Source organism: Caretta caretta, chromosome 6 (assembly GCF_965140235.1).
Source record: "Caretta caretta isolate rCarCar2 chromosome 6, rCarCar1.hap1, whole genome shotgun sequence".
In the NCBI taxonomy this organism is placed as follows: Eukaryota; Metazoa; Chordata; order Testudines; family Cheloniidae; genus Caretta; species Caretta caretta.
The window spans coordinates 14,225,445-14,331,812 of record NC_134211.1 but is presented as its reverse complement, the minus strand read 5'-3'; the positions used below and the strand labels follow the sequence as shown (position 1 = coordinate 14,331,812).

Sequence of the window (106,368 nt, the reverse complement as noted above, 5' to 3'; positions counted from 1 at the left end):
GTCCAAATTCACATGACCTTGTGTTATATAATAGTCAGTGGTCTCAGATGGTGGCTTGTTCTTTGCAGAGAAAATGCAACTTTCCCAGTTGACGTATTTGTATGAATCACAGTATTCCTGGATACATCACACCTGAATAACTTTGTCAACAGTTTACAGCGTCCTTGGTGTTTTCATTTTGGAGATTTTCAATGCCACTGGGCCTGCCAAGTAGAGGATTTCACCCTTTCTTGTCAACACCCCTTGCTCTCATGAGAATTTGGGAGCACTTTTGTCACCACTGCCCATTTTCTCTTGAAGACGACAGAGTCAAGGGGCTTCATTCATTCCATTTTTGCCAAGGAGTAACACAGCGATTGTCGGAAAAGACTGATCTTTATTTCCTGGCTCATCATATGATCTGGGTTAACCAAGGTTATACATACCGTTGTCACATGGTGGAGGTTGATATTCAATGCCTACAGTGGCTAGTGTTATAATTTATTTATATTGCAATAGCATCTAGATGCACCAGTCACGGATTAGGATGCCAATCTTCTAGGCCAGGGGTCTCAAACTCAAATGACGACGAGGGCCACATGAAGACTAGCACATTGGCCCGAGGGCCACACCACTGACCCCCAACTGCTGCCCCAGCCCCGCCCCCACTCCACCCCTTCTGTGAAGCTCCGCCCCTGCCCCGCCTCTTCCCTGCCCCCATTCCAACCCCTTCCCTGAAATCCCCACCCCAACTCCGCCCCCTCCCTGCCCCCAGGGGGTGCAGGAGGGGTGCAGGATGCATCAGGGGCTCAGGGCAGGGGGTCAGGGTACAGGGTGAGGCAGGGGGTCAGGGTGCAGCAGGGGGCTTAGGGCAGGGAGTTCGGCTGCAGGAGGGGTTTGGAGGGCAGCTCCGGCAGGGCGCACACTGGGGGCAGGGCAGGCTCCCTCCCTGCCTGCCTGCCCTGCCCCCACGCTGCTCTGGAAAGTGGCCGGGATCTGGGGGGGGGGGGGGGGGGGCACAGGGGTCTGTGTGTTGCCCTGGCCACGCCTCCAGGTACCTCCCCTGAAGCTCCCATTGGCCGCATGTTTGACACCCCTGTTCTATGCCTTCTATATCTTTACTCTCTGTCTGCATCTCCATGCTCATTGTGCTTATTTTGCCCCGGATCAGTCTCCTTTGCTGTTCTTCATTACTGACTCAAGGCCGGATCCAGGCACCAGCTTTCCAAGCAGGTGCTTGGGGTGGCACTGAGAATGAGGCGGCAGTCTGTGTCCCACAGCAGCAATTCGGCAGCAGCCCCCGTGCTGTTCCGGGGCAGCGGCAATTCGGCGGCAGCTCCCCTGCTGTTCCGGAGGCGGCAGCAAGTCGGCAGTAGCTCTGTTGCTGTGGCGGTGGCAATTCGGCGGCGACTGCTTGGGGTGGCAAAATTGGTAGAGCCACCCCTGGCTGGACTTGCCAGGAATGTGTCTGATAAGAATTATATTTACTGAGCACAGAGGCATGGAACAAAAATGTGTTAGTCAGTGCAAGATGAGCTGTGTATTGGGTAATCTAGCCTCACAGGGAGCTTCCTTGCCCAGCACTAGAAGAGAACGCTGGCTCCAGGGAAGTCCCAGCATTGCGGGAAGTCATCCAGCTCTGAAGAGACACCAAAGACAAAAGTCTTGCATACACGGGGGTTTTGCCTCAATTTCAGCCACCAGTGTAAAACTCCAGTGTAGACAAGCAAAACTGCTATTTGTACTGATGGAGCGGAGCTTGGTTTTGAGCAGCTACAGGAGTGGCTGGGCCTGATAGCTGTACTCAGAGCAAATCCCCACATAAATACTGATGTAAAGGAGGGAAGTGAAGAGAGTGACAGGAAAGCACTGACTGGAACTGCTATTGTTCAATTATGCAGTGAGTCAGTTAACTGGGGAAGCAATTATGATCTGCACCAATAACACAAGAAATCAATAATGAAACAATTATTACAGGAATCCATTAATGAAAGATTCAGCTGTACACCAAATCAATTATAGAAGGGAATGGGGACAACAGCCAGCCAGTTGGGAACTAATACTACCAGGTCTAGACGATCAGGGATTGAGTGATGTTAACAGTTAAGTAAAGTTGTAACGACATGACTACGATTCTGGTGCTGGTTGGGTGCCTGGTTCCTCCAGCCCAGCGGGAGGCAGGGAGAAGATAGCACTGGCATGGTGATGCCTGGAAGAAGTGGTAGCGAGGGCCTACAGGTGTCTCATCAGCAACACCTCCACAACTGGGAGCAAAGGGGAAGGATCTGGATCCCACAAAGATTAAATCTACCAACTCCCCCCTTACCCTCAAAAAACAAACAAAAAATCCTAGATGAACATTAAATGAGATCTGAATCCCAGAGTCCCTGTTTCCTTTGATAGTTTCTAATCACATCCCCCAAAATCTAGATGAGGAGGTGGGGATGGAGGTAGAAGTAGTGTTCCCAGCTATCTTTGTTTCTGCTGAGTGAACAGGAAAGGTCTGCGCCCAGGGGGCAGAAGCCTGTTGGCACTCCTGCTGCGTGATCACAGCTGGTACCAAGCGTTTCCCAAATTGCTCCCGCCGGGCTAATCCATGGGCTGAAAATGCCTCGGCAGCGTTAGCATCGAGCGGGGGTCCTGGCGGCAGCTTGGTGTTGCGTGTGCCACGGTTATCTCAGCATGACAGTGCTTGCTGTAGGTGCCGCGGTTGTCCCCAGGTTCACACCTGCCCGCACCAGGCAGGGACTGTCTGGAAATGAATTAACTCTTCCTGTGCCAAGGCTACGTCGTGCCCGTGAGTTAACGAAGCAGGGAGTCAGCCAGGGCCCGGGAGGGTTGTGACATATGCAGGAACCATGGCGAGGGCTTAGTGCTTGGGGGGGGGGAGGGAAGACGGAGGCGTCTCCCCCCCAAATATGCCCGACTCCTCAGCTCCAGCACTCCGGTGCCCTGCCCCCAGACGGCTGATGGTGGCAGCCGAGCCCTGGAGGGGTTCGGCCTGTTGTGTCCATGGGGGTATTAGCCCAGGTCAGAGCTGGGCCAGGTGTAGGATTTACCCCTCCCCCCATGCTGGGGGTGGCCGGCATCCCATACAGGGCACGGGCTGTCGGGGAACGGGCGCTCAGAGTCAGCCGCTTGAGGCCCGGCCCAACCCCGCCCCCTCCGCAGCGGAACAAAGATGGCGCGCGGCTGAAAGCGCTCTAGACCGGACCAGCTGCCGGAGCGTACCATCCTGCTCACATTGCCACCGTCTTCCCCAACCCCCTACCTCCACAGCAATGGTGAGGCTCACTTCCGGTCGAGGACCGGAACCCGGAAGTGTGTGGCCCTGGGGGCTCCCCGGCTGCTCACAGGTGAGTATTCTCTTACCGATTATCGGCTCCTTATCGCTTAACCCCTTCCCTGCCAGGTCTCGCGAGAACAGTGGGGATTGGCTCTCTTCCTCCCCTCAGCTGGCGACAGGGGCGGGACTGTGCGTGCGACGATGCACCGACATTCCATGCTCCCCGCCCTCCCCTGTCGCGCGCCGATCTCTTTCTCCTCCTCCCCAGGTGGCGTGGCACGTGCATCAGCGCCAGCTGTCCAGCCCAGCGCGTGCCCTTCCCGCCCTTCGCCGGCGGTGGGGGGAGGGGAGAGGCTGTTATGCTGGGAGCCCCCGTCACTATCTCTGCCCGTACCCCACCCTGTCCTCGCACCAACACACCCGGTGCCAGGGCCAGATTAACCTTTTGTGGGCCCAGTGCCAAACATATTTGTGGGCCCCCACAGGGGCAATGGAGCATGGTGCGGCGAGGTCAGTCCCCAGGGCGAGGCGCCTGCCAGGCGCATCGCATGGCATGGCAGGGGCGGCCCCGCTCCGCCCAGTCCAGTGCGAGGCCACTATTTACAAACCGGCTGTTGCCAGACGCACAGTGGCCATGTGATGCCAGCATGTCCCATCCCACGCCAAAGAGCCCCCCGCCCAACACCCCACTGACTTCCTATGACCATAGCCCCCCCAGACCTTCCCTGGAAATGCACAGCGCCCTGCACACCACCCTTGCCCAGCACCCCCCACAGAACCCCCACTCCCTATTGCCCCAACACACACATCTTCCCTGCCCCCTCACAACCCAGCACCCTCTCTCCCCCAGATTCCCCAGAGACCCACTCCCCCAAGCCCTGCCTCCCGGCTGCACTCACTGGTCCTGCTGGGAGGTGACTGTGTCTGCTGGGCTGAGCTGGCAGTGCAGTTAGGGCTGGTCCCAGGGCCAACAATTGCTCTGTCCCTTCATGAGTGCTGCGATCAGCCAGGCCAAGGCCTGCTCCGCCAGGCTCCCTCAAGAGGCTCTTGCCTGGAGGGGCCCAGCTAAGCCCCCTACACTGTCCCCCCGCCCAGACTGAGACTGGCCAGGCTTCTGCACCAGTCCCAGGCGGCTCAGCTCCAAGGAGACAGGTGGAGCCCCACAGGCCTGGAGCCAGCAGTGCACTGGAGTCCGGCCAGGGGGCAGAGAGGGGGCAGAGAGGAGCCAGAAGCAAGTGGTGGGTGGCGGGAGGAGTGTGGTCTCGGGGTACAGTGCAAGTGGAGTAGGCCAGGGCAGCTTCTGAGCTCTATGGAGCCACTGGCACCATTATAAACCTGGCACTGCTCGGTGCAGTGCCATCAAGGTGGGTAACTCGCCCCCGGTATAGCTGGAGCGGGTGACTTGCGCCGATGCGGCCAGTGCTGGCCCTTATGTGGGCTGCTCAGCCCAAGTGCCCAGCGCTGGCCCTTCCTCATGCAGGCAGCTCAGGTCGATGCTGCCAGCACTGGCCCTCGTGCAGGTGACTTGCATCAGTGTCCAGTGCAGTCCCTGTGTGGGTGAATTATGCCAACACACCCAGCTGCACGCACCCTGTTTTCATGACTCACACTATGCTCTGCCCACGTGGGAGTGGCCTGTACCCAATGTGCCTAACACCAGCCTCAAGTGGATGACTCATGCCAACACTCCTAATGCTGCTGCCAGGTGAGTGACTTGTGCTATTGCACCCAGGGCTGCCCCATGCATGTGACTTACACCAACCCTCCCAGACCTGGACTGTGTGGGTGACTCATGCCAACAAGCTCTGTGATTGTGACCCCATGGGCCGCCCCATAAACCGCTTGCTTTCACTGTTACTAATGTATGGGCCTCATCAGCTGAGAAATAACATTGCTACTCATCAAAGGGCTTACTAAATAGATAGCCCGATCCCACTGTGCTTTCCAGGCTTCTGATTCTGGGCCTCTTCAGCAGAAGTCAGTTCTACTAGTGAACATCCTCTACTGAAATTCTTCTGGTATAGGTATGGCCATGCCATTAGAATTGTTTTTGTTCTCTAGGAGATTATAGATACACTGAAGCAGGGGGTAGGGTTTCCAGCTGCCCCAGTTCTCACTGCCCTGTATCATTCATCTTGTGAGTGTGGCTTGTGAGACAGCTAAGAGCCCTGAGTTTGTTTAAGAGTCTGCAGCGTGATGGCAAAATTTGCTGATGCACATATGCCTTCTGGTTTCACAACGTGATTATTAGATGGGTTTGGTTGTGTCCTGGCTGGAGGGGATTTGGAGACCTGAATGTTCATTTGACATAATATGTTATTTTCAGAGACTGATGCAACATCTCCAGAGTCAGAATCTGTGAGATATTTCACTTGAATCAGAGGTAGAAGAGACACCCGTAGCTAGTACTAGGTTAAAATCTGCACTAGTTGTCTCATTGGTCCCTTTTCGCACCTCTGCAGGAATGTACCTCTGTTTTTTTTTTTCCTGTTTAGTTTTTATTCTGTTCCCAGTTACTGTATATAGCACTTTTCTGACAGTGTGACCTTAATGCGTAACAAAGCTAAATGGCACAAGACAGCCAGAGCATATATAAATGATGGAAAAGAGTGCTGCAAAGGGTTTATTCCACTGACCTCAGTGGAGTTAATCCTGGTTTACAAAGGTGTGAGAGCCCATTGCATGGAAAATATGAAAGTATTTATTCATAAAGGGAAAAGAAAGGAAAGGGAAATTCAGGTGTGACATGGGCAAGAAGATAAAAACATATTGTCAGACATGATTTGAAAAGGTAGGGAGATACAGGAAGGCTGTTCCAGGTGGCAGGAGTGCCAGAGTGGAAGGCATTTACATTGGGTGATGTGTAGAAGACTAGCAGGAAAATGAGCAGGGAAGTGTGTCTAGAGATAGACGATTGGTTTTAAAAACACAGGGGGATCATGCTGAGCAGAATCTTGAAATAAATGGCCAGCTAGTGAAGTTGTTTAAGAATTGGATTGATATAGCCACACACTTTGGTATGACTGAGAAGGTGTTTTTCTCCACTTTTAAATGCCTTTGTCCTGGCACAGAGGAGGAATCATCTCCCTCTATTGTCCCTGAAATGGAAATACACTGTTGTTGTAGCTGTGTTTGTCCCAGGATACTAGAGAGACAAGGTAGATGGATAATATCTTTTACTGGACCAACGTCTGTTGGTGAGAGTGACAAGCCTTCGAGCTTACCTCTCTCGCCAGCAAAAGTTGGTCCAAAAAAAGATATTAGCTCATTCACCTTGTCTCCCTGAAATGGAAAGACCGTTGCCAAAATCAAAATGGCTAGATTTGCTGTTTTCTTTTTCTCTCTGTCCTCAGACTCTCTGTTGTGACAGAATCCCCCCTACCACTGTTGATTGACATAATTTATCAAAGCCTCTTGTTAAGTCTGTCATGGGATTAATATCTATATATTGTCAGTATGCAGCTGGCTTTGTGAAACCTAGTAATTGTCCATTTACACTCCTCATCTCTTAGGAATTCACATTCCCCAGTGAAAATGGAGACCTTAAGGGACCTATCTGTGAAGGAGCTCCAGGAGCTGCAGGAGAATTCTGAGGAGATAGAGCGTCTGGCACTGGAATCAACAGAGGTAAACATTAACATGCATGCTGCAGGGTAAGGAAAGTGTGGATGCAGACAGGAGGTGCTGCTCCTCATTGGCTGTGGCTTTTGATCTCCCCTCTCAGGTCCAGGAACTACAGCTGGAAAGGGAGATGGCCTTGGCCACAAACCGGAGCCTGGCAGAACAGAACCTGGAATTCCAGACGCCGCTGGAAACTGGCCGCACAAACCTTTCCGACAGATACCAGAAGCTGCAGAAGCTGGCTGAACAGTGCCAGGAGCAGAAGGCAAAATTGGGTACGTGTCTCCCAAACCACCCACCCTCCCCAGTGTAGTCAGGTCATCTGTAACCAGGACTTTTTCCCATCTCTTTCCCCACCCCCCGCATTCCTGCCCAGTGGACTGAGGAGCTCCCTTTCTGTACAGGAGGTCTGTATTCTGAATCTGTCTTCTGGTTTTTGTTCAGACTGACATGGACAGAGTAGAGGTGATTCCCTAGCCAAGAGACTGCACAATGTTGGTTTCTCCTTGGGTTTTCTCCCTATATTAAAACTCCCCAAGGCAGCGAAGGTTCCCATTGTGAATGTGAGGGGTTTAACAAAGTCTTGGTGGCATGGGGCAGGAAGGTGACATAGTTTCTACTTTACGCTTTGCTGGGATCATGAGTTAGAACATAGAGCCTTGGGATAGGTGCCTAGTATTGTCTCTGAGAGAGCTGGAGACATGGTAATTTTGCCTAGTTTTTGTATGTCATGTTTTGGTCATCACATTTTTCCTCCCCAGAGAAATTTTCTGCGGCGATGCAACCTGGGACCTTGTTAAATCTTCTGCAGGTGGAGGGCCAAAGGATTGAAGAGGAATCTGAGGTGATACTAAAATTTAAGTTCAAATGAAAATAAAATTGACTAATGGAAATCTCCCTGAAAACTTGAAATTGCCCTCCCCAACCAGCACCCTAAATTGGAGATTATCTCCCATAGATTGAAGCCATTGTCCTAAAGATTGGGATTATCACTCCTTTATAGTTGAGTGGTTTAATTGTTTCCATGTGATCTAGGCCATGTCTGAGAACATGGGGTCTGAGCTGGAGCTGGGAGAGAACATTGGAGGGGGCAGCGTTGGTATCAGTGGTGTCTTGTGTTTCAGACTATGGCTGAGAAGTTCCTGGAGGGCGAAGTGCCACTGGAGATATTTCTTGAGCAGTTTTCCTCCATGAGGAAGTTGTCCCACCTGCGACGGGTCAGAGTGGAAAAGCTCCAAGAGGTACTGAGGAAGTCCGAAGCTTCACAGGAACCAGCCAGTGACTCTCATTTTAACCACCAGCATCCTGCTCCTCACGTAACTCCTGGGCCTGCTGATGAGCAGCAGCCACAGCCCTTCCTATCAGGAACACCATCCTTCCCTTTGCCCTATAGTCCAGCCCCACGCATGCCTGTAGGCCCCACAGCCCATGGAACTCTCCAACCTGCTCCTTTCTCTGGAGCACCAGTTATAATGGGACCCCTCACCTCCTCTCAGCCAAGCACCCAACCCACATTTCCCTATAAACCACCTCCAGCTCCCGGATACCCACAGGCCCCACCTGGAGGCTCGGCACCAGGATACTCCCAGCCTCAGACAAGAGGCTCATCTTCAGCCCCAGGGTACCCTTGGGCTCCATGCAGAGGGCCACCATCTGCCTCAGGTTACTCTCAACCCCAGCCCAGAGCTCCATCTGGACTAGGGTACCCCCAGCCTCCACAGCCTCCATATTTTCCACCAGGAGGTGGAAGACCACAGTGTCCATACCCAACCCAGCCACCGCTACCTAGTTTTCCAATTCCATCCCAGCCTCCGTATCCTCCAGCTTCACGTTCTCCCTTTGGATACCCACCACCTCCGCCACCTCGAGGCCCTGCTTGGCCTGGATACTAGTTAGTACTTCTGGAGAGCTTGCTTCATCATCCTCTCCTGTGTCATGGTCTGAGATATCGATCCTTGCTGAGAAATAAGCAAAAGAAGAAAGAGCTGGGAGTGTTGTCCTCAGACCCATACATGTATAAGCATTATGTAAGGTGAGAGGTGTGGTTCTGGCGTCCTATACATGCTAACAGCATGAGATGTAAGACAAAGTGACACCGTAACAGCACATCCGAGGATTGCACTATTTTAGGTTTTGGTTAATGAATAATACCGTGTGATGGCTGCTGGCATTCTTCAGTGGCCACTTGTACTGCTTGGTCTTTCGAAGCCATGTTGGAAAATATAAATAGTAAGCCAGATTCTCTACTACTATAAATGGGCAAAACATGCATTGATTTACACCAGCTGAGGACCTGTATGTGAGATGCCTGTGTGTATAGTTTTCTACATATATAGATATATACCAAAAGAATTCTAAAGACACAGGTGTGAGAGAGATGGAGTGAGAATCTCTGACAGTATTTGACCGGAAATGCTCATATTGCTTCCTAGGGAACTCAAGTCTGGAAACTAGACTAGCAGAGTCAGCCAGATTCAGAATCAATGCATAATTTATCTTGTCAATGAGAAGCGACTAGCTAGCATGTTGGGATAGGTCACCCCTTGATATGCCCCATGTCACTGTAGCGTAATTCAAAACCGGCTCCAGTCCTGCCATTCCCAGGATATTGCAGGACCAACATTTCCTTATCACTGCCTCTGTCCGGTTAACCATACTGATGTTATGATTTTACTGCAAAGCAAAGGTCTGTCCAGTGCTGCCGCTGTCTATCCATTTCAGCTGTTTCCAGCCTACTCGTGGGGAAAGGCCCCTTTAGCACTGGCCCCTTTTAGCTACGAGGCAGGCAGAGCCCTCCTTTGCAGGATGTGGATTATCACAGAGAAGGCATCAGGGTCATGAAATATGCCTGGGATTTGATATGTGGAATATCTGTTCTGCCATGGAGATAAAATGAGTTGGCGTGATGCTTCTGGAGCTGCTAATAATTTGGAGGCAAGGCAGCATGTGCCTTGACCTGTAGAAATCTGGGTGACTAAGCCTTATTTGCTGGTTGATGGTGGAAAACAACACTACTATCCAAACTTTGGTAATGGTTCAGTGAAACACTGAGGTATGTAAGGTCTCCTGCAATGTCTCTTCCTCCTCTCTAGTGACCTGTGGTAGGGGTGAAGGTACACTGGATCAAGAAGCATCCAGTATCCCTTGCATATTCCCCCCCCCCTCCTCCTTTGTTGACCTGAGGAAACAATGGACCCAACAGAGAGAATGAAGGATTCTTAACAAAAATGGTATTTTGCTTTGGTCTGCACTTACTTACCAAATTCTGTTGCTTACCTGTAAGTTATTTATAAAGATAGATGACTAATGGACTAGACCAAGTTGAATGCTTTTGGAATTTGACAGTTCTCTATCTGTGATTAATTAGAGTAATAAAACTTGATTAATTGCACACAGGGTTGCAGCTGTGATTGTTTTGGGATATGAAGTGGTGCCTGGTTGAAATTTTTTATTGATTTTGGTTTTTTGCCAACTCAGCATCCTTGCATTGATTTCCCTTTGATGTCCATATAGTCTTTCCTCTTCTATCTCTCGCTGCCAAATTCTCTATGCATCATCCTTCCTGCCTTTCAGTCTGCAACATACCCTAGGCGCACATTTGTGCAATCCTCTTCTCCAGGGGCTAATTGATCTCATGCTTCAGCATCATTTCTCCTTTACCTTCCTCTTCTCTGCACTGTAGTTTCTATCCTCCATTTTCCCTTCCCACGCCTCATTCCTTTGTCTCATTTCCTTTCTGTCTTGGTTTAATATTGACCTCCTCAGCCCCCGTTTCTGCAGCTTTTGGTGTCTTGAAGCTGACCGGATCGGATTGTCTCAGCTTGAATGAGAGGGTAGTTCACTCTCCATGGTTACACACACCCAGTCACAACTACAACCCAGCAAAGACTATTGCCGAAGTTTTTAATTTTTTTTTTTAATGGGCGAGTCTTTTCATATCAGTATTGTTTGGTCTGTTCCATCTATAGCAGCAGCTGAGCAGTTCTTTAGCGCCCAGGATGCATGGTGTGACCTTCACTGTGAAGAGCTTTCTGTGAAAGAGAATGCTTCTAATATTGGTTTTGTGAAGTTCTAAAACTAGTTCTCTAAATTCATGGAAATATAAGTTCTCTGTGTGCCCCCCCGGCTCACTGTTTCTTTATCTGCTGGAAACAGCAACAATAGCACAAACTCATATGTTTCAAACAGTCTCTCTGCAGATGTAAGGAGCGAGTTTCTTCTTCATTTTGTCTGGGTGAGAAGAGTGTTGCTGGGTTTTGTTGTTTATTTCACAAGGGATATCATATGCCTGTCTGTGACATAACAGCTGGCTGCTGTGGAGTTAGTGATATTATAGGACAGTGAGTTAAAACACAGAATGGTTGGGTTAACTCAGAATCAGTTGTGATCATCTGTTTTCACACACATGTTCTTTAGTCATAGGGAAGGGGAAAGACAGAAGCAGAAACCGCTCTAAAAAGAATTGGTTTGGTACACTTTCTGCATGGTGTCACCAATTGTTGAATAGCACCACAGGGTGGGGTAGGCTGTGAAGTGTATTTCAGGAGGAGTCTAAGAAGGCGCTTAAAAATCTCCAAATATCTATCTTATTTTTCTAGGAACTTATACTTCATTAATTATAGTGGTCTTTGGATGAGACTGAGTCTCCTTTTAGATTAAATAGATTAAAGCATAATTTTGCTGTGAAAAGTGATTACATAAAAATGTTATTGCCTTACTCCAAAGGCCTGCTCCCTGTGTGTAGTCAGAGTTGGCTCTGTTGACTTCAGTGACAATTGAGGCTTTTGTGTTTTTGACTTCTTAGTCCCTATTCAGCTTTGGAAGACTTACTTGAATTCTGTTCTGGGTCTGGCATCATCAGCATACATCAGCTAAATTCCAGGTGCTGAATCTTTATTGTCAGCGTTATGCAAGCCAGTAAGATCCCAGCTTAACTGTCAGATAACAGGCTGAGCTTGTGGCACTTAGTAGAAACATCTTTTCTCATGTCATCTGAGAGAACTGATATGAAATTCACCATGAGAAATAAGCATGGAGCTTGACAATGCCATTTTTGCCATGTCACTTCAGAACCAGGTTTTAGGAAAATCTTCTTCTTAATTTGTTTTACAATAGTGCCTGAATTGTGCTAGGCACTGGAGATGCACCAAGTAAGAGACAGCCCCGGCTCTGGAGGGTTTACACTATAAATAGACAAGAGAAGTATTATTATCCCCATTTTACAGATGGGAAACTGAGGTCCAGAGAGAATAAGTGGCTTTCCCACAGTCACCCAGAGAGTTTGTGGCAGAACCACGACGAGTGCCTTAATCCCCCACCCCCACTCCAGAGTGTGTAGCTCATTCTGTTGTATTGAAAAAAGAAGCATAACTACTAGAAAAAAAGTTTTATTACAACTGTTATTGCTTATTAAATATCTCAGTCATGTTTGTGTTCAGCATTATCTCCTCCCACTCTCATCACACATCCAGCTTGCCTCAATCTTACATATGCCTTCTCTTCATAAACCTAGCCACGCACACCCCCACACATACACACCAGCCCCACTCACATACACATTACCACAGGATATTGTACTCCTCGGGTACTTCAACCATCCAGCCATTTGCTGAGCCAAACATGCATCATCACAGCTTCCTAAGTGACGTAAGAAGACAGTTTATTCCTAATCTTTTCCATGGTGCTTATTACTCTGGTATCTGAGCACCTTGCAGACAATAATGAAGTTAACTTCACTATATCCTTGGAATATAGTGAAGTATTCGACTGATTTAGAGTGCAAGAGCAGGCATGGAGACTCTGCAATCCACTCCTCCAGGGACTAAAGCCTGGTATACACTTAAAAATTAGATCAACCTAGCTACATTGCTCAGGGCTGTGAAAAATTTCGCACCCCAAACACCATAGTTAGGTTGACCTAACCCCCATTGTAGAAGCAGCTAGGTCGATGAAAGAATTCTTCTGTCGACCTAGCTACTGCCTCTCGGAGAGGTGGATTAACTGCAGCAATGGGAAAAAACCCTTCCATTAATGTTGGAAGCATCTATACTACAGTTTGTTATGTAGACATATCTTAAGTAAACAAACACCACCACTTCACAGCCCAAATGTAAAGCACAATTCTTACACTTGCCTGCCCTTAACAAACAACAACAAATCAACTTAAGCGCACACACACATTTCCTCCCAGTGAGAGGAATGGAGAAGAAACCACAAGCGATGAATGCTAGATGAATTTGTCATAGGAAGGTGCTCACATACCATAGCGATGGGCATTGTACAAGAACCTGAATAGAATAGAATACAGAGGTTAATGATCAACATATAAAAATCAAATCCACTGATCATGGGTGCCCCAAATTTTAGATGCCTAGCATGAAACACACAGGCCCCTTGAGTTCAGCTCAATACCGCTGAAAATTAGGTCTGGTGGGTCTGAAGCTGTACACCAAAAAATAGAGACACGCACAATTAGGGGTGCTTTTGAAATTTTGGGCCTAAGTGACTTGCCAAAGGTCACTAGGGGGAAAAGAAGGCAGACATCCTGATTCTCTTTGCCCCTATGCATGGAAAGGGATGTGTAATTTGGGGCTGTACAGATTCCCCCATCTCATGTCTCTGGCAGTGTGGGAAAAGCCTTTACAGCTGCATGTAGTAACACGGAAATGATTCCAGTGCAGGATCGTCTCAGATATTTTTTTTTCTTCTCTTCTGTCAGTTTTTCAAGTTGTCTTGTCTGCAGGGCAAGAAAACGAACCACGTAGAAAATCACTTAACAGCTGCCAGAATTTTAAGAAGCACAAACACAGCTATTGATTCAGCTCTCATGTGCCTCCCCTCCCCTCCCCTGCTTGGGTTTGGTGATGACATGATTTGGGAATGGCTCAGCCTGGTGATACAGTGCCAAGGTTAGGGAATGGCTTACCTGGGGGAAAGAGGCTAAAGTCGCCGAGCAGAATGCAAGTCATAGTCACTGTCGGAGGAGTTATCTGGAGGGTTGGAAGACCTGATCGCCCCTTCCAGAGCTGTAAAAGGAAGAAACCATCACTCTCTTCACTACACAGCCAGAGATCAAGGTGCTAATGACCTCTGTGAGGAGTACCAGGGGTGTAGGAATGAATATCAGGTCCTCCATCCCCAGTACCTCTTAAGTCATGCAAAAATCATAAAAGGTAACAACTACTTCATGCATTCACATGAGTGCCTTTCAGCCAGCTATCACAAAAGTGGTTACTACCCCTCATTTACAGATGGGGAACTGAGGCACAGAGAGTTTAACTGATCTGCCTGAAGCTACAGAGTGGAAGAGCTGGAAGAAGAACCCCTCTAGAGTGATTCCCACTCTATTCTAGGGAAACACTGTAGTCCATCTCTGCAAAGCAGGCCTGACTGTCTCCCTTCCCTGCTCCCTTGTTCCTACCTGTCCATTTCTTTTTTTGTGTCATACCTGGTCACTATACACTGTGCTGTCTCTTACCTGGATAAGCCGAAAGGTAGGAGTTCTTCTTAGGGGTCTGAGAATAGTCATTGTCTTCGCCCTGTGCGCCTTGACCTTCCTGACGGGGCCTGAGAGTGACAGTGCTGTTGCGATGGAATGAAACTAGATGGCAGCACAATGGAGCATTGTTAGTCACTGCATCTTTAAGGTAGAATCATAGCAATGTAAGAATCTACTCCAGTCCCCCATGAAGAGGCAGGATTAAGTATACCTAGACCATCCCTACTCCCTCTCCTTTTGAGCTGCAGAACTGTCTTATTGTTTAACCAAAATATCGAGTCTTTTTTCAACCTTTTCCCCCAAAGCCGTGGTTGAAACTCCTCACCCTCATTCGCCAACCGCCAGTAGCACCTCCCAAACCCAAACAGGCCAGTGTTTGTCAGTCAGCGGGGCTGAGTAAGAACTGAACCAGTGCGGGAACAGAGTGGAAGTGTACTGTGCCACTGGAATCGGTGTGTGACTCAACTTTCCCATCTGAGTCACTAAAGAACCATTGAGTCAGCATGGGCCCAAGGTGGGATGCTGCACTACGCATCCCACTACGTGATAGTGGTGAGTCATGCATGGTACTAAGAATTACAGTCCTGCAACAAGTGATCAATAGGGGGCGTTCTTCCTTCTGAGCAAGTATGAAACCAGCCACTAGTCTGGTGAGGAGGGGGTGTTGTGTTGCTGGAGGTGCTGCCTTTTGGTTGAGGTATAAAGCCCCAGTCCTGACCACTTGTGGTCATTAAAATCCCAATGTCATTTAAGCTGGGTAATGACGTTCTCCCTGCCTAAAACTCCCAGCAGTTTCAATGGGAGAGATTATCCTTCACTGTGCCTCCTTAAAGCAGTACAATGCTGCTGTGTTCCATCCCAGAGATGGCTGCATTTCAGGGGTGGGTGTACAACCTTTTCTATGCAGTGTTCTGGGATACTTAGTAACATTTCAAGGGCTTGGATAGGATCTTTCGTCCCAGAGCCCTGTCACATATGAAGTTCCTGAGGCCTCGGCCTTATTTTCTGCTTCAGACACGTCTTGTACCTGGGCTGTTTTCTGGCCCTGTGATCATTCAGACAGCCTGAATGAAGGTGATGAAATGGTGGGATCAGAGGGAAACCTCAGCACCTGTGGTGGCTGTTGGCTGTAAACCACTTAACCCTCAGGCTGAACAATAGCCATCCTGTTGCTGAGTTGTGGAGCCCAGGGGGCCTGTGTGCCTGAGATCAAACTGACCGCAGCAGTGCATCAGATGCTTCAGAGGAAGCTGAAGAGATGAGAGTGTTAGGGGTGACCTGCAGAGACCTGCCTCTGTCTTGCGCTTGCTCCTTACCAGTTTGCTGTAATCCAGTTGGGCCTATCCACTGGCGCTGCTGCTTCTTGGAGTCTGCAAAGAGAGGGAGAGGCAATGGGGGGGAGGGATAGCTCAGTGGTTTGAGCATTGGCCTGCTAAACCCAGGGTTGTGAGTTCAATCCTTGAGGGGGCCATTTAGGGATCTGGGGCAAAAACTGGGGATTGGTCCTGCTTTGAGCAGGGGGTTGGACTAGATGACCTCCTGAGGTCCCTTCCCACCCTGATATTCTATGATAAGTGCGGTGGAGGAGGGAAGGGTGAAGTTAGATGGGTACAGACCAGTCTGTCACTTTATACACATCACAGAATCACAGGCACTAGGGGCTGGAGAGCCCCATTAGATCAGCTTGTCCTAGGGTTGTCCCTACAGTGCACTTTCTAGTGCTTTGTCCATTTGGATTTCACATAGCTCCAGCAATGGGGATTCCCTTGGAGACTATTCCCCATCCTGATTGATCTCGCTGTCAGGAGCAGTTTTTTTCTGGATGTTCTGCCTTAATTTCCCTTTTGTCTCCTCCTAGCCCCATAAACCACATCAAATAATCCCTCTGCTTCCTGGCTAGACACTTGAGATGCTAGAAATCATTTGGATAAGACAGGGCCTGGCTGATCCTTTGTGTCATTTCCATGTCTAAGCCTCTCAAGAGCCTGTGAAATACACAACACTGGGTGATTCAAGAGGCTTTTCCATTCTGAACTCCTTTTTTATTTTGCCTGCATTGTGTGGGCTAGACAATTACGGATCTCGAGGAGAGGCATTTGTGGTGTGTTTCAAAGACTGGGAAACCCCTCTGACTCAGGAACTCACATTCCAAAAACTGATGTACAAGATCAACAGGAGAAATGCGTGTGTGTCTCCTGAATCCTCAAAGGGATGATATATAAAACTCCTTTTGTTTAAGAGCAATACATCAGCCAATGTAGCTCCGTGATGCCACCGCTCCAGAGGTAATGGAGTGGGAAAGAGGCCAAAAGAAGGGGAGGGCATGGGAAGACAGCCAGCAACAGAGCAGGAGGAAGAGAGCAAGAGACTGGGAGAAAAAGAGAGAGAGAAGAAGATGGGAAATAGACATAAGAGCTAGAGGGACAGTGACTCCCAGCTGTGTGAGTGAGATGAGAACTTGCCCTAGACTCCTTGGAGGAGTGAAGCTGAGGGAATCAGACATGCTATGGTATAAGGACAACAGGACAACTCTTGCTGTAGGTCTCACACCTACAGCAAGAGTTTGTCACATACATTTCTTCTGTAGCTTCTTGTAGGCGGGAGGTCCACAGATAATGATGAGAACTCCAAAGAGGATCAGAGCCAGGAGGATGCTCACAATGGTTCCTGCTCCCACCCCAGCTGAGCGTGGCTTGAAATTCTGGCCTGGGAAAAGGAGTTGCAGTTACTGATTAATTCCCATCTCTCCAGAGACATGCCAGTGCTTTGGACAGGTTTGACAGCTTAGCCAGCCTCTGGTGATCCCTAGGAGAACAGTCCCACCTTAAACCCCAATCCCTCCACTCCGCCCCAAAGACTCAATTACAACCCAAAATCCCCATGCCAAGCCCTTCCCAAGCTCCCAATCTATATCGCAAATCTCACTCAACTCACATCTTCTGCCCCTAAACACCACCTTCTACCCAATTTCCAACCCCAGCAATTTGCAAAGGTTGACTGTAGATCAGGCAAATTTCTCTTCCTCCCCATTTCCTTAGTACATCAGCCACATGTGGGTCTTTGTCCCTTTTGAGTGGCTGGTCCACGTAAAAGATTTATGAGTCTGCTACTGCCGCCAGGCTAATGGCATTAGTTCTTTAGCCTACGAGTAGCAGCTCATGTGAGATCCAGAGATCCTTTGTTCCATCCCCATGGATGACCTAGCCAAAGGGTCATCACTGACCTGTTTCCTGATGTAAAGTGGTCCTATCCCATGAGGGATAAGCACTGGTCTAAAACACAAGAGAACCTGTTGGCTTACACGTGACTCTCGTTTTGGAGCAGCTTTCTCTTTTGAAAGTGGAACACTCCTGGAGGTGCTGTTGGCTGCAGGACACTCCCCGTGTCTTGGCACCTGGGACTTGGACGCTCAAGGAGAGCTTCCCGCACTGCAACTCTTGGCACACCTGCTGCCCCCTAGATTTCTTCCATGAATTGGAATCGCACAGGACTTCCCATTTCCCCTCATGGAACACCTCCATGACCCCTTCACAGGGGCTCTGGCTGTCCCCAAGCCTTCGCATCACCCTTGGCTGGGAACCTGGGGAGGAGACAAGCAGGGATTGGTGAGACCCCAGGCGAGTGGATATCTGAATGACCCAGCTGACTACAGGCAATGTGGCCTAGTGGGTAGAACACTAGCCTGCCAATGGGGAGACCTGGATTCTGTTCCCATCCCTGCCGCTAATCTGCTGGGTGATCATGGACAAGGTACTTCACTTCTGTGTCCCCTCCCATCCTTTGTCCTGTGCAGTAAGAATGGAAGCTCTTGGGGGTGGAAGCTGTCTCTCATGATGTGTCTATACAGCGCCTAGCACAGTGGGATCCTGATCTCATACGAGGCCTTCAGGTGCTGCGGTTATACAAATAATTAACAACAATGGGCAGAATGATGGGGTTCCAGTGCATTTCATACCTAATGCTGCTAGTTAATAGTGGTTTGTGTGGTATACGTGGCCATGAAAACCACCCCATTCACTGCTGCATTTCACAGCTCGTGATATTGCACTAAATTCCTATCCATTCTAGTGATCTCATGGTTTGTTGGTTAGACCCCAGGCTGGGGTGGCAGGTGCTCTGAGTTCCAATCCTGACTCATTGTGTGATACGGGGCAAGTCTATGGTTTTGCCTCCTGTAAAATGGGGACAATAATCACGCCTCATAGGGAAATTATAAGGGTTAATGATTAATGTGTGAACAGTGCTTGGAAATCCTCATCTACAAGTGGCTAGAGAAGTTCAGAGTATTAGTAAAGTAGTATTGTACTGCATCATATGGGATATTAATTGCACTGTATTGTATCATATAGGCTTGCATTGCAATGGATGCTATCTACGGTACTGTATTTCAACAGGATTGCATCATATGGCATTGCATTGCCATGTATTGTGCTGCAGAGTATTTATATTATATTTGCCTTGTATTGCATTTTAACCTATAGCATTGCATTTGTACAGTGTTGCATTGCATTGGCTTGCACTGTTCTCAACCCAAGAGTCTGAAAATTCTCAGGGTCAGAAGTAGTTGTTACTAGAAATAAACTTGGTAATAATTTTGACTGACAGTCGGCATTTCTGAGGCTAATGCAGAGGATGCCGTTGTGTGGAAAAGTGATGCCAATCTTGACACTTTTAGATTTGCATACTAAGGGATGAGGGAGGAAAAGAGGAGGTGAGGGTCAAAACTGCTGGCAGTTACAGGCAGCAGAGGCCAGCAGCAGGCGTGGAGATAGAAGAGAGTGGGATATTTTTGAGGAGTTTCGTTGCTATTCGGGAAATGTTGTACCACAATCTGACACTAGGTTCATGGCCATGCAGGCTGCTAGGGGGGTAAGTCCCCTCTGCCCACCTTGTGCAATAAATGGGCTGCGGGGATGGATTGGCCTCTTTAGAATGCACAGGAGTAAAGGTGAAACGTGGCAGGAGAGGAAAGCGAAAAGGAACTTGACTTGGCTGTCCTAAGATGGACTCACTCACTGGAGCAGATGACAGAAGCTGGAGTTTTGTCCTGAGAGTTCCTGGTTCTGTTGAAACAGTCTGGGATAGAGTCACTTCCACATGAAGCCACCATCTCCCAGTGGACAGGTAGATGCTGCCTTTCATTTTGCACCAAGAAAGACCGATCTTTCTGCTCTAAGGCATCACCGCAGCCTATCTTCCGGCAAACCCAGCGGGCCAGCTCTGTCTCATTTTCTGGATTTGACTGGACCGTTCCCCAGTGGCCTCCCATGTAGAGCTCCACAATCCCTGAGCAGTAGAACTTCCCATCGACCAGCCGCATCCTGGGGGGGCCTGGGAGAAGGACAAAGAGAAGGGGATTGTTACAGACAGTGACATCATCTCACATAATTTACTGATATTGCCTGTGATAAAGGTCCTGGGATGCCTTTCTGCTGCTTTTTTTGGTCACATTAACCAGGGGAGTATTTTGGTGTTTTCTCTCCCTAGTCATCTGATAGGTATACCCTGGTAGACTCCAGCTGTGGTAAGCTGTGGGTGATTGTTAGGAGACAGCTTGGGCCCAGTGGGTAAGTGAAATCCCACTGGGGGCACGTACCTGCATTGACAGCATATCCCTTCCCACCACCTTCCTTATTCCAGCTTTTCATCTACACCTGACACAATGGGAACAGCTTTGGGGGTGTTTTCCAGCCCACATCTGCTCAGCCATAGAGGGCTGCTGTGACCCTGTGGGGTAGTTCAGTTCCTGAGCAGAGTTTTCATCAATAATTTAAATTAAATCACCCAAATGCCCATTAAATTGAAAATATAATCGATCTATCTATCAATCACGATACAGATCTATCTAATAATCAGATTTCAGAGTAACAGCCGTGTTAGTCTGTATTCTCAAAAAGAAAAGGAGTACTTGTGGCACCTTAGAGACTAACCAATTTATTTGAGCATAAGCTTTCGTGAGCTACAGCTCACTTCATCGGATGCATACTGTTGAAAATACAGAAGATGTTTTTATACACACAAACCATGAAAAAATTGGTTGTTTATCACTACAAAAGGTTTTCTCTCCCCCCACCCCACTCTCCTGCTGGTAATAGCTTATCTAAAGTGATCACTCTCCTTACAATGTGTATGATAATCAAGGTGGGCCATTTCCAGCACAAATCCAGGTTTTCTCCCCACCCCCAGGTGGAAACCTTTTGTAGTGATAAACAACCAATTTTTTCATGGTTTGTGTGTGTATAAAAACATCTTCTGTATTTTCCACAGTATGCATCCGATGAAGTGAGCTGTAGCTCACGAAAGCTTATGCTCAAATAAATTGGTTAGTCTCTAAGGTGCCACAAGCACTCCTTTTCTTTTTGCTAATAATCAGAGTAACATATGATTTGAAATACTAGATCTAATTACTGCTCCCTCCCCTGCTTTACCATAAGAGACCATTGGCCTATTTTATCTCATATCTCACCCCCTGCCAATGCCATGCTAGATTAGACCATTGATCCACAGAATTCAATATCCTGCCTCCTGCTGCACCAGTTCAGACAGCTGTCCACCTAGTCCAGTACTGTGTTTCCACTACCAGCCTCTATGTGATGCTTCAGGGCCAGGTGAAACCCCCATAATCCAGCTTGCCCAATGTGCAGTGCTGTTCATTGGGGTGGGAAAGGGGAATTACATTCCAGCCGCAGAAGAGATCTGTTTATGCCCCTGAAGCATGAGATACAATTACCACATTTTAGCTGGCCTCCCTACAAATGTTATTATTCATCATAAGATCATCTGTCTCTCTTAAAAACCCATACACAGATGGCCTCCTGCAGCAGTGAGTTCCATGGATAGATGTCTCACTGTGCGAAGAAGCATTTGCTTTGATTTGCTAGATGCTAATTTCACCAAGGGACTCCTTTGATTTCTTGCATCTTCTCTCCTAATGATCACCTTTAACTGTGGTAACTTGCAACCATTTCTATCAGAAGAGTGAATGTGGATCTGAATGGATTTGGTGAACCTGGATGTGTGGAGTTTCCTTACCGGTGGGTTCTGGTGTAGTTGTTGGTGGTGCAGTGGTGGTTTTTTCCGGATCTGAAATGATAAGGATGTCCAAAATGTTTTAGTAGGGTGCAGACCCAGCCCCAGGCAAAGTTCTAAGGGAGGCAGTCAGGAAGAATGTTATGTTCACTGAATAGACACAGCGAGAAATTAAATAAAAAAGATAAATTCCCTTGCTGGAAGGTTTCAGTGTAATTCTACTTTATTTCTTAGAATTCAGAACAGTAGCACATGAAAACTCAAAAACACAGAGAGAGAACACAGGCTGCTCCCTATGGCAGCGAGACACAACTCACCCACCTTGCTTTAAGCTGGCTCTTTCCTGCCTGACTCCGATTGCAAGCAGGACCAAGAACACCTGTTCCCCTGCTCTAGTGGTAGCTTGTAATTCCAATACAGTCCTCAATACAACCCAGAGGGGAAGACCAGACCTACCTTTGCAGACCACGGTCAGAACCTGCGTGCAGTTGGATTTCTCCCAGTGGCAGTTCCTGAGGGCAGCCTCATTCCCCTGGCAGCTCAGCTTTATCCCTTCAATGGGTTTCTGCTCTGAGACTATTTCACTGGAGGGGGAGCCACAGCCCAGCCATTCACAGACCATTTTTGTGACCGTCTGGTTCCAACCACTTCTACAGACTCTCTCCCAGTGGCCCCTAGGGTTAACCTCCAGCAGGCCAGAACATCTGCAGTGAAAGCCTGTGAGTCTCATGGTCCACTCTGCTGAGAAAGTAAAACAGCATGTTAGAGAGAAGAACAGTGTTTAGGAAATATCTCCTCTCTCTCCCCTTGTGTCTGTCTCCCTCCCTTTCGCTTTGTCTTCTTTGCCACAAAAAAGTGTAAAAATCCGATGAAGTGAGCTGTAGCTCATGAAAGCTTATGCTCAGATAAATTGGTTAGTCTCTAAGGTGCCACTAGTACTCCTTTTCTTTTTGCGAATACAGACTAACACGGCTGCTACTCTGAAACAAAAAAGTGTATGTTTTATGGCAGGATAACCAGTACATGTTAGCTCCCCTGCTGTCCAGTTCCAGTGGAGACAGGGCACTGTAGCTGTTAAATAGGTAAGATTGACTACGGGCAGCGGGGGAGATAGTGCTGACCAAAGCTAAGCAAATAATCGATTTTGCAGTTTGTGGGCTGACCTGAAAGACTCAGGAAAAAAATCAGTTTGGTTTGAACTGAAACCAAATTTTGCTGTTTTTTCTTGCTGAAATTAAACAACAACAAATCTTTTCAAGTCAATCGAAACATTGTTTTTGACCCCAAATGACATTTGTTTTAGTTTTTGTTTCATTTCAGGTTAAACTAAATGTTTCATTCAATCTCAAATTTTTTTTTTTTTTAATTTTCCTTTTTGGGTGTTTTTCACCCTTTGTTTTTAAATGTAGCTAAACTTTGAAATGCAACAAGGTGGGGGACAACCCTAGGACAATAATCTTTTATTAGACCATCTTTTGTTGGTGAGAGAGAGACAAGCTTTCCAGCTTACACAGAGCTTCAGACTTGAAGAAGAGCTCTGTGTGAGCTCAGACGCTTGTCTCTTTCACCAACACAAGTCAATCCAATAAAAGTGATTACTTTCCCCACCTTGTCTCTCTAATATCCTGGGACCAACACGGCTACAACAACGCCGCAAACAATTTGAAAGGAAACATCATTTTGAAATGGCTAAAATGGACTGTTTTGACATTTTCCAAAAAAAAAAAATCATTTTTTTCAGCCAACGCTATTTACCAAATTTGACACAATTTTGTGAATGGTTTTGGTGCCCTGAAAAATGCACTTTTCTGCAAATTTACTATTCACTAAAGGAAAAAAAAATTCACTGCGCTCTAGTGCTGACCCTACCCTTGTAAAAGCTACAGGTGCCTTGTCTCCACTAGGATTTTACAGTCGGCTAGTGAATGCACGTTAATTATCCCCATGTAAACCCCACCTTTTCTGCAGTGAAGTTAGCCTTCAACTCACTCGTCTCCTGTTAGTTCCCTTTGCTCCAGTGCTGTCTGAAATGTCAGCAGGTGTTTTGTGAAGCAGAGCAGGAAGGAAATGGTGCTCGTTTGTTTGTGTGACTCTCAGATGTGTAGTAGTGTGTGTGTGTCTCTCTCTGAGCGTGTAGACACACTAGTGTGCATGGGGAGAAGGCCTGCCTGTCTAGCTGGTCTATACTAGAGAAATGTTGCCGACGCTGTTGCAGCTCCATGATGTTAAAACACTGGGAGCCTTGGGATAGATGGGCTGCCAGGTGGATTAGCCTTGGGCTGATCAGCGATAGAAGACATGATGCTAAAAGCCCTGCGGCAGATAGCAGTATGTCTGCATTAGGGCTCCCAACATCGCTAACCTCAGTGGAGCTGTTTGCAATGGTGAGACATTTTTGGAAAACTTAGAATATCAGGGACCCAAGGTCATCTAGTCCAACCCCCTGCTCAAAGCAGGACCAATCCCCAATTTTTGCCCCAGATCCCTAAATGGCCCCCTCAAGGATTGAACTCACAACCCTGGGGTTTAGCAGGCCAATGCTCAAACCACTGAGCTATCCCTCCCCCTTCTGTAGCTGAGGCTTGTGTGCCCCAGAAGTGTTGAGGGGTAAATATAGTCATCGGAGCCCGGGTTGCTTCATTCAATCCTCCCACAAAGATTTCTCAGGGTCCAAGGCATCCCAGGGCTACGAGGGGGCGCTATGCCTGGTTGCCTAACCCTTACTGCAATGACATCCTGGGGCCATATCCACACCAGGGCCAGGAACCCAGCATAAGTCTATCTCATGATGCCACAGAACACTAAGCCGGTTGCTGACAAGCTAAGTAACTGATGGCTGCCTGATTGGATTTTATTTTATATCCAAGATCAACATGGCTTGAAAGAGGCTTCAACAGATGCACTGACCTGCAGGTTTCTGGCCTTCTCCACTGTGGTAGGAGGTCACTGCAAAGAGAAGAGACTGTCAGAAGAAGTGAAGTGGGCAGGGCAGCCATGACTACAGTTCAAACCTACTTCTCATTAGGAAACAGGCAGCTAATGCTGCGCCATTCCCCTTGGCCAGTGAACCTTGGCACCTGGTTCTAAAGTATGCTCCCGCTGAGGGACATTTCCTGCTAGAACAGTCTCCTCTACATCTTCTGTCCATCCCTGCAACATTTTTGGAAGAGCTTTCGCTATCCTTCAATAAAACCATCACACCACAAACTATACTCTCTCCGAAAGGAGCTAAGCACAGACTATCAGGCCTCAGCAATGCAAAGGATTTCTTGGGGCCCAATGAGACCAGTACAGAATCGTTCCCTATATCAAGCCTGTTTTAAATGTCCTAAGTGATAGAGCTGCTGCTACTTCCATGTCTGGGGCCTTTTCTGATCCACAGTTCAATTATTATTATTTATATTACAAAAGCACCTCAAGCCCCAGTGGAGACTGGGGCCCTGTGGTGCATGGTACAAACAAATAGTGAGAGACAGTCTCTGCTCCCAAAGAGCTTACAGTCTAGAGAGACAAGACAGGGAAAGGGTGGGAGGGGAAACTGAGGCACGAGAGGGGAAAGGACTTGCCCAAGGTCACGCAGCAGGTGAGAGCTGGGGATAGAAGCTAGGTGTGGGGCAGCAACCTCTTGATGCCTACTGGCAGAGGATACAGGGGTGCCTAAGGGTTCCAGGAATCCCGTGGGTCTGGTCTCTACATAATAGTTCATCAGAGGGCATCATGTAAGGGCTCTGCTGAAAGCTTGTGTCACGCTGATCAGCATCACCACTGTGAAATGTAGGTATGGATAATATGTAAGGTGCTGTTTATATATTCTGAAAATTAGGCTCTTCGGGTTTGTGACTTAGGGCCGGTCACCAAAAGGTGACAAACAACCTTCTTTCCAGCAGGAGACACTTATCTATCTGTCTGGCTATATGCAAATTGGGTATTGTTTGCTTCACAATGAACAACTATTTACAGTCTGAGCCAAATACTAATCAAGAAATAACAAAGTCTCCAGGGTTGATTCTAGACAGGCAATAACAAGCAGCAGGGGGGTACCCCATTTACAAGTGAAGACACTGGGTGGTTGGAACTCTATCTGGGGGTACAGAGGTACCCCATTAACCATCACCTACGGGAAAAGCCACCAGCATGCTTGTTTAGCTGGCCTGGTTGTTAGGTGCTGGGAGAAAGACTTTGGGTGAGCTAAACTTCATGAGCCAGAAAAGTGTCTTGTTTGTTAAGTCTAGGCCTGGACAGCAGGAGGTGGTTTTATTTGACATGTAACCAATCATTTCCAATATTTCTACTTACTTGCTATGACTTGAACCGCTGTTCCTTGTTAAATACACTTATCCTTGATTTCCCTATAAACGTATCGACGTACTGTGAGTTGAGCTGAGCGGTGATCCGAGGTGTAACTGGGAAGCTACCGGATACTGTTACTTTGGGAACAGCAGCTGTGTGATGTCTGTGAGTGTCCAGTGGACTGAGGGCTGGGCACTACAGGGAGATGCTCACAGGGACTTGGGGGTGGATTGTGCCAATTGCTAACCTGCAGAGGGACAGTGGGGCTGTGTAGACTGAGAGGGCAGTGCTTGCGTGGGCGGAGGAGTCAGGGGCCTGACCCCCGGCAGGCACAGACAAGGCTCCCTCAAGCTAAGGGCAGGTGGTGGGAGAGGTGCCTCACAACCCTGGAAACTCCTGGGAAGTGTCACATGACGTCTCCTGAGTTCCCATCTGTGGCCCTATCCATTAGCCCAACCTGCCTCTCAGTGTCTGTGACACATGCCCTGCCAATGGCTGGCCTACAGACCTTTATGAGTCTGGCCCTGCTTCTAGGGGGAGGATTCACTCCTGCAGCTCGTGTCCTTAGTGCAGAAGACCCTGGGTGCAAGCCCTGCCAGCACCCCAGTGGGATCATGTTCACGTCTGAAAACCCCATTGTTGGGGACACTGGGGCATGGCCACTAGGTAACTCGAGGGGATGGAAGACCACGAGTGTCGATGAAGCCCCCTCGCACTAGGCCCAGGTGTCCTTGGCCCCCCCTCCTGCCTGGAGGCACTCGCCGCAGCTCTGCGTACTAGGCCCAAGTGTCCTTGGCCCCCCCCGCCCCGCCTGGAGGCACACACAGCAGTTATGCTGAGAATCTGCAACAGTATGTTGCAGAGTCAGACTGCCTGAAACTAAGCAAGGCCAAACAGGGGAGATATGGAAGAACAATGCTAAATAAAGCAGCTTTATGTATAGTTTAACAAATGATACAGAGAATCAGGGAACTAGCTGGGAACTGGATTGGCTGGCTATATGGATACTTGGGGCAGCTTGCTATTGGATAAGTATGCTGAGAAAAAGGATGTATAAAAGCCTGTGTAACTTCCTGCTCTGTTGTGCAGGATTTGAGATTTTATTCTCCCTGTACCTTTTTGCAGCTGCAAATAAACTTTTCTGCTTCTCCACCCCGTTGTGATTATTGGGTGTAGCACACCGGGTAACGAACCACTCAAGCTGTTGTTCAGCCTCTCGGCACTGGGTGCCGGCAACAGCTTTTGGCGTCCCTGGGTGGGCGACGAGGCTGCAATTTAGCCTTGCCCGGACCCCTCCTGGAGGTCAAGGATTGCGGCGAGAACCGATGCCCAGCGCGCACCGGTGAGTTCATCGGGGGCCTCGGAGGAGACGCGATTTGATCGACCCCAGAGGGCACAACGGTGCAACGCACTCATATAGTGGAGAAGCTGTTGTGGACGGCGGTGAAGAACCGGTCCCTTAGACATGGGGGAGGAGCAGCTGCAGGCCACGGTGAAGAACCGGTCCCTTGGATAAGGTAGGAACCTTTTAAAATCCGGATTATATGCTCTGTTGGAACCTGGGGACGCCCAGAGTTACCCTGTAGATATGGGACAGGGACAGAGCTCAGAGGTTAGGGCACGGTGTACGCCCCTAGAGTGCATTCTAGCAAACTGGAAGGTATTTGGTGCGGATCCGATGACTAAGAGCCAATTAAAACGATTCTGTACAGTTGACTGGCCTCAATATCAACTAGAGGACCAGGAGTGGTGGCCACCAGGAGGGTCAATTAATTACAACACGATCCTTCAGTTACTCCTGTTCTGTCAGAGAACAAGGAAATAGAATGAACATATGTATGCGCATTTGTTTCTGACTTTATGTACTCGACCAGATATTTTACAGCGCTGTAATCTGACTCCGACTGGTTCGGTAGCAGCTAATGTTAGTCCCCAGACCCCCACCCCCACTGTAATGGCAGAGCCGGTGTCCCCTTCGGCCCCCACACCCCCACCGTATAAGGGTAGGATGCCTCGGGTTACAGAGATTGCCCCCTCGGTGGTACTCTATCCTTTGCTTACCGAGACGGTTGTGGCTTGCCCAGGGGCAGACGGACGTCAGGCTACCACTATGCAAGTGTATACCCATGTGCCATTCAATCCAATAGACTTAGCAGCTTTTAAAACACAGGCTGGGAAATTCTCAACGAACGCAAGCAGGTTTATTTCAGTCTTTGAGGGGTGCCTCAGTAGTCACAAGCCGATTGAGACGACTGTAATATCCTCCTGAGAACCCTGTTGTCTGAGGTGGAGAGGGATCAGGTTACAGCTAAGGCAAGGGGAGCGTCAGCGTTCAAGCGAAAAAAAAAAGAAAGGAATCTATCTGTCAAGTTCCTCTCCAAATAATTGTAAGCGGCTCAGGGCATTTCTGGGTATGGCAGGCTTTTGCAGAATATGGATCCCAGAGTTTGGACTGTGGGCTAAACCCCTGTATGACTGTGTAAAAGGAGTGGATCTACCCCTTCTATTGGACTCCAGAGGCTGACAGGGCATTTAAAATCCTGAAAAGAAAATTGATGGAAGCCCCAGCTCTGGGCCTGCCAGATCTCTCTAAGCCATTTCAGTTGTATGTACATGAACGAAGGGGGGTGGCCCTAGGAGTGCTTACATAGCTGTTAGGAGCATGGAGACGTCCTGTGGCTTATTTTTCTAAGCAATTGGATCAGGTTGCAAAGGGTTGGCCAGCATGTTTACGGGCGGTCGCAGCTACTGCCCTATTGCTTGAGGAAGCCGAGAAGCTAACATTGGGAGGGGTTATGCAAATCTATACTCCCCACATGGTCCGAGCCTTATTGGATGCAAAGGGAGGGCTTTGGCTCACCCAGGCTCGGATTGCTCGGATTGCTTGGTACCAGGCTAAGCTGTTAGAGAACTCTGAAGTCACCTTACAGCCTTGCCCCTCCCTTAACCCAGCCACCCTCTTGCCAGAAACAGAGGAACAGAAACATAACTGTTTAGAGATCATAGATGTCCAGTACTCCAGCCGTCTGGATTTAAAGGATGTACCCCTCCCAAATGCAGATTATGAGTGGTACACTGATGGTAGCAGTACTGTAATAAATGGGCAAAGGAGGGCGGGTTATGCTGTTGTGAAAGGAGGGATGGCTCCATTCCCCAGAAGGGAAGGTCCTCTTACCAAAGGGCCTAATCCGGCCAGTGCTGCAGAAACTACATCAAACCACTCATGCTGGCAGGGAAGCACTTATCCAGCTAATGGAAAAATACTTTATCACTTCCGGACTCCGACCCCTGGCTGCCCAGGTACAAGCAGACTGCTTAGTCTGCCAAAAGAATAACCCCCGACCGGGACATCCTGTGCCACCAGCTGCCCTAGAACCCACTCCGGGCCCTGGACAAGTGTGGCAAATAGACTTTACTGAGTTTCCCCGGACCCAAGGGTTCAAATATCTCCTTGTCATAGTGGATCGGTTCAGCGGATGGCCAGAAGCCTTCCCATGTCGTAACTGCACTGCCAGAACAGTGGCCCTCAAGTTTGTTAAGGAGATCATTCCTCGCTTTGGACTCCCCCTGTGGATGAAATCTGACAACGGGACACACTTCACGTCAAAAATCATTCAAAGCATCTCACATGCCTTACAGATCCCCTGGAAACTCCATACGCCCTGGAGACCGCAAGCCAGTGGGGTAGTGGAGCATACCAATCAGACCCTTAAACGGCATCTCTCAAAAGTGTGCCAAGAAGCCTCACTGCGATGGACTGATGCTTTGCCCCTCGTCCTACTCCGTATCCGCGTTCTCCCAAAGGGTAGATTAGGGCTCGGTCCCTTTGAAATTATGTTTGGAAGGGCATGGCCTATGAATGGCACCCCGGTTCTGTCGGGGGAATGGGAGTTGGGTAATGGTTTTTTGTCACAGTATATGTGTTCCCTGTCTGCTGTTCTCTTGTCTCTTCACAGGTATAGCAAGGATTCCCAGCCTCTCCCCTTGGACTCTCCCGTTCACTCCTTACAGCCCGGTGACTCTGTGCTTGTTCGCACCTGGAAAGACGAGCCTCTCCAGGAAAAGTGGAAAGGACCCTATACCGTCCTGCTGATCTCCCATACAGCGGCAAAGATCAAGGGACACAAGAACTGGATTCATCACTCTCATCTGAAGGCAGTACCTGCCCCCTCGTCAGCAGAACAGTGGACCGTCCAACCTGCTGACTCCTCATCTAGTGAGATCTCGGGCTAAAGCTACTGTTTAAAAGACACAAATAGTGGGCACCTTAATGCTAAAATGGGCCCACCCAGATACTGGAGACCCTGGGTTGGGAAGACTCTGGTCATAATTAATTGGGTAACATTGTTATTCTCTGTATTGGTATTTCCAAACTGTGCATATCGGGAGCATAACTCCTTTGTTTTGCTTGCGCACCATGTTGCTAATTTAACAAACCAGACTGATTGCTGGGTATGTGCTCCAACTCCACTATCCCCCAAAACAGGAATGCCCCTGGACATGCTGCCCTTGACCCTAGCAGAATTAGTCACCACCAAAGAGCAGGAAAGAACGGACTCACCGTTCTGGAATAAGACCTCTTTACAGCAGGCCACCCATCAGGACCAGGACTTTTCAGTTGCCGTACGCACTGAGGAAGTATTATGTTTTACCCGAAACCGATCTGATCACTATGGGCATCCTGTGGGAAAGAGCTCCTGTGTTATTACACAGTGGGCTGATGGGTATTGGATAAAGACCAACAGGGGAGGCCAACAGTGTGGGTGTAATGGTTCCTCCCCTTTTAGGGAAATACTTACAAATAATCTTACCACAAAAAAAGGGGTTTGGAAATGTAACTTGCTGTCCAGTTAATATCTCCAATGTAGCAAGCCAATGGTGGGTTTGTAGTGGTCCCTATGGCGAGTGTAATTTGAACGGCACAATTAGAAATGCCCCCACTTGTACCCAATCAGGAGGATGGGATGCCCCCTTAGGGGCATATAAATTGTTTAAAAAAGCAGCCAAAGCAGCCTTAAATATCCCAGGAATCCCCTTAAGAAACAGTCCTTACTGGGCCCTACAGGGTCACTATTTTGTATGTGGCCGAAAGGCTTACAAGGTGCTGCCAGCCAACTGGACAGGTAGCTGTTATATAGCTCATGGAGTTCCTCATCTTTCCATAACTGCCACACTGCCCAAAGGAAAGATTAGAAATGCCCGAGACACCTCTGTTGAGTCACGAGAAAAGACCCTGCGGCAACTGACTAAGGCATTGGAGGGCAATATGAAGAATCCCCTCACAACCGAGAAGCTGGTAGGGTGCTCTGTACTGGGAATAGCGCCACTGTTTACTGGGCCAGCCATGGCATGCATAGGCCGCTATACTATAAGGCTGCAGATGGTACTTGAGAAAGTGGCCTTAGAGTTAGAGGACTCGGTTAGTGATTTAGGGTCAGCAGTAAAAACATTAAATAAAGAGGTACAGCAGCTCAGGACGTTTTCCCTCCAAAACAGGCTGGCTTTGGACTATCTCTTGGCATCCCAAGGAGGGGTTTGTGCCCTCATCGGGCCCCGATGTTATGTATATGTAAATAATAGCAGTTATAAAATCTATAAAAAGGTGGTACAGGCTAAGGCCCATGCCCGAGCCGGAGCACAGGTTGCCTATACTGCCCCAGAGAACGATTGGTTGCAAACCTTGTTTTCAGGCTGGGGTTTGTCGTCTTGGCTTGGTGGTTTATTTAGCCTGCTATTGAAAATTCTCTTTTCTGTATTGCTTATATTACTGGTATTATGCTGTGCAGTATCATGTGTTAGGGCCCTTTTGCAAAAGTTAATAAGTCGTTCTCTTCAGGGCTATCACAAAGTGCTTATGCAAAGTCATATTGTAAAGAAATAAGTAGCCCAAGTGAGAAAACTCAGAGCCAAGAATGTTGAGTGTTCTCAAAGGGGGGAGTTGTTGGGGACACTGGGGCATGGCCACTAGGTAACTCGAGGGGATGGAAGACCACGAGTGTTGATGAAGCCCCCTCGCACTAGGCCCAGGTGTCCTTGGCCCCCCCTCCTGCCTGGAGGCACTCGCCGCAGCTCTGCGTACTAGGCCCAAGTGTCCTTGGCCCCCCCCGCCTGGAGGCACACACAGCAGTTATGCTGAGAATCTGCAACAGTATGTTGCAGAGTCAGACTGCCTGAAACTAAGCAAGGCCAAACAGGGGAGATATGGAAGAACAATGCTAAATAAAGCAGCTTTATGTATAGTTTAACAAATGATACAGAGAATCAGGGAACTAGCTGGGAACTGGATTGGCTGGCTATATGGATACTTGGGGCAGCTTGCTATTGGATAAGTATGCTGAGAAAAAGGATGTATAAAAGCCTGTGTAACTTCCTGCTCTGTTGTGCAGGATTTGAGATTTTATTCTCCCTGTACCTTTTTGCAGCTGCAAATAAACTTTTCTGCTTCTCCACCCCGTTGTGATTATTGGGTGTAGCACACCGGGTAACGAACCACTCAAGCTGTTGTTCAGCCTCTCGGCACTGGGTGCCGGCAACACCATTTTAAAGGAAATTTGGCCCAGCTTGCTTGAAAGTATTTGGAGTGAGATGGTAGCAGCTCCAACACCTTCAGTGATCACCAAAGGCTGCAGAGGGTGTGGGGGCAGCTGAAAGAAGGATTGCAAAGCTCCAGCAAAACTAAATGCATTCTCTGATTCGCTGTGTGCCACTGAAGCTGATGGGAAGTTGTGCAGTGCAGGCGGATTCCTACCCCAAGGGCTCTGTCTGGAAAATCACCAGGAAACCCTTACCAGCCGTGATCTTGAGGAAGGAGTGGGCAGCAAAGTAAGGACATCTTCAGAGCACACAGTCTTCACTGGGTTTGTGCTGAAAATGGCCCAACTTGATGATCACTTTAGATAAGCTATTACCAGCAGGAGAGTGGGGTGGGAGGAGGTATTGTTTCATGGTCTCTGTGTATATAATGTCTTCTGCAGTTTCCACGGTATGCATCCTATGAAGTGAGCTGTAGCTCACAAAAGCTCATGCTCAAATAAATTGGTTAGTCTCTAAGGTGCCACAAGTACTCCTTTTCTTATTTAAACTGTGGTTCTAGTCAGTCTGTTCCAAGGAGATCACGGGCTCCACACTGATTCCCACCCGCAAGTCTAGATACCACGTGCTCAATTCGCAAATCCACGGTGGATTTTTCTAACCGCCATAAGCGCAACAAGCTCCCTGCGGGATCTGGAAATCCAGCTTAGCCGTTCCTGCCTCCTGCACCATTGTCATTGCCAGGAATACAGAGTCCAGAGCGGGCAAGCCTGCTGATGTTGCCAGAAGCAGAATAGACCACCCCCCCACCTCACTCTCCCACAACTGTGCAATGCTCACAGGACTGGTGCAGAGACAATCTAAGGTGATTCAAAGACACCGTGAGGAACGGGCCATGTTTCCATGCACTTTCCTGCTCATGTCGCACCTGAATATTGAATTTTTGGTTATTTTTAAATACTTGGATCCAGATCTCCAGCTGGTGCAAATCAGCATAGCTCCATTGGAATCAATGGGCCAGATCCCCAGCTGGTGCAAATCAGCATAACTGCATTGGACTCAATGGGCCAGATCCCCAGCTGGTAGAAATCAGCGTTACTCCAATGAAATCAGTGGCCCAGCTGGTATAAATAGGCCCTAGCTCCATTAGAGTCAATGGGGCTACATCAGTTTACCTCAGCTGAAGATCTGGCCTATAGTATCCTTAACACAGAATATAAATAGGGCATGGGATCTTGGGCAGGCCCTCCGCACTAGCGTGACTTTATAGATTCACTGGTGATCAGCTAGTCTGACCTCCTGTACAACATAGGCCTTAGAAAATAATTCCTAGAACAGATCTGTTAGAAAAACATTGTATCTTGATTTAAAAACTGTCAGTGATCAAGAAATCCACCACAACCCTTGGTAAATTGTTCCACTAGCTAACTGCCCTCACCATTAAAAATTGACACCTTTTTTCCAGTCTGAATTTTTCTAGCTTCAACTTCCAGCCATTGGATCGGTGTTCTACCTTTCTCTGCTAGACTGAAGAGCCCATTGTGACGCCGGCAGGCCAGGTGCCAGTACATGCCAACGCCCCAGGCTTCACTGAACACTTACAAATGCAGAGCTGGAAGCCAGGCCGACCCACTTGTGTATTAGTATAGATCAAAGTGATTGTTAAATGTATAAGAATGTCTTTGGTGTTTGAACTTCATGAAAACAAAAGGGATGCTGCATGCATTGTTATCACTTATTTGTATCCTGTTATAATGTAATGGCAAACATTTATATTGTGTGCACCCCTGTAACTAAATAACTAAGGCTGTCAAGCGATTAAAAAAATTAATCATGATTAATCGTGCGATTAAAAAAATTATTCACGATTAATCGCACTATTAAACAATAATAGAATACCATTTATTTAAATATTTTGGATGCTTTCTACATTTTCAAATATATTAATTTCAATTACAGCACAGAATACAAAGTGTACAGTACTCACTTTATATTTATTTTTGATTACGAGTATTTGCACTGTAAAAAACCAAAAGGAATAGTATTTTGCAATTCACTTAATACAAGTACTGTAGTACAATCTCTTTATCATGAAAGTTGAACTTACAAATATAGAATTATGTACAAAATAAACTGCATTAAAAAATAAAAAAATGTAAAATTTTAAAGCCTGCAAAATCACTTAGTCCTACTTCTTGTTCAGCCAATCGCTCAGACAAACAAGTTTGTTTACATGTGTAGGAGATAATGCTGCCCGCTTCTTGTTTACAATGTCACTTGAAAGTGAGAACAGGCATTCTCATGGCACTGTTGTAGCCAGCATCAATGCCAGATATGGTAAAGATTCATGTGTTCCTTCATGCTTCAACCACCATTCTAGGGCACATGCGTCCATGCTGATGATGGGTTCTACTCAATAACAATCCAAAGCAGGATGGGCCGATGCGTGTTCATTTTCATTATCTGAGTCAGATGCCGCCAGCAGAAGGTTGATTTTCTTTTTTGGTGGTTCGGGTTCTGTAGTTTCCGCATCAGAGTGCTGCTCTTTTAAGATATCTAAAAGCATGCTCCACACCCCGTCCTGATCAGATTTTGGAAGGCACTTGAGATTCTTAAATCTTGGGTCGAGTGTTTTAGCTATCTTTAGAAATCTCACATTGGTACCTTCTTTGGGTTTTGTCAAATCTGCAGTGAAAGTGTTCTTAAAATGAACCACATATGCTGGTCATCATCTGAGACTGCTATAACATGAAATATATGGCAGGATAGGGGTAGAACAGAGCAGGGGACATACAATTCTCCCCCAAGGAGTTCAGTCACAAATTTAATTAACACATTATTTTTTTAACGAGCATCATCAGCATGGAAGCATGTCCTCTGGAACAATGGCTGAAGTACAAAGGGGCAAACGAATGTTTAGCATATCTGGCATGTAAATACTTTGCAATGCCAGCTACAAAAGTAGAAGCATTGCCAGCAGATCGAGGGAAGTGATTATTCCCCTCTATTTGGCACTGGTGAGGCCACATCTGGAGTATTGCATCCAGTTTTGGGCCCTCCACTACAGAAAGGATGTGGATAAATTGGAGAGAGTCCAGCAGAGGGCAATGAAAATGATTAGGGGGCTGGGACATATATCTTATGATGAGAGGCTGAGAAAACTGGGCTTATTTAGTCTGCAGAAGAGAAGAGTGAGGGGGGATTTGATAGCTACTTTCAACTACCTGAAAGCGGGTTCCAAACAAGATGGAGCTAGGCTGTTCTCAGTGGTGGCAGATGACAGAACAAGAAGCAATGGTCTCAAGTTGCAGTGGGGGACATCGAGGTTGGATATTAGGAAAACCTATTTCACTAGGAGGGTGGTGAAGTACTGGAATGGGTTACCTAGGGAGGTGGTGGAATCTCCATCCTTAGCGGTTTTTAAGGCCCAGCTTGACAAAGCGCTGGCTGAGATGATTTAGTTAAGGTTGGTCCTGCTTTGAGCAGGGGGTTGGACCAGATGACCTCCTGAGGTCTCTTCCAACCCTAATCTTCTATGATACTAAGAAGAAGGCAGCATTATCTCCTGTAAACGAACTTTTTTGTCTTAGTGATTGGCTGAACAAAAAGCACTGAGAGGACTTGTAGGCGCAGAAGTTTTACATTGTTTTGGTTTTGTACACTTTTTTATTTCAGTTACAACACAGAATACAATATATATGAAAATGTAGAAAAACATCCAAAATATTTAATACATTTAAATTGGTATTCTATTGTTTAACAGTGCAATTAAAATGTGATTAATCACATTTATTTTTAAAATCGTGATTAATTTTTTTGAGTTAACTGTGATTAATTGACAGCCCTATAAATAACCCTTCAAATGAGAAAGAAGCTTTGTGGAATGCAACTGAAGAACTTTAACAGGAGAGTGCTAATTTCAAAGCAAGTGGTCACTGTGTGTGATGATCGGAGATCAAAGGCTCTAAGTGCACTCCTCATTCTCTGGCATCAGAGAAAGAGACCATGTGTCAGCTTGGTTTCTGTGAGAAGCTATAAGTACGGACACAGGGAAAAATTCTTCATCTCTGGACTGTTTAGATTCTAACAGGGTAGAATAACAGAACAAGAAGACGGAGATCTCCAGAGTTATTCTGGGTAGCCCTGAGAGACTTTTTTTGTTTGTTTTTATTTGGGAAACTGACATTATTACATCTCTGCTACCATTTGGAATTATAGACTGTCCAGATATTTTCACCTGCTTTAACCTCTCAGTAACTCTCATTCCTTTTTCTTAGCTAATAAACCTTTAGTTAGTTTACTTTAGAATTGGCTACCAGCACTATCTTTGATGTGAGATCTAAGACACAAATTGATCTGGGTGAATGATTGGTCTCTTGGGACTGGAGGTAACCTGAATATTTTGTGATTTATTTAGGTTTAAGGGACCATTTGTCACATAGTCCAGCTTGCCTTGGTAGCAAGATGGACTGGAGAGTCTAAGGGGACTGTCTGTGAACTCCATTATAAGACTATTGTAGTACTCTGGTACTGGGTTGGTGAAATCTAATTATAGAATGTACCACCTGTTTGGGGTGTTTTTGACAGTCTGCCCTGAACTAAGCACTCTTAATCACGAGCGACTCCAGACAACATAACACCTATTATTAAATATTTGTCACTCATGTAGGTACTTATAGAGTGTAATCAACTCACCCATAACCTTCTGTTGTTAAGTGAAATAGATTGAGCTCTCTGAGTCTTTCACTATATGGCATGGGTTCTAATTCTTTAATCATTCTTGAGGCTTCTCTCCGAACCCTCTCCAATTTATTAGCATCTTTCTTGAATTATGGACACCAGAACTGGACGCAGGATTCCAGCAGCAATCATGCCAGTGCCAAATACAGAGGTTAAAAAAAACCTCTCTGTTCCTATTTGAGATTACCATAGAAGCATCCCAGGATAGCATTACCCTTCTGGCCACAGCATCGCATGGGAGCGCCTGTTAAGCTGATTATCCACCATAACCCCCAAATCTGTTTCAGAGTCACTGCTTCCCAGGATAGAGTCCTCCATTCTGTAAGGATGGCCTACATCCTTTGTTCCCGGGTGCATACATATTAAAACACATATTGTCTGCTTGCCCCCAGTTTACCAAGTGATTCAGATTGCTCTGTATCATTATTTACCACTCCTGGATTATTATGTCATCTGAAAATGTTATCAGTGATGATTTTACATTTTCTTCCAGGTCATTAATAAAAATGTTAGTAGCATAGGGCCAAGAACTGATCCTATGGGACCCCACTAGAAACACATCCATTTGATGACGATTCCCTGTTTGCGGTTACATTTTGAGACCTATCGTTTGCCAGCTTTTAATCCATTTAATGCATGCCATGTTAATTTGATATCTTTCTAGATTTTTCATCCAAATGTCATGCGATACCAAGTCAAATGCCTTACAGAAGTCTAAGTATATTACATCAACTCGATTACCTTTATCAACCAAACTTATAATCTCATAAAAAGAAAAAAAAAAGATATCAAGTTAGTTTGACAAGATCTGCTTTCCATAAACCCATGTTGATTTGGTATTAATTGTATTACCTCCCTTTAATTCTTTATTAACTGAGTCCTGTATCAGCCCCTCCATTATCTTGCTTGGGATCGATGTCATGTTGACAGGCCTATAATTATCCGATTCATCCCGTTTATCCTTTTAAAATATTGACACAACATTAGCTTTCTTCCAGTCTTCTGGAACTTTCCCTGTATTACAAGACCTGCTGAAAATCAGCATTTTAGGGTCAGAAGGGGGCCATTATAATCATCCAATATAACAGAGGCCATGGAATTCACCCAGTGATTCCTGAATCAAGCACATTTCTTGTGGTTGAGCTAGAGTGTAGTTTTAAGAAAGGCATTCAATCTTGATTTATTATTGTGTATGGCGGCTATTGCACTTCCAGATCCCAGTCAGGGATCAAGACCCCTTTGTACTAGGCTCAGTATAAACAATACAAAAGCAGCCGTTGCCCCAGAATGCTCACAGTCTAAGATTTAGACAATACTTAACCTTGTCTACACTAGAAAGTTGTACCGCTTTAACAATCCCAGTGTAGTTAAAAGGGGCACAATTCCTCGAGTGTGGACTTCGTTATATTGGCATAACTGTGCTTATACCGGCATAGCTTATTTCCTTATGAGAAGTGGAATGAAGTACAAAATGGTATAAGGTAACTTGATACTGGTATAGCTGTGTCCACACTGGAGGTTGTGCTGGTAAAAATCAAACCTCTAAACAAAATAGATAGACCAGTACAGAAGCTGCCTGTAGACCAGGCCTTTAGGCAGGGGCCATTTGTTTGTTATGCATGTCTGTACAATGCCTAGCACAAGTGGGGCCCTGATCCATGCCACACAGCAGGAGCGTGAACAGACAAGTGGTGGGGAAGACAAAGTGGCTTCCAATGGCCAGGACTGTGTTTTATTAATGCAGCCTTGCAGATTTCAACTCTCCTGGTGCCAGTGATTGTGGTTTTTATTTTATTTTTCTGAGGGGTGAGTCCGATAGAGTTAGATTTCTCTTTCTCATTACTCAGGGCTGCTAGCAGATTTTGTGCATGGGTTGGCAAATGTGCCTGATGGTTTTTTGCAAGGCTGGCTTAGCTACATGACGAGGTTTGGAACCCAAATTGGCTTGCATCACTGGCACACGCAGAGCCCCACTGACCCCTTTGGGCACCTCTAGGGTGAATAAAGCGGGCAACATATGGCCCCATGCAAAGAGATTGCCGCCTCCAGGGTAGTTGAGCACCAGTGGGAGAAAAATTAGAGGGGGAGGGGCCTAAGGTGTATCAGATAAATGGGGGCAAAGGGGAAAATGGACTGAGCCGTAGGCTTACTTGGTCCTGCTACAGTGCAGGAGCCTGGAGTTGATGATGTCTCAATGTCCCTTCCAGCCCTATAGTTCTATGATTCTATGATCCCTCCTTGATCATAGAATCATAGAAGATTAGGGTTGGAAGAGGCCTCAGGAGGTCATCTAGTCCAACCCTCTGCTCGAAGCAGGACCAACCCCAACTAAATCATCGCAGCCTGGACTTTGTCAAGCCGGGCCTTAAAAACCGCTAAGGATGGAGATTCCACCACCTCCCTAGGTAACCCATTCCAATGCTTCACCACCCTCCTAGTGAAATCGTTTTTCCTAATATCCAACCTAGACCTCCCCCACTGCAACTTGAGACCATTGCTTCTTGTTTTGTCATCTGCCGCCACTGAGAACAGCCTAGCTCCATCCTGTTTGGAACCCCCCTTCAGGTAATGAAGGCTGATATCAAATCCCCCCTCACTCTTCTCTTCTGCAGACTAAATAAACCCAGTTCCCTCAGCCTCTCCTCGTAAGTCATGTGCCCCAGCCCCCTAATCATTTTTGTTGCCCTCCGCTGGACTCTCTCCAATTTGTCCACATCCTTTCTGCAGTGGGGGACCCAACGCTGGACACAGTACTCCAGATGTGGCCTCACCAGTGCCAAATAGAGGGGAATAATCACTTCCCTCCATCTGCTGCCAATGCTCCTACTTCTGCATGCCCTTGTCTGGGTGGGTTTGTCCCCCATATTGAGGCCTTTAGATCTTGTATTTGGTGCCTAGACGCCATGGTGATTGGCAGACAGATGATTGGCAGCTTGCCTTCCTCCCAGCCATTGGGTCTCAGGTGCAGACTGGCTGGGCCGAGAGGCTGGTTCAGTACAGCAGTCTAATTTGTCAAGTCTTGTGTCTCCCCTCTTCCCTTCCTCTTCCAGAGTCCCTCCTCTGCTCCTTCTTTGGCTGGTGTTGGCGGGTGGGGAGGGGGGCTTATTACAGACCTGAAATAACTATTCAGGGCAAACGCCCATTGAAGTCAATGGGCTACATCCTGACTGGTGCTGTGCTAGCTCAACAGAAATTTTGCCCAAACAGGGACTGAATAAAGCCCTAGAGCCAGGTTGTCCCAGAGAGAGAAGAGATGGAAAAGATCTAGACATTTACTTCTTCTCGAGTCACCTCTGGGTCCCCCAGCCTGGGCCAGGGTAGGATTAGTCCCCGGGCTGTTGTTATCAAGGAGGAGGTTTGTTATGCATTTGTTAAGCACCGACAGCACAGCGGGCCCTGCGCAATGCCTTCAGAATATGCGCCCCTCGCCCTAAGGTGCTTACGACCTCAGTTAGACGGACCGTGCAATCTGGACACAATCCGTGGGCTGTCTGGGGAACAGGAGGGCTGGTTTCCCAGTGGCACTGTGGTGAATATGGTGCACCCTGTAGCGATTGTATATTGGCCTGGTTATTAGGATGGTGTTTTCTGCATGGACATTTTGGTCTGTTTCTCACAGGGTCAGGCAGGAAAGAGGAGGTGGTTTGTGATGGTCACTATCACTCGCCGCTTAAGAGTCATTATGGGACAATGCTGAGCAATTAGCTCCAGTGGCTCTCGCTTGATCCCCTTTGAGCCTTCAGGACTGGTTTTGCCAAGAGGGGCCAAAACCTACCAACCCTGGAATAAACCTCCTCAGGAGCAAAAAATCTTGGCAAGATTTAAAAAAGGGATGCCAGAAGGAACCAGATTGAGACATGGGAGTCTGCGGGGTGTTTGAGGAAATGTGACCTGCTTCAGTCACCATGGTGGGATGGCAGAACTTAGGTAAGGGCTTGTCCACATGTGAGAGTTATTCTGGATTAATAAGGTAGAGTGTGAATTTGAGGTGGCATTTCTGAATAACTCCTTTTAAACCCTAAATTAGACACTCACGAAGGCTGGCTGTTGATTTCAAATCCCTTTTTCTCTCATGCTTTGTTCCAGCTGCTAAATAAAAAATCCTGTGTTTAAGGCGGCTGTTGGCTGCTATACCTGGTCATAGGTTCCCCAAGCCCAGTAGGGCCTGCAGGATGGTAGCCGGTTTGTGTAAGCGGGACTGTGTTCCTAGCTCCTGGTCTAAGAGTGGAAGAATTGTGAGATCCCACCCTGAGACGGGGGCAAGAGGCCCAAAACCTGCTGTAGGTGCGCTCAGAGAGACCAGACAAGGAGACAGAGGGGCAACCAGCCCGCCCGCCCTGTGTTTGGGACACGTGCATCAGTACATTCTCAACAGAGCTCGGCGGGAAATGGTTTTCCTGTCCTGCAACAGTGTTTGAGATTTCAAAAAAAGTTCCTGTGATGCACTGGGACAAAGGAGAGGCCTTTTCAAATTTTTTTCAGAAAAAACAGAGTGGGAGAGAGGCCCCAGAATAAGCCAGTGGTTAGGGTATTCACCCATTGTATGAGAGGCGCTGGTTTAAATCCCTGCTCTGCCTGACTCGGATAAACGAGTTGAAACCAGCCGTCTTGCAGGGCAGTGCCCAAACCGGAAGGCTATTGGCTAGGCCCTGGTGGGGCTCTGTCTCTCGCTTTGACCAGAAATTCCATCCTGGACCTGAGCAACCATCCCAAAGAACGTTTCCTTTCCTGCATAAATATTTGGTTTTGACGAATCAGCATTCTCCGGTGAAAAACCATTTCACTGAAAATCTCCTGACCAACTGAAGCTCAGCACATCCAGATTGAAATGACTCAAGAAAAACTGATGCTGCTTTCCCTTATTTCGAGTTCTCGCTCACACGCTTTACAGGACTCACAGAATTACCACTTTGCATGTTGTTATGCTTCTTATTTGTATTGCAGAAGTGGCTACAGGGCCCAGTCAGTGATCAAGGCCTGCTTTATTCAGTGCTGAACAAACAGAGAGAGAGAGACTAGTTCCTGCCCCAGAGAGCTCCTGATCTAGGATTACAACAAGATGCAATTGGTGGATAAATAGACAAAAGGGAGGGATGGAGGACCTGGTAGTTACACAAGACGGAGTCATGGCATAACTGCTTTTTGCACATGATCCTCAGGCGGTGTAAATTTGCATAGCTCCATTGCAGTCAGTGGGTCAGATCCCCAGATTGACTGTAACTCCATTGACGCCAATGCCCTTTTACACCTGCTGAGGCTCAGCCTCATATTTCTTCATGGTTTAGAGCCCTGCTTTATTTCAAAAGGTGCAGTGCTAAATAGCAGGCTGGTTTCATTTATGGGGCTCTGCTCATTTTATTGGCTGATGTTTTGACCATCTATGTTTGGTTTTTAGTCCTTTAATCAGCCTATGTTGAAGAGTAAATCACCAAACACACTTTGGCGCCACGTAAATACGACGTATCGTTATTATGTTAAACTGCTAAGCACAATGCCCGACCAAGGCCGCAAATACAAAGACACAGCAGATGTTCTTTGGGAACTCCTCATATGGTGTAAATCAGCCCAGTGGAGCGAGATAGATAGATCCCATTTGGGGATCTGGCCCATCGATGCCAATGGAGCAAAGCCAATTTACACTGATTAGGGATCTGGCCCATTGACACCAATGGAGTGATACCAATTTACCACATTTGGGGCTCTAGCTCATCGTTTTAAGTTCCTGAAAACCAAAGCTAGGACAGGGTGAAATCTACCACTCCACCTAGGGGATCTCTGCATCTCTGCACCAGTTCAGTAGGACCTCATCTATCCTGCCCTGGTTCCCCTGGCTGGACGCCTGCAAGTGGCAAGAAGATGTGTGATTACTGCATGCCCCGACTGCAGAGGGAAGGGCGCTCGCACACACTGGGACTCCTCTGTAGATCAGGGCAGCCGCGCTGAGTCCCTGAATGGCAGAGGCCAGTTTGAGTACTCACCCCACATCCCCACCAAGACCAACGAGATGAATGCCGGCTGCTGGACTCCCATCGGGCTGGGTCTCTCCCTCCTCCACCCCGTCTGAATCTGTGAGCTCGGGGCTGAGCGACCGGGCGTTTGCACCCCAGCTGGCTCTGCTACCTGGCACGGGGAAAGGGAGGGGGCTGGGAGGAAGAGGCTGCTTTTCCTCCCTCTGTGGTTCTCTGCGTCACGGCTCGCTGAGTTGAAGCCCAGCCTGCCAGCTTCCTTGACAGAGCCTGTCGAGCACAAGAGAGGCGCAGACGTCTCGCAATGAGGTTCATGCTCATGCCTCCTCACAGCCAGTATCCCCAAGACCCGAGCACATGAATTCCCAGGGCCAGGAGAGAGGGGGAGCACTGTGTGTGTCACGAGTGTAGACTGAGTGTCTATGGAGCACCAGGGAAAGGTCCCACAATAAGGGGCTGGGCTCCCATTGGAGGGGAGCAGGGCAGAACACAGCCCAGGGCTGAATAAACCTAGGGGCAGAATCCCCCTCCTACTCTAGGAGATGGGGACTCCCTCCCAGGTCAGGGACTGGAGTCCCACTGGGGTGATCAGTGTAGGAGCCCCGAGCCCCCAAGACTGAATCACCATGGAGATTGAATTCCTCTCAGAAATGAGGGGTATTGGTGAGATCCCACTGAGCAGGGAATTCAGGGGGTGACCCTGATATGGGGGTGAGGAAGGGGCTGTGGGTGCCAGGGGAGACTAAAGATTTAGAAGTGCCAGATCCCCAGCTGGCGTAAATCAGCTATAGCTCCATTGGAGTCAAAGGGCCAGATCCCCATTGGGTGTAAATCAGTGTCTCTCTATCGGAGTCAGTAAGCCAGCTCCTCAGCTGGTGTAAATCAGCATTGCACTATCAGAGTCAAAGGGGCCAGCTGGTGTAAATCAGTGTCGCCCTATTGGAGTCTATGCTCCACATCTTGCAAGGTGTAAATTGGCATCACCTCTGCTAAGGATCTGGCCCTTATTGTCAGTGGCAGAGCCATTGCTGAGGAGATACTGATGTGGTTGTTACGTAAGGCCCAGCCCCGACAGAAATAACCTGATCCATTTCAATCATAACCTCCCCTTGTCCCTGAGGCAGTGTGTTTTTTTCTCCCTGCTATATTTATTCTCTTATCTCCGCCTGCGGTCACCGTTTGAGGTGAGAAAGTTTTCTGCTCAGTGGCAGGAAATTTGCAGCCAAACGCGCAGTGCAGCAAAAGCCCCAGAGCGGGGAGTGAACGGCACCCCCACTGCTCAGCGCCGGCTCGCTGCTATCTGCACAGCGGAGACACTCGGTGGGGACAGGACCCTGCAGGCACACGCATGAAAACCAGCACCGTTATCTGCACAGGGCCACTGCAGCAACCGACATACGGTGGCAGTTTAGCTTCATCTTGATGATTGCGCACCAGTCCCCTCCCCTGTGCACCGCCAAAGGTCACTGAGGCATTGCTCACCTGCGCTTCCTCGACTGGCACCAGGAACTGGCTTTCAAATGGCAGTTACTGAGAAAAGGGCGCGCCAGAATTCCTGCTCTGAGTTAAACGAGAAGGTGAACCCCAGCCGGGCAAGTCGGGCAGTTCCTGGAGATGCTTGAGACTCACACAGAATCCGGTTCATGTGCCCATGATTTCTATAGCCTGGGGCTAAACACAGGGGCCAGGTCCTCGCTGGTGTAAATCAGTATTGGCACAAATTGAGCAATGTTGATTTACACGAGCTGAGGCTCTGGCCATGTACTCCAATGGAGCTGTGGTTGATTTACCCCATTGCGGGGAGCTGGGCCACTGACTCCAATGGAGCTGTGGCTGATTTACCCCAGCTGGGGATCTGGCCCATTGACTCCAATGGGGTTATGGCTGATTTACACCAGCTGGCACCTGCTCTGCAGAGCCCAGGACTGAGATGGGAGCTCAGTCTCCACGGCCTGTTCAGCCCTCGGCTTCTCTGAGGAGGTTGCCAACAACTGGCTTTGGGCTTGATCAAAACTCATTGGGGCCAGTGGGATTCTGTCCATTGTCTCTGGCCCGTCCGGCCCGCCATGGACCTGTCCTGAGTCTCCTGATTAATTTCGCATGGGGTCATTGGGGGAATGCACCCTGCAGGTACAAACCTCGGTCTCCCATTCACACTGTGATCCTGGGGGCAACTGTTCTGACCCGAGGTGTGACGGAGCAACTGGACCGATCCATTCTCCCCCAGATTCCCCATGGCACAGCTCACCCCAGAGACACCCCCCTGCACTCCCAGAAGGGCATAGCCTGCTATTGCCTGTAAGGGAGTGGTGGAGGGGTGGGGAAGGGCGATCAATCATCCCCTAATTAATTTTCTGGAATTCAGTTCAAGTATGTTAATAAAGGAGGTCATTTCCCATCGACCGGCCAGCACTTCCACTGCGGGGAGAATTGCCCATCTATTCCTGGGTGCTAAGGCCCCTGGGGTGTGTTCCAGACTCTCAGACGGCATCCCTCATTGACTGGCATGGGCATTGCGCGCTGGCTGGAGAGAGCAGGATTTGACCCCAGCATTGTCTGTTTTAATTGTCTCCTCTTCCAGCTCCCTTTGCCTTCACACCTCATCCGCTTTTCTCCGCCCTGATCCTGCTTCCAGTGGAGTCAGCAGGAGCTTGGCCACTGGCTCCAATTCCTTCTCCCCCATGATACAGGGATCTAGACATGCTGAGCAGGGCTGAAGTCAATGCCATTACCCCAGGGAAGGAGAGGGCCCGATAGGCCCGATTCTGATCTCCTGTGCACAGATGGGGCCTGATTCTGCTCGCATCGCAGCTTTTCTCATGTGCAGGGGGCTGGATTTTCACTGGTAAACATGGGATTAAGAATCAAGCATATGGGACCTGATCCTCATCTGGTATAAATGGGCATAACCCCCCCTCCCCCCCCGCCCCAAGCTTCAATGGAGCAACACTGATTTACACCAGCTGCAGATCTGGCCTGTTGAGGGACACAGGGGTGTACCCACATCCCCCCACCCCCGTGACATCCTGGTGGCAGTGCAGCAATACATGTCCCGGGTGCCCTGCTCTCACCACATGCTCCATCCCTTTCGGGCATTTCCTGCACTCACAACTATTGACAGGCTAAAGATTTTCCATGACACAAGAGGAAGTTTGCTTGCACGGGCCGGGTGTGTGGTACTTGCCTGTCAGCCGGCAAGGTCATGAGCTGGGATTTGGAGGAGGGGGACAGAGAGAGCTTGGTATGGAGCTGCAGGCTACACAGCCCTGCTCAGTGCCTCCGGTTCCTGGGGCCAGAGCGGATGGGAAGTGGCATCTTGGAGAGGTTCCAATGAGGTAAATAACATTTTGAGCTTATGCCGCTGTGCTCCTTTCGCTTCTCTCCCCCACCCAGAGCTCGTCAGCAAACAAGAGCCAGTCCCTGCCACCCCACGGCCTGGGCAAAACTTGCAGGGGTGGGGACGAGGAGGAGATTGTCCGCCCAGCCTGGCAGCTGTGTAGGCCCAGAAACATCATGTTCCCAGGAATGGTAGGGAGTGCTGACCCAGGCTCTCCAGCCCCACAGGTGTCAGAAGCGCCATGGGGGAAATCCCTCCTGGCTCGATTCTTGGGCCATCTGCATAGAGGGCAGGGATACCGGCACTGAGGGGCTGCCCCTGTCTAGCACTCCCCCTACCATAGTCCCAGGTAGAATGGCTGCGGAGCACCTAAGCCGGATGTTGCTGACTACAACTGCTGCTTCATGACTGCGGGTCAATTCCGGTCTCTCCACCCCACACGTCCTGCGGCTGGGTTGCTCCACTCGAGCATGGGAGGTGTGGCTGAGCTGCAGCTGTGCTTGGGCTATTCCCAGCTTTAGCAATGGCTCTGGGAGCTGTGGGCAGCTGGGCATACATTAGAGCAGCCACACTGAGGTGTCTGGCCAGCCACAGGGTCTACAAAAGGCTGAAATATAAAATCCGAGGGGTAATTTCACACATGGTGGAAGATCACAGAGAAAGGCCTGTTGCCTTTGTGTCTAGCTCTACACAGAAAGTAACTGTGCTCAGGTTGACATGGATGCTCCGAGTTTAGTCTGGGGAGCTAAAAAGTGTCACCGCTATGTGGATGGGAAGTGATTTTCTTTGGTCACGGACCTTCAGCCTCCAGTTTCAATGAGCAACCCGCAGAGAGCAGCTCGGACGGTTACAGACAGGGGCAGGGTTCTCGAGTGCTCACTGGTAGGAGATCAAGTTTGAAAGCACCAGCCGCCAGCCCAGCAGCCAGCTGGAGCTAGCAGACAGGGGGCCAGCTTTTCCAAGTGATTTAGGTCCCTAAAGATGCAGCTGAGTGCCCAGCGGGATTGCCAAAAGCCCCAAAGCAGGGTAGGCGCCTAAGTCCCAGTAAAACCCTTTGTGGGGTTCACCAGTCGTGTACTTTAAATCCACCTTTGGCCCCCAGGCTGGGCCGGAGCAGAGAGTCTGGGCCTTATTGCCGTGCTACAGAAGCACGAGGCAGAAGGGCGAAGGTTAACGGTGCAGCCTGACCGTGCTCTGACTGCAGTTGTTATTGCTGCATGGGACGGCCTTTAAAAAAGAAACGAGAGAAAAAGCAGGAGCTTCCTTCCCTAGGCCTCTGCAGACCGGGCCATCGCACGGGGCAATTCTACAGCCTAGATACGACGACCTGTGCCCATCCACCTTAGCAGGACCCCTCCCTCCTCTGAGCCTTAGGAGCTGCAGAGCTTCCTCCCTCCCTCGCTCCCTCCCGTGAAACCTCCTGGGTATATTGGGATCAATCCCCATCCCTTTCCGACCCTCCGTCAGCCCGCCCGTCTCGTCTGCGCACGGCTCGCACTGCACGGGCGTGTGCGACCTGGGCCTCTGGCGCTATCCATGCTGAGTGAAAACGCACTGGGTACGAGCAGCATGGAGAGAGAGGGGAGCAGTCGGGAGGTCTGATCCCAGGCTGGCAGCCAGGGGCTCCTTGCAGTGCGAATGACAGGACAAGATAGATCTACCCCTGCTGCCCTCGGACCAGTCAGTTAGGGCTGGCGGTTAGCAGCTAACCCCCTGTCCAGGCAGAGGTTAAAGCGGACTGGAGCAGGAGGGAGAGCTTCTGCCCCGCCAGCCCAAGGAGGAGGTGTTCCCCATCACCCCTGTATTTAAGGATCTAAATAAGTGGCCACGTGGTCAGAGGTGCTGCAGCCCCAACCGCCCTCACTGGCTTCTGTAACTGATTGCGTTTGTTCCAGTTCATCCCTGCCAGAATAAAAGCCCAGGGGCCACGCGCATGTGAGATGGGGTGAGGCAGCCCCCAGCACTTCGTGGTCTCCCCTCAGACCCAGTTGAGATTGTGTGTGAGGGCGCAGAGCTTCCGCGCCAAGGAAACAGACAAAAGTGCAACTGAAAGCAGGGAGGGGGCTGCTCGGCCTTGCCCCCACATGGGAGAGGCTTTCCCTGGGGCACTCTCTCCCAGCCCTTCAGCACCAACGAGCCCCTGGACTGGGGGGTGGAGCAGATTGCGAGGTGATACTGTGTCAGAGGGGGTGAATCTAAGTGGGATAGGACCAAATCCATCCCTCGGGGTAACTTCCCTGAAATGAGTGGAGTTACCCTGGGGAGGGTTTTGTCTCAAGGAGTCTAATAACAGGGTTAGCAATTGTTATTGTTTCCTGTAGTGCCAAACACCCCATGAGAAATCCGGGGCCTGTTGTGCTAGGTGCTGTGCACACACACTAAGAGACGATCCCTGCCCTGAAGCGCCGACTCTCTAACTGGACAAGACGAAGGGATCATTGTTATCCCCACATGGGAAATGGAGGCCTGGAGAGACTCAGTGAATTGCCCAGGGTCACACAGAGCCAGGAATTGAACCCCAAGTCTGAGGGGAAGGTGTGCCTGTCATCCACTGTCGCACCTTCTCGGCTGACCTGAGACTTTCTTCAAATTTGCTCTGCATTCAGCCCAGCGTCTGTATTTCAACGTGTGCTGAAATGGGACAGATCCTGCTCTCACTGCCATGTGAACACAGAGTAAATCCAGATTAACTGTACTGACGTCAATGGGGTAACTCCTGGTTTACACTAGGGCAACCAAGAATATGATCCGTTCCCTCCCGCTTCTGTGTCTAGCTCCCTGGGGCTCAGGGCCTTGTTTGAAGTTAAGAGAAAGTCTCAAAACACGTCTAAGGGTATGTCTACACTACGAAATTAGGTCGAATTTATAGAAGTCGGTTTTTTAGAAATCGGTTTTATATATTCGAGTGTGTGTGTCCCCACAGAAAATGCTCTAAGTGCATTAAGTGCATTAACTCGGCGGAGCGCTTCCACAGTACCGAGGCAAGCGTCGACTTCCGGAGCGTTGCACTGTGGGTAGCTATCCCACAGTTCCCGCAGTCTCCGCTGCCCATTGGAATTCTGGGTTGAGATCCCAATGCCTGATGGGGCTAAAACATTGTCGCGGGTGGTTCTGGGTACATATCGTCATCCCCCCGTTCCCTCCCTCCCCCCCCCCCCGTGAAAGCAAGGGCAGACAATCATTTCGCGCCTTTTTTCCTGAGTTACCTGTGCAGACGCCATACCACGGCAAGCATGGAGCCCGCTCAGCTCACTTTGGCAATTAGGAGCACATTAACCACCACACGCATTATCCAGCAGTATATGCAGCACCAGAACATAGCAACGCGATACCGGGCGAGGAGGCGACGTCAGCGCGGTCCCGTGAGTGATCAGGACATGGACACAGATTTCTCTGAAAGCATGGGCCCTGACAATGCATGCATCATGGTGCTAATGGGGCAGGTTCATGCTGTGGAACGCCGATTCTGGGCTCGGGAAACAAGCACAGACTGGTGGGACCGCATAGTGTTGCAGGTCTGGGACGATTCCCAGTGGCTGCGAAACTTTCGCATGCGTAGGGGCACTTTCATGGAACTTTGTGACTTGCTTTCCCCTGCCCTGAAGCGCATGAATACCAAGATGAGAGCAGCCCTCACAGTTGAGAAGCGAGTGGCGATAGCCCTGTGGAAGCTTGCAACGCCAGACAGCTACCGGTCAGTTGGGAATCAATTTGGAGTGGGCAAATCTACTGTGGGGGCTGCTGTGATGCAAGTAGCCCACGCAATCAAAGATCTGCTGATATCAAGGGTAGTGACCCTGGGAAATGTGCAGGTCATAGTGGATGGCTTTGCTGCAATGGGATTCCCTAACTGTGGTGGGGCTATAGACGGAACCCATATCCCTATCTTGGCACCGGAGCACCAAGCCGCCGAGTACATAAACCGCAAGGGGTACTTTTCGATAGTGCTGCAAGCTCTGGTGGATCACAAGGGACGTTTCACCAACATCAACGTGGGATGGCCGGGAAAGGTGCATGATGCTCACATCTTCAGGAACTCTGGTCTGTTTCAAAAGCTGCAGGAAGGGACTTTATTCCCAGACCAGAAAATAACTGTTGGGGATGTTGAAATGCCTATATGTATCCTTGGGGACCCAGCCTACCCCTTAATACCATGGCTCATGAAGCCGTACACAGGCAGCCTGGACAGTAGTCAGGAGCTGTTCAACTACAGGCTGAACAAGTGCAGAATGGTGGTAGAATGTGCATTTGGACGTTTAAAGGCGTGCTGGCGCAGTTTACTGACTCGCTTAGACCTCAGCGAAACCAATATTCCCACTGTTATTACTGCTTGCTGTGTGCTCCACAATATCTGTGAGAGTAAGGGGGAGACGTTTATGGCGGGGTGGGAGGTTGAGGCAAATCGCCTGGCTGCTGGTTACGCGCAGCCAGACACCAGGGCGGTTAGAAGAGCACAGGAGGGCGCGGTACGCATCAGAGAAGCTTTGAAAACCAGTTTCATGACTGGCCAGGCTACGGTGTGAAAGTTCTGTTTGTTTCTCCTTGATGAAACCCCCCGCCCCTTGGTTCACTCTACTTCCCTGTAAGCTAACCACCCTCCCCTCCTCCCTTTAATCATTGCTTGCAGAGGCAATAAAGTCATTGCTGCTTCACAGTCATGCATTCGTTATTCATTCATCACACAAACAGGGAGATGACTACCAAGGTATCCCAGGAGGGGTGGTGGAGGAGGGAAGGAAAATGCCACACAGCACTTTAAGCACAGCACTTTAAAAGTTTACAACTTTAAAATTTATTGAATGACAGCCTTCTTTTTTTTGGGCAATCCTCTGTGGTGGAGTGGCTGGTTGGCCGGAGGCCCCCCCACCGCGTTCTTGGGCGTCTGGGTGTGGAGACTATGGAACTTGGGGAGGAGGGCGGTTGGTTACAGAGGGGCAGCAGTGGCAGTCTGTGCTCCAGCTGCCTTTGCTGCAGCTCAACCATACACTGGAGCATACTGGTTTGGTCCTGCAGCAGCCTCAGCATTGAATCCTGCCTCCTCTCATCACGCTGCCGCCACATTTGAGCTTCAGCCCTGTCTTCAGCCCGCCACTTACTCTCTTCAGCCCGCCACTTACTCTCTTCAGCCCTCCACCTCTTCTCCCGGTCATTTTGTGCTTTCCTGCACTCTGACATTATTTGCCTCCACGCATTCGTCTGTGCTCTGTCAGTGTGGGAGGACAGCATGAGCTCGGAGAACATTTCATCGCGAGTGCGTTTTTTTTTCTTTCTAAGCTTCACTAGCCTCTGGGAAGGAGAAGATCCTGTGATCATTGAAACACATGCAGCTGGTGGAGAAAAAAAAAGGGACAGCGGTATTTAAAAAGACACATTTTATAAAACAGTCGCTACACTCTTTCAGGGTAAACCTTGCTGTTAACATTACATACATAGCACATGTGCTTTCGTTACAAGGTCGCATTTTGCCTCCTCCCACCGCGTGAACGGATTTTGGTTGAATGCCAGCAAACATACACTGCAATGCTTTGTTCTACAGTGATTCCCGAGTACGTGTTACTGGCCTGGAGTGGTAAAGTGTCCTACCATGAAGGACGAAATAAGGCTGCCCTCCCCAGAAACCTTTTGCAAAGGCTTTAGGACTACATCTAGGAGAACCGCAAATGCCAGGGCAAAGTAATCCTTTCACATGCTTGCTTTTAAACCATGTATAGCATTTTAAAAGGTACACTCACCAGAGGTCCCTTCTCCGCCTGCTGAGTCCAGGAGGCAGCCTTGGGTGGGTTCGGGGGGTACTGGCTCCAGGTCCAGGGTGAGAAACAGTTCCTGGCTGTCGGGAAAACCGGTTTCTCCGCTTGCTTGCTGTGAGCTATCTACAACCTCCTCCTCCTCATCATCTTCTTCGTCCCCAAAACCTACTTCCGTATTGCCTCCATCTCCATTGAAGGAGTCAAACAACACGGCTGGGGTAGTGGTGGCTGAACCCCCTAAAATGGCATGCAGCTCATCATAGAAGCGGCATGTTTGGGGCTCTGACCCAGAGCGGCTGTTCGCCACTCTGGTTTTCTGGTAGGCTTGCCTCAGCTCTTTCAGTTTCACGCGGCACTGCTTCAGGTCCCTGTTATGGCCTCTGTCCTTCATGCCCTGGGAGATTTTCAGAAAGGCTTTGGCATTTCGAAAACTGGAACGGAGTTCTGATAGCACGGATTCCTCTCCCCAAACAGCGATCAGATCCCGTACCTCCCGTTCGGTCCATGCTGGAGCTCTTTTGCGATTCTGGGACTCCATCATGGTCACCTGTGCTGATGAGCTCTGCATGGTCACCTGCAGCTTGCCACGCTGGCCAAACAGGAAATGAGATTCAAAAGTTCGCGGTTCTTTTCCTGTCTACCTGGCCAGTGCATCTGAGTTGAGAGTGCTGTCCAGAGCGGTCAGAATGGAGCACTCTGGGATAGCTCCCGGAGGCCAATACCATCGAATTGTGTCCACAGTACCCCAAATTCGAGCCGGCAACGTCGATTTAAGCGCTAATCCACTTGTCAGGGGTGGAGTAAGGAAATCGATTTTAAGAGCCCTTTAAGTCGAAATAAAGGGCTTCATTGTGTGGACGGGTGCAGGTTTAAATCGATTTAACGCTGCTAAATTCGACCTAAAGTCCTAGTGTAGACCAGGGCTAACTCTGTGGAGTCCTGTTAAGGTTTGTCTACACTAGAAGTGCTACGGCGGCACCGCTGTACTTGGAGACACTTGCTTGGAAGGGGATTTTCCATTGTTGTAGTAAATCCAGCCCCCTTGAGAGGCAGTAGCTAGGTTGACAGAAGAATTCTTCTGTCAACCTCCCAGTGTCTACACAGGGACTACATCCGATGAAGTGAGCTGTAGCTCACGAAAGCTTATGCTCAAATAAATTGGTTAATCTCTAAGGTGCCACAAGTCCTCCTTTTCTTTTTACAGGGACTTAGGTCGGCTTAACTACATTGCTCAAAGTGTGACTTTTTCAAATCCCTGAGCAATGTAGCTAGGTCGCCTTAAGTTTTAGGTGTAGTCCAGGCCCTAGAGATGGGAACGATCTGTTAGCTTCTCTGCCATTCAATCCCTTGGGGTCTGGTGCAGGCTTGTCTCCCACACTGCGCCAGATCCTTGGGGTCAATGGGTGAAGCTCCATGAAGCCATTGTAATGGGGCCGTGGAGACCCAACTCCCCTCTGGCTCCTTATCTCTGGCCTTCCAGAATAGGGCTGAGACCTGCGCCTTACTCCCCGGGTGGCCTTGGACAATCATTTCACCTCCCTGCCTGTCTGTTTCCCATCATCGTATATGAAGACACAGGCCCTGCCCCTAAGAGTATACATGCTAAATAGCCAGCAACAGATGAGGGGTGAGAGGAAGGGGATGTAACGTACAAGCAAAGTGTTCATGGTCTTGTGAAATCGAGCTGTCTGTGTTTGTACGTATGCCCATCCACCACCATCATAGCTGTCTGGCAGATGTTATAATCCATCTTTCTTTCTTCCCCCCTAAGGGACAAAACACACCAGAGTGGAAGAATGGTAAAACAATGACACAGCACCCACGGGCCAAACTCAGATCGGGTGGAAGCAGCTTCGGTGGGGTTTGCATGTAAAGGACAGCAGAATTTGCCTCTATGAGACAGATACTGAGCTAATGTAAATCAGTGTCACTCTACTGACGTCAGACAATTTGGATCAACTGGGGATCTGGCCCACTGACCCCAGTGGAACTGCGGCCAATTTAAACCATTTGGGGATCCATCCATGTACAGTTAGTGCCACGTTCCAATGAGATGCAGCATTAGATCCTTAGAGGGAAGGCAGAGGCTGTTTTCTGCCTTAATGTTCTCACTGCATTGCTCCTATCTCTATCTGATCTGTTGCTGAATTGCCTTTTATGAAGAAATAGAAAACTGTCACAATTGGGCTCAAACCCTTTGATCTCTGCACTGCATGAAGCACCTTAGCCTGCCTGCTGTGTCATTCTCATCCTTCTCACACACCCCTTTTCCTAATAAATGAAATAGTTAATGACAGCCACTGAAATCTCCAAACAAATCTTTCACTCCCACTTCCTTGGCTGGGTTTAAATTTAGCAGCAGCTTCAGCAGCTCTCATGAAATACAGTGGGGTTGCTGGGGTGACGGCTGCTCATAAATCATCCTACCAACAAATCAAATCAGCAAAAATCCAAGACAGCAAAACACAGGGCTCCGTGTCACAGCCTGAAGCCCACTGACTTCAGTGGGAAAGGCTGCAGGATTGGGACTTTTACTCAGCTCTTTTGAAGTTGGGATCTGGCAGTTTCTACACAACCACAGCTCGAAATTTGGCCCTTAGACCTCTGCCTGGCTGCAAGGAGACTGGGGAGTGCAGTTAAAACATGGGCTGGTCCCATTGGATGCACATCACGTTGTTAATTGTTGCCAGATCCCGTCACACGGTGGAAATGACCTTCTAAGGCTGGGCTTTCGCCTCAGTAAATGGGGTGGAGGTGAAAGTTCTAGCTCTGAGGAATATGAACGGGTTAATTATTCCATGGGGATAATTCCATGGGACATTAGTCCCTGAAAATCAGGGCCGAAGGAAACTCAAAGAGCTGATGCTAAAAACTGATCCCCAGAAGACATAGAGGAGATGCTTTTTTATTTGGGTCATGGAATCATGGAAGATTAGGGTTGGAAGGGACCTCAGGAGGTCATCTAGTCCAACCCCCTGCTCAAAGCAGGACCAACCCCAACTAAATCATTACAGCCAAGGCTTTGTCAAGCTGGGCCTTAAAAACCTCTAAGGAAGGAGATTCCACCACCTCCCTAGGCAACGCATTCCAGTGCTCCACCACCCTCCTAGTGAAATAGGTTTTCCTAATATCCAACCTAGACGTCCCCCACTGCAACTTGAGACCATTGCTTCTTGGTCTGTCATCTGCCACCACTGAGAACAGCTGAGCTCCATCCTGATTTGTTTTTCATGTGATCAGTAGAGATGGATTCATGGGGCAGATCCCCAACTGGTGTAAATCAACATTGAAGTCAAGGGTTTGTACGCCAGCCCGACCCATTAAAAGTGAAATGAGAGAAAAACTCCCACCTTCGTAGCAGGATCATATAGAACACGGCGCTGAAGTTAGGGCCCGATCCTGAGAGAGTCAGGCTTCCTTGACTTTAAAGGCAGGTGCCGGCGATTGACACATGTCGGGATCAGGCTCTTAGAGCATTAAACAGAGAGGGGTTGTTCTTGCACAGATCTGGCTGCACAGTCATGCCTAAGCTATTCACCTAATGACTGATGGGTGTTAGTAACGCCACTGACCCCAAAGGATTTTGCAGCAGCCGTGTGCATCAGGGATGCTGCTGTTTTTGCACGCCTGGGGGGGTGGGCGTGCGGGTATTGATTCTTTGCAGCAACAACTGCTCTGCCGCAGGAAGTGGCTCATGACAAACCCAAGCTGCAAGAGGTTTTTAACGATGCAAAGCCTGCAGAATTGGGGACAGATTTCCCCCCACCCACGCTTGCTCCCCTTTCCCCTCAGCTCTTTCTTCAAGCACGGCTGAGTGACAGAGTCACGGAACTTAGAGAGGCAGAGAATAGATCCTCTGGGGTGATTTGTCTACCCACCAGAGTCAACGGGTTTGTTGCCGCACTTGTCCAGTGCTTTGGCGGTTCTAGAGTTAAATTGCTCTGAAGGGGAAAGTATTTGCTGGAGAAAGAAAAAAAAATTAGATCCTCAGGAGGTGTAAACTGACACATCTCTGTGGAAATCCATAGGTGTTACGGGGTAGATGTATATACGGCCAGGCTGGTTTGATACTTCAGTTGTACACCTGGTAACGCCACCAAAATCAGTAGAGCTGCACCCATTTATGCCAGCCAGGGATCTGGCCCACTGACTCCAATGGACTTAGGACAATTTGCACCAGCCGAGGATCTGGCCCTAAATCTATCAGGGCTTTTGTAAGAAGGCAGTTTAGTTCCAAAAATGCTGATGTATCCAAATGCTTCTCAGAGCCTGATCCAATAACAAAACGGACAGGCACCTAATCACAATGGCCCTAATTCTCCTCTTGCCTATTTTGGTGTAAAATGGGAGTAACTGGTGTAAATCCAGTGTAATTTGCACCAATGAGACGCTGGTGCAAGTGAGTGAACGTCGAGGACCTGATTTTGCCCTGTGTTCCACCACTTTTACACTGGGGTAACACCATGGGATCCAGTGTAAAACTGGAGTCATACCATAGTGAGCCAGACTCACAGTGTATCTAGCTGCTCTCTGAGAGGCTCAGCTGACAGTCCTTACTCATGCAAGCAGGCTCAATAAGTTGGATTCTGCTCTCACTTATACCAGTGCAGGTCAGGAGGGCCTGATTCTGAGCTTAGTTGGTGTAAAGCCAGATTGGCGTGACTGGGTCAACTCCCCAGCTGGTGTAAAATGGCAGAGCCCCATTTAAGTTAACAGAGTGACATGCGACAATGACATACACCAGCTGGGGATCTGTCCCACTGATGCCAACAGCCTTACTCTAGATTTATACCAGTGTAACTGAGCTCATACATTGGACCCATTGACTTCAATTGGACTGAGTCAAGAATAAGGGTCCTTATTCTTATTTTGATAGCATTATTCCCCCCCACCCCATATGATTTTCAGGTGTGCTGGTCTGAGCTGCTAACAGGCTGCATGGGTGGTTGATTCACAAATGCTGTTCTCTGAATTTTTACTAGGTTTAGTAAAAGCCCAATCTCAAGCTTGGAAGCTTAAATTCATAATTTTGCTGGACACTAAAAATCACAGACACAATCAAGACACTGGATTTATGGCTCAGTATAACAATCTGTAACCCGCTAGCCCTGCTTTGTCCTAAAACTGCAGAGGTGTTAACTGCCCACTTCACCTTGAACGGTCTCTTACAAGGTGTTAACTACTTGTGCTAAACAATCTGTCCCACCTGGTATTTAGCTGTGACACTCTGAGTACCTTTCCCAGCCCTGAAGAAGAGCTCAGCATAAGCTCAAAAGCATGTCTTTTTCACCAGTAAAAGATATGAGCTCACTCTCCTTGTCTCTGTACTATGTTTAGATCATTTGATCATTTTATTCTGATAGAGCTGTTACCCTCAGAATTTTGTACTGATTTGCAGCCCATCAAAGCCAGTGGGAGTTTTGCCTGAGTAAGGACTACACAACTATGTCTTGTTTAAAATTCCTTTGCTTAGTTATGCATTAAGGCTATTGGTCCAGAATTGGATAAATAACTTGTAACAAATTCTTCAGTGATTTTTGCCTATTTTCCTGTTCATAATTTTTCTGCAGATAAATGGTGAAATTCTCAGCTGAGCTTGTTGGCTGGAATCTCATTCACAAGTGTCTTCAGCAAACAAGTCTCAGCCTGCAGATTGCAGATGAAATGTACATTGCAAAGATTCAAAAGGAGTACAATTTACCCCCCCCCCCCCAAGTGTAGGCATCACCTATGTGAGGGAAAATGAACCCTTTAGCACAAGGCTTATACATCGATGTCCCTCTTCAGCCCTGCATAAAGGTGAATTTCACACATTAGATGGGTTTCAGAGTAACAGCCATGTTAGTCTGTATTCTCAGAAAGAAAAGGAGTACTTGTGGCACCTTAGAGACTAACTAATTTATTTGAGCATAAGCTTTCGTGAGCTCACTCCGATGAAGTGAGCTGTAGCTCATGAAAGCTTATGCTCAAATAAATTAGTTAGTCTCTAAGATGCCACAAGTACTCCTTTTCTTTTTACACATTAGATGCTTACATAAACACCTGATCAAAAATTTTCAGCTGAATTTCTCCTTCTCCCCCCATCAGAAAATATGGTTATGTTGAAATTAACGTCGTCCATGGGAAGATGTCAGTTCAGATGTGATTTTTTTATTTTCTGATAGGGAAAATCAAAACGAAAGAATTCATTTTGAATCACCATTTCAAGATTAAAAGAATTTTTCATTTTGATATGTTGATTCAAACTGAAAAAAATTCATTTTGAAAGGCTGATTTGACTCAAATTTAGCTTCAACTTAATATGTAGTTTTGCTTCAGTTTTTGGAAACAGAAAATTTTGGGGGAGGGTTATTCTCAATTTGGGGGTTTTCAGGGTTATTTCCCTATTTGTCCCTCTATTTTATCCCAACCTCATTTCCACCACCACCCCCAACTATAATAAGGAGTAAAGGGTAAGAATGTGTGTGAAAATGGGGGAAAGTTAATTTTTCACAGCTTTTCTTTTTTACTATTTTCCACCTGAAAAAAATTGGAAAACACTAAGAAAGTAGTTTTCCTGCTACTTTTCACGCTCTTACTATTTTCAAATTTTTCCAATGGAAAAAAGGGTGAAAGATAAAAAAGGAAAAGAAAGCGGGAAAATAAACCCCCAAATCCCCAAATTTGAAATGAAAATAAAAATCTTTCTATTTCCATAAACAGCAGTTTAAGTCAAAATTAAATGGAAATTTTCATTTTGAGTCTAAATGTAAATTCCTGTAGAAAACCCAAAATGTTTTTATTTTAAATACATTTGAAAGGTGATTTTTCCTGAAGAAAACTGTTTAGTTTTCTAGTTACCTAGTTAAATCATGTTTATCCTTTCTGATCCCTTATTGGTTAGTTCAGGGTACATTATTAATGACAAAATCCTAAGTAATTCACAATTTGCTCTGTTATTGGATAGTTATATACACTTGGGGTGGATGCTTGAAAATTCAAGTGAAACGCTCATTTTGTAACTATTGGAGCTAGCAAAGCTTTAACATTTTAATGTTTGATCATACTTCATAATATAAGGATGTTTATAAAATTAAATAATTAATAGATCCCATAAGCATATTAGAGACATGAGTAGCATGTGTTAGAGATGGTTATAAGTACATCAGTCACTCTTTATATTATAAGCAATCTATTGAGCTAGAGTGAGCAAATGTTTGTATTAAAAGGTGAAATCGAAATGTTCTTTCAAAGTCATAAATAATTTTCAGTGCTAGTCAGGTGGAGCGTGTCCAGACCAAAAGAATTGCTTGCTTTTTTTCTTGTGGTCCACTCTGCGTCAGTGATGCCTGCGTTATTGGTTTGCCCTAATGATCATCTAGAAATGCTGGAAACACACATTTTCGGTATTTATACCCTGTAGCTATGGCACTGCCTTTTTATGGACTGTCTGAAAGTTGGATCTGTTACAGTTTTCAAATCAGCACTGAAAAGGTTCGTGTTCAGTCGTGCAGTTCATAGAATCATAGAATCATAGAATCATAGAATATAAGGGTTGGAAGGGACCCCAGAAGGTCATCTAGTCCAACCCCCTGCTCGAAGCAGGACCAATTCCCAGTTAAATCATCCCAGCCAGGGCTTTGTCAAGCCTGACCTTAAAAACCTCTAAGGAAGGAGATTCTACCACCTCCCTAGGTAACGCATTCCAGTGTTTCACCACCCTCTTAGTGAAAAAGTTTTTCCTAATATCCAATCTAAACCTCCCCCACTGCAGCTTGAGACCATTACTCCTCGTTCTGTCATCTGCTACCATTGAGAACAGTCTAGAGCCATCCTCTTTGGAACCCCCTTTCAGGTAGTTGAAAGCAGCTATCAAATCCCCCCTCATTCTTCTCTTCTGCAGGCTAAACAATCCCAGCTCCCTCAGCCTCTCCTCATAACTCATGTGTTCCAGACCCCTAATCATTTTTGTTGCCCTTCGCTGGACTCTCTCCAATTTATCCACATCCTTCTTGAAGTGTGGGGCCCAAAACTGGACACAGTACTCCAGATGAGGCCTCACCAATGTCGAATAGAGGGGAACGATCATGTCCCTCGATCTGCTCGCTATGCCCCTACTTATACATCCCAAAATGCCATTGGCCTTCTTGGCAACAAGGGCACACTGCTGACTCATATCCAGCTTCTCGTCCACTGTCATCCCTAGGTCCTTTTCCGCAGAACTGCTGCCTAGCCATTCGGTCCCTAGTCTGTAGCTGTGCATTGGGTTCTTCCGTCCTAAGTGCAGGACCCTGCACTTATCCTTATTGAACCTCATCAGATTTCTTTTGGCCCAATCCTCCAATTTGTCTAGGTCCTTCTGTATCCTATCCCTCCCCTCCAGCGTATCTACCACTCCTCCCAGTTTAGTATCATCCGCAAATTTGCTGAGAGTGCAATCCACACCATCCTCCAGATCATTTATGAAGATATTGAACAAAACCGGCCCCAGGACCGACCCTTGGGGCACTCCACTTGATACCGGCTACCAACTAGACATGGAGCCATTGATAACTACCCGTTGAGCCCGACAATCTAGCCAGCTTTCTACCCACCTTGTAGTGCATTCATCCAGCCCATACTTCCTTAACTTGCTGACAAGAATACTGTGGGAGACAGTGTCAAAAGCTTTGCTAAAGTCAAGAAACAATACATCCACTGCTTTCCCTTCATCCACAGAACCAGTAATCTCATCATAGAAGGCGATTAGATTAGTCAGACATGACCTTCCCTTGGTGAATCCATGCTGACTGCTCCTGGTCACTTTCCTCTCATGCAAGTGCTTCAGGATTGATTCTTTGAGGACCTGCTCCATGATTTTTCCAGGGACTGAAGTGAGGCTGACTGGCCTGTAGTTCCCAGGATCCTCCTTCTTCCCTTTTTTAAAGATTGGCACTACATTAGCCTTTTTCCAGTCATCCGGGACTTCCCCGGTTCGCCATGAGTTTTCAAAGATAATGGCCAATGGCTCTGCAATCACAGCCGCCAGTTCCTTCAGCACTCTCGGATGCAACTCGTCCGGCCCCATGGACTTGTGCACGTCCAGCTTTTCTAAATAGTCCCTAACCACCTCTATCTCCACAGAGGGCTGTCCATCTCTTCCCCATTTTGTGATGCCCAGCGTAGCAGTCTGGGAGCTGACCTTGTTAGTGAAAACAGAGGCAAAAAAAGCATTGAGTACATTAGCTTTTTCCACATCCTCTGTCACTAGTTTGCCTCCCTCATTCAGTAAGGGGCCCACACATTCCACAGTTCAAGTAGTTTAAGACCAAAGTTCAGCTTTGGTTCAAAAGAAGTGTTTTGCAAACCCCTGTATTAATAGCCATGTTCTCACGAGGCAAAAAGAACCCAAAACAAACCACTTCATTGAAAACAGGATATTTTTGCCTTAACTTTCCCTGGCAGTGTTTGCAACCAACCTAAACAGTGTGGTGTTAGCTATGCCAAATGCACAGTGAAATCGACGAAAATCTGACGTCCTCTTTTCATTATACAAAAGAGTGAAAAGTAAAAATTAAACCAACAGACTAAAAGGTGAATAATGAACTGAATAGTTTAAATTTCTGTAGTTAGAGTAACGCAAGATCCTAGTAAGGAAATGGGCCAGATATTCAGGTGGTGTAACAATCCAGCTCCATTGACTTCCATAGAGTTATGTCAGTTTACACCAGCTGGGGCTCTGGCCCCAGAAGTATTTAAACAACTCATTCTGTAAATGTCTGAGGAGACCTCTGAAACCTGGAATATTTGGACTTCTACAAACCACTGGAAGTTAGGAGCTTAAATACCTTTGTGGATTTGGGCCCAGGTGAACAAAATTCACTTTTGATATGAATTTCAGAGTTGGAGAGTTAATACAAATGTTAGGTGACCTGCAATCCAGTTAACCAGGGTTTGGATAAGGTTTTACTTTATATGGGTTTGAACGTTACAGTGTCCCTTTCAATTGGGTTTGAAATGCAGATCAGCTTGGCCTTTTATTTCTTCAGGTGAATGGTGTATTTATGCATTATGTGATATTATTATTATTATATCTTTATTGAGACTGATTCTCATTTACACTAAGGCAACTTTACACTGCTCTTGCCGCATAAAGAGGCCTTAAAGTGAGTGAAGAGCAACCTTAGTGTAAATAGGAATGAGGTCCATTAGTTGTGATCACTACATTTCTTCTGGTTTCTGGGAGCAACTGTAAAAGAGATTGTTGTCTTGATGTCTCTCTTTCAGAACCTGAAACCAACATGGGCTTGAAGAGCTACCTAGACTGAGGGCGCTGGCAAGCTGATGCCAGTCACACCAGAATTTGGATTCCATCTGCAAAGAGCAGTCTGAGACCAGATCCTCAGCCGGTATAAATTAGCACAGCTCTATTAAAGTCAATGGAGATATATGGGTTTACCCCAGCTAGGGATCTGGCCTGAGATTTAGGTTTGATGATGCTTTCAGTGCTTCTCTGAAATGGGGATGTAATAGCTGTTGGTGCTAAAAGATGTGTGTGCAGTTTTTATGCTTGGAAGAATTTGATTTTTATTGGTAAATGGCAGTAAACATTGATTTCACCGAACACACACACACACCCACAAACACACACACATCCCGATGAAAAAATATTTTAATTGATAATAACAAACGGGCAGATAAGCAAAGTAAGAAAAATGCTGCTTGAAAACTTATTAAGGGCATATTTCATTTGTACATGGTGACAGAAAGACAAGGTGGGGAAGGTAATATTTTTTATTAGATCAACTTCTGTTGGTGAAAGAGACAAATATTTGCACTGTAAAAAAAGAAGAAATAGTATTTTTCAACTCACCTCATACAAGTACTGTAGTACAATCTCCATTGTGAAAGTGCTACTTACAAAAGTAGAATTATTTTTTGTTACATAACTGCACTCAAAAACAAAACAATGTAAAACTTCAGCGCCTACAAGTCCACTCAGTCCTACTTCTTGTTCAGCCAATCGCTAAGAGAAACAAGTTTGTTTACATTTACAGGAGATAATGCTGCCCACTTCTTATTTACAATGTCACCTGAAAGTGAGAACAGGCATTCTCATGGCACTGTTGTAAAATAAATTCAGAAGTGTACACTTTGTATTCTGTGTTGTAATTGAAATCAATATATTTGAAAATGTAGAAAAACATTCAAAAATATTTATAATAAATTTGAATTGGTATTCTATTATTGTTTAACAGTGCAATTAATTGCGACTATTTTTTTAAGCTAGTTAATTTGTTTTGCACTAATCATGTGAGTTAACTGTGATTAATTGACAACCCTATTATAAACCTTTAGCTTTTTGAATCTCAACATCTGTCATAAATAATTATTGTGTGACCCCCCCCCATTATCTGACTGCCCCATCATTTTCTGCAAGTGTGAAAATTTTTAATTGACGTCAGAAAAAATGCTTAGAAATGAACATCGATGTTCTCTGTCAAAACTATAAACAAAAAATGGAATTCTGCCACAACTAAATATTGTGTGTTGTGAGTATTTTTTATTATTTGTAAATCCATCTGATTCAGCATTTAACTCCTGATTTACACCACTGTGAATGAGAGACGAATCAGCCCCATGATCAAAGTTAGGACTGGGGTTAAGGTTAGGGTTACAGTTAGATGACTGTCATGCAGATAGCAAGACAAATGTTACCTGACTGTGTCGGTGTCTGTATGGGATCAACAGCGATTAAATCATCATCCAATAAAATGTACTAACAGGTACAGGTCAGAGCATGGCCCGGGGAGGGAGAGATTGCCTCCTATGTTACCAGTAAGGTCTCAGCCTCTTTCCTCCAAGCACCTGACAGACTGGGATCTTTATAAATCTTTGCCACAAATAAGCGCCACAATTTCAAGGGTTTGGGAAAAATTTTGCCAACCATCCATCCTGTCTCATCCACCCATCCCACCCCATCTCATCTATCCCATTTAATGAGACAAGGTGAGGGAGGTAGCTCTTCTTGTAAGCTCAAAGGCTTGTCTCTCTCAACTACATAAGTTGGTCCAATGAAAAGTATTACCTCACCCACCTTGTCTCTCTAATATCTTGGGACCAACGTGGCTACAACATCACTGTATATCCCATTTAATCTCATCCATCCTTCCACCCACCCTCAGCCTATCCAGCAATTCATCCACCCATTCATCCATTCCACCCCATTTCATTTCATCCACCCATCCCTTCCCAGTCCAGCTGATCATTCCATTTTATCTCATCTGTCCATCCATCCATCCATCCATCCATCCTACCTATTCACCCCATCCACCCTTTCTTTCTTTCTTTCTTTCTTTCTTTCTTTCTTTCTTTCTTTCTTTCTTTCTTTCTTTCTTTCTTTCTTTCTTTCTTCACTGTTGGCTGCTTCGGCTTTGTTGCTATTCTGGTGCTTCCTCTAGCTTTGCGGTGTAGGGCAAAATCTCCTTTGTTCTGGGGCTGCCAGACCCTCTCCGAGTTGGTAAACAGCTGAAGGATGTGGCAGAGAGTGAATTTTCCACTAAGGCTGGTTTGAACTAGTCCCGTCAAGGTAGGTCTCCCTCACCCCACCCATCCCAACACCACGTCACCTCTCCCCTCCCCCCTCTCGCAGCCTGCAAAGCAACCCCAGTGAGTGTCAGTGCTTCAAAACAGCTTGACGGGGAGAAGGGTCTAAGCAAGAGGAAATGAACTCCTCCCCCAGCACACACAACAGGGGACTGGTACCACCAGGGCAGGAAATGGAAACCCACAGATGGAGCTGATAAAATTGCTGAGGGCATGGAGAGGGGAGATCCATATCAGGGCTTAGGTTTCCAGTGGAAACAGCTCCCCTGGCCTACTGCACTGTGATGTATTCTGCTGGGTGTGTAGTGTCATGTGCTCAGGTGCCATGGTGATGGGGCTGGTGGAGAATCGTGGACAGAGAGCGAGCTGGTCATTGATCCTAATGCGCTGCATGGTGCTTTGCTGTATTGCACTTGGCCGCAGTGCATGCACCACCTCAAGGCGAATGCATGTTGCTGTCACGGGGCATTGCGTGCCACCTGCCGTAGTTAAGGCTGCACAACAATTTCCATTCTAACCCCTAATTGATCCGAACTACTCCTGTCTTCACTGAGGGCCCCACTGGTGTCAAGGGCCGTTAGCTTATATGCTTATAAAGGGAGCAGCAAGTGACGCCCGTCCCCTTAACAGAAGGGCAGCAGAGAAAGGTAGACCTTGAGCCAATGTCTGGAAGCCGAAGCTAGACAAATTCAGACTGCGATTAAGGAATACATTTTTAAATTGTAGCCACTGGAACAATTTGCCAAGGGTCGGGGTGGATTCTCCATCACTGACCATTTCTAAATGAAAATCAGATATTTGTCTAAAAGATCTGCTCTAGGGATTATTTTGGGGAAGGTCTGTGTTATATGGGAAGTCAGACTAGATGATCACAACAGTCCCTTCTGGCCTTAGAATCTACGCAACTCCACAGCTGTCTAGTGTCAGCTGCGTGGAACTTGATGGGAGAAGCACAAGTTGCGGGAGGGAAGAATTTTGGAGGCGACACGAGGAAGTTGTGTCTGTGTGCACATGGTTGGAATGCTCCCTGCAGTTGCAATGTTTCTGGAAATAGTTCTCTTAATAAAGAATCTCTTTACTTTTAGAAACAAAGAGTCCTCTCCTGTTATAATCCATTATACATGAAACACCTGGGACGGCTTTGCTCAGGAGATCACAGACCTGGGTAGGTGATCTTTCTCCATTCTTCCTCATAAGACCTAGTGCTGGGGTTCTGGGGATCGGGACCACCCCACTAGGGTTGTCAACTTTCTAGTCACACAAAACTGAACATCCTAGCCCTACCCCTTCCCACAAGGTTCTGCTGCTTCCCTGAGGCACGGCCCCCGCTCAATACATTCCCCCTCTCTCGGTGGCTCGCTCTCCCCCATCCTCATTCACTTTCACTGGGCTGCGGTAGAGGATGGGGTGTGGGAGGACGTGAAGGCTCTAACTGGGGCTTTGGGGTGGGGCCAGAAATGAGGGGTTCAGGGTGCTGGAGGGGGCTCTGGGCTGGGGCAGGGAGTTGGGGTGTGGGAGGGGGTGAGGGCTCTGGCTGGGGGTGCGGACGCTGGGGCGGGGCTGGGGATGAGGGATTTGGGGTACAGGATGGGGCTCCAGGCTGTGGGATGGAGCTGAGCGATTTGGAGTGCGGGAGGGGGCTGTGGGTTGAGGCAGGAGGTTGGGGTGTGAGACGAGGTGAGGGCTCTGGGCTGTGGGTGCTGGCTCTGGGGTGGGGCTGGGGATGTGGGGTTTGGGGTGCAAGAAGGTGCTCCAGGTTTGGGGGGGTTCAGGGCTGGGGCAGGGGATTGGGATTCAGGGTTGGGGCGTGAGCTTTCCTCAGGAGGCTCCCGGTCAGCAGCACAGCATGGGGGATAAGGCAAGGCTGCCTGCCTGTCCTGGCACCGCGCTGTGCGCACCCCGGAAGCAGCCAGCAGGTCCGGGTCCTAGGTGGAGGGGCCAGGAGGCTCCACGTGCCGCTCTTGCCCGCGGGCACCCTAACTCCACAAAATGTGAGAAATAGTCTGTGATCCTGGAATACAGACCATGCTCTAATGTGGCAGATGCACGGGGGGCGGTCAGAGTTAAGGTTACGCACTTGACCTTAATGTTGGCATAGCTTTGCCATGTAATGCAGTTTTCTGTACTGGATCCTGTATTACAGGGCACTGTCTTGTAGATCAGTGTGTTTGATGGTGTATCTGAGAAAACATATACACCATCTGCCCTGGATTAGAACACTAGAATGTGGTGCAATAGAACACATTCCTGTGCAACGTATCTTTTCAATGCATTGGCTTGCACTATGCTGCAGTGTATTGCGATGCTTTTGATTATAATCCATTATAATGCAGTACACTGGGTGGTGTTAACGTGTATTGTGGCAGACACAATGCAGTATTGTGCACTGCATTGTATTGCAATTCTGCTTTCTTCCCCTGCTAGTAAAGGAATGAGAGTAGGTTGCTACAGCAGGGCTGGAAGGATTTTAAACAACATAGCTACAAGCAGAGGGCTGAGGCTGTACTGGCATATTTCTTCCAGCCTCCGCAAGTATCAGGTCAACTGCTGGTCTTTTTACCGCTATGTCCTTCAACCCTGCTTGCGAGAGAGACACGATGGGGTTAAAGCACAGCGGATGGGGGAGGGGGAACTGAGCTCATACCTAGCAGAGCAGCAGTGATAGGAGGTTAAGGTTATAATGCCAATCCAGGCACAGCCTAGTGTGTGAAAGCATAAGAGGGATGTTGCTTTTTCTTAGCTTGGCCTCTAGATGGCAGGAATGGCCGAGGGAATTTCTGACTGTCATGCTTCTTCTGAGAGGCCTTGATCCTAATCCCTTTGAAGTTGATTGGACAGACTCCCATTGAGTTCAATGGGCTTTGGATCAGCCCCTAAATTGCTAACTCCAGGAATGTGCAGCAGGATCACCTAGGAGCTGGGGAGGAGGGGACCCCTTCAGGGCAGGGTTAGTTCTGTAGATTCATGGAAGAGCCAGAGCAATGCCAACCAGGGGGTTAACCCTTTGAAGCGCTGAGTGCCCTCAATTCCCACGGATCCCAGGGAGAGAAGAGAGAGCTCAGCAGCCCATGCACCATGTTAGTTTGGACCTTGGAGGTGCTAAGATGATCCGTCCGCTGGTCAACATGAGAGTCTGGGTCTCCTTATTGCCCCTAGTCGGGCACAGAATCGACCAAGCTTCTGCATGGCACAGCACAGTGCAGATATTACACACGCTGGCCGGCGGACAACAGTGAAAGGGGAAACCGCATCCTGTGACGGTTACACAATGACTGGGGGGGAGGGGGGGGCTTTGTGTGTTTATGTGGAGGGGGGTAGAGACAAGGTAAAAACCAGCAGTGCACATTTCATCGTCTCCTAAATTTTCAATGCATCGCTGGTAAAGGTGACTCTGCTGTCCGATGGCCTATTTTTTCGCCTGTAATACTGCACCTATGCATTGCATTTAATAAAGGAAAAGGCTAGAAATGGATCTGTGTGTTGGCAATGAGTCCTTGTTTGTTGAATTGGGACCCATCTTCTGGTTCCTTGCCATTTTACACTCATTTTGGTATTTCATTTCCGTGGGATGGGGGGATGGAATTTGAGGAAAAAGAAAACCATGGCTAAATGCTTGGGAACAGCCTGAGTGCTACCAAATCAATTTAGCAAGAGTCCACCTTGAACAGAGTCCTTCTGTCCTTAACCAGGGTATCCTTAACTCAGGCAACCTTTGCTGTGCACATCCTAGGCCAGCTCTCTGGTGATGGCTGAGCTATGCACAGCACTACTGGGTGCGGGGGATGAGAAAAGGTGGCTCTAAGCCATCTTTCTGCTCCAGTGATCCTGGGATCAGCTGCTCATGGTGGGGGGTTGTTTAAGCCCCTTGTGTAGCTTGGAGCAGCCTAAGGGCTATTCTAAATGACCGAGTAAGCAGGGCTGTCCCTACGGAGGTGCGGGGCCGAGGACATAGGTGCTGAGTTTCTATCTGCTGGGGGGTGCTTTGAATTTAACATAATTTGTTGCATTAGGCACTAATTAGTTAGTTGCATTTCATCCTTATTCATCTTTATTTTTCTTTATTTTTCATTTTTATATTTCTGACTTTTATGCCTCATTACTTGTATTCACTTAAAATCTCTCTTTGTAGTTAACAAACTTGTTTTATTGTTTTATCTAATCCAGTGTGTTTAAATTGAAGTGTTTGGGAAACTCCATTTGGTGTAAGAAGATGTGTGCATATTATTTCTATTAAAGCAATAATGAACCTTATCTAAACTTGTATTGTCCAGCAGAGGGTTGAGAAGTACAGGACATATAACTGGGGGGGAATCTAAGACTGGGAATGAGTTGGGGGTCACCCTGCAGTATAACCCAGGCTGGTAAGAGCCAAGGTGTGACTGGCTGGCTGTAGCACACACACAGCCATAGCTGGAAGTGACTTGCATGAGGGAGGCTGTTTGTGAGCAGTCCAAGATGGGGGCTACTGCGGCAAAGCATTGTAAAGGGCACCCCAGGCTAGAGGGCAAGGGTGACACCACTACTTATTAGTCTGGGTTGTATCCTGGTATGTCACACTGGTCAAAAGATCTAATGCGCTGGTTTTCTTGCTGCGCTCATGTTGGCGTATGCTCAGTGGTCTTAACTTTTGGCTGCGCATGTCACAGCTGGGGGCACGCCACGGCCCAGCCAGCACCTGGGTCTCACTCTGTGTGTGCGCAGCATGCCAGGTCTCTCGGCATTGGGGACCGGCTGGGAAATGGGACCCAGAGGGCGAGGCTCTCCCTGCTGGCGGAGAGGGTTATAGAACACAGGGACTCCTCAGAAGGGATGGTAGGGGGGCTTCCTCAAGGACTGAGGCTCTTGGGCGGGGATGGGTGGAGGGGTTCATGGGCCAGAAGGGTCAGACTGCTGGGGGGCAGAGACGTCAGGCTGGGGAAGTGGGACAGAGCCAGTGGCCAGTTTTTCTGTGCCTCAGAGGCAGCAACCCTGCCTTCCAAACATTACTTTCTCTCTATCACTATCTCCTAGGTGCTTGTCCATCTTAGACCTCCCAAAATCTTAAAGGGCCACTCCCTGTCATGGGGGTGGAGCAACCCCTAGGCCCCACTACCCATATCACAAGATGTTTGTGGCACCTTAGAGACTAACCAATTTATCTGAGCATAAGCTTTCGTGAGCTACAGCTCACTTCATCGGATGCATACTGTGGAAAGTGTAGATCTTATTATATACACTCAAAGCATGAAAAAATACCTCCTCCCACCCCACTCTCCTGCTGGCAATAGCTTATCTAAAATGATCACTCTCCTTACAATGTGTATGATAATCAAGTTGGGCCATTTCCAGCACAAATCCAGGTTTTCTCACCCCTCCCACCCCCCCCACACACAAACTCACTCTCCTGCTGGTAATAGCTTATCCAAAGTGACCACTCTCCTTATACACAATGTAATACACAAGGTATTGTTTCATATTCTCTGTGTGTATATAAAGTCTGCTGCAGTTTCCACGGTATACATCTGATGAAGTGAGCTGTAGCTCACGAAAGCTCATGCTCAAATAAATTGGTTAGTCTCTAAGGTGCCACAAGTACTCCTTTTCTTTTTGCGAATGTAAGGAGAGTGGTCACTTTGGATAAGCTATTACCAGCAGGAGAGTGAGTTTGTGTGTGTGTGGGGGGGTGTGTGTGTGAGAAAACCTGGATTTGTGCTGGAAATGGCCCACCTTGACTATCATACACATTGTAAGGAGAATGGTCACTTTAGATAAGCTATTACCAGCAGGAGAGTGGGGTGGGAGGAGGTATTTTTTCATGCTTTGTGTATATATAATAAGATCTTCTACACTTTCCACAGTATGCATCCGATGAGGTGAGATGTAGCTCACGAAGGCTTATGCTCAAATAAATTGGTTAGTCTCTAAAGTGCCACAAGTACTCCTTTTCTTTTTGTGAATACAGACTAACACGGCTGTTACTCTGAAACATGTCACAAGATGTTTGTCAGCCTTTTTGCATTTTATTTTTTTAAACGGGCTAACTTTACACAGGAAATGCTGTTTCAACACAAAAAGAGTGAAACAAAACATTTCAACTCATTCAAAACAAAATTTCCGCAGTCGAAACTCTCCATTGAATTTGAAGAATAGTTTTGGACCCTGAAAAAGACATGTTTTGGCAGAAAAAAACGATAAAAAACCCCACCCCAATTCTAGTTGTGTGGCTCATTGTTGCACACACATTGCTGTAGTTCATTCTGAACAGGAGAGAGTCAAGATCCTGCCCACACATCAGCTGAACATACTCAACTGGTGGATAGCCCCTTCGGCTGACATTCAGCGTAAGTCCTACAAGCGAGATACGTACTGTACGATATCAGTCTGTAGGGCCGTCCCAAGCTATTCTGGGGCCCTACAAAGCCCCCCCATGGGGGGGGACAGGCGTCTGCGGAGGGGCGGGGCTGGCTTGGGGGGGTAGGGGGGCACCACCCCCCCCAGCACTCACTGGTGGTGGGAAGTGCAGCGACCCGGCCCCGGCCGCGCCGCCGGTGAGTGAAGGCTCGGCCCTGCTGCAGTCCTCAGGGGAGTGGGGTCGGAGCAGGGGCGGGAAGGGGTGGGGTGGGGGCGGAGCAGGATGGGGGCTTTGGGGAAGGGGTGGAGTGGGAGCAGGGCTGGGGTGGAGCAGGGGTGGGAAGAGGCAGGGCTGGGGCTGGAGGAGCACGCAGCTGCGCAGGGCACCAAGAAATTTGGTGCCAAATTTCCTGGTGCCCTATGCAGCTGCATAATTTGCGTATGGGTAGGGATGGCCCTGTCAGTCTGGCCCCACGTGCGCACTCCCCTGGAGCCTGGGCTTTTTCTGATAGGTGACTTGACATGTAGTTCTGTTGAGAAGTGATGATGTATTGTCGAGATCTACACCTCATGTGGCAGCGTGACATTATTGACATAAACTGTGACCGTATAGATCATTGTTGCAACCAGGGTCCTGTGGTTGCACCGGTTCAGTAGAGAGGAGGCCAAGTGGGGTGTCTATGGAAAAGTTGTAGTTTGCTCGTTATGATTATGCTGTCTGTATCATTTTTGAATTTGAAGTTATGAATATTGGCTATGTATTTGTTTGATTCTAAGTAGCCTCAGAGAAGCATTTGGTTAGCTTCTTGAGAAAGGACTATTCTCAGTAAGTGCCCAATCAAGAAACACTTAACTGACAATGACAACTGACAATGGACTTTGGGAGAAGACAATCCACATCTGAGCTTTCCTCCGAACATTCAAACTAACATGTAAACAATGGTGATGTGTCTTCTTACATTTATTTTGCAAAAAGAAAAGGAGGACTTGTGGCACCTTAGAGACTAACAAATTTATCTGAGCATAAGCTTTTGTGAGCTACAGCTCACTTCATCGGATGCATTCATTTGTTAGTCTCTAAGGTGCCACAAGTCCTCCTTTTCTTTTTGCGAATACAGACTAACACGGCTGCTACTCTGAAACCATTTATTTTGCAGAGACTCAACACTGAGAGGAAGGAAGACAGGAGTGAGCTCTGCAAACTGGGTTTGTATCTTGCTTGCAAACTTTCCCAGTTCTAGCAGATCTCCAAAGCTGCACATCCGGTAGTCTGGATATTGCCTGTGAAGGGATCATTCTTCCCTGAGGATGCTAAAGCAGTAGATCAAATCAGAGAACTTAGGAAAGGACTTGAGCATTTGGGCACTCAGGAGGAGTTCAACTGCTGTAGCTCAAACCACTGGGGAGAAATTAACAAGGCTCTTACTCAGAGGTGGACAAATGCCAGCTCAGGTAATTGCAGCTCGGCCTTGTCTGGAGCTAACCGCAAGTGAAGAACCCCCCTATTGCATCACCAGCCTCCCATGGTGCTATTAACACAGCCTGCGCCCCGTTTAGCTGGCAAGAGCTGGCAGCCGTTCCCCAGTGGATATCTCTACAACGTGTATAATGATGAGCAGGACTATTTAATCCTTAACTTTGATAGGCTGAGATCTCCCTCTGGCAGAGATAGCATGGCCAACCCCAAGAGTTCAGCACATCATAAGGCAGGCTCCAAAAATAATCACAGCATTGGCTTAAAAATCATGAGATCTGAAAAGAAAATCTATGAAATGTTGGCTTCTTTTTCTTGGCCTTCTGCTTTCTGAGCCTTTGGGATTCCTCTAAGGTTTTCCCTACACCCATGAGGGCCAGAGACTTACTTTTATTTGTAAAGAAAAGCTGAGACACTCCCCAAAATCACATGAGATCAGGTGCTTGAAGGAAAACCCCACATATTGTGAGACTGAGGCTGAAGTCCTGAGAGTTGGCGACACTAGTGGGACTGCCCTGGCCTCCATTAGCAGAGAGAAGCTGTGGGCTCTGGTGTTTATTCTAAGCTCAGTATTAACGGATGCACTTCAGAATTCTTGTTGGTATCAGTCACTGCTGGATTCGCTGTCAGGCAGGGGGTGTTAAAGGAATTGGTGCTTGGGTGAGCTGAGGAGCCTCTTTCAGGGTCTCTTTCAGGGTAACAGTCCTTCCTTTCTGTTACTGCCTAAAAGCTATTTTTACGGATCAAGCCCTGTTCCCAATGGGAAGTGGGTTAGCCTGGAGTAATTGGATGGCAAACAAGAGCATCTTCCCTGAGGCAGAGCTTACCCGGGCCCAGCCCTCCTGAGCCACTGCGCAGCTCAGGAATGAGGGTTACATTTTGCGACCCCGATCCCTAGTGTAATGATCTGACAGCCCAACGCAAAGGTGACACAGGCCCGGGGTTTGACCCAGAGCGAATCTGGGAGGAGCTCCAGGGCCTGGTGCTCGGTGAGGCTCCTGGGATATCACAGGCTCACAGGCAGCCTGGCTACAAATTAGGCTTCTCTCTCTCACAAACACACTAAAGGCCAGATCCTCTGCTGGTGGCAACTAGCACTATCCATGTGGGGATCTGGCCCCATTGATTCCAATGGGGAGACACCGGTTTACACCAGCTTGGATCTGGCCTGGAATTTTACTCTGCCCCAAAGCCACCATTCTTAAAAGTTTAAATAAAGAGATTCTCCTTCCAGCCCCTCTAGTTAAAGCCTTTTAATCTCACAACACGCCTTGCAATGGTGCTGCCACATGGGAGAGTGAGGGAGCAGCCGTATGCGGCAGCCACATGCTGCTCCACTATTTACACAGTGCTTGTGCTCCCAGATCCTGGAAGATACATTCATTATTGCCATCCTTCCATGCAGCTCTCCTCTTCCCCCACCCCCACCCCTGCTCCAAGACTGGAGGGGAAGGTTTCAATTCAGGGTCCCAGGTCCATGTTGCAGGGAATTGTTAGCTAAATAAAATGCCCCCGGAGCAAACCACAGAGGAGTGTCCCGGGGGGTGGATGAACAAGCATAGGGCTAGGAGCTGCAACTGACTCGGTAGGTGGCCTTGATCAAGTCATTTCATCGAGCCGTGCCTCACTTTCCCCTCCATGTAGAATGGAGATCGGAATCCTCAGCCACCTGGCAGGGCTGTGGGGAGGATCAGTGAGTGACTGCAGGGAAACTTTACAGTTCCGGGTGCTCGGGGTTCCCCAGTGAAAGCAGCCCAGAGCGTCTCATTCTCACTCTTACAGCTGCTCAGAAGTCTCCTGTCAACACAGTTCTTTTGGTGCAAAAAGGGCTTTCCCCCAGCAGAGGCCGGTTCTGTTGAAAGGTTTTGGGGTTTCGTGGGGGAAAGATAAAGATTCTGTTCAATGAAAACCCAGGAAGATCTCAGGGAAAAATGTCGATGAAATATTTTTTTTTCTATTTTCATCTACACTTTCCAAGGAAAAAAAATCCCTAAAAGCCTTAGCCCTCCATAGAAGGTTGGAGCCAGTCTCTTCTCTCCAGTGACAGCTTTGGAGGCGGGTACAGCATGGGCAGCAGCTGTGAATCCCCTGGCACTGCCCGCAGCCCCTCGCTTGGGGGAGAGGGAAGAACCATCCTCCATGGCCTCATTCATCACCCACAGTTCTTCAGAGGATATTTTGCCCATTGACAGCACCTTCTGTCTCAGGATCTCAACACCGTTCCATTAATGCAGACTTGCATTATCCCCATCTCCAACAGGGAAACTGGGGGATGGGGGAGGTGACTTGGCCGCACTCCCAACAGCGAGGTAGCAGCAAGGCCGGGGACACAAACCAGCCTTCCTGAGTGAGGTAGTAGAATCTCCTTCCTTAGAGGTTTTTAAGGTCAGGCTTGACAAAGCCCTGGCTGGGATGATTTAACTGGGATTTGGTCCTGCTTCGAGCAGGGGGTTGGACTAGATGACCTTCTGGGGTCCCTTCCAACCCTTATATTCTATGATTCTATGAGTGTCAGGCACTGCCTCAACCACAGGCTGACCTTCCCCTCAAAGCCAAGGGCTTGGATTTCATAGGCAGTCCCCCCCAACAAGAGAGAGCCATTGCTGGAACCCAGGTATGGAACATCCCCTCCTAGCTGCTTCTGCCCAGTGGGGATGAAGCCAGAGGCCTGGGGGAGCTACCCCCTGTGCATTGAATCTGTGCACCCCAGTTCCTGTCTACGGGCTAATCACTGGGGACTGGTTATTGCTGCAGGGAATCTACATACAGAGGATTGAACCCAGCCCCCTAAGTCACTGTCCCAAAGGGAGCCAAGCAGTCTGGCTGCTCCCCTAGGACTTCCGACCTCCAGCTTATCACCCCTAGGGCTCCAGCTAGGTCTCTGTGCTGCGCCCATCACCGTGTGTCCAAGCACCTTTCCCGGCGGGGAATAGAGCCCACGGCCCTGGCAGCCATCCTGGAGAGCTTGGCCTATGTCCTGAGCATTGAGGATGGAGTCCCGGACACCCCCCAGACACCAGGGGTTCACTTATGGGCCTGAGTGGTCAGGGCTAGCTGGGCGTCAGCAGAGAACGTGGGCTGGGAAGAGGATGTTCTTGGGAAGGTCTCCGTGGATTTCTCAGGGTCAGAGCTGCCAGTGGGTAGAGGAGTGCAGCTCCTTCCGAACCCATGGGGGCTGCACTGGAAAATGCTGGTCCATTCAGGGCTGGTTCTGGGACCTGCACAGAAACCTTCCCCCCATGGCTGAACTTGTGCTAATCAAACACACTCAGTGCAGGGATGTGAGGTTCAATTATCACCCACTGATTTGCTGTCCTCTGTGTTGAAGGCAGGAGGGAGGTCTGGAGGCACAGACTTGCAGTGACATCCCTGCTCTAGTACGCCAGGCCTTGGACATCATCGTAATCGCTGCCCTCTGAGTTGTCGCTCCCAGGCTCACAGCTCCCCAATGGCTGGGAGACAGCTGGCCAGCCTGAAACAACGGATCCCATCAACTCCCTGCCTCCCTCCCTCCGTCCCCACAGCCACCTCTCCTCCCTGCCTCCCTCCCTCCGTCCCCACAGCCACCTCTCCTCCCTGCCTCCCTCCCTCCATCCCCACAACCACCTCTCCTCCCTGCCTCCCTCCCTCCGTCCCCACAGCCACCTCTCCTCCCTGCCTCCCTCCCTCCGTCCCCACAGCCACCTCTCCTCCCTGCCTCCCTCCCTCCGTCCCCACAGCCACCTCTCCTCCCTGCCTCCCTCCCTCCGTCCCCACAGCCACCTCTCCTCCCTGCCTCCCTCCCTCCGTCCCCACAGCCACCTCTCCTCCCTGCCTCCCTCCCTCCGTCCCCACAGCCACCTCTCCTCCCTGCCTCCCTCCCTCCGTCCCCACAACCACCTCTCCTCCCTACCTCCCTCCCTCCGTCCCCACAGCCACCTCTCCTCCCTGCCTCCCTCCCTCCGTCCCCACAGCCACCTCTCCTCCCTGCCTCCCTCCCTCCGTCCCCACAGCCACCTCTCCTCCCTGCCTCCATCCATCCCCACAGCCACCTCTCATCCCTGCCTCCCTCCCTCCGTCCCCACAGCCACCTCTCCTCCTTGCCTCCCTCCGTCCCCACAGCCACCTCTCCTCCTTGCCTCCCTCCATCCCTACAGCCACCTCTCATCCCTGCCTCCCTCCCTCCATCCCCACAGCCACCTCTCATCCCTGCCTCCCTCCATTCATCCCCATGCTCACCTCTCCTCCCTCCCTCCCCAAAGCCACCTTTCCTCCCTGCCTCCCTCCATCCACACAACCACCTCTCATACCTCCCTTCATCTCCACAGTCATCCGTCTGTCCCTCCCTTGGTTACTCACTCTCTCTCTTTCTCCACCCCCTCCCTGCTGTTGATCTCTATCCGTTCCCTTTCCTATTCCCCTTTTGCATTCTCTTTTTCTGTCTTTGTGAGTGGACTGTAACCTGATCTGAATCATGTTATCTCACATGAGCCCCCGGAATTAGGCTCAGCGCTGTTGGGAACACAGGGCCCCTGCCTGCTCCCCACTCAGTAGGTCTGCAATTCCCTCCCCATGCTCCCTCCATCCTCTCCTCTCCTCACCAGATGTGTTCCCTGGCTGGGCTCCCTGGTGCGCTGTGCTGTGGAAGTTTTCATACCATTCTCCGGATGAGGTGCTGGAGCTGTCGGCTCCGGAAGGCCCTGCTGGAGACAACCCCGGACATGCTCACCCTTCTGGTGCAGAGGGTGAGGAGCATTTCCAGGCTCCTGGCAGGGTAGTGGGAGTGACTATCCAGCAGAGAATCCAGCAGGAGTGACTATCCTGCTGGAAATCCAGCAGGAGGGGGACAGAGGTTGTTTCCCATCAGCTGTCTCAATCCAGACCAGGTCATCAGCCCTGATGTCCCCAGAAAAGAGATTCCCCGCACCGCAGGTCAGGGCATTGTCAGAGACTTAATGGCCCATGGGTGACCTTTCCCTTCCCACCGATGCACAGAGAAGAGTCTGGAGGCTCTGTGGAGGCCTTTCTCCTGGAGATTGTGAGGGATGGCCAGGGCCCAGCACACACGGAGGCACTGCTGGGCAGGTTGGGGCAGAATCATTGCTCCTGGGATGATTTTCCCTTCTACAAACAGAAGGGGTTGGATTTTCCAGTCTTGGATCTCAGGCCCAGCCCAGACTTCCCTCCCTTCCCCTTTCCTCTCCTGGGGCAGGAGAGGATGTGCTGGGATGTTGCTCCTCAAGGGCCAACGCTCAGAGGTGGTCCCACCGGCCGTCAGAGCCAGCAGGTGCTGGCCCATCTTGCTAACCTTGGAAGGAGAGCTGGGAGCCACTGTTGCCCTGAGCAGGAGGCACTGGCATTAAGAGGCTGCCGGTGGGAGGAGGGGCTGGGTTGCCCCACTGTTGCTGCCTGGTGGTGCCGTTATTGTAGTAGTTGTCCTCAGAGGATGAGCTGGACTCAGCGGGGAGCTCTGCAAGAGAAGTGGCCTCTCCATCAGCCTTCCCACTGGCCAATGCCGGCAGTGCCCGAGCCTGCTCCACCCAGGGGGCTACAGAGAGCCCCCTGGAGCTAGATGGACGGTTTGCAACACTGCCCTGCCCACCTAGCCCCAGTACCCGGGGTGTGGGGAGAGCTGGGAAATGGCCCACCCTTGCTCTGCCCCAGCAATGGCCCATCAGCCAAAACTCCATTCCACCCCATGCACTGGCATAAGCCAGACAGAGAGGCGAACACCAGGGGAGCTGATGACCCAGCTCTAGCATTGCCCCTGCCCACCCCAGCTGGGGCTTTGGGGCCCCTTTCCTGGTACTCGCAAAAAGAAAAGGAGGACTTGTGGCACCTTAGAGACTAACCAATTTATTTGAGCATGAGCTTTCGTGAGCTACAGCTCACTTACTGTGCTTCTCATCCTTATCACCCATCCAGTCAGCAGCACCAGCTCTTACCCTCGCAGGGTCTTTGCTCTGGCTGGCCCCAGGGCTCCGGGCCCTCATTCAGCACCTCCTGGCCAGGTGCCGGGGGGAAGCCGCTCACAGGGAGGGTCTCGTCCGCTGCTCGGTGCCGAAGCGAATCTGCAACCAGAGGCAAAGGGTTCCAGCAAACCTCGCCTGGCCCAGCATCCTAGCGGGGTGAGCTGGGAGATCACCACTAACAGTACTGCCTGACCTGACCTGCCCCCAGCTCCCCTTGACCCCAGCCAACCCCATACAATGGCTGCAGGTCGGGGGGTGGGGGGCATTGGCAGAGCTGTGGGGTGGGGATCCCAGGGCTAGGATAGCAGTGGCTTCAGGTCGGGATGGGGGTCACTGGCAGAGCCGTGGGGTGGGGATCCCGGGGCTAGGATAGCAGTGGCTGTAGGTTGGAATGGGGGGGCATTGAGGGAGCTGTGGGGTGGGGATTCCAGGGCTAGGATAGCAGTGGCTGCAGGTCAGGGGGTGGGGGGCATTGGCAGGAGCTGTGGGGTGGAGATCCAAGAGCTAGGATAGCAGTGGCTGCAGGTCGGGATGGGGGTCACTGGCAGAGCTGTGGGGTGGGGATCCCAGGGCTAGGATAGCAGTGGCTGTGGGTAGGGATGGGGGGCATTGGGGGAGCTGTGGGGTGGGGAGCCCAGGGCTGGAGCAGCAGTGGCTGTGGGTCAGGATGGGGAGGCACTGGCAGAGCTGTGTGTGTGGGGGCAGCCCAGTCTGGCACAGGGCAGTGTGAGGGAAGGCAGGGCTCCATGGGGAGGCAGAAGCCCCAGGCTGCGAAGAGCCTGCATGGTGCAGGTCGGGGGTTGCTCACTGTAGAAGGTGGAGAGCGCCACGGGCGGCTTGCTGCTGAAATCATAGTGTTCATAGTCGGAATCGGAGTCCTCGGAGCCAGGAGCGGGCACAGCCAGCGGCTCTGCTAGAGGGGCATGAAGGGAGCGGTTACTTGGGGACCTGCCTGGACCATGCCTTGCCAAGTGTGGGGCAGTGCCTCCTGCCCTGCCCAGAGGCTGCTCCCGGGGCTCAGCGCAGTGCCCCAGGACAGGTAGGGACGAGCCTGCTGGAGCCCCACTGTGCCGTTGATCAGGAGCCGCCCGAGGTAAGCCTGTGCCCCAACCCTGAGCCCCTCCCAAACTCAGAGCCCCCTTCTGCACCCCTAAGCCCGCACCCCCAGCCCAGAGCCTTCACCCCCCCTGCACCCCAACCCTCTGCCCCCACGCAGAGCCCCCTCCCTCTCCCACACACTGAACCCCTCATCCCCAGACCCACCCCAGAGCCCTCACCCCCTCCTGCACCACAACCCCCGCCTCAGCCTGCAGTCCCCTCCCACAGTCTGAATCCCTCGGCCCCACCCCCAGCCTGGACCTCCAGCCTGCACCCCAAACCCCTCATCCCCTGCCCCACCTCAGAACCAGCACCCCCAGCCCTGAGCCCTCAGCCCTTCCACACTCCAACTCTCTGCCCCAGCCCAGAGCCCCTTCCCGCACCCTGAATCCCTCATTTCTGGCCCCACCCCAGAGCCCACACCCCCATTTAGAGCCCTCACCCCCTCCTGCACCTCAACCCCTTGCCCGAGCCCAGTGAAAGTGAGTGAGGGTGGGGGAGATTGAGCCACAGAGGCAGGGGGAATGTAGTGAGGGGGGGTGGGGTCTCGGGGAAGGGGCGGGGCTAGGGTGTTCGGGTTTTGTGCAATTAGAAAGTTGACGACCCTACCAGGAAGGGCTGAGAGGCAGGGAGCAGGGAGAGGTGTGGTGAAGGGGAGGGGCAGAGACAGGTTGAAAGGCAGGTTGTGGGGAAGAGTCAGGATGTGGGGCAGGCAGGGAGGGGTGTTGGGGGGAGGAGCAGAGAGTGTGGGAGGGGAAGGGGAGGCAGGCAGAGAAGAGGAGGGGGAGGGGCAGAGTTTATGGGAGGGGCTGCAAGGAGAGGGGAAGGTGGGGTGGGGACAGAGAGGTAGGGTATGGGGGAAGGGAAGGTGAGGTGGAGGCAAAGAGCTTGGGTGTGAGGGGGTAGAGTGTGGGAGGCTATGGGGGAGGAGCAGGTTGGTTGGTCAGAGACGTGGGGTGTGGGGAAGGGGCAGTGGGGGCAGGCCAAGCAACAGCTGCTACCTTCTGCTTTGGGGGTCACTTTCCTGTAGTCATTGGCACCCCCTGCAGGCATCTCCGTGCCCTGTGCGCTATGATTCACCAGGACCGGGGCAGCTAATGAGGAAGAGGATACGGTGTGGGCTGCAAACAGAGAGGGCGAGAAAGGAGATGGGTTGCTCTGTGAAGCCGTACAGGGCCTGGCACAGCCAGGCCAGGGCTCCCCCCACCCCCATGCTGGGAGGGGGTCCGCACTAGTCCAGCATGCCCCACAGGTCCTGTCTAGCCCTATGCTCTGGTGCTGGGCTGGCTCCCCCTTTCATGCTGCAGGCTGCCATTGTTCTGGGGAACTGCTCTGCTGAGCATGAGTGACACCCTGTGCGCTGCCTGGACGTTCGGGGACAGGACAGCAGCCACGGCGAAGCAATCCTGAGCCCCTGAGCGGGTAACCAGGGCCAGATCCTGGTGTAGATCAGAGCAGCTCCACTGGGATCGGGCCCATGGACTCCAATGGAGCTAAGGCCGATTGACACCAGCAGGGGATCTGGCCCCGTTCCATGTCACCCCATGGCTGGGTGCTGCCAATGGCCTCACCCTGGACCAGTGCTTTGGCCTGGTGCAGCCCCCGTGATGTCACTCCCCCGTGCAGAAGGGCCTGTCTGACGCCTCTTCATGGCGGGCCATGGCTCTGCCTGGCCCTGCAAGTGCCCAATCTCACTCTGGCAAAGCCCCAGGCAGCAAAGCTACCGTGTTTTCTCCTCATCCTCAGAAGGGCGGCAGTGAAGGCCAGCACGGTGACCAAGAAGAGAAGGCTCAGGATGACACAGAGGAGGAGGAGAGTCCAGTTCGAGAGGGCCTTGGCTTCCCAGCATAGTGGCTCAGCTGTGCCTGGCAATGGGGTGGGGGGAGAGAGGGAGGGGACAGACAGATGGACAGACAAACAGACAGCAAGTCAGAGAGGCACACTACACAGGGGAACTGCCACTAGGGCCTGGCACAGGGCCCCATCCCTGCTGATGTCAGGGGAGTTCCCAGCACCGTGCAGGACCCCAGCTCAGGAGCTCTCTGGGACAGGCTGTGGGCTGACCCTTGAGCCTCTTCCTGGCCCCCCAAACTTGGCATGGGGGAGGTCGCAGGAGGGGTGGCAGGGCCGACTCCCTGGTGCTCTCTGGGCTGTGCCGTAGCAGGGGGAAGCCTGGGAGTGCACGCAGTGTAGGGCTCTGCCAGGGGTGGGGGCACTGGGTACGGGCAGAACTCCTGGCGCGCTGACAGCAGGTACGCAGGAGGAACTCAAAGCCAAGTCCCCGGCTCTCGGGGGATCCTTCTGAGGGGAGGGGGGCCTCTTTGGCTGCCCACTCTGGGGAATGGGTGCCGCCAGAGGAGAGTTGCCCACGGTGCAGTCACCCCGGAGAGGTTTGCCCTACAGCAGGGCTGGCAAATTTCCCCTCCCGCTCCAGTGGAGGAGGGCTCATCTGGGATCTGGAGAGAGGCACTGCAGGAGGGCAGGGAGGGTCTGCCCCCCAGACACTCACTTCTCCCGGTGTCTGGAGTCATCATCTCCAGGGGGGGCACGGCAGATGTGTTCAGCAAGCCCAGCGAGCCTGGGGGCACCACAGACAGAGGGAGAAGAACAGTCAGCGGGGCTGGAGGGACAGACCCATTCGGAGGTGGAGACCCTCCCCTCTCTCACTGCCCCCCCCATCCCCTGGATTGCCCCCCCCATCCGCATCCTTCCCTCCCCTCTCCTGCCACCCTGCCCATGTCCCCTGGATCACCCCCCACATCCGCCTCTTTTGCCCCATCCCACCTCCCCATCCATCCCCTCTATCATCCCTCATGTTTGCCTTCTTCTCCCCCCGGTCCCTGGCGCCGCTGGCATATGTATGGCCATGTCTCCCTCTTGGTCTCAAAGATTACAATGCGATGTTGCTGCCTTGTCCCTAGCTCAAGCCTTAGCAACGCGTGTTCTTTCTCCTGAGAGTTGCAGGTTCGATCCCTGCTCGGGTCTGTCTGGGTGGGGGTTGCGTATGTGAGGAGGCAGCGTTACCATTGCAGATCAGGCCGGCAGCCTGGGACTGGTGGCACAGGTTCAAGTTGTTGTGGTGCCATTGGCACCAGGACAGCGAGGCCTCAGTCCCTGAGCACAGGTAGTTCATCCTGCCCTCCTGCGTGTGGTTGAAGCTCAGCTTCTGGACAGCGGGGCCACAACCCAGCCACTGGCACAGCACGTCCATCTCCTCCTTGTACCAGGTCCCGTCGCACACCATGTTCCACACGCCCCGGTAATAAGCTTCTACGCGGCCAGCGCAGGCGTCCCTGCCCCCCAACAGGCGCCACTCCTGGTGCTCTGTGCGGAAATGAGGGGGGCAACAGGTCAGCCTAGGGGTCCCCACTCTGATGCAACACAGACATTAAGGAGCTGCCCACGATGGAAGTTTAGACCCCTCTGCACCTGCAGCCAGCTGGAGGCAGGAGGGATTTACCCCTTCCCCAAGCTGCCAGAGTCTAATTTCACTGCCCATCCCAGAAAGACAGACAGAGACAGGAACAATCCATCAGACAGATGGACATGCAGGAGTGCTCTAGTGGACAGACAGAGAGGAGCTCTCCACTGGATGGACAGACACACAGGAGTACTCTGACAGACGGACAGGAGCTCTCCAATGGATGGATAGACAGACAGGAGCACTCCTTCAGATGGACAAGTGGACAGACAGATGCTCTCCATCAGACAGCCAGGAATCCTCCACTGGACAGAGATGGACAGTAATGTTCCACCAGACAGACAGGTGGGGGGTGTTCCACCAGACAGAAGGACAAGTGCACTCTTCTGGATAGAGGAACAGACCTGAGCACACCACACCGGCATCTTCCTTATGGCCGCAGTCATGGCTCCTCTCAGCTGGACAGTCCCACAAGTAGGATTCGTTCCCAGCACAGCTCACCTCATCCAGGTGGATGGGGCCTGTCCCTTTACGGAAGAAGGAGGCCACTGGAGCCTGGACGGCCCAGCCGCACCTCAGCTGCTGACATACCACCCCAGCGTCATCCAGGTCCCAGGCGTCGTCGCACACTGTGCCCCAGACACCGTCCGCCTCAACCTCCACGCGGCCCTCACAGCAACTGCCCCCGCCAACCAGGCGCACAGAATGGGAACCTGGCAGAGAGGGCAAAGGGGGAGTGAGCACGGCTCAGAGAGGGGCTCTGGGAATGGCAGAGAGAGAGATAGGCACAGGGAGGGAGAGAAAGGATGGATGAAGAGGTATGTATGGGGGATGGATCTGCTCTCAATGGATGGTAGGTTATGTATGGAGATGGATGGATCTAGTCTCAATGGATGGATGATGGGTTATGTATGGGGATGGATGGATGGATGGAGCTGGTATCAATGCATGGATAGTTGGATGGATGGATCCATGGAGCTGGTTTCAGTGGATGGGTGGATGGATCTGGTCTCAGCTCCATCAGTCATTTAATTATTTATCAGGAGCGTAGCATGCAGGGGCACTCACCTGGGATGCTGCGATGGAGTTCACAGGCGGAATGACCTGGTGGCCCTCTCAATTTTCTAACCTGCAAGGTGTGGAGGGGCAAGACTGCCTCATGGGCCAGAAACAGGCAGCTGGGAGGGCTGGGCTTTGGCCAATGGGCAGGGGCAGAGCTGGACTGGCCTCACCATGAAGTATGGATGGATGATGGGGATAGAGAAGCAGCAGCAAGAGGAGAGCAGCCAGCGTGCATGGATGGTTTCCCATTGGAAGCTGCTGATGGCTAACCCGGGCTCTACAAGACATGGGATGGATCCGTTTCTTACCTGTACAGGTGACGCTGGCCAGCTTCTCACTACAGCACAGCTCTGACACATTGCACTGCTTCCATGTGCTCTCCAGACCCACGCAGTGGATGTGCAGGGAAGGGCAGAGGCTCTGAGAGGACAGGTTGGCTTTCTTTGTGGGTGTTGACCTGGGCGGGCACACAGGGCTGGGGATGGGTCTAGCAGCTGTATCCTTTGCCTCCCCACAGTGCAGCTGTCTGCAGACCACGTGGGAGGCCTCCTTGTCCCACATTTTCTGGCAGACTGGCATCCACCGCCCATGATGATGGACCTCCACGGCACCACTGCAGCGGCTGCTGCCATTCACTAAACGGACGGATCCCTCTCCTGAGAGGCCTGCAGGGCAGCACACATTATTTCAGAGATAATCCATGAGATGGGTCAGAGCCATATGGGATCCTGCGTAGCGGGGTGGCTGCCCATAAGGGGTGGGGCAGAGGGGTGGCTGCCCATAAAGGCATGGGGCAGGGCTCAGGGGGGCATAAAGCCTGAGCATGGGGCAGCATGGGGGGGGGGAGCCCATAAGGGCCTGGTGGGGGCAGCGCTGTGGAAGCTGGTGCAGAAATCCCCAGCTCCGGCTAGTGGGAGCAAAGGGCATTGGCTGGGCTCAGACGCGTGACTAAGCCCGCGCCCTTTGCGAGCGATGCTGAATTCTTTACAGGTGGGATAGGTGCACCACATGCTGCCGCCCACGCTGCTTCCTTCCTCTTCAACCCAAATGTCACAGATGAGCGCGTGAGCACCCCATGGTGACCTCAAAAAAACAGCTCTGAGCTATAGCTACAGGCTAGCTGGTCTCAGCAGTGAGGAGTCCCACCAAGGCACAAGGAGTGCTGGGCAGCTGTCATGCATAACCTGAGCACCCCCATCTCTCCACTCTCCCTTAGTATCGGGGATCACTGTGCTACTGCACGTCCTAACCTGGGCACCCCTCTGGGTACCCCCATCTCCCAGTGCTGCTGGAGCAGCTCACCCATCACAGCCTTTGCTCCATCTCCTCACTATGATGGAGTCAGCAATCCCTCCCTTGGCAGACCCAGCCTCGGTGCTAGAGATCCAGGAGGCTACACAGTCTTTGTGTCCATCACCTTGAGTAAGGACCCCCCCCTTGGTGTCTGCTGCCCCAAGTCCTGTCCTTTCCATATGGAGAGGGTCACACTGAGCACCAGGGGGCTTCCCCCAGCCTCCCCGCTGTGTCCTCACCTGGCTCTGCAGACGTGTTCCCATGTCCACCATGTGTGATGTTCCAGGGGATGGCAGGGGACGTTGTATTTGCCTGGACTGGAACAAACATGGAAACTGTTAGAACGGGATGAGATCTCTGTCACCGGGATGACTACGTAGATCCAGAAGAGGAAACCACCCTGAGCAAATGTCTAGGCCTGTGCTGAATGGCTCCATTCTGGAGAAGCATCCACAGACTCTGGAAGCTGATCTGAACCTGGTGGTTCAGTGGTTTGTTATCCAGGTTACTCAGTGAGGCTGGCGATCTTAGGAGAACAGACAGTCTAGCTGAGAGATCTCGGGGACCTCTGGCCAATGTAAGATTCCTAGCCATGAAAATTGCTGAGGGATCTCTGGGCCATGAGCCATGCTAGAGCAATGAGTGAGGTATAAATGCCTGGACAGACAGAATCAAGTGCGATAGAGTAGATTGCTGCAAATGTGGAGCCAGTCGGAGGGTATACACCACCATAATGCTTTAGCGTAAACACTCACTATGCCGATGGGAGGGGTTCTCCTGTCGCTGTAGTTAATCCACCTACTGGAGAGGTGGTAGCTGAGTCAATGGGAGGAGGGATAGCTCAGTGGTTTGTGTATTGGCCTGCTAAACCCAGCATTGTGAGTTCAATCCTTGAGGGGGCCATTTAGGGATCTGGGGCAAAAATTGGGGATTGGTCCTGCTTTGAGCAGGGGATTGGATTAGATGACCTCCTGAGGTCCCTTCCAACCCTGATATTCTATGATTCTATTCTATGATGGAAGAATTCTTCCATCAGTCTAGCACGGTCTTAGCTATGTTAATGTATGTTTTCAGTGGCTGGTCATTTCTTTCTTGTTCTGTGGGAAGGTCTCACACAACCAAAATGCATCAAGATCCAATAATATTGTGGGGGAACCCATCAGTCTGATGAGCCCCACTTAGCTGAAGGTCTTGGAGGACATCTGAAGCCGTCAGATGGTCAAGGGGATCAGATCACCTGAAGAGCTCCTAAACTCCATAGAACTACAGCCAAGTTCCCAAGCTCCACCAGAGCAGAGCGCTCTGAAGCTAATGAAGCCTAGGGTGACCAGATGTCCCGATCATATAGGGACAGCCCGATTTTTGGGTCTTTTTCTAATATAGGCTCCTATTACCCCCCACTCCCTGTCCTGATTTTTCACACTTGCTGTCTGGTCACCCTAATAAAGCCAGCCCTGGTAACAGGAGTTTGCTTGGTTAGGGCTCACCTCTGTGCATGTGTTATAGGGAGCTGGTGAAAAAAACAGCAAAGCCCAACTGGGCTCTGAGCTGCTGGGAAAGTCATGGTAGTTGAATGGCACAGGCTGGGGTACAGGGGAAGTGACATGGCAACCAGTTCCCGGAAAAGACTCACCCAGGCAATGTCTGTCGATGTGGCTTCCCTGATCAATGCTACAGCGAGCCCTGTGCTGACACAGCCTGCACATCTACACCCCTGCCCTTGCATTTCGACAGCACCACACTGAGTTCTGCTGGTGTAAATCAACGTAGTGCCATTGACTTCACTAGAGCAATGATGATTCATACCAGCTGAGGACTTGGCCTGGCATCCTTTTCCCCCTTTAGCTCCCTCCAGCTGGGACGGCCTCCTCCTCTCCAATGCAACCAGCAGCCGGGCTCTCCTTCAAATCCCCCTTCCCAGTCCTCTCCCTTTGGCCCCATCCCCCACTCACCTCACTCCTCTCATCACCCTTCGACTAGGCTCCCGGTGGGATCTCACCATAAAGAAGCCTGTTCATGTGAATGGACAATGGGATTCCTCCCTATATCAACTCTAACAAGCCTCCTGCCAACCCCCACCACTTGGACCAGGCTGTGGTACCCTTTATTCCCACTGAGCCATACCTTGGATGGCCCACTGACAACATGTAGAACCAAGAGTGACCCAGTGGGAGTAGGGGCATCAGGACCCAACCCTCTGCTTTGGTATCCCATCCCTTCATTTCCCCATCCACTCCAACCATTTGAATTTTTTCCATTTCAGTTGTAAGCTTTCTGGAGACGGGATCATGCCATGTCTGCAAAGGGCCTTGCACAGCAAGAGAGCGACGTGAGGAATAACAGCAACTGTCAACATCTCATCATCATAACAGCCCATTTTACGATGACGCAGTGACAGACAAGCTGGTAGAGTCTTTCCTTTTCAGACTATTTCCTGATCTGCAGAGCGTCTCCTTGTATCTGTTTTTGCTGCCCTGCCTCTAACAGTGTTCACCGGCTCCTGTTCGTACTGTACCTACCACAATGGGCACCTGGTCTATGATAAGGGCCCCTGTGTGCTAGGGTAACACAAATAATAATCAAAATAATAATTATGGCATGGAGGGAGGGGCCTTCCTAACCAGATCTGGGCAAATAATGGATTTTTTTATTTGCTGGAAATTCTGAATAATTGGTCCCTGGAGTGGGGGAGTGGGGGTGGGGGCGGGAAGGGATTTGATTCAGTTTGAACCAAAAATAAAAAAAATCTGCAAATCAAAATGTTTCACACAGAACTATTTTTCATAGATTCCAAGGCCAGAGGAGACCACTATGATTATCTAGTCTGACCTCCTGTGTAACACAGGCCAGAGAACTGCCCCAAAATCATTCCTAGAGCTTTTATTATTTTTTTTTTTAAACATCCAATCTTGATTTACACATTGCCAGTTTGGGGTAGAATGAAATGTCTGGATCATTTAAAATGGTTTTGATGTTTTTTTTAAAACATAAAATTAAAGGAAAGTTGGAAGAAAAAGTCATTTTGAACCAAAAAATTGACACATTTCAATTTTCTCTGAATTTTTAAAGTATATTTTTTTCCTGACTGAAAACAATTTGGTGAAAATAACATGAACTCATGAAAGGTTTTGGAGTTACTGAATTTTCGTTGTATGCCATAAAAAGTTGCCAATGAATAATTTCACCCAGTTGTGCTCCTGACCCCTGTTGGGTCACCAGTGTATGCCCTGGAGCATGAGAATGGAGATCCATTCCTCAGATCATTTCATCCTAGCAAGCAGCACAGCAGATGCTGTTCTGATGCAGACAATGCTTCTGACAAACTGGGGTTAGACTTTAAAGGATGCAAAAGTACCTGGCAGAGACCAGGGAGATGAAGTAGTGGGTGAGCTCTGGGGTTTATGGGAAATAACCCATCTTTGCATTGACTGGAAATCCAATCCATGCCTTCCTGTTTGACATCTATTGCTATGACCCTCAATCTCCTGTGAAGGACTTCCCCCTGATTTCTAGCATTTTAATTCTGTTCCTCGACCCCTTTCTCCCATCCCAATGCTCCGGCACCCTGTTTGTTTAAAGATTGGGGCCAAAGTTATATTTCTTATTTCTAAATTGTATCCACATTGTGTAGCTCCATTTCCCTGCTTGTTCTCTCTGTTCGGATGCCTCACTTTCTCTCCCACAATCTCAGAGTGAGAGCCTTCTCCTTTGCATCTGCTTCCAGCTTTCCTGTAACTCTCCACTGCATCATCTCTTAGCTGAAAGCACTTCCTTCCCCCACCATACTAATGATAAAGGCTCTGGGAAACCAGCACTCAGGACACTGAAAACCATTCTATGAAACACTGTTAATCGAGAAGAAAGGATGGAATACAGGGATAAGAACCTTCCTTTCTCCATCTAGTCTGTCAGTTCTTCTGGGCAGGAAGTGTCTCTCACTATGGGTTTGTGCAGCACCAAGCACAATGGGGATACAGAACACAAATACTAACAACAATGTATTACACACCTTCCTGGCATCACGTAGTGAGTTTCCTGGCAGAAAGGCATGAACCGCATGCAGTCAACAGCCCTGTATAGAACAAGAATCGTTCCTGCACAAATGCAGCCTGAGCCACCCAGGTGGAAATGATCATCTCTGAATCTTTGAGATTCCTGACCTCTCTGAATTGACTCTGCAGCATGGAACAGAATCTGCTCCTGCAGCCACGGAAACACACTGCATTCAACAGGGGGTTGCGTGCACACTCGGCAAGGTAGCGTGAGCACGAATACGCCTTTGAGGATTAAAACAAAGTCAGGGCTCTCCCAGAGCTTTGCCGCTTTGCCTTGCAGGGAAAGGAGGACAAAGACAGCAGTGACTCGGGAAATTGTTCTGATTCTGCTGATGAGGAACTGAGACCTCGCATTGACTTCGCCTATCTGTCTCCCTTTGGGCAGAATTTGGAAATAGAGCGCACAACTATTCCTGGCCTCATTTTCCTCCGCATGCCAGGCCTGATGATTTGCGAGTCAGACTTCATTTCACACACAAGAATTTCCTGAATTCTCATTGCTGGGAATGACTGATCTCTCTTTTCAGCTCCACTTAGCTTATTCTGGGGGTACTGTGTCTTTCATTTTCTTTCCCTCCTTGTTATTCCCACTCATAACAAGACTTTCCCTTGCTAGGACTTTTGTCGCCCAAAGATCTTTAAGAACGCAAATGGATAAAGTCCTCCCACACGCTAGGTCGAGTGTCATTATCCACAGGCAGGAGGCCAGGCACAAGAACATAAACTCACCAATTAATTAACTAATTAATAATTAAGAGGAGCCATGACTGAGTGGTTAAGGTTCTTGATTACAACCCTGAAGGACGTGGGTTCGAGTCTCGCTTGATCTCACACTGAAACGCCACCTCCAGTTCACTGAGCTGCAGAATGGGGAGCTGGCCCATTGGGTTAAGGCAGCCAAAGGCAATTGGACATGATCACTCCTTTGTGCGTGAAATTAACATGATTTAACTGCATCAGCCCAATGAGCCATTGGCTCAGGGGAACTTTGATTGTGCTGTGAAGACAAGCCTGGAGAGGTTAAAGGCCTGTTCCAAAGCTCACTACAGTCAGTGGGAGCCTTTCCAGTGACTCCAGCAAGCATTGGATCATCTCAGGTATTTTGCCCAAGGCCTAACAGCAAGCGAGCTCCTGACTCCCAAGCCTGGGCTTTCATTCAGCCTCTTCAGACCATTCTGCTTTTCCTTCCGCTGAATAGCATCCCAGTGGGCTCAGCAGAGTCCGAGGACTGAAGGGGAATTTACACCTGCTGGGGATCTGGCCCACTGACTCCCATGGAGTGACACAGCCTTACATCAGCTGGGGATCTGGCCCACTGGGCTTACATGGACCTGCAGAAAAGTGCTACTCAGCATGAGTAAGTCTTTGAGACAATAACTGTTTTCTGTAGCTTAGCAGCATGGCCCAGAGTGGATCCTATTTCCTGCTGACTTCCCTGCCCTCCCCCATATCACCTCATTTCTCCAAAGCCTTAGTCTCTCTGCACCTGCATCTCTGCATAACGGCCCCTCGAGCTCTGTGTGTCAGATCAGCTAGGTGCAGACAGAGGCTCCTTTTTGAGAGGAATCTAGAGGAGTTGGAGCAGGGCCAGGCTTAGAAAAACCACAGCTTGGCTTTGACCCATGATCAGAAGTGGGAGGCGGGATGTGGACTAAACCAAGGTCCAGGGAATGGAAAAAAAGGGACCTTAATTCCGGAATGTTCATGATGTGCTTGGATATGATGAGTGCCAGAGAAAAGCCAGTGAAATATACACACACAGAGGAACATTCGCAGGGAGGATGTGTTTACGGCATATGCACCATGGAGATAATAGATCATTATCATCATTATCCGCACTTTTATAACCCTTTTCACTTAAGGCTGTTGTATTGCTTTAAGATTTTTGTATTATTATCATGATTATTAATTATTATTATTGTTTACGATTGAAAAATTTCCACCAAAATGTTTTTCCAACGGAAAACTGGGTTTCTGACTGATTAATTTGTGAGTGTGTGTAAAATCTCTGCTTTCCTTTTTTATTTTTTTTTTTTTATATTTTTTCATCAGAAAACTGAAAATTTTTGGCTGAAACCCATTTTTTTCATTTTTGACAAAAATCAAAGTTTTCCATGGGAAAATTTCATAGATTCGTAGACTCCAAGGCCCGAAGGGACCACTATGATGGCCTAGTCTGACCTCCTGTATAACACAGGCCATAGAACTTCCCCAAAATCATTCCTAGAGCTGAGTTTTTAGCAAAACAACCAACCTTGACTAAAGAATTGTCAGTGCTGGAGAATCCACCACGACCCTTGGTAAATTGTTCCAGTGGTTAATTTCTCTCACTGTTAAAAATTTACACCTTAGTTCCAATCTCAGATTGCCTAGCTTCAACTTCCAGCCATTGGACCATGTTCTACCATTCTCTGCTAGACTGAAGAGCCCGTTATTAAATATTTGTTCGTTATAGACTGTGATCAAGTCACCTGTTAACCTTCTCTTTGTTAAGATAAATAGATTGAGCTCCTTGAATGTATCACTATAAGGCATTTTTTCTAATCCTTAAATCATTCTCATAGCTCTTCTCTGAACCCTCTCCAATTTATCAACATCCTTCTTGAATTGCAGATATGTGAACTTGGCACAGCATTCCAGCGGTGGTCACACCAGTGCTAAATACAGAGGTAAAATAAACTCTCCACTCCTCCTCATGATTTTTGGCTTATGATGGCACGATCATCTCAAGCAGTTTGAAATGCTGTGAGCCAGATCCCTGGCCTTTTCTCTGAGCTCTTCAGACAAGGCAAATAAGCCAGAACTTGCCCTAAAGGAGAAGCTAGGAGATTTATCTAGTGTGCAGGAACCCCAGGTGGCAAAGAACCACCGGCTTCCCAAGTCAGGGGCAACTAGGGGTCTTGCTTAGGGTGGGAGGGAGTAGGGACAGGAGGGTCTATAGAAGTTGACTCTTGTTGGTGGGCACACAGAGGTTCAGAGATTAAATGACTTGCTCCAGGACTCATAGAGAATTAGTGGCAGAGCTCAGAATCAAGAACTCTGGATATCCAGTCCCTGTTCTATATGCCAGACCAGCAACTCTCAACTAATTTTGGGGGGGGGGGGGGGGGGGCGGGTCTGTGACCCACCAAACAGCTGAAAATTCATCCCATCACCAACTGTGTTTCAAAAGCGACTGTGACTTAGATTTTAACCAAACCATAGTGCAGCATGGCCAATCCAAGTCTTCAAAAAATAACCACCATGCCCCATATAATGAAATTGGCTTAAAAATCATGAGATTTTTTTTTAAAAAAAAATCCATTTTAGGTTCTTTAGATTTGCTTTCTTCATTTATGAACTTTTTGGTCGCATTTTCAAGCTTTTCTCCTCAACTGTGAGCGTTAGCAACTTACTTTGCAATGAAAGCTGAGATTCTCCCAAAATAACATGACTCCAGGAGCTTGGAGTTGAAGAAAAATAACTACTTTTGCAAGACTGGCAATCAAATCATGAGAATTGACAACACTCACTAGAACCATAGAGTTTAAGGCCAGAAGGGACCACCAGGGTATCTGGTCTGGCCTCCTGCAGATCACAGGCCACCATCACCCCTTACCACCTGCACATTAAACCCAGCAATCGGAACTGGACCAAAGTCTTACAGCCCACAGGAGACTAGACTGTTATGTGCCACAGGCAGAGAATAGGAAGGACCGAGGTGCCCCAGTGCCCAAGGCCCCTGCAGTGGCAGGGAAATGATTAAGTGAGATACACCCAGAAAATCCTGGCAAGTGACCCCACCCACATGCTGCAGAGGAAATTGAAATCCCCACGGTCACTGCCAATCTGACCTGGAGGAAGACTCCTTCCCATCCCCACAGGTGGTGATCAGTCAGAGCCTGAGCACATGAACAAGCACCAGCCAGCCAAGCACCTGAGAGAGAGAATGGTAGGTGCCACACCTCATAGCCCTCTGAACCCACTGTCCCACCTCCAGCCATGACCATCCTTGATGCCTCAGAGGAAGGAGATACAAAACCTCCCTGAACACACTGCGGTGGGATCCCTTCCTGACCCCTGCAGGTGGCTGGCTGAAACCCTGAAGCATGAGTTTTAGGAGCAGAAGATGTAAACCGAAGTGAGACCCAAAGCTCTGGAGCCCAGCCCCCCACCAGCACAGGCAACCCTGTCATACAATCACACTCATACATTAGGCCAGCTCTCTCTCAAAATAAATTAAGAGGTTTGCCTCCACAACTGCTATTGGGAGGCTGTTCCAGAACAACACCCCTCTGATATTTAGAAACCTTCTAATTTCTGGCCTTAATTTATTCATGTTGATGAGGCACATTGGGTCAGATCCTCTGCTGTGGTGTTGAACTGCATAACTCTGTTGAAGTTGGTGAAAACCAGCTGAGGATCTGACCTCGCATGTATTCACTAGGTTGTCAATTCCTTTCACTTAAACTCCACTAGAGATGTTGGAGAAGGGGGAATCCATGGATGACTTTCTTCCGTTTTTCATTGAAATGTTGCAATTTTCCAAGCAGGGACAGTGCTGGTAGGAAAATGGAAACATTTACCCATCTTTTGTCAAAATCAACATCAGAATTTTCCACCCAGTTCTAGCCACAACCCAGTTAGGATGGGTCATGACCCACTTCCGGAGGGTGTCTCACAGGCTGAGAACCTAGGCATCTGGTGGTAAGCTACTCCCTGGCATGCAGATAGCTATTCTTGGACCATCACTATATAGACTAGGTTTGGTGGGGTTCCTTGCATTTTCTTGGCTCTGCTGCCCTATGTAATCAAAGTGACCAAATAATTGACACGCCACAGGCCCTGATCCCACAAACACCTAGGGATGGGCTTCACATTAACCATGGGACAACTCACAAGCTTAAAGTTAAGCAGGTGCCTAAGTGTTTGCAGAATCGGCGCCTAGTTCGTTGTGACTGAATTGCCCTTCATGTTCAGAGTGTGTTTGGCAGGGGGAGGACAAATAAAACAGATATTTAGGTTCCTAATTCCCATCAACCTAACTCCCAAGGTATTTGGGGGCCTGATCCTCAGCTGGTGTGAATCATCATTTTTTGGTTTACACCAGCTGCAGCTCTGATCCACGCAGTCAAAGCCACATGGAAGGGCTCCAATAACCCAGCGTGTGGGCTGCCTGGATTGTATCCACACAAGGCAATCTGTGCACCAGGCTGCAGACATGCTCTGGAACCACACTGGAGCCGCTGCTGGGAAATGAAGTGAGACTCTCCAGCGTGTTCAGTTAAGTCCTCCTCCTCGGGGAATCACAAGCGCTAACCCAGTTAGTCACTCATCAGGGAGAGTGGCTACAATAACCCAGTGACACAAACATGTCAGCAAGTGGCACAGACTCCTCGTGCCACTGCAGCCAGAGCTCAAGAGTGAACTGGGCAGCCAGGCACCCCTCATTTAAAGCGCCCTTGGGTGACAGTCTTGTGTAGCCTGGGCCCCCTGTTGAGGGACACTGTCATGTGTTAGATACGGGGTGATGACGTGATAAGAGTCTGGAAGGATGGACAAGGGATCCCATGGATGGGAGATGAGGGAGTGGGAGAGATTGCTTCCAGAAGTCAGCTGTGCTGAGACAGAGTTACGGCCTGCCACTGAGAAAGGAGACATTGCAGCTACAGATATAAAAGCAAACCTTAGAACGGTGAGGTCAGCTGGGCAGTGGAACTAACCAGCTGCCCAAGCCCGGCTGAGGTTATCCCAGTGGCCCATGCCAGTCAGAGACTGCCTAGGTTATCCACTCCCTCTTCCGACTCCTACCCAGCATCAGGCGCAAACACCCGGCTCTGTCTGCTGACGGGTTTCCAGGAGGAGAGGCATTTTGGAGGTGGATCCATGGGGGTATAAGCAGTGTCACATTTGCCCATCACACAATGGACCAGAACTTGTGGCCACAACCTCTGTGCCCTGCAGCAATATTAATGTAGTCGATCACCATGGACACCCGCGGTTCCCATTCCCAGCCCCCACACAGACAGATCTACACTTCTGGCTACCCCTCTCCCTGGCTACTCCTGGACTCTGGATCCCTGACCCCCTACTGCTTGGCTCCATGGATCCCGTCCTGTCACCAAGTTAACTCCCCCTTGTTGGAAGAGCTGCCAAGCAACAGGCAGCTGCTGGCAGGTCCCAGCTGGTCAGGGAGCCAGAAAACAAAATGCCGGGCGCGTGGCTGCAACAAAATGGCCGACTGCACAGCGGAAATGCTGAACTCCAGAATCCCCCAAGGCCTGGCTGAAGAGGATGGGGCAGTTCACACCTATTTTTTCAGGCTCTCGGCACACTCAGGTAAAGCCTTCACGTGCCGTTTCTTTTCTCCAGAGCCATCCAGTCTTTTGGGGTTTAGTTCTGATTATAAGCTGATTTAAGCTGTTGCCAGTAGCCTCAGGTGACAGAGCAGCGGGGGATCAATCATCAGCCATAGAGAATCCCACTGAGATACTGCCAAGCAAGGAAACTGACTGGCAAAAGCAGACTGACTAAAAGAACAAAAAAGATACCAGATCATAATGTCCATCTCTGCAGTAACTGTAGTGAGTACGTCACACTGCAAAAAACCCACAGCAGCCGCAAGTCTCAGAGCTTGGGTCAACTGAGTTGGGCTCATGCTAGGGGGCTAAAAATAGCAGTGTAGACATTCCCCCTCAGGCTGCATCCCAGGCTTTGAGACGCTCCCTCCTCTCTGGGTTTCAGAGCCCGGATTCCAGCCCGAGCAGGAATGTCCACACACCTATTTTTAGCCCTAAAGCACAATTCCAAATCAATTGACCCTGTAGTGTTGAGCCCTGTGAGCCTGAGTCAGCTGCCTCAGGTCTCTTTTTGCAGTGTAGACGTACCCTCAGGCAGGAATTTCTGCACTGGTGACGCTTGGTTCCCATCGCTGGTATTATCCTCACGACCCGAAGGGTTAGAAACACTCTTCTTTTTAAATGACAGCCGTGACTCTGGAGCAATGGGGTGAATGCTGGGACAGCGGAGCCCTGGGATGCAAGCAGGGGCTTTGGTTGTAACCAGGTGAGATGGGACCAAACACAGCAAAGCAAAAGCTAGGCTAGACAGCAGGAAATTGCCTGCTGCAGGAGAGAGCTGTACAACTTTGCAGTTACCTCTCAAGCAAAAGTTCAGTTCACACCAGCTGAGGATCTGGTCCATAGACACAAATTTTCAAAAGCAGCCACTGACACCGAGTGCCCAGTGTGAGGCTGCTACAGGGCCCCAGGTCTTAGCCACCACAGCTCCAAGGGGCTGTGTCCAGTTGTACGCCCAAAAACGGAGTACGTAGCGGCCACTTTTGCAGCTGTCAGAATCAGAGATGGAGGAGCCCATGCGCGCCTCATTATTAAATCCACCGATGCCAACAGACTGTGCCCTTAGAAAATGGCAGGTGGATGCCCAGCTGCCTTTTGATTTGCAGGCAGCTGCTCTAATTCGTGCCCGCGCCTGATGATGCATGCAAAAAATGACAGCACCACCAGCAAGGCTCGTTTTAAAAAATCAGGTCACTTCATCCACTTCCAGACAGCACAGGTCTAGCCCCTGCTTCCTTGAGTGCTCTGTTCACTCCAATTATTCCAAGCAACAGGACTTCCCCTGGGAGGCAATTCCACAGCTTAATAAATCTCATTGTTAACATTGCTTTATTTTAGGCTAAACACTCTTATCTCATTCCCTCTGGGTAAGCTATGCCCCTGGGGCCTTGTATCATTTTAGTTTTGTCTCCTTCACTCTAACCTTGCTGGCTTTCCCAGGATCTTTGTTGATATAACATATACCAACAAACCATTTTATGGAGGGTTTTTAGCAGGGAGTAGACAGTTTGGCTGAGCTAGAGACTCTCCAGCTGTGAATGCTTTGATGTTTATCACTAGAAATGCTATGCTGTCTGAATTAATTATTCTACTTCCTCACTGCAGGGGATGTAGGCCGATGGCTAAAGTCAGGGTATTTCCACTGCGATGGGAAGAAATGGTTTTCTTTGGCCGGGGAAAGGACACAACACAGAAAAATCGCCGGCCGGCACCCGGTGTTTGAAATGGACTGCACACAGCAAATCTGATCTGATCCTTATCCCCTTATTACCACCCCATGTTATCCACATCAGGATGGCCCAGTGCTTAGGCTACTAGCCTGTGACTCAGGAAACTCTGGTTCAATTTCTTATTCTGCCACAAGCTCCCTCAATGACCTGGAATAGGTCACTTTGACTCTCCATTCCCCCTCTGCAGAATGGGTACAATAGCACATCCCTACCTCCTGAGGTGTCTGTGGGGATAAATATATTAATGACTGTGAAGTGTCCAGATGCTATGGTGATGGGGGCCGTATATACATATTTAATCCACCTTCACGGGAACTGTCAGCCAGAGGAAGATATTCAGCATTTGGCACCTTCTGTATAAAATGGTGACATATTTCTGCTCTTGTGCTAAGATGGCGCCAATGGACAGATCAGAGTGAAGGTTTTCTTAACGCAATTGTAAAGAACAGCAAACTATTGTATGTAAAGGTCAAAGGAAAAATGGATCCCCAGTATAACTGTTGACTTCAAGGGGTTTCTGTAACCTGCTGTTAATTTGAGAGATTGTGCAGAAAATGTGGTATGTACTTGCTATATTCCAGAATGCAAGATCCTTTCCATATGGACCAATATATATTGAAATATAGATACATAATATTGTTTTATAATATATTTATTATTCATTGTCTCTAAGCATATTGAAGAGGCTATAATAAGGCTAAGACCCATGGGAGTTAGGTGCTTAAACACCTTAAAAACCTAGCCCTACGTGTTACCATGAAAGCTATGTTATGTTGTTAGGGATATAAAATGCATTTAAAATTAATAGGATAGAATTAATCCTTCTCTTGCCAAATATAATACCTAACTCAACAATACCAATTATACAGGACCAGGAGAGGGTAGGTGATTTTTCTACAAATGACTAAAATGGACATCACACCTGGCATTAATCTCACAGGGTGATGTTTAGTTGAATAATGATTTGAGAAAAGACAGCAAGTATTATTGTTGCTAATCATTTCCATAGCGCTGGAGTTTTATACAACGGATCCCTGCCCCCAAAGCGCTTATTAATCTGATTGTTGATGTATTGATTTTGATAAATGAGTGATGCCATGTTTACATTGGGATACCTTCATCGAGTGCGCCAAAGTCAATAGGACAGACATGGCCAGTAGTTTCTTACTCTGAGATGATTTCATGGAAACAGATGATCAGAAGAAAATGTCGAGGAAAGCATTGCCAGAATTGAGTCCTATTATTATTTCTTAAATATCCGATCATGGCTTTGCTGATACAGTATAATGAGCCTGATCCTTAGCAGGTGTAAATCAACACACTCAATGAAGCTAGATCAGTTTACACCGTAAGAGGATTTGGTCCCTTGAGACTTCACTGCATCAATAAAGCCATTGCAGGATAGTTAAGAAATAACAATAGGACTGGATTCTAGCAACAATTGTTTTCTTCTGAATGGTCTCCAGTGATTAAGTGATTAAGAATAAAGGACAGAATTCAACAGACACATGGTGATCTGGGGCAGTGGGGCGGGGGTTAAAGTCAGGCTATTAATAATAATTAATTCATTGTGAATTTAGTGCTGGGAAAAGGCTCTAAATTTACAGCCCTGGAGACTGAATTCGTCTAGTTATGCAGGTTCAGTAAGGGACCAGCAATAGGGCTCAATGCTGATCTTTAGGGCTATGGAAGTTCAGGCTTCTTTCTATCTACTGAGCGAGGGGGAGAACCAGCAGCAGTTGTGATGGGGCGGGGGGGGGAAGAAGAGGTTGTGACATGGAAACTGTCTCACTGGGAAGTGGGATGAGACTCTCCCTCTCCCCCCGTCCAACAAAAATAATAAATTCATTTCCCATAAAATCCTCATCAGCATTCATTTCCCAGGGCCACGCCCGAAGATCACTTTAAGAGAAGACTGCTCTAAGAAAAGGTGCCATGCCCCCAATTACACAGGGCTGCAGCGAGCAGCAAATAACCTGATTAAGAAGTAAAACAGGCCGTGGCAGTTGGCACAGTTACACAGGAAACAAACAATACCACAATAATAGGTCAATCAATAGTAACAGTCTGAACAAGAGGATTTATATGCTGGCTGGGGCAGAGATCTGTTTTGTATAAAGTGCCACACGCATTTCTGGGGCTGGGTGAATAATAAATAATGACGCTGATGCTATATGGTGCTTTGATTAATTTAATTAGGGGCCAGATCCCCGGCTAGCGTAAATGGCCGTAGCGCCAGCTCTTGGGTAGCGCTATGCTGATTTACACCAGATGTGCGCCTGGCCCTTCATCTGGAAAACACTAGATCCTCTCAGCCTGAAGGATGCCCAAAGGGACTGCGATGTGTGGGGAGCAGGAAGGGCCTCCCTAAAGCAATCAGTTCTGCACTGGGGACCCCGACAGAAATTGCTCGGGTGCCTTGTCCTCACTAGATCACGCTACACGGGGCCCGACTGTTCTACGCTTAGGTGGTATCCAGAGAAGAAAGGGCGATGGCTGCTGATATTGATAGCAAGACCCCCACAAGAGAGCATAGCAGTAACGTAACACCTCTGCACCTCACCCGCGTCCTCTGGAACATGCCCCTCTGCGTGAGAATGGCCATTTCTAGAGCCACATCTCTCTGGCAATCCCCACTGTGAGCCTGTCCCTCTGCCCGGGTAACCATCCCTTGGCCTCGCCGATACGGCTCTACATTCAGTCTCACCTCCCTCTGTACCAGACGGAGCCCCCCAGTTCCACCTCAGGACCCCATGGCCACCCTTCCCTATCCCAGCTCTGTCTCCAGGAGTGGGGGGGACAGGAGCTTATCTGGCCTGGCTGCCGCACAAGGGTCAGGGTTAGGTGCCACGCTAAGCTGGGCTGGACAGCATCTCTGCAGGCGGGAAAGAACAGGACATTCCCAGCCAGATCTCTTCCCTCCCACCAGCCCTTGCTGGGGTATTTGCTGGGAAGGGATGAGGGGGCTGGCTCTGCGGGGTGCTATGTATCCTGGGAGGGGGTGGAGGGAAAGAGGAAGTGAGTGAAGAAGAGGGGATGGGGCCTCACATCTCGCCCACCTGACGGCAGCTTAGAGACCTTCCCCCCGCTGTGCCTATGATGTGGGAGAAGGGAAGACTTCAGTCCCCAGACCTACCCCAGCTGAGGGCCTGGCCCAGAGTGCGTGCAATGCAGAAGGCTGAGAGGAAGGGCCGGATCCTACAACAGTGCTTTGGCCGGAGAGCTCGGCCAAGAGGCTCAATCCATGGGGATCCTGGCCCAGAGAGAAGGGAACGAAGCGGGGATGGAGAGAGGGCTGGGTACCTTGTCTGGGCGCCATCAGGAAAAGAGCCACCAGAGATACCCACAGCACGTCCATCACTGTCACTGGCACAGGCTGCAGCATGATCGCATTATAGGCTGGGAAGGGAGGGCCAAAACCAGGCTCTTTCGTCGTTCTCTGTCTGGTGTGTGGCTCCCACACAAGACTCTCTCGCTCTTGTTTTCTGGCTTGTGGTTGCAGTCTCCAGGAAGCCAACTCAGCATCTCAGGGGTGGGGAGGGAGCCCCCAGCACGGTGCTGAAAGGCAGCAGGGGCGGCCGCCACCTCTGCAAAGTGCAGCAAGCCTGAAAGCAATTGGGCCGGGCGAAAGCAAAACTAGGTAGTGGAAATGGGTTGCAGGCCACATGTCAGGAGCCGACCCCAAGATTCGCAGGGACCCCAGGCCCAGATGTCAGGATTCATCCGGATCCCCAGGGATCCCCCACACAGGACATGTGTCAGGATTGCACCAGCATCCCCAAAGACCCATGCCCAGACTATACCTCAGAATTTGAACTAGGATCTCCAAGGACCCTGCACCCAGATTGCGTGTCTGGATTGACCCCGATTGATGCCCAGAGACCCCCTTACAGGCTGCATGTAAGGATTCACCCCCGGATGCCCAAGGACCCCGCACCCAGACCGCACCTCCAGATTAGTCTCGGGATACCCAGGGACCCCGTGCTCAGGCCTCAAGTCCAGATTCACCCCAGGATGCCCAGGGTCTCCATTCCCAGACCATGCATTAGGATTCGCTCAAGGATCCCAAGGGACGCCACTTGCAGGCTGCGTGCCAGGATTCACCTCTGGATCCCCAGGAATCCCACGTCCAGGTTGTGCATCAGGATGTGCCCCGCAATTCCCAGGGACCCCATGCACAGGCCATGTGTCAGGAATCGCACCTGGATCCCCAGGGACCCCGCGACCAGACTGCATGTCCGGATTCACACTAGGTTCCCCAGGGACCAGGGGCAATGACTTTCTGGTCATATGCCCCATCTTGTCTCAAAGCAGTTCCTTCTGCCATGGCCCATTCAGCCTCTAGGGGGATCCTTCCCCGGCACTTGTGTTTGCTGCTCCTGGTATTTCACCACATGAGTGGCTGGGTGGGCATATCGCTCGTGCCGGCGGGGTTCTGGGCATCCCTCAAGAAGCAGAGCCAGTGCCCTCCTAGGATTGCTGGTCCTGTGGGACTGACAGGAAGGGGTGCTTCTGATGGCACTTTGGTGTGGACGGCCCAGCAGTGAGCCTGTCAGGAGCCCTGTTTGAAACCTGACATTCTCCCACTGGCATTCCCGGCATAGCACTTCTCCTGTTCTAGCTTCGGGCATTCAGCACCATTATAGCCACTTCTCGGTCTTCCACCCACTAAGCCGGGTAGACACCTGCTCTAGGGCTTCTTCTGCCCTTCTGAGCCAGCCATCCCAGTGGAGCATTGCTAGGTGCACTGTGCTATTTTGACGATGCTAAGCACGGCTCCTTCCACTCCCCCGGGGCTTTCTGCTATCGAGTTTGTTGCTATTCGCTCTGACGCTCCTGCTCACCCGTCTGACTGTGGCTAGTCAGGGCCTGATGTGGGGCACGCGAAGCATCTGTCAAAGGGAACTGCTGAAATGTCACACGCAGGACACCTGGGGCATCGGCGCCCCCCTCCCCCTGCCGTGCCTCAGATGGCATCAAAACACATGCTCCATTGAGCTTTACCAGGCTGCCCTCTCGAGGAGGCTCACTGACATGGCATAGAGATGCCAGGGGGCCGGGGCTGCCATGCACAGCTGGGAGAGGTGTGGTGCGGGGGGGGGGTGGTGGTTTCCCCGTGGGCTATTTACCACTGCCCTGTGAAAGAAGGAACCCCACTGCAGAAGAGCGACTCACCAGCTGTCATGCCCCCGTGTGGCTGGGCACAGCATAGCAGGCTCTCTTCCTCTGCCAGCCTTTATCCACAGCTCTGCGGTGGTCTGCTTCTTGGGACTCGGCCCTGCAGCCAGAGCATGTATAATCCCACCCCTTCTGGGGTAACAGAGGGTCCATCGCCTGGCGGCCTCACACCAGCTCTTCCACTCTAGGCTTGCCGGTGCTCCTGCCCCTTGTGTCAGGGGGTTTCACCCCAGCTTCACCGTAGCCAGTGGGAGAACCCAGGCCCTCCTTCTACTCCAGGTGCCAGCCCAGGGGCCCTAAAGCAAGCAGCTCATGTCTGCTCCCTCAGACCTGCTGCTTCCTCCCTGAGCTACTTCCTAGCTGAGTCTGTCTCGAGGTCTTTCCCAGCTCTGCTCCTCTGCACCCTCTTCCCAGGCTCTGCGACGGTCTCACCTGCTCTTGTAGTGAACGACACCTCCCAGGGCTTTCTCCCTGGCGGCCCAGCTCCTGTCTGCCTCTCCCCAGGCTTGCTGTGCATCCATGTCTCTCTCCCGCACTGCCTTGGGCCTCTTTGCCTGCAATCAGCCACCCAGCTCCACCCCAGCTGGGCCTGCAAACAGAATTACCCCACCTTCCCTCCAGGTGCAGACAGGTTGGCTATCTGAGTGCCCATGCTCCCATTAACCCTCTCTCTGCATGGGAGAGGGCGTACACCCCATCACACCCACAAACTCAGTCCCTGCGCCAAAGCCCGGGGAAGTAACAGGAACCTGTCCGTTGAGCTCAGTGGACTTTGGATCCAGCCCTGAAAACCTAAAGGATGTGGGTTGCCATTGTGACAGCTGCCCTCCTGGCGGGCACACCAGGAATTGAACTGGGGAACCTCTAGAGCATTTGCAGTAGGAGCTAAAAAGCAAAGGCTCCCTAGCTGGGGCTATCACAGACACACAGCGGCTATGGCTCAGGCACGGGGGGGGGGGGGGGGGGACATGTAACCCACACTCACCCGCGGGTTACATCACGTTTGGCTGAAAGTGACAGTGTGTGAGTGGAGAGGGTGATGGCTCCCACAGATGGGTGACATATTCCATCTAGTAAAGCTGCATTAAGCCCCTGATCCTGCTCCCATTGAGGTCAGCTGCTAAACTCCTACTGACTCCAGTGGTGAAGGATTTGGCCCTGAGAGAACGTACAGGCTGAGCGCTCGAAAGGGAACATGATACACATCTATCGAACAATGACTGGTCTAGAGAAGGGAGATCAGGCACTTCTGCTCTCCTTGCCTCCTAACATAAGAACGAGGGGACACTAGATGAAAGGGGGAAAATTCAAAGCCAGTGAAAGGAAATACTTTCCACACAACATGCCATGAGCCTGTGTAACTCACTGCCACTAGAAGTTGTTGAGGTTCAGAATTGAACAAGCTTCCAAAAGGGATTGGATGTTTATATGGAGATCAAGAACTTCCAGCGTTACCATAATTAGTGATAACAAAAACATTGGCAGGGATATGTTTCAAGGTTTAAGCCAATCTCTATTAAAGACCAGGATGAACCCTGCTCGGGGACAAATTATCCCACCTCTGCCTCCTGCAGGGTTCTTTCACCTTCCCCTGAAGGGACAGGACAGTGGATTAGATGGACCGTGGCTCTGATCCAGTCTGGCAATTCCTCTGTTCCTAGTTGTGGCAAGCTGCAGGAGAGTTTGCTGTCTGCCTTCATCTCTATAACTAGCATCCGTTCTCGCTGTTCCGTGGGCACCAAGCACTGGTTTTGGGACTGAGATCCCTGACAGAGGGGCTTGCCCGCATGTTGTTTGTGGCCACCTCTCTTCAGGGACTGGGGTATACAAGCTGTACTAATAGCCTGCACTCCGCCTCATTCGAATGAGCGGCTGAGCTGCAAGAGCCTGAAACCTAGGACTGCTCAGCAGAGGGACAACAAAATCTTTTTCGCAGGGCATTCAATACTGGGCCCTCCTTGAAGCAAATTAGAGGAGACATCACAGGACAGATACTAAATAATTCCATGCTCCGTAAGAGGCAGCATCAAAAGGAGAAATCACAACATATATCAACTGGTAATAGAAACTCTGGGGGTGTATTTTTTATAGCAGCTGCTGCTGAAATACCAGTGCGAGAGATGACAGCTCCGAGGAAGAGCTGTCTGCCAGATGTCAATCCACACGACCATGTGGCCATACAAACCAACTGGGATTAATTTGCGGAGTGACTTTCCTGAGGCACGCTGTCAAAAGGGAATGGATAACTTTGCTGGCGAGAGGGGGCTCTGGCTGCACTAGTTACCCATGGCAGGAGGGGGAAATCAGGCAGGATGGGAGAGGTTAGAGTCTGAAGGACTTTAAAAAAACCTCAAGGGCCTGATCCTCAACTATCAATTATCAATCAGTGTCGTGGCACAGTGTTATCAATCAGTGTCGCGGCACTGACTTCAGTGACGCCATGCTGCTGTGCAGCCATGGAAGGTCTGGTCCTAGGCTTGCTGCTTCAGGGCATAAACCAACCTCTAATGGGGGCTGGGAAGATGGTGATCCTACAACTATCAGCAGTCAGGGTCTTGGACCTTCTGAAACACTAGCCGGAGGCAGCACAGATGGCTCCCTGCCCTCATCCAGCGTGGCGATTCCAGTCCTCCTAGGGAGTCTCCTGTCCATTGGCAGGGAAGTTTGGAACGGAGGAGTGCACTGGACTTCCTCGAGAGGAAGAAGGTAGGAAAGGCCCTTCTGAAGAGCCAAAGCTAGGGGCACTGGAGAGAGAGACACACAATCTGCAAACCCCATACGGGCAGAAGGGAGGAAAAGGCTTTTGGGGGAGTTGGAAGGCCATGCTACGCACCGCAGGGCTTTGGGTAATGACACCTATCCTGTGTTCTGACACCAGGATGGTGCTGTGCAACATTCAAGACAGAAGCCCCATGGCAAAAGGCTCATCTGCAGCTCCATCACCACCTAGGTGTGATGGAGCTGAGGATGGAGCTGAAGGTCATAGAATCATAGAATAGCAGGGTTGGAAGGAACCCCAGAAGGTCATCTAGTCCAACCCCCTGCTCGAAGCAGGACCAATTCCCAGTTAAATCATCCCAGCCAGGGCTTTGTCAAGCCTGACCTTAAAAACCTCTAAGGAAGGAGATTCTACCACCTCCCTAGGTAACGCATTCCAGTGTTTCACCACCCTCTTAGTGAAAAAGTTTTTCCTAATATCCAATCTAAACCTCCCCCACTGCAACTTGAGACCATTACTCCTCGTTCTGTCATCTGCTACCATTGAGAACAGTCTAGAGCCATCCTCTTTGGAACCCCCTTTCAGGTAGTTGAAAGCAGCTATCAAATCCCCCCTCATTCTTCTCTTCTGCAGGCTAAACAATCCCAGCTCCCTCAGCCTCTCCTCATAACTCATGTGTTCCAGACCCCTAATCATTTTTGTTGCCCTTCGCTGGACTCTCTCCAATTTATCCACATCCTTCTTGAAGTGTGGGGCCCAAAACTGGACACAGTACTCCAGATGAGGCCTCACCAAAGGTCCAGTCTGGGCTGAAAATCTATGGATCAGCTTGTCACCTATTTTCTGGCCCCTCCCCCAGGGCTCTCCAGAACTCCTCCGAGACAACTGGGAGTGACTCAGGGTGGTTATTAGTTAAATCCCTCTTGTTGGGAGCCCATTGTTTGCACCCGTTCCCATTTGGCTAGAACTGCTCTTGGGCAAGAGCTACTAGAATGAACTATTGTTTCCTGTTTGCCTCCATTTCCTTTGCTACAGGATGGTTTGTTTGGTTTTTTGTAATATCTCTGCCACGATGAGCTATTCATTTCATGTTTGGGATGGGAGATCCTGTCCTATGACAGTCTCCCACCA

The 106,368-nt window shown here is 49.6% G+C and overlaps 3 protein-coding genes and 4 long non-coding RNA genes across 14 annotated transcripts; 4 read left to right on the top strand and 3 right to left on the bottom strand.

The window, feature by feature from the left end:
* Positions 1-1,103: 1,103 nt before the first annotated feature.
* Positions 1,104-3,529, bottom strand: LOC142072471 (uncharacterized). Its single transcript, XR_012668836.1, has 2 exons — positions 3,352-3,529; positions 1,104-1,618 (listed from the first exon to the last, which is right to left on the bottom strand). It is a non-coding gene; the product is annotated as an uncharacterized LOC142072471 (long non-coding RNA).
* Positions 2,863-10,277, top strand: VPS37C (VPS37C subunit of ESCRT-I). 4 transcript variants are annotated; one of them, XM_075129251.1, is made up of 6 exons: positions 2,863-3,335; positions 4,746-4,970; positions 6,778-6,892; positions 6,990-7,161; positions 7,263-7,293; positions 7,648-7,730. In XM_075129251.1, the coding sequence occupies exons 2-5, from the start codon at positions 4,759-4,761 to the stop codon at positions 7,268-7,270; spliced, it is 507 nt and encodes a 168-aa protein (XP_074985352.1). In that variant the 5' UTR covers positions 2,863-3,335; positions 4,746-4,758; the 3' UTR covers positions 7,271-7,293; positions 7,648-7,730. The 4 variants fall into 4 exon arrangements, with proteins under 4 accessions (XP_074985352.1, XP_074985351.1, XP_048708919.2 ...); XM_075129250.1 differs by lacking the exon at positions 7,263-7,293 and adding an exon at positions 8,011-10,277 and having other exon boundaries at positions 2,874-3,335; XM_048852962.2 differs by lacking the exons at positions 4,746-4,970; positions 7,263-7,293 and adding an exon at positions 8,011-10,277 and having other exon boundaries at positions 2,875-3,335.
* Positions 10,278-12,257: 1,980 nt separating this feature from the next.
* Positions 12,258-43,120, bottom strand: CD5 (CD5 molecule). 4 transcript variants are annotated; one of them, XM_048852958.2, is made up of 11 exons: positions 42,953-43,120; positions 24,321-24,359; positions 21,870-22,154; positions 21,417-21,467; positions 19,401-19,715; positions 17,686-17,964; positions 16,959-17,090; positions 15,701-15,754; positions 14,364-14,486; positions 13,812-13,911; positions 12,258-13,622 (listed from the first exon to the last, which is right to left on the bottom strand). In XM_048852958.2, the coding sequence occupies exons 1-10, from the start codon at positions 43,002-43,004 to the stop codon at positions 13,826-13,828; spliced, it is 1,416 nt and encodes a 471-aa protein (XP_048708915.1). In that variant the 5' UTR covers positions 43,005-43,120; the 3' UTR covers positions 12,258-13,622; positions 13,812-13,825. The 4 variants fall into 4 exon arrangements, with proteins under 4 accessions (XP_048708915.1, XP_074985349.1, XP_048708916.1 ...); XM_075129248.1 differs by having other exon boundaries at positions 12,258-13,173; XM_048852959.2 differs by having other exon boundaries at positions 21,870-22,151.
* LOC142072470 (uncharacterized) lies at positions 26,115-32,152 on the top strand. Its single transcript, XR_012668835.1, has 2 exons — positions 26,115-27,220; positions 29,660-32,152. It is a non-coding gene; the product is annotated as an uncharacterized LOC142072470 (long non-coding RNA).
* Positions 43,121-46,139: 3,019 nt separating the features above from the next.
* On the top strand, positions 46,140-63,523 carry LOC142072469 (uncharacterized). The gene is made up of 2 exons (XR_012668833.1): positions 46,140-46,275; positions 62,270-63,523. It is a non-coding gene; the product is annotated as an uncharacterized LOC142072469 (long non-coding RNA).
* A 7,316-nt stretch (positions 63,524-70,839) lies between these two features.
* On the top strand, positions 70,840-97,901 carry LOC142072468 (uncharacterized). Of its 2 annotated transcripts, none has more exons than XR_012668832.1 (3): positions 70,840-70,908; positions 87,481-87,623; positions 97,216-97,901. It is a non-coding gene; the product is annotated as an uncharacterized LOC142072468 (long non-coding RNA). The 2 variants fall into 2 exon arrangements; XR_012668831.1 differs by lacking the exon at positions 97,216-97,901 and adding an exon at positions 91,886-91,942.
* Positions 73,631-102,124, bottom strand: CD6 (CD6 molecule). Its single transcript, XM_048855351.2, is given in 14 exon segments — positions 73,631-75,864; positions 76,973-77,074; positions 77,680-77,841; positions 78,317-78,442; positions 79,152-79,256; positions 80,443-80,562; positions 81,166-81,306; positions 81,951-82,019; positions 82,466-82,765; positions 83,267-83,575; positions 84,233-84,589; positions 85,457-85,534; positions 100,644-100,772; positions 100,775-102,124. Coding segments are annotated over 14 exon segments (2,187 nt in total). The 5' UTR covers positions 100,866-102,124; the 3' UTR covers positions 73,631-75,766.
* Between the last annotated feature and the right edge of the window lie 4,244 nt (positions 102,125-106,368).

What these genes read in the sequence shown, in the direction of transcription:
- VPS37C (XM_075129250.1), top strand. Translation starts at nt 4,759, where the DNA reads ATGCTGCCAGCACTGGCCCTCGTGCAGGTGACTTGCATCAGTGTCCAG. An exon ending in ACTCCTAATGCTGCTGCCAG is followed by an intron (nt 4,971 to 6,777) that starts GTGAGTGACTTG and finishes CTCATCTCTTAG; the next exon opens with GAATTCACATTCCCCAGTGA. An exon ending in GGAGCAGAAGGCAAAATTGG is followed by an intron (nt 7,162 to 7,647) that starts GTACGTGTCTCC and finishes TTTCCTCCCCAG; the next exon opens with AGAAATTTTCTGCGGCGATG.
- CD5 (XM_048852958.2), bottom strand. Translation starts at nt 43,004, where the DNA reads ATGGGAGTCCAGCAGCCGGCATTCATCTCGTTGGTCTTGGTGGGGATG. An exon ending in AGAAGGCCAGAAACCTGCAG is followed by an intron (nt 22,155 to 24,320) that starts GTCAGTGCATCT and finishes TTACTTTCTCAG; the next exon opens with CAGAGTGGACCATGAGACTC. An exon ending in CTCCAAAACGAGAGTCACGT is followed by an intron (nt 17,091 to 17,685) that starts GTAAGCCAACAG and finishes TCCTTTTCCCAG; the next exon opens with GCCAGAATTTCAAGCCACGC.